The sequence below is a fragment of the Saccopteryx bilineata genome, chromosome 10 (assembly GCF_036850765.1).
Source record: "Saccopteryx bilineata isolate mSacBil1 chromosome 10, mSacBil1_pri_phased_curated, whole genome shotgun sequence".
Taxonomy (NCBI): Eukaryota; Metazoa; Chordata; class Mammalia; order Chiroptera; family Emballonuridae; genus Saccopteryx; species Saccopteryx bilineata.
In genome coordinates this window covers 6,012,006-6,131,203 of record NC_089499.1, presented here as the reverse complement: position 1 = coordinate 6,131,203, position 119,198 = coordinate 6,012,006, and the positions used below count along the sequence as shown (strand labels likewise).

At 54.1% G+C, this 119,198-nt stretch overlaps 9 protein-coding genes and 1 pseudogene across 19 annotated transcripts; 3 read left to right on the top strand and 7 right to left on the bottom strand.

Moving 5' to 3' along the window:
• The first annotated feature begins 579 nt into the window (after window positions 1-579).
• On the top strand, window positions 580-10,497 carry APEH (acylaminoacyl-peptide hydrolase). The gene is made up of 22 exons (XM_066244504.1): window positions 580-665; window positions 741-873; window positions 1,414-1,540; window positions 1,962-2,055; window positions 2,153-2,228; window positions 2,317-2,480; window positions 2,647-2,784; window positions 2,880-2,971; window positions 3,050-3,090; window positions 3,175-3,296; window positions 4,847-4,907; window positions 6,006-6,103; window positions 6,782-6,833; window positions 7,598-7,686; window positions 8,127-8,265; window positions 8,769-8,852; window positions 8,931-9,011; window positions 9,363-9,451; window positions 9,567-9,757; window positions 9,841-9,943; window positions 10,027-10,133; window positions 10,224-10,497. The coding sequence occupies exons 1-22, from the start codon at window positions 654-656 to the stop codon at window positions 10,327-10,329; spliced, it is 2,199 nt and encodes a 732-aa protein (XP_066100601.1). The 5' UTR covers window positions 580-653; the 3' UTR covers window positions 10,330-10,497.
• Window positions 10,498-10,910: 413 nt separating this feature from the next.
• On the bottom strand, window positions 10,911-15,506 carry MST1 (macrophage stimulating 1). Its single transcript, XM_066244505.1, is given in 19 exon segments — window positions 10,911-11,145; window positions 11,241-11,374; window positions 11,458-11,564; window positions 11,644-11,790; window positions 11,934-12,011; window positions 12,190-12,310; window positions 12,412-12,447; window positions 12,536-12,672; window positions 12,788-12,890; window positions 12,980-13,110; window positions 13,260-13,428; window positions 13,605-13,723; window positions 13,863-13,983; window positions 14,067-14,203; window positions 14,285-14,399; window positions 14,480-14,592; window positions 14,671-14,818; window positions 15,393-15,476; window positions 15,479-15,506. Coding segments are annotated over 19 exon segments (2,169 nt in total). The 5' UTR covers window positions 15,486-15,506; the 3' UTR covers window positions 10,911-10,983.
• Window positions 15,507-17,244: 1,738 nt separating this feature from the next.
• RNF123 (ring finger protein 123) lies at window positions 17,245-43,663 on the top strand. Of its 2 annotated transcripts, XM_066245734.1 has the most exons (39): window positions 17,246-17,310; window positions 18,856-18,973; window positions 19,249-19,333; window positions 21,915-21,994; window positions 22,141-22,235; window positions 22,557-22,611; window positions 22,724-22,809; window positions 23,046-23,132; window positions 23,368-23,435; window positions 23,613-23,738; window positions 24,109-24,223; window positions 24,305-24,409; window positions 24,825-24,950; window positions 25,072-25,164; window positions 25,235-25,308; window positions 26,053-26,170; window positions 26,482-26,581; window positions 26,787-26,848; window positions 27,008-27,079; window positions 27,279-27,399; window positions 28,036-28,137; window positions 29,362-29,468; window positions 29,708-29,906; window positions 30,251-30,396; window positions 30,678-30,761; window positions 31,481-31,588; window positions 35,509-35,686; window positions 36,483-36,557; window positions 36,708-36,795; window positions 36,886-36,973; window positions 37,056-37,140; window positions 38,370-38,509; window positions 38,616-38,804; window positions 38,891-38,966; window positions 39,165-39,249; window positions 42,665-42,807; window positions 42,939-43,033; window positions 43,166-43,251; window positions 43,330-43,663. In XM_066245734.1, exons 2-39 carry the CDS (start codon window positions 18,892-18,894, stop codon window positions 43,445-43,447), a joined length of 3,942 nt encoding a protein of 1,313 aa, XP_066101831.1. In that variant the 5' UTR covers window positions 17,246-17,310; window positions 18,856-18,891; the 3' UTR covers window positions 43,448-43,663. The 2 variants fall into 2 exon arrangements, with proteins under 2 accessions (XP_066101830.1, XP_066101831.1); XM_066245733.1 differs by having other exon boundaries at window positions 17,245-17,310; window positions 42,939-43,251.
• Window positions 39,588-42,665, bottom strand: AMIGO3 (adhesion molecule with Ig like domain 3). The gene has a single exon (XM_066245735.1). It carries the CDS (start codon window positions 42,041-42,043, stop codon window positions 40,520-40,522), a length of 1,524 nt encoding a protein of 507 aa, XP_066101832.1. The 5' UTR covers window positions 42,044-42,665; the 3' UTR covers window positions 39,588-40,519.
• GMPPB (GDP-mannose pyrophosphorylase B) lies at window positions 43,633-46,045 on the bottom strand. 2 transcript variants are annotated; one of them, XM_066245737.1, is made up of 9 exons: window positions 45,686-46,045; window positions 45,510-45,590; window positions 45,374-45,422; window positions 45,093-45,235; window positions 44,731-44,889; window positions 44,559-44,637; window positions 44,358-44,485; window positions 44,094-44,276; window positions 43,633-44,009 (listed from the first exon to the last, which is right to left on the bottom strand). In XM_066245737.1, the coding sequence occupies exons 1-9, from the start codon at window positions 45,812-45,814 to the stop codon at window positions 43,878-43,880; spliced, it is 1,083 nt and encodes a 360-aa protein (XP_066101834.1). In that variant the 5' UTR covers window positions 45,815-46,045; the 3' UTR covers window positions 43,633-43,877. The 2 variants fall into 2 exon arrangements, with proteins under 2 accessions (XP_066101834.1, XP_066101833.1); XM_066245736.1 differs by having other exon boundaries at window positions 43,633-44,276.
• A 331-nt stretch (window positions 46,046-46,376) lies between these two features.
• IP6K1 (inositol hexakisphosphate kinase 1) lies at window positions 46,377-89,713 on the bottom strand. Of its 2 annotated transcripts, none has more exons than XM_066245966.1 (6): window positions 89,516-89,713; window positions 63,388-63,738; window positions 57,633-57,843; window positions 53,748-53,929; window positions 50,133-50,308; window positions 46,377-49,707 (listed from the first exon to the last, which is right to left on the bottom strand). In XM_066245966.1, exons 2-6 carry the CDS (start codon window positions 63,608-63,610, stop codon window positions 49,174-49,176), a joined length of 1,326 nt encoding a protein of 441 aa, XP_066102063.1. In that variant the 5' UTR covers window positions 63,611-63,738; window positions 89,516-89,713; the 3' UTR covers window positions 46,377-49,173. The 2 variants fall into 2 exon arrangements, with proteins under 2 accessions (XP_066102063.1, XP_066102062.1); XM_066245965.1 differs by lacking the exon at window positions 89,516-89,713 and adding an exon at window positions 68,686-68,812.
• Window positions 59,258-63,198, bottom strand: LOC136314110 (aminoacyl tRNA synthase complex-interacting multifunctional protein 2 pseudogene; annotated as a pseudogene).
• A 1,897-nt stretch (window positions 89,714-91,610) lies between the features above and the next one.
• Window positions 91,611-98,839, bottom strand: CDHR4 (cadherin related family member 4). Of its 7 annotated transcripts, none has more exons than XM_066245695.1 (19): window positions 98,752-98,839; window positions 98,227-98,411; window positions 97,946-98,108; window positions 97,780-97,871; window positions 96,993-97,103; window positions 96,286-96,389; window positions 95,999-96,135; window positions 95,540-95,723; window positions 95,292-95,445; window positions 95,005-95,098; window positions 94,519-94,722; window positions 94,301-94,440; window positions 93,889-94,039; window positions 93,583-93,803; window positions 93,246-93,388; window positions 92,688-92,744; window positions 92,499-92,586; window positions 92,269-92,299; window positions 91,611-91,750 (listed from the first exon to the last, which is right to left on the bottom strand). In XM_066245695.1, the coding sequence occupies exons 1-19, from the start codon at window positions 98,795-98,797 to the stop codon at window positions 91,689-91,691; spliced, it is 2,367 nt and encodes a 788-aa protein (XP_066101792.1). In that variant the 5' UTR covers window positions 98,798-98,839; the 3' UTR covers window positions 91,611-91,688. The 7 variants fall into 7 exon arrangements, with proteins under 7 accessions (XP_066101792.1, XP_066101793.1, XP_066101794.1 ...); XM_066245696.1 differs by having other exon boundaries at window positions 92,269-92,296; XM_066245697.1 differs by having other exon boundaries at window positions 93,258-93,388.
• Window positions 98,840-99,842: 1,003 nt separating this feature from the next.
• On the bottom strand, window positions 99,843-112,379 carry UBA7 (ubiquitin like modifier activating enzyme 7). 2 transcript variants are annotated; one of them, XR_010727307.1, is made up of 25 exons: window positions 112,187-112,379; window positions 111,935-112,103; window positions 111,702-111,836; window positions 111,486-111,592; window positions 111,076-111,166; window positions 110,850-110,985; window positions 110,548-110,645; window positions 110,310-110,456; window positions 109,780-109,962; window positions 109,496-109,603; window positions 109,252-109,332; window positions 109,018-109,173; window positions 108,760-108,925; window positions 108,470-108,675; window positions 108,308-108,372; window positions 108,035-108,218; window positions 107,877-107,951; window positions 107,471-107,642; window positions 106,892-106,974; window positions 106,535-106,627; window positions 106,251-106,442; window positions 104,605-104,697; window positions 104,430-104,530; window positions 103,716-103,958; window positions 99,843-100,034 (listed from the first exon to the last, which is right to left on the bottom strand). XR_010727307.1 is itself a non-coding variant. In XM_066245104.1 (24 exons), exons 1-24 carry the CDS (start codon window positions 112,240-112,242, stop codon window positions 103,829-103,831), a joined length of 3,027 nt encoding a protein of 1,008 aa, XP_066101201.1. In that variant the 5' UTR covers window positions 112,243-112,379; the 3' UTR covers window positions 103,702-103,828. The 2 variants fall into 2 exon arrangements, 1 of the variants encoding a protein (XP_066101201.1); XM_066245104.1 differs by lacking the exon at window positions 99,843-100,034 and having other exon boundaries at window positions 103,702-103,958.
• INKA1 (inka box actin regulator 1) lies at window positions 101,354-103,577 on the top strand. The gene is made up of 2 exons (XM_066245105.1): window positions 101,354-101,985; window positions 102,737-103,577. The coding sequence occupies exons 1-2, from the start codon at window positions 101,764-101,766 to the stop codon at window positions 103,529-103,531; spliced, it is 1,017 nt and encodes a 338-aa protein (XP_066101202.1). The 5' UTR covers window positions 101,354-101,763; the 3' UTR covers window positions 103,532-103,577.
• Window positions 112,380-119,198: the final 6,819 nt, after the last annotated feature.

Below are 119,198 nucleotides of genomic sequence, written 5' to 3'. Positions count from 1 at the left end.
GTCTCCCTGCGAGCCCCACCTAGGTCAGAGCCTGGCACCGTCTGGCAAAGGCTGGCCCTGCATTGTACCAGGAGGGGCCCGAAAGTCAGCCCTAACGGCGGGAGATTCCTGCGGGGACAGGCCTCCTCCATCCCACTGACCTGGCTCCACCCCGTCCCTCTCATGGCGCGTAGGGCCCACCCCGCCCGGCTTCGCTCCTTTCGCCTTACAGCCTAGTCTGGACCCTGACCTCACCCCCTTCTTATGTGGGTCCTGTCGTCTCTCACGGCCTCGCCCCAGCCCGATGACCCGCTCCCGCATTGTGCCACCCCCTCTCCTCGGAAAGCCCATTCCCTCTCGTCCAGTAACAGGCGTGGCCCCAAGCCCACCTCTTAGCAGCCCAGTGCGCCCCTAAAAGGCCCGCTCCTCTCCTCGAGATCCCTGCCCTTCCCCTCCCGACGCCCCCGGGACCCGGAGCTCCCGCGTGCTCTCTGGGAACCCATCTCCTTACCACGCCCCTCCGCTAGCGGCCCCGCCCACTCGCCGGCGCGCTGTCCCTCCCATCCCGAGTCCCGGCCGTGTGGACTTTAGGGGCCCGCTGCAGGCCCCGCCCCCCGAATCCTCACTTCCGGGCGCCAGCGCGCCCCGCGTCGCCCCGGAGCCAGACCGCGACCATGGAGCGGCAGGTGAGGGCTCGGCTCGCGGTTCCCGTGGTCTTTGCAGCCCGAGCCGGGCCTGACCCTGGTGTGTCCCCTGCGCAGGTGCTGCTGAGCGAGCCCGAGGAGGCGGCGGCGCTGTACCGGGGCCTTAGCCGCCAGCCCGCGCTGAGCGCCGCCTGCCTGGGCCCGGAGGTCACCACGCAGTATGGGGGCCGCTACCGGACGGTGCACACTGGTGTGTGTATAGAGGGGCATCGGGCGGCAGGCCCACTCGGGTGGAGAGGAGGAGGCTGTACAGGGCACGCTGCTTGACAGGGCACACATGCATGTGGAGGAAAACCGGGCTTGGAGGGAGCGGGGGTGTAAGGGCGCACGCACCCCCCAGCGGGCCATGCACACGGGTGTATGTTGGAGGGCTGTTCAGACGTTATTATGGGATGGTGCCTGTTAGTACCTAAGTTGAGGGTGTGGGAATAGAATTCAGACCTGGGTGCAGGGTATGGGCCTTGTGGGGCTCATTCCCATCTCTCTGTGTCAGATGTGCCAGGATTCCCTCATGGTTCTGGGTGGATGCTGGAGGCCATAGTGGTTTCTCTCCAAGATGTCATCGTGATCTCAGGCGCTGGTGTCCTAGACTTGAGTTGTAGCACAGTGTTGTCTATCCTGCACCCAGGATATCTGGAGACAGATGGAGGGAGGTGGGCTGGGCCTTCCTGGGGTGGATGAAGGTTGGGGTGGCTGGTCAAGTTGAGCCCTCTCGTGTCTCTCCTCACAGAGTGGACCCAGAGGGACCTGGAACGTATGGAGAACATCCGATTCTGCCGCCAGTACCTGGTGTTCCACGATGGGGACTCGGTGGTGTTTGCAGGGCCTGCAGGCAACAGTGTCGAGACCCGGGGGGAGTAAGTTTGAGGAAACAAGCTTGAAGGCAAGACCACAGCCATCTGCAAGGCTTTTATGAGTACCTACCATGTTCCTGTGTGTGGGTAGGGCCCAGAAGGGAGGCCAGGAGCCAGATTCTGGCTCTTTGGAAACTCATTCAGTCTCTAGTGACATGGCCTGAGAAGCACTGGAGTTTTGCCCCAGACTTGGGCCTAGAGCAGAGCCCATGGACGCCTAGGGAGGCTGAGGAGAGTAGAGTCTGTGCCCTGGGGAGGAGAGGCAAGGCCAGCTACCATGGTGGGGGGTTAGAAGGGTTACAGGGGTTATTATGGGGCCAGAACCTCAAGAATCTTAACTAAGAGGCTGTGGCCAGTAAGGGGACAGGATGGGGCTATCGGTAGGTGGGAGACGATCCTGACCTACCACCTGTGTCTTTCTCAGACTGTTGAGCAGAGAGTCTCCTTCAGGTGCCATGAAGGCTGTGCTGCGCAAGGCTGGGAGCGCAGGCCCGGGGGAGGAGAAGCAGTTTCTGGAGGTGTGTCTACATGGGACCAGGTGGTGGGCAGCTGGGGCTCAGCCTACACGTAAGGCTATGTTGGGGGGCAGGCAGCCTGATGCCCAGATGTCTTCAGGTCTGGGAGAAGAACCGGAAGCTCAAGAGCTTCAATCTGTCGGCGCTGGAAAAACATGGGCCTGTGTACGAGGATGGTGAGGCAGCTGGCTGGTGAGCAGGCAGGGTGGACAGAAGGGGCAGCCATAGCCCAGGGCACCCCCTGATTGACCCTTCCTCACCCAGACTGCTTTGGCTGCCTGTCCTGGTCACACTCAGAAACACACTTGTTGTATGTGGCAGAGAAGAAGCGCCCTAAGGCTGAGTCCTTCTTTCAGACCAAAGCTTTGGATGTCAGTGGCAGTGATGATGAGATGGCTACGCCGAAGAAGCCAGACCAGGCCATCAAGGTGCTCAGGGCTGTGGCCAGTCCGTGAAGGCCCTGCTGGGCGGCCCTGGGGCTCAGTGTGTCCTCTTCCCAGACTGTACCTGTCAGAACTAGGGAGGCACTGGCTTCTAGGGGACAGGGCAGGCTCTTGCAAGATGGGCTGGGCATTGAATATCTTGTGTTCTCAGGGGGATCAGTTTGTATTTTATGAAGACTGGGGAGAAAGCATGGGTTCCAAAAGCACTCCGGTGCTCTGCGTGCTGGATGTCGAGAGTGGTAACATCTCTGTGCTTGAAGGAGTTCCTGAGAGTGTGTCCCCTGGACAGGTTAGCGCTGACTCCACCTCCATTCTCCTGGGGCCTGAGGGCCCTGCCTGAGCTACCGTCCTGTGTTCATACCTGCCCTGTGGTCTTGTTCACAGGCATTCTGGGCCCCTGGAGACACAGGCGTGGTGTTCGTAGGCTGGCAGCACGAGCCCTACCGGTTGGGCATCCGCTTCTGCACCAATCGCAGGTGAGGAAGTGGGACGAGGCTCAGGGGCCTTGAAGCTCAGGCTGGCCTCGAGGCTGAGTGTCTCTCTGGTGGTTCCAGGTCAGCCCTGTACTATGTGGATCTCATCGGGGGGAAGTGTGGTAAGTGCTGGCACCCACCTGTGCTTTGCTAACATGCGCTGGCCCTGCCAGCCTGCATGATGCTCACGTTTTCATGTGGTCCAGAGCTCCTGTCGGATGACTCTCTGGCTGTCTCTTCTCCCCGGCTGAGTCCAGACCAGTGTCGCATCGTCTACCTGCGGTACCCATCTCTGGTCCCCCATCATCAGTGTAGCCAGCTGTGCCTGGTGAGCTGGAGGTGGGTGGGGGGAGGTGTGCAAGAGGAAGGGATGCTGAGTGAGAACTGGAGTTCAGCCTTGGCTCCTCATGGGTCCCTCAGTGTACCTCCTCTCCCGGGTGCAGTGCTGGTGTGAGTTCTGCCTCTCCTCCCAAGGCAGTGCCTGGACACCGAGAGCGCAGCTGGCGTGGGTGGGGGCTTTGCACTGTTGAGGCTCCCCACCTTGGGAGCATTTTCTGTCTACAAGAATGATCCGCCCTGCCTGACCTGTGGTGGCACAGTGGATAAAGCGTCGACCTGGAAATGCTGAGGTTGCTGGTTCGAAACCCTGGGCTTGCCTGGTCAAGGCACATATGGGAGTTGATGCTTCCAGCTCCTCCTCCCTTCTCTCTCTCTCTCTGTCTCTCTCTCCTCTCTCTCCCTCTCTCCTCTCTAAAAATAAATAAATAATTATTAATTAAAAAAAAAAAAAAGAATGATCCGCCCTGCCTGACCAGGTGATGGCACAATGAGTAGAGCATTGGCCTGGGACACTGGGGACCCAGGATCAAAATCCCAAGGTCACCAGCTTGAGTGCAGGGTCGCTGCTTGAGTGTGGGATCATAGACATGATCCCATGGTTGCTGGCTTGAGCTCAAGGTCACTGGCTTGAGCAGTGGTCCCTGGCTCGGCTGGAGCCCCCCCCAGTCAAGGCACATATGAGAAAGCAATCAATGAAAACCTAAGGTGCTGCAACTATGAGTTGATGCTTCTCATCTCCTTCCTGTCTGTTATCTCTTTCTCTGTGTGTGTGTGTGTGTGTGTGTGTGTTATCCCTGTCTCTCTCTCTCTCCCTCTTGCGTGTATGCTAAAAAAAAAAAAAAAAGAAAAAAAAGGGCCCTGGCCAGTTGGCTCAGTGGTAGAGCGTCAGCCAGGTGTGCAGAAGTCCCGGGTTCGATTCCCAGCCAGGGCACACAGGAGAGGCGCCCATCTGCTTCTCCACCCCTCCCCCTCTCTGTCTCTCTCTTCCCCTCCCACAGCCAAGGCTCCATTGGAGCAAAAGATGGCCCGGGCACTGGGGATGGCTCCTTGGCCTCTGCCCCAGGCGCTAGAGTGGCTCTGGTCGCGACAGAGCGACGTCCCGGATGGGCAGAGCATCGCCCCCTGGTGGGCGTGCCGGGTGGATCCCGGTCGGGTGCATGCGGGAGTCTGTCTGACTGCCTCCCCGTTTCCAGCTTCAGAAAAATACAAAAAAAAAAAAAAAAAAAAGGGAATGATTCTCTCTTTGCTTCTCAGTTGCATGCGGCGGGCTCGGGAAGGGGCTAGGATATAGTGAGCAGTTATAGAGTCTTAGTTACAGGGTTCTTGCCCAAGAAGGGCTCTGTGCCCCTAGTGAAAGAAGTCCTTCCAGACATCTGGCCCAGATCACCAGAAAGAACATAAATTATGCTTATATTAAGTCCCCCCTCCCTTCCTTCCCTGAGGATAACCCTGGGTACCCTCAGAGGACTGGTACTGAACTCTGCGCCCTCGGGGCACTGCCAGTCCCCTGGCGGGCCTAACCATTGTGATCTCTTGCAGTATGACTGGTATACCAAGGTCACATCCGTGGTGGTGGACATTGTGCTTCGGCAGCTGGGAGGTAAGAGGCATGTGGCTGGACGGGTTAGTGCAGGCTACAGCTGTCTTCCTGCCATCTGTTCTCCCTGTGCCGGGCCAGTTACCTCAGCCCTTCCTTCGTGGGTTCCTTCTGACGTCTTCCTCCCTGCTGCGCCAGCCCCATGTCCAGCTTCCGTGCGGAGCAGGGCATCACCATAGAGAAGGGTTCCGATGGAGGAAGTCAGCCAGCCCAGAGCAGAGACCAGAGCGGCCCAAGCTGGCTGAGGGTTGGGTTTCATTCCCATGCTATAGTTCCTAGTTAGATTTCTCTGAGTGTTCCAGTGGCTGTCCAAAGCCACTGCTCCTTCAGGGGTCTGGGAACCTGCACTAGGCTGGAATGTCCTACTAGAGAGGCGCTGAGCCAAGGGTACTGCTTTGTCCCACCCCCAGTGCCCGCCCAGCATCAGTCCAGGCCCAGCCCTTGAGTTAGCAGAGTCTGGGAGGAAAGCTCTGGGCCGTAGGCTCCAGCCACAGTCTCAGTGCTCATAGCTCTGCTTAGGGTCCTGGACCGTCCCAGGGATGTGCGAGGTGAGCGTCTCTTCTCAGGCGGTCTGGTGAACTCCAGGAGTCCACTGGAAAGGGATTGCCTCTTTCTCTTTCCTTCGTGCTATAGGGATGTAGGATGCAGCAGTGGGCACCGGGTCTGAACCCCAGTTCTGCCCCTTATTTACCATGTCCTGACCTCTTGGAGCTTCCATTTTCCCATCTGTGGGGAGGGTGGTCATCCCTGCCTCCCTTGTAGGATTGTAGTGAGGGTTAAATGAGTGGTGGTAATCAAGACCAGGGTTCCTTCGGCCCACTGTGCTAAGCACTGTAATGGACAGACACGTGATCGCCGGTGCTGGTGAGCAGACATAGGAAAACCATTGCGTCTCCTCTAAGCACCTGCAGTTTCTCAGACGCTCCTGAGCTCTGCCTCTCCTGGGCCTTCAGGGGCCCCTGCCCCTCAGCCTCCTCTTCCGGCAGCTCCTCATTGCCTAGTGTGCCCCCACGTGCCAAGGGTGAATTCCCCAGCAGCTCGGCCTGTCTTGCCCCCCAATACCTCTCCTGGATGCAGCCCCCAGCCCTCCTGTCTTTGCAGAGAACTTCTCTGGGATCTACTGCAGCCTTCTGCCTCTGGGATGCTGGTCAGCTGACAGCCAGAGGGTGGTTTTTGATTCTCCTCAGCGCAGCCGACAGGTGAGGGACCCTGACTGTGTTGAGAAGCAGCCCCTGTGGTCCACCCTAATGGCTCCTGGGCCTAGAGGACAGCATACGCACACTGCTGGATGAAACACCAGCCACAAGCTAGAACATCAGTCCCTTAAGGCCCTGCCTGCCCCTGTCCTGGCCTCACTTCTCCTTGAGGGGTCTCTCTTCTGGTGGGCTCAGACGCCATCCTTGGTCATGGTGTCCCACAGTATCCACAACAGATTCCTTGCCGTTTTTTTCCTACGGTAGCTGCAACCCCTCCCCCAGGCATTTCCAGCTTGGGACAAGGGGGCTGGCACTGGGGTGGCCCCTAACCAGTGTACAGGGCGTGCTAGAGTTGAGGCAAAGGCCTTTCCCCAGGGATCGGGTGGGGACACCCACAGTGCTTTGGATTCCTTTTCAGTGTGGTGTCCTATTGTCCTCATTCCGGCTCGAAGGGGCTCAGAGGCATTTCTTACCTTGCCTAGGGTCACTCAGCAACTTGTGATGGGGCTACAATTTGAACCCAGGCCCTCAGGCTATTTGCTATTTACTGAGTAGATATCACCATAGTTGCTCACATCCCTGGCCTAACTCAGGGGTCCAGAAGAGGGCAGAGAGGAGGTAGGGGCGGGATACACAGGGCTCTTGGACATGATGCCACATGGGGCCTCCTTTCTGCTTCAGGACCTGTTTGCTGTGGACACCCAGGTGGGCAGTGTGACTTCCCTGACGGCTGGTGAGTGGGGCTGTGAATGGGCCAGCCAGGCCAGGGGTGGGACTGGGCAAGTGATGGCATTCTCGGCCACCACACCACGGACTGTCCTGCGGCCTTAACTGACAGTGTCAGAGGACCCTGCCTGTGCAGGCCCCTGACGCAGCCACAGCCTGCCTCTCCTGCTCCCCTCTTCTCCAGATGTCTTGACCCTGCCTCAGCGTGGCCTCAAATCTACAAACCTCCCTCTTGCCAGGGTTTGCCAGTCCTCTTTGTGCTCATACCTTAGGCACAAGCAACTCTGCCACCCAGGGCCCAGGCGTGGTGATTCTGTTCCTCAGATGTCTCAGTCCTTGTCCTGCCCTGACTGCACTCACTCCCCCTCAAAGCTGCCAAAGGTCATTCCCAAACTGTATCACACTGTCCAGACCCTGCTTAGGAATCATGGGCCTCCTGCCCAGAATCAATACCCTGCTCCCTACCCCTTGGACCTAGCAGCCACTGCTCCAGTGGTGATGGATGTGGCCTGGTGGCCTGCTGTGTCCCCAAAATTAGCAGTCCCTAGGCATAGCCAGTGTCTGCTGGATTAACAACAGACTAAGGGAGGCTCACCCCGGGCTGTATGTACTCAGATGTTTGTGATGGTCCCTTTGTGGACATCCCTTTGCTTCTCAGGCCAGAAGGGGCACCTTGCTACAGTGCCTCCAGCCTAGGACTCTGGCCTTGCAGGGAGTAGGTGGGAAAGGTGGTGGCCCTGCCAGGTGCTTAGTGGCATCTGCCTTCTCCAGGGGGGTCAGGTGGAAGCTGGAAGCTGCTCACAATTGACCGGGATCTCATGGTGGCACAGTTCTCCACACCCAGCCTACCCCCAAGCCTGGTGAGTGTCAGTGGTCCCCAACCCAGGAGGCAGGGGTTCTAGGCAGGCAGGGGTCCCCAGGTCAGAGAACTGGCCCCAGAGTCTGACTGAGGCCTTTCAGCTTGTGAGAGGCGAGGACGTGAACCCAACCCAGCATGGTGCCTGAGGGTCTGACACCACGGAAAGGAACTAACAGGCTAAGGTCTGCTCTATACAGAACAGCGCATCTGGGAAACTGCCCAGTCCTTTGGCTTAACAGAGCATAGGGAGATAGCAGAGCCTAGAGGAAGAGGGACGGGTGTGGGCAAGTACCTCTGTATATAGCGGCACACAGTGGGAGTCCGTGCCATACCCGCTGGAGGAGTAGAAGGCCCAGTGTTGTGAAAACTGCCCACCTCCCACCCTGGGCAGAGGTGAAAGGGCAGGGAGGCAGCCCTTGACATACTTTTTCCCTTTGGCAGAAAGTTGGGTTCCTGCCTCCTGCAGGGAAGGAACAGTCGGTGGTTTGGGTGTCCCTGGAGGAGGCCGAGCCCATCCCTGACATCTCCTGGGGCATCCGGGTGCTACACCCACCCCCAGAGCAAGAGAATATGCAGTATGGTGAGCGGGGCCAGGGGCAAGGGACGCCTTCTCCAAGGTCCCCAGCACAGAGCAGCTGTGGCCCCCTTTCCTGCCTCCTGCTTCCTGCCCCACGGCTCACACTGAAGGGTTTCTTGGGATTATCTCCAAGGGTTACTCTTCTTCCTCTTGTGGACAGACATGGGGAGTATAGTGTCCAGGCATCTGGTCTCCTGCTCTGAGTATCAGAGCTTGGAATCACCAGGCCAACTCATCTGTGGTGGGGAAACCAAGGCCCAAATAAGACAGGCCCGATACGAGGTCTGTGACCACCCCTCACCCAGAAAGCTGTCCTTGCAGAGAGGGATTCCCTGTCTAGGGCAGGAGCGTGAACTTCTTGGGGCCCATGTGTCCCTGTGTGGGCTGCCTTGGCCAGGTCTCTGTTCTAGAGGTCTGGGGCTGACCGGCAGCGAGAGCTGAGGCCTTTACGGGGCAGCCCCTGGGCAGTGGCACCGGCTCTGCTGACTGCTGCCTTCTCCCTGCAGCTGGCCTTGACTTTGAAGTAATCCTTCTGCAGCCCAGCAACCCTCCAGATAAGACCCAGGTGCCCATGGTGGTCATGCCCCACGGTAGGCATCTGGCCTAAGAGCCCCTGCCCTCACCGTCGCCCCAAGCTGGCTCTTTCACCCTCTGCTCCCTGTCTGCAGGGGGCCCCCATTCATCCTTTGTCACGGGCTGGATGCTCTTCCCAGCCTTGCTTTGCAAGATGGGCTTTGCAGTACTGCTAGGTGAGTGAGCAGGGCCCCACAGCTCTGGTAGGGCTGTGCAGGGTGACGGGGTGGGTCTGGTTTGTACAAGCACCATGGGTACCACCGTAGTCTCCAGGCCTCTCTGTAGCCAGACCTGGTAACCACTCCTGGGAACTGTCCTGCCCATGGCGTGGTGGTACGAGGGACTAACTTGGGACTCCCATGGAAAGCTGTGGTCACTGGGCAGCAGCCTCAAATCTCTTGGTCCCTTCCCCCTGACAGCCTGTGTCCAGCTGGCCCCAACGCCTACATCACAGATGGGTGTAAAGGTGTCCAGGGGGGTTGGGAATGTCACTTGACCACCATGTCTGGTCCCTTCCCGGCCTCCAGTGAACTATCGTGGCTCCACGGGCTTTGGCCAGGACAGCATCCTCTCCCTCCCAGGCAACGTGGGCCACCAAGATGTGAAGGATGTTCAGGTAGCAGGGGCTGGGGCTTCGGCCTCTGAACAGGCTGGAGGGTGGGGCTGGGGGTGTGGCTCCATCCAGCTGGGCAGCAGCTGGTTGCAGTGTGTACTCTGCCCCCACCCTGTAGTTTGCAGTAGAGCAGGTGCTTCATGAGGAACACTTTGATGAAGGCCGTGTGGCCCTTATGGGTGGTTCCCACGGTGGCTTCCTCTCCTGCCACCTGATTGGTCAGTATCCGGAGATGTATGGTGCCTGCGTGGCACGGAACCCTGTGACCAACATTGCCTCCATGATGGGCTCCACTGACATCCCTGACTGGTGGGTGTGCCCCATAGGTCCCTGCCCTTCTCCTGTCCACCCTACGCCCCTGTGAGATGCCACATCAGCTCAGTCTCTTGTAGGTGTGTGGTAGAGGCTGGCTTCCCCTTCAACAACGACTGCCTGCCAGACCTCAGTGTGTGGGCTGAGATGCTGCACAAGTCTCCCATCAAGTATACCCCGCAGGTACACAGTCCTCCCCCTGTCCAGTGTGCTGCCAATCTTTCCAGACCTGGGGCCCTGCTCACCATCACTCCTTACACACCCAGGTGAAAACACCACTGTTACTGATGATCGGCCAGGAGGACCGGCGTGTGCCTTTCAAGCAGGGCATAGAGTATTACCGTGCCCTCAAGGCCCGGAAGGTGCCTGTTCGGTGAGTGCATCCAGACAGCCCTGGCCGCTGGTGGGCAGGTGAGCAGGGGAGCACCCTCCAACCTCAAACATGACTGCCCAACCTCTACAGGCTCCTTCTGTATCCCAAAAGTACCCATGCACTATCCGAGGTGGAAGTGGAGTCAGACAGTTTCATGAATGCTGTGCTCTGGCTACGCATGCACTTGGGCAGCTGAAGCCCTGTCTCTGCACAAGCTAGCTGGTTGGCAGATGCCACACCCGACTCTTGGAGAGCCCCAGGGTCTGGCAAAGCAGTGAGAGGCTTCCTGGGCTTTGGACTCCATGGATGGGTGAGCCAAGAAATGTGGACTATATGGTTTTAATAAATGAAGACAGAGTTGGTTCCTGCTGGTACTTTGTGCCCAGCCATGCTGAATCCCAGCCCCGCCCCCGAGGTTCAGAGACTGTAGACCCTGGGTGTGGTAGCCATAAGGACCTCATCTACCTCCAGTGTGAGAGGGAAGGGGACAATGAGGGATTTAGCCACTGCTTGTCCTTGCCAAGTGGGATTCCACCAGGCTAGCTCCCTCTACTGCAACCCCTTCTATTAGAAACTGCCCCACACCACTCTTCTCCCAACGGTTTATTTAGGGGACTAATGAGGCCCTGCCCTTTCACAACACCCACAGGCTGAGGTAGTCCTAGAGGTCAGATCGCCCCAGCCCAGGGTGCGCAGGGCCTGAGCAACCCAGGCCCTAGCAAGGAGTTGCCAATTCATTCCCTAGAAACAGAGGCTAAGAAGCACCCTGCACAGGTGTAAAGAGGAAAGGTGTCTTTATGTCTGACAGGAAGCTTTGTCCTTCCCAAAGTACATGAGATCGAGGCTGGGCCTAGCCCAGCCGCATGACCTTGTGAATCCAGTCTACAAACACAGAGACACGCGTGAAGATTGCTGGCCATTGGGGCCGTGCACACACTCGGTTGGGAATTATAATTCCCTCCAGGACCCAACAGTCATGGGTAAAGCAGGCAAGTGGGCCCCCGTAGTCACCCTGGAAGGTGGGAGAACTGGTGAGTGGCCTGGGCCATGGCAGAGACTAGTCCCACCCCCACTCCACCCCGGCTGGGCAGAGGCCCTGCCACTGACCTCACAGGCACCCACAGGGGCCAACAGTCCCTTAGTGCACATCTCACTCTCACGTACACGTCCTCGGTACTTGATGTTACATTCCTGGTTAGAGATGACATTGAGCGAAGCCACGTTGAGGACCGTGTTGTTCCCTGTATAGTATACACAGTAAAGGGGATGAGAGGAAGCTCTGGCCCTCTTGCTCAGACAGTCCTTGCCCCCGCACTGCTCTTACCTTTGCTCTCGCCCCAGCCTGCAATCTCACACTTGGTACCTGAGGGCACCACGTACCGCTCAGGGGGCAAGCAGATCAGGGCCACACGCTGGTTCAGGGTCACAGGTCTTTAGCAGAAATTGAGCACTCAGGGCCTGAGGCCATGAGGCCCAGCCCCACTTCATGCCCTCTAGACTTGTCACACACCTCTCCAGCTTGAGTAGAATGAGCTGGGAGTCTGAGGGTCCACATATCATCTTAGCCACTGCGACCCGCTGCAAGCCTGGCTCCCTGGGCTGTGGGTTCTGGAACATGGTGCCCAACCATACTTCGTAGCCCAGAAGAGGCACGTGGCTGGGAGAGGAGCTCTGCTCAGTCATGATTTATAGTCCACTGCCCCAGGCTCACCTGTCAGCTTGCCTGGGGAAGGTGACTAAGGGGAAGATAAAGGTTTGGGGGTGGGAAGAGGTGGATCCCCAAACCCAAGGGAAGCTCACCAGGAGGAGAAGCACTGCCGGGCAGTCAGTACCCACTGCTCCTTCACTAGGGACCCCCCACAGAAGTGCTGACCCTGCCTGGAGGAGTAGGGGTTGGTCACTCCTCACCCTTCCAGTGAGTCCTGGCCCACAGACTGGACCTGCCATCTCTCGGCTAGGACCTCTGAGGCTAGGGGAAGTTCCGCACCCTCTGATGACATAAACAGAGGACCCAGCCGCAGCCCCTCGCCTGGGGAGATGGGCCATTGTGCCTCACCGGTTGCGCAAGCTGACTGTCCAGGGTGAGTTTCCAGGCTGGCCCCCCACCACACGCAGCTTGGTGCTGCGGTGGTCCAGGCGAGGCACCCTCTTACCACACTTCTCAAACAGCACCTGGTCTGGGGGGTAGGAGGGGCCGGATGAAACCCCCACTGTATGTAGATGGGATAGATAGGAAACAAAGCCCCCCCTCCCCGCCACGCCTGGCCGAAGTCGGTACCTGGGGGCTCCAGGATGGAAGGTGGTTGATCGTTATCTGAAAGAACCAAGTTCACTCAGTTTAGCAAGCCAGCCTTTGACTATAGAGTTGGGTGCGGAGCCCTGTGGGAGTGTCCCGCGCTCACCGCATCGCCGCAGTGCACAGTAGTCAAACGGAGTCCCTGGGTCCGTAGTGTAGCACCAGGGCCCGTGGCTGTCCCCGTCCGGGTTCCGGCAAAAGTTCGCCTCCAGATTCGCGTGGGGGGCGGAGGTGGGCGTGAACCTAGGTGGGAAGGGGAGCAAATCGTAGCAGGATCATCCCACATCCTCGCGGGGCTCCAATTTGAGAGGCCACGATGTGGTGTTAGGGTTCGGGCCGGAGGCGCCGACCAACTCACTGTGGCTTGTGCGGCGTCTCTGCGGACCAGTGCTGGCACTGGACGCCCTTGCGGGTCTTGCTGACCGTGCCGCGGTACTGCTCCCCCGAGCCATGGTAGCACTCTGCAGCGGGCGGGCGGGAGGGGGCGGCTGTCATACGGTTCTCCCCTGAGCTCTGTCACTAGGTGCCTCCAGCCCAGCTTGGGCCTTACCCTCGGGTCGCACGTTGTTGGTGCAGCGCCGGATCTGGTAGCAGAAGGCCATCCGCATGCCAGGCCGCGATGTGAAGCACCAGGGTGCCTCCGAGCCGTCAGGATTTCGGCAGAAGTTCTCCCGAAGGTCCCTGGGCAGGTGCTCGACTCAGGGCAGGTGGGTTCCAGCCCACCTCCAGCTGGAGCCCAGCCTCCGACTCCGCCCCAGGCCCCGCCCTCCTCAAGCCCCGCCCCGGGAGCTCTTGTAGAAGTATGCCCCGGCGACAGCCCGCCACCTCACTTGCACGCATATTTCTCGGGTGCAAAACGATGCTGATGTGGATTCTGCGCATCCCAACGCTGGCAGGGCACGCCCGCGGCGGTGGTGTTAGCCGTGCCCCGGTAGCCCTCGCCCTTCTCGTGGAAGCAATTGAGCGTCGTGACTTCTTGGCGCGGCTGTGCCTCGGGCCCTTGGAAGGACCGAGGCCGATCGGAGCCCAAGCCAGAGCTGAGACCCAGGTTGGGGCTGAGGCCGAAACCCATTCCAGCTGGTCCCCCGCTGGTCACGCCAAGCCCCTCCCCTTTACCACTAAGCCACGCCCCCGCACTTCCCAGGTGCCTCTCAGGCCCAGGCCTCAAGTCCTACCGCAGCGGGGGAGGTCGCAGAACTCTCGCTCCACCTGCGGGTCGGTAGTGTAGCACCAGGGCCGCTCCGAGCCGTCAGGATTCCGGCAATAGTTGTCGTCCAGGTCTTTGTCAAGGAACCTGGGGACGCGTAAACAAGAAGACCCTGGGACACAGGCCTTGTCTGACCCCTATTACTGCTTTATGTCGGACCCCGCTCCTGGGAACCGGGGTCCTCCCCTCCCTTAGTCCCCGAGGCGCTGCGCCAGCCCAGGCGTACTTGCTGGGCTCAAAGGGATGCGAGTGCGGGCGCTGCAGGTCCCAGCGCTGACACTCGCGTCCTGACTCGGTACGGTCCACTGAGCCGCGGTAGTCCTCTCCATTGCACCAAACGCAAGCGGCTGGAGACACAGGGCAGTGTGGGTTTGTGGACCGGTATGCCGGTATGCTCCTCCCACCCCAGGCTCGACCCAGAGTCTCTTACCTTCCCGGCAGGACTTGATGCCACAGCTCTGAAAGCGCTCAGCAGGGTCTGTCGTATAGCACCAGGGACCTCTGGGGTCCCTGTCGGGGTTGCGGCAGAAGTTCTCCTCTAAGCCATTCTGGAGTGTGGGCACATACCTGGGTGCAGAGAGCTGCAATACAGTGCATGCTGGGGGCAGGTGCTCACCGGCAGGGACAGAAAGGAGGTATCCATCTCACTTGTGGTCATTGGGAAGCCTGTGGCTCCAGGGCTGGCAAGTTAGGCCACCTGTGGTGATGGCTACGGTGCCCCGGTACTTGACCCCACTGTCCATGATGCAGGTCCGCACATAGTCTGGGAGCAATAGACCCACATCAACCAGGTCTGAGGCCCCAGCACCCCTATCGTGAACACCCTTCTCCACAGCTGCTCACCTTTCTTTTGGAAGAGATCGCAGCGCCCGGAATGCTGCAGCCGTGTGTGGGGTGAGTCCTGGGTCCATGGCAGCAGCTGGCAACCACGGCTGCTCACATTGTAATGGAAAGCCCTAGGAAGAGGAGACATAGTGTCACACAGTGCCCAGGTCCCTTTGTTCCTCTGCCCCCTATGCCCTATCACCACTCACCTGCAATCCAGTAGGGGCCCGCAACGCCCTGCACACTCCTCGGCATCTGCTACATCCTCTTGCCAAAGGCCAGGCCCCACTGAATGTAGCAGGTGTTGCAGCTCCCTACCCCGTAGAACCTGGAAGTCATTCAAAGGGGAGCGCTGCCCTGCGAGGTGGGCATGCATGTCAGTTAATGTATAACAAACAGCACATCCACATTTTGTTTATTTGAGAGATCAAAGCTCTGGGATGGACTCTGTGGCCATATTCATGGGTCAGACCACTGTACAGGGTGGGAGAAGCAGGCCCAGACCCGGTAGGTATCACCTGTACCACTGTTTTGTAGGCAAGGCACCAGGCTCAGATCTAAAACATACATTCTATGAGAGCAGTGGGAAGTGGTGATGCCCGATAGAATTGTTTCATCTCTCAGCTGAAAATGCCAGGCCGAAAGCTGTCATACTACCCAGGCAGAGGCCTAACCCAGGCATTCTGACTCTTACCAGCACAAGGGCATATGCTAGGTTAGAGGGTTAGACAAGGCTGGTAGGGGATAACTGCCTGTATGTGTGCCTCTGTTCGTTCCCAACATTGACTCAATGCCACAGCAGACATTCTAACGAAGGCCTAAGTAGGCAGTGTGTATCTGTATGCCTGGGACTGCCCGGCTTGAATAGCAGGGGCCTGGGGCTGACTGCTTCCTAAAGGCAGATGGGGATCGAGGTGGGGGACATACTCACCAGGGGTCCATGGGCACTGCATCAGAAGGAGCAGGAATGGGAGCCACCCCATCCTCCTAGCTAGCGGCTGCACTGTGACCCACACAGCCCCATCCGGGAAATTGTGAAACCTGTTTCTACTGGATTGGGTGGCCTTGGTTCCACACCCACACCGCCGGCCTGCTAGGGCCTGACCTGAGACCCAGTGATAGGAATGGGGGTGGGGCTAGGCCTCAGTTCCCCTGGATGAGGGGCAAGGACCCTTACTCTGGCATAGCTAGGCCCTGAGAGGCCTCCCTATGTAGTTGGAAAGGTTCGATAGGGACTCTTTCTTAAATTATTATTGAGTTTGAGAGAGAGATCAATTTGTCGTCCCACTTATTTATGCATTCTTTGGTTGATTCTTGTATGTGCCCTGACTAGGGATGGAACCTGCAACCTTGGTGTATCAGGACAATGCTCTAACCACTGAGTTACCTGTCCAGGGCCAGTCAGGACCCTTGAGGTGCCATGGGGTGAGGATGGAGTCCCCCTGCAGCCTAGGCTACTCTGAAGGGAAGGGCAGTATAGACTCAGTTGCTGCCAGATGCCTGGGTTATAGCCCCTAGGTGGTGTTATTAAACCTTTCTGAGCCTGTTTTCCCCTGGAAAATGAGGAGTGTTCCCAGCCCCAGCCCCCCACTCCCACCCCCAAAGCAGCTGCCCCTTTCTCTGTCTTATCAGCTCCACCTGTAGGCAGCTGGGCCAGTTACCAGAAAGGGGTCCTAGCCCTTTGGGTCTGCTTAGGGCCAGCCAATAGTGTGTGGGTACTTGACTTCATGCAGGAAAAATTTCACAGCTTAAGTCCAGGTGATTTTGAGTATGTTTACTAAAGCTGGGGACAGTGAAACAAGGAAGGGCCTAGAATAGAAAAAGCAACAATGGAAAGTCTAGGTGGGGCTGCTTTGGCTCTCTAGAAACAGAAACCTTATGGGAAAGGAGTGAGCCTACACTGGGAAGTCAGAGAAAGAGGACCTTGGAGACAGGTTCAGGGGGTTAGCCCAGGACAAGCTGCTGTTGCCCACTGCTCCCCTGGTTGCAAATCTTCTGGGGCCCCTTAGAGCTTAGAAGAGGCATACCTGTGGGAAAAGAAGAGGGGGAAGGGAAAGGAAAAGGCACAGGCTTGCTCAGAGTGGGAGAGCCTGTTCTGGGTCCTTTGTCTTGAGGGTTTTTGCAGGCTGGGAGTTCAGGGGAGGAGTTTAATAGAATATTCATCAGCTTCCCCAGGTGTGCCCTTTCGTGGGGGTTATTAGTCAAAAACCACCTGGTTTTGCTGCTTTTCTGGGCCTGAAGCTTAATTACAACTGAGGCCTAGCTGTTATTTCTAGAGCAGTGAACTTTTATATCTGACTGTAAATTGCTTAACCAGTTTGTTCACCTGTCTGCCTCAGTTTCCCCATTCCACTTGCCAAGGCATTTTCCTGGCTTCTTACTCTTCTGCCTCAGCCCCACATCCCCCACAGCAGAGCCCAGAGAGGACAGCCTTTCCCCCCCAGAGGTGCCATCCCAGGGAAGGTGAAAGGCCAGCCATCTGGCCTGAAAGGAAGTGAATGTAACAGGTAGCAGGGACCTGGGGGGAACAGTTTTTGAGACCGCCTTGGGGGACATACTGACCAGGTCTTCAAGTACAGGTGGGAGTTGGGGTAGGCGGCCTAGAGCTCCGAGTTAGGACATTGTGTTACCACATGACTTAGCTAGGAGCTTCTCCTGCGGGACCGGGGGTCCAGCGAAGCAGAGGCCGGGAACAACCCGGCTGGAGGCGGTGGAAGGGGCCCCCTGGCGGAGGCCAGTCCCGGGCCAATGCGCGTGCGCAGCTCGTTCTCCGTTTGACCCCGAACGGGCGCCGTAGCCGAGAGGCTGGGCGGATGTTGTGAGCCGGGACGCCGCGGCGGAGGCTGGGGGTGAGTGAGGGGCGGCCCGGCTCCGAGCTGGGCGGGTCCCGCGGCTCCCCTCGCGGCCCTGGCCGGTCCAGTGCAAGAGTGCTCGCCGCGCGGGGGTCTCAGCTGCGGGACCCGGGCTGGAGCTGGCCTGGAGGATACTCTATCTTGGGCCGGGCGGAGGCGACTTAGGGGAGACATGCACTGCCTTCCGCGCCCTTGGGCTCCGAGATGGGGTCGGTTCTGTTCCGAGCCTGGATCTCTCAGCGGGGCTGAGCAAGATGGACCTGGCAGGCAGCTCCCGAGCAGAGTCAGTCTGCCTCTCACCTGGGTCCTCAGTACCTAACACACCCAGAGCCAGAGTGGATGTCTGCCTGGAAGGTGTGCTGATCCAGTAGTGACCGCGTGTGGTCTGTCATGCACCTGTTGTGATGTGAGATGGGCAGCGGTCATGAACGCCCGTGGAAGGCCCGCGGTAGGCGGCAGGGCAGGAAAGTCACCTTCCGAGGCAGGCGTGGTGCGGCAGGGAATGGACAAGGGTGTGTGATGGGAGCACAGGACCTGTGTGGGGTGAGATAAGAGACCGGGGTGCAGAGAAGGGAGTGCTGGCTACGGCCCGTGCTAGAGGGCCCGGCTCTAGAGCAGCGCTGTCTAATGGAACTTTAGGGGATGGTGGAAGTGTTCTCTATTTTCAGTATGCACAACAGCAACCACTAGCCACATATGGCCACTGAAGCCTTGAGATGTGGCTAATATAACTGAGCAATTGAATTAAAAAAGCGTTTAACTTTAATTCAAAGTTGAATAGCCACATGTGGCTAGTGGCTCCAGTGTTGGACGGGACAGCTTTAGACAAGGACGCTAACACTAGCGACTTTGCAGCTTTTAAAGCAATGGTAGCAAAACCCCAGTGAGCGATGGGCAGCAGTGGGAAGAGCGACAGTCTGTGATAAGTGCTGTGCTGGTGCGGGGCCCTGACAGAGTGGGAGGCTGTGTGTGTGAGTGGGAACGAGGAAACTAGCAGGACTTTGGACAAAAGAAGGGGATCCTGGAGCTGAGGAAGGAGGTATTGGCATTGAGTGGCAGCAGGACCTGTAGCTGAAGATGGCACCAAGCCCTGGAAGGTGGACTACTCTTGGGGAAATGTGCTGTGTGATATTGTATCTTCTGGATATGAGCTGGCCCCAGTGTGGCTTATGACTAAGAGAGATACAGAGGCTCTGCTCATGGAACACCTCACTTGGACCTTTGGTCTGATTTCCCTAGGGTCGAGGCATTTAGTTTGGTTCAACAAACATATATCTGGCATCTGCTCTTTGGCGCCCTGTGCTGAGCACTGGGACATGGTGGGGCTCTGTCACATGGGCTTGTTTCATGGGGTCCTACGTACCCTCCCTCCCTATGTAGGAAGCTGGGAGCTCCTGCTTTCCTCTTTCTTGTGTTGGCACCTCTGTAAGTGTGCATGCACCTGGCCCCATCTGCTCCCAAGCCTTCCTGCCCCCCTAGGACCGAGATCAGTGTGGGAGCCCTTGGCTGTCTTCAGATAGACAGCCTGTGCCCCTGGCTCAGCCCCCAGGACCACTGGCTGCCCACAAGAGATGAAGGATGGCATCCAAGGGGTCCGGCATGTCTTTCTCCCGCAAGAGCTATAGGCAGACCTCAGACGCTGAGAAATCCAGGGTCACAGGTAAGGGCCAGCAGGGCTGGGAGGAGACTCCTTGTGTGGAGGGAAGGAGAAGAAAGAGACAAAGGCCAAGTCCCAGATCCACTGAGCCTCAGGCCTTGCTGTTCCCCTTATACTTGTCAGCCAGCCCCTCTCACCAGTTGCCATGGAGCAGTGCACCCAATGGGACTGCTCTTCTGAACCCTGTGGCTGGCCTAGGACCAGGAGCCTCTGTGGCCAGCAAGCTGAGAGCTGCACTGACCATATGACCCTTCTTTCCCTTCTGACCTGTGGCCCAGGCATTGTGCACGAAAAGCTACTGAATGACTACCTGCACCGTGTCTTTTCCTCTCCTGACCACGCACCCACCATAGCCGCCAGCAGGTATGGCCTGGTGGGTAGTCCCCCTCCTTCAGCAGGACCAGACCAGAGGCTGGAAGCCGCGTGTGGGGAATGGGGCCTGGGCTGTGGGTAGGCTAGCTTGGGTTCCGTTCTCGCTGCCGCTCCTGGCTGTGAGATGTTTGGCTAGAGTGTCTGCCTTTTGGACTCCGCTTCCTCCTCTCCTGGCAGCGCTGGTCCCTTCCTTGAGATGGAGTTGTGTGAGTTTGAGGGGTGGTGCACGGCCAGCGCTTAGTGTAGCACCTACTCCACAGTTAGCATCTGGTCTCTTGTGCACCTGCCTACACCTCTCCCCTCCCTGGCCCTCCGTAGCCTCGGCCTGAATCTACAAAGTACAGACCTCACCAGCCCCTTTTCCTTGTAAGTTTAATTGCATTTAATTTTAATTCACTTCAAAGTTACAGGTGTGTTTAACAGAAACTTAGGAGAGCGAAAAGCACCTGTCATCTCATACGACTATTGGAGCAGGGTTCCTCTATCTCACGGTCGATGTGGTCTGCTGTATAAACACTTTTTAAAAATAATTGAAAATAAAATTTCCACTCTCAGTCCTTTTTTTTTATTAAGGTTTTATTGAGGAATGATTGACATGCAGTAAACGGGCATGCACTTAGAGGGAGTTAATATGGATAACCTGTGACTACTGTCAAGCTAATGGGCATAGCCCTCACCTCCACAAGTATATAGAAGTTTACATCCTATTTTTTCATTAAAACGGTATTCCCTGAGTGTTTTTCTACACTACATTTTTATCCCGGTGGGCATCTTTTAGGGCCAGGGGTCGGGCCTTAGCCATAACCTGGTTTGGAAGGGGTTTCTATGTAGACAGTGCTATGAATTCCGAACCCAGGCTCGGACTCATGTGGCTAGAGTATTTGAACTGCAATCACTTTTAAGACTGTTGCTAAATTACTTCTTGCAAATTCTGCCTCCCTGCTGGGAGGCCCGGGTGTCCTGACTGCTCATCCTCTTGCCAGCGTGGGCTGTACTGTCTCTCACCACCTCTGCTCTCTGGGTGGGCACAAAGGGCAGCATTGTTGCCTGTTCCGTTTCGGTGGCCCTGGTGGCCAAGGAGTTCCTGCTTCCGGAGGGCTGCTGCCCACCTCCACCCCAGCCCCAGGCCTGGCCTGTCCCCAGGGCCATCTGATCCCTACTTCATGTGATACTAGAAATGGTCCTGCTGCCACTGGCGCTGCGGCTGCCAGGAGGGAGGGCAGGTGGCAGGGCCATCAGTCAGTGGCTGTGTGGATGGAGAACCCTTGGCTGAGACCTGGGAGGTCCAGAAAGGGCAGGCAAGTGCTAGGGTTGGCCAGATGGGTAGTGCTGCGGGCACTTAGGCTGGCGAAGTCTCAGGTTGCCCGCCCACAGCTGCTCTTGAGAGCAGGGACAAGACCAGAGAAGCCCTCCGTAGTGTGGGCCAGGGAGAACTATTGAAGCCTCCTGTACCCCTGGACCGTTGGGGTATTCAAAGATGAGGTTGGCTGCAGCCTCTACCACTCCTGCCTGAGCGCCCTTTTACGTGGCCACCACCCTATAGTCACATGGAGATGCAGCTTTGTGGGTCTCCGCTTTCTGCCACGCGGGGTCAGCCATAGCTCACAGCTGGGGAGGAGCAAGTGGCCCCTGAGCCTGAGTTGAAGTGACCTTGCCAAAGAATGGGAGCTTTGGCCCATCCACGTCCCCTTCCAGCCCCTACTCTTAGGCAGGTGAAGGTGGTCGGAGCTGGGATTAGAGGTGGAAAAGCAGGTGCCGGCAGTCTATGGCCGGGACCCAGATGGGCACCGGGCCTTGCCTGAGACATCTAGTTTCCACCACCCCATTCCCTGCTATTCTTAGCAGCTGAGTTCAGGGTGGGGCTGGCTGACGTGAGCCCGAGCCCTCTGGGCATGTGTGCTGGGAGGACGAGGGGACCACTCAGACAAATTTCCCAGCCCCTTTGGCGGGGCAGACAGGCCCTGTGCTCTCCTGGCCTGTGCAGGTCGGTACAGGACAGAGCCAGCCAGCGGCACAGGGCTGAGTCCTTCCTACTGCCGGGACATGTCTGATTCCACGCACAGACTCCCCTCGCTGGGTGGTGAGGAGACTGGAAACCTGCCCTGAAAGGAACCACAGGGCTGGACTCGCTGTCCTTGGTACCGACTGCCTTGGGGACCAGCATTTGTCCCAGCCTTCTTTTCCCAGGAGGAGTCAACATGGCCACCTCGAGAGTGGGCAGGTCATAGGCTATGCAGGGGGTCCACGTTATTCCCCAGACCGTTCACAGCTTCTCTGACAGACAGCTGTTCTTCCTTTCCACAGATGAGGGAATTAAGGCTTAGAGAGGGCTCTTCTTTTTTTAATAGTCCTGAGGCGCACCAAATTGTACTAGTCATAATCTTTAGTTTAGCAGATAAACTAGCCTTCTGACCCCCAGCACACTAGAATCTACAGCAAGGCACAACCCTTTTTCTAGAGTGTAGGCAGCCACCCACTGAAGCTCAGAGCGCTGGGGTTAGGGGAGGGGTTTAGTGTCATCTGGCTGGTTTCAGGGACGTTTGGGCCCCTTGCAGCCTCTTACTCTCCCCAGGAAATCCCTGAACTTCCAGAACCTGCCAGAGCATCTGGACCAGCTGTTACAGGTGGACAGTGAGGATGAGGAGAGCGAGGGTATGTGACATCTTCTGGACTGGGGTTGGGGGAGCCAGAGCCGGGGTCTGGCGGGCCCTGGAGCTGCCCTGCTGTGCTCAGTGCACTCTGCATTCTCTCAGACCCTGTGCCCTGCCCAACCCCACACCCACCTCTCCTCTTTTCAGGACAGGTGGAAGGGCGACTTGGCCCCTCTACTGTGGTCCTGGACCACACGGGTGGCTTTGAAGGGCTTCTTCTGGTGGATGATGACCTCCTGGGGGTGAGTGAGGGCAAGAAGCTCCTCCTGATGTAGCCCACTGAGTCCTCAGCCCCCACACCCTCCCTGCGTACCCTGAAACCCTCTTGGAGGTACTGCAGCCCCAAGCTCTTCCCAGTGTAGCCATGAGCCCCTCTCATCATGCTCCTGGCCCATAGTCCCTGCTGACACAGGCCTCGGCCCTCCCACCCTGCTCGGGCACAGTGCAGTGTTGGCCATGGCAGGCTTGTACCACCAAGGCAGGCTGAGCTGGGAATGGGGCATTCTCCCACACAAAGGTACTCTGGGCCTGGGAGGAGGCTCACCAACCTGCTTTTCACCCAGGTGATTGGACACAGCAACTTTGGTACAATCCGCTCTACCACATGCGTGTACAAAGGTGAGGTCATGCCCCACTGTGGTCCAGGGAGTTGGGAGGATGTTGGAGGGGCCAGGCTTGAGGAGGGAGGCAGTCTTTGTTTACCTGCTGGGCCTGACTTGGCTTTTAACAGGGAAGTGGATCTACGAGGTGCTCATCTCCTCCCAGGGGCTCATGCAGATCGGCTGGTGCACCATCAACTGCCACTTCAATCAGGAGGTACATGGGGGAGGGCCCTCCCAGGGGGACCTCCTACTGCAGCTCCCCCTGCTGCCCTCTGGAGGGGAACGGGTCCCACCCCACCCCAGGGCAACCCAGCCCGAAAAACAGCCTTCACTCCTTCCTCAGAGCCTCAGCTGCCTCTTCGAGAGCCATGGGGGTCCAGGGTTGGGGACAGGTGGGCTCTGGCCTTGCCCCTGCCAGTTCCCTTGGACCTCACAGGCCTTCCTCCCTAGGAGGGGGTTGGAGACACACATAACTCCTATGCCTATGATGGCAACCGGGTGCGCAAGTGGAACGTGACCACGACCAATTATGGCAAGGTGAGGGCTGGGTCCCCCGGAGCCTGTCCGCCCCATGTCCTTTTCCACAGCTTGTCAGGAGCCACTGAGCAGCTTTGAGGGACTGTAGGGCACCAGGGAGGGGACAGTCCCTGGTGGACTCAGGTCCTCTGTGCTTGTGGCCAGTCTCCCCTGGGTGGTAGAGGAGACGCAGCTCAAGAGGCATGGTGGGCAGGCTGCCGTGTTCCTGCACGCTGTAAGGCCTCCCCCTTGGCAGGCGTGGGCAGCAGGGGACATCGTGAGCTGCCTGATTGACCTGGACGATGGCACTCTGTCCTTCTGCCTGTGAGTCTCCTGCCTCTCCCCAGACCTGGCCTGGGGGGCCTCCCCAGACTGCCCCTGGTTTCCTCATCCCTGTAAGGGGGAGCTGACGGGTGGACAGCCCCTCCATGGGCCGTCTCACTCGCCCGTGTCGGCCACAGCCTGCTGAGCACTGGCTCACAGGCCCTCCGTCTGCTGCAGGAATGGCGTGTCCCTGGGCACCGCTTTTGAGAACATATCTATGGGCCCGGGCATGGCCTACTTCCCAGCCATCAGCCTCTCCTTCAAGGAGTCGGTGGCCTTCAACTTCGGCAGCCGTCCTCTGCGATATCCTTTTGGGAAGAAGGCTGTGGAGCTGCTTGGCAAGCCTTGGGGAAGCTGAGAGGGGGCCTCCCTGCCCCAGGAGTCCTTTGGGTGGGGGGTGGGCCCTGGCTGCTGCCAGGAGTGAGTAGAGTAGGGTCCAGCTGCGGCAGGCACCGAGGACAGCAGCTCTTGGGGTTGCCTTGTTAGTATGTCCCTGCATTGTCTCAGCTGAGCAGACGAAGAGCCCAGAATAGCCAAAGCAGTGTCACCCTGCAGAGTAAGGGGGCTGAGGGCAGGCTGGCTGGCTGACTCTCCACGGGGGGCAGGGGCTGGGGGGTGGAGGCGCAGGTGGTCAGAACCACAGACGCCATAGAAGCCGGCTTAACTCGGGCACCTACCCAGCGGCGGGCTACCGGCCCCTGCAGGACCCGCCACGTGCTGACCTGGCGCGGGCACAGAGGTTGCTGGGCTGCTTTCGGGCAGTGCTCGGTGTGGAGCTGGACCCCGTGGTGAGCCCGGGTCTGGACTGGGGGGGCCGGGGACCTTCTGATGCCCTCGGCCCCTCACAGTCCTCTCCTCCCCACACATAGGAGGGCCGGCTGCTGGAGAAGCAAAGCTCCGAGTGGCAGTTGCAAGGCCAGCCCACGATCCTGCTCACGCTGGCCCACATCTTCCAGCGCTTTGCACCGCTCCTGGTGAGGGGCCTTTGGGAGGGGAAGAGGCAGGCGTGGCCCAGGCGCCTCTGGTAGGGGCTGGGATGCCCAGGTGGGAGAGGTCTGCCCCTTCACCTGGCAGGAGTCCCACGAGACTATAACCCTCCGGACCCGCAAAGGAGGAGACACTTCCAGCTGAGGGTCTCGGGGTGTCCTAGAGAGAAGGTCAAGGGATAATGACGTCCCCGGCCAGGGGCACTGCATGGGCAAAGCCCAGAGGGACTGTGGGGCAGTGGCTCTTGCGTCTCAGTCAGACCCCAGAAGGTCCATCTGTGTCTCGGGATTGCTTACGGGGACCCAAGGGTCCATTTACGTCTGGCCTTGGTTACATGCCACGGCCTGGGTGTCCTGAGTGGGGGGAAGGCCACCACCTCACCAGTGCCCGCCCTTGGTGCAGCGCAAGGTGTACCTGGTAGAGGCCGTGCTCATGAGTTTCCTGCTGGGCGTGGTGGAAGTGAGCACCCCCGCACAGACGCAGGCCGTGGTGCACCAGGTCCTGGACCTCCTGTGGCTCTTCATGGAGGTGAGGCCCCCGAGCTCAGGCCTCGGGCCAGGATACCCGGCTCTGCTGGGCGGAAGGGTCTTGGAAACGGCTCTCCGGGAGCCCGCCCCGTGGGCATGCAGCTGGCATCTCTGTCCCTCAGGACTACGAGGTACACGACTGCCTCAAGCAGCTGATGATGTCCCTGCTGCGGCTGTACCGCTTCTCCCCCATCGTCCCAGACCTGAGCCTGCAGGTGGGCACTCGCACTGCTGCCCTGAGCCCCCGGGCCTCCCCCGCCCACTCTGAGCGCCCCCTCCCCGCAGATCCACTACCTGAGGCTCACCAGCGCCATCTTGAAGCATGAGAAGTCCCGCAAGTTTCTGCTTAGCAACGTCCTGTATCCTCCTAACTGCCCATTAGACCAGACACGTGTCCTCTGTGGCGAGCAGAGGTGCTGGAGGGCAGTGGGCCTCTGGCCAGGTGTTCCCAGGGAAGTTCAGGAGCGCCAGAGCCGCCCAGTGTGTGAGTCCTGGTTCCAGGATGCGCCTCCACCCCCAGCACCTTCTCTAGGCTGGGGGCCACAGGACAGAGAGCCCGAGCAGGGGCCTCCAGATGGCTGTAGACTCCTGGGCTGCACGGAGGTGCGGGGGTGCCGCTGAGGCGCGGAGATGCAGCCAGAACACTGCATGTGACCCGCATTCTGGGTGGGGGCTTCCCCGAGATCTAGGAGGCAGCTCTTCCTGCTTCCCCAGAATGTCGAGAAGGGTGGAGAGAATAGGAAGGAGAGCGAGCTTTGGTCTCCTGGGAAGTTCATGCCAGTAGCTGTCCTCCCTCTGGGGTCTCCAGCCTCCAAGGGGCAGAAACAAGGCTGGGTGATGGGCACTCTCCCCAGCCTATCTCATAGTCATCTGTCCCTGTGACACGCCTTTACTGCGCACTTGCTGGCGGCCAGGTTTGGGCTCAACAACCGCAGCCCTTTGGGGGCTCAGAGAGAGGCACAGAGCAGCTGTGGCACCTGAGGGGCGGGAGTTCTAGGGTGGGCACATCAGAGGTGGTGAGTTTGGGCAGGACTTTCTGGGAGGACTTGTGGGAATGTGTGGGCACCCTTGGGTGAGCAGAGCTCTGCCTTGACGAGCACCAGCTTCGACGTGCTCCGGTCCGCTGTCTTCTTTTACATCAAGAGCCCACTGCGTGTGGAGGAGGCCGGCCTGCAGGAGCTCATCCCCACCACCTGGTGGCCCCATCGCTCCAGCAAGGAGGTGGGTGAATGGGGAGGGTTGGCAGGTCTGAGGCCTGGCCCCGGGTATCTGAGCCCCCGGCACGGGTGGCAAGGCAGGTCTGAGGCCTGGCCCCGGGTATCTGAGCCCCCGGCACGGGTGGCAAGGCAGGTCTGAGGCCTGGCCCCGGGTATCTGAGCACCCAGCACGGGTGGCAGGGCAGGCCTGAGGCCTGGCCCCGGGTATCTAAGCCGGGGACACTCAGCAGTTTTGCCACTGCTGCAGCCCTGGCCCGGGGCTAGAGTGGTGGGGGAATCCTGACGTCTTCCCTCCCTGCCCCTCGCCCTGCCCAGGGCAAAGACAGTAAGGAGGTGAAGGAGGAGACAGCCGAGGAGCGGCTGCGGAGGCGTGCCTACGAACGGGGCTGCCAGAGGCTCAAGAAACGCATTGAAGGTCGGGCTGCCTGGGCCTGGGCGGGCTGGAGGATGTGGTGCACGTGTCCCTGGGGGTGCTTGGTAGTGACCATGCCCAGGCTGGGCTGAGGGTCCCTGCCGGTGGAGTTGTGTCCACACCTGCTCCCCCTTCTGGTTGCTGGGAGCCCACGGCAGGGCCGGGCTGAGGGCTCAGTGTCATCTTCCCCACCCCACCTCACCCTCAGTGGTGGAAGAGCTACAGGTCCAGATCCTGAAGTTGCTGTTGAACAACAAAGACGACAATGGGGTGAGTGACTCTGGGATGGTGACATGAGCTCCTGGCCGGGTGGGCGAGGCCAACTCCAGGTCCTGTGGCGGGGGCCAGGGTCTGGCACGGCATTGAGCTGGTCCAGCCTGCTGCCGGCCCCCTTAGCTCGTCGCAGCTTCAGCTTTCCTTCCCCTGTAGGGTGAAGCTTCCAGGTACATCTTCCTGACCAAGTTCCGAAAGTTTCTGCAGGAGAATGCCAATGGCCGGGGGGTAGGTGTCCACTAGGCCAGCCCACCACGGGCCGCTGGCTGTGTGGCAGGGTCTGCACCCCAGGTTTCTGCCACCTTTCCGCCTGCTCCTTCCTACCTAACTCAGTACTTTGCCCAGGACCCTGGGGAAGGCCTTGGATGGGGAAGCGGGCTCGGCTCTGGGCTGGAACCGCTGCGTGTCTTATGCCCCGTGCCCACAGAACATGGCCATGCTCTGCCCCCCTGAGTACATGGTCTGCTTCTTGCATCGGCTGATCTCTGCCCTGCGCTACTACTGGGATGAGTACAAGGCTGCCAACCCCCGTGCCTCCTTCAGCGAGGGTGAGTTTGGACAGGGCCTCGGGTCTTAGCAGCTGGGTAGAGCCTGGCACAGGGCGAGTCCTGGTGTTGGAATGCGGTGCTCAGCTGAGTGTGGGCTGGGGGCAGCTGTCCCAGGCCCCCTGCCCGGGTGCGTCCTACCCCAGCCATGGTGGCTTCTCCACTGCGACAGCAGCGGTTCTGCACCGCAGCACTGCCGAGCCCGTTTACAAGGACTGTCCCCACAGGCTCCTTGCGTCAGTACCAGGCTGCCCCGCCCTCTGTGCAGTCCTTTGTAGGGGGCGTCTTGGTTGGGCTCTGAGTCTGGAGCCCTGTGTTTATGTGGGACACAGTCCTCAGGGATTGGGGAAAGCCTTACATTCCCTGTATTGGGGGGTAGCCCACAGGGCTGGACCAGTTAGTTCTCCCCTGAGTGACCCACAACCAAGAATGCCCCCCTCAACCCAACTTGTGCAGTTGGTGACACTGACCTGAAATGAGGAGGATGGGAAGAGAGGGGAGGCCATGCTGTATGCCTGGGAGGGTAGGTGGCCAATGCCAGGGGCCCCCTCTGCGCTAGGCCAGAAGGCGGGGTGCAACCTCTGGGAGGGTCTTCCTGTGGGGTTCTGACCGCCGGCCCGGCCGCCTGCCTCCTCGCAGAGGCCTACGTCCCGCCCCAGGTCTTCTATAATGGTAAGGTGGACTACTTCGACCAGCAGCGCCTCGGAGGCCTCCTCTCACACCTTCGGAAGACCCTCAAAGGTGAGCGCGGGCCTGTGGACAGGATGCCCGGCTGGGTGGAGGGCCCTCTTGGAACCAACTCCGCCATGGGTGTCGAGCAGTCCTGTGTCCACTAGAGGGCGCCCGAGTATCAACTTCAGGTGGAGGGATGCTGATCTGCCCTCTGTGCCTTTGGTCTTGGATCCAGCTATCCCTTTCCCCCGGCACCCACCCCAGTGACTTGTGGGAGCCCTGTAATGAAGTGGGGGGGGCAGGTGTGCTAACAGAGGGGGGCCATAGAATCGTGACAAGGTCACCTGGTGGGAGGGGGCTGTGCAACTGCTGCCTGAGCTGCTTTTAGGGATGAGCACAGTGGCTGCCGAGCAGAGGGCTGAGAGCACCGCGCATGCAAAGGCGGGAATGCCAGAAACGGCTCAGCGTAGCCGGGACGGGAAGCAGCTGGTGTGCGAGCGAGGCAATGTGAGGCAGGCAGCACTGGGAAACGAGGCCAAGGAGTCTCAAGGGCAGTCTGAGGCCCTGTGGCCACAGGGCGGTGTCGGCTCGTGCTGGGAGGGGAGTGGAGCCTGGAGTACGATACCTTTCTGGCGGTTGTGGTGTTTAGAATGGGGTGCTGGGGCCGAGAAAGGAGACAGGGTGGCCAGTTGTCCAGGCAACAAAGGAGGTGCGGAGGTATGGGGAGGGCATGGGTATAGGTAAGGAGTCAAGGGTGACCCGGAAGCTGTGGGAGGGGGCATCTTCAGGCAGAGGGGCTGCAGGAGGAGGCTGAGGTGACAGCTTCGGCATGTCTGAGTGCCTAGGGGCCTGGCCAGGGCCAAGGACAGGTCTGGAGGCAGAGGTGGTGCAGTCAAAGCCTGTGGTGGGGCCTGGCCCCCTGGGGAATGTGCAGAGTGAGGTGACAAGCTTAGGTGGCCTTGGGTGTCTGTTTGTTTATGGGGCAGAGGAGGAAGGAAGTTATGGAACAGTCAGAGAAGGGGGGGGCTGGGAAGCGTGAGGTCCCAGGAGACAAAGACAGAGGGACTGACAGTGATGGAGATGCCTCCTGCTGCCCAGTCTGTACGAGGCAGAGGCCTCAGGGATGGAGAGCGACATTGTAGGGATTAGTGCAGGGAGGAGATGCAGGCACAGCTGGAGACGGGCCCTGCCAGGCCTCCTGCCCAGCCAGTGCTGCTCTCATGGGCCTGGGCAGCGGTGCCTTGATCCCTCACCCCTCCACTGGACTGAGAGACCCTCTGCCCTTCCTCCCAGATGACCTTGCCTCCAAGGCCAACATCCTGATCGACCCGCTGGAGCTCCAGGCAGCCACCATGGACGATCTGGACGAGGATGAGGAGCCGTCCCCGGCTGCGGCCCAGGTGCCGCGGTAGGGGCAGGCAGGGGGCTTCGCATCGGTCTGTCTGTCTCCCACACTCTCATAAGGGCAGGGGTGTCACACAGGGCCCCAGCTGTTCAGGCAGGGGCCTTCTGAGCTTGCTGTAGGCGGCGGCACGACCCTGCCCTTCCCCTCCCCAGCCCCATGAATCAAGGGAGCCCTGCGTGGGGGGCCTGGGTCCTGGGGAGCTGAATGGCTTCTGGCCTCCTCTCTCCACCACAGCGCCCCATGCAGGCCCTGGCCATTGGGGGTGCACTGCCCTTGCCCCGGCCCAGCTGGCTCAGCTCTCCAACCCTGGGCCGGGCCAACCGCTTCCTCAGCACAGCGGCTGTGAGCCTGATGACCCCACGGCGGCCTCTGAGCACCTCGGAGAAAGTGAAGGTCCGCACGCTGAGCGCAGAGCAGAGGACCCGTGAGGACAGTAGGTGTCAGGCAGGGCCTAGCATGGTGTCGGGACAGCCTTGTGTCCCCTACACTCCCCTCCCTGGGCACAGCCGGGACGGCTCCCACGCCCCCCGGTTCTGCGGCCCGGCTGTCTCTCAAGGGCATGGGAAGTACATTTGGAGGCAGGAGATCGATGCCACAGAAATAGATCCCTGACCTGCGGGCCCTTGCCCTTGTCCCCTCCCCTGTGTCCTCCCTGCGGCCCCTCCTTGGGCCCAGACAGGGCAGAGGGCTCCCTTCTGCTGTGAGGCCCGTCCTGGCTCAGCGGTTCAGGAGACAAGCGGAGTGGCCTGAGCCTGACCCTCCCCTCCCCCTCCCCAGTTGAGGGCAGCCACTGGAACGAGGGCCTGCTGCTGGGGCGGCCCCCGGAGGAGCCTGAGCAGCCCCTCACGGAGAACTCCCTGCTGGAAGTCCTGGACGGGGCCGTCATGATGTACAACCTCAGCGTTCACCAGCAGCTGGGCAAGGTCTCGCACCGCAGGGCCAAGGGCATGGCGTGCGGTTCTGTGTTTGGATGCGTGTGCGTGCGTGTGCATGTGCGCCCACATGTGCCCTGGGTCTGCAGGGATGCCGGGGCCTGTCTGCACGTGGGCCTGTGCCACAGCAGGCTGGTTCCTGCCAGCGCCGTTCAGGCCCATCCTGGGCCTAAGGTTGGGAGCTTGCCGGGGCTGGGGTCCAGGCTGGGTCCGGAGACGCCTGGGTGAGGGTCAGAAGGGTCACTGCAGGTGTGTGGTGTTCTGTGCTCTAGATGGTAGGCGTGTCCGATGATGTCAATGAGTATGCGATGGCCCTGAGGGACACAGAGGACAAGCTCCGCCGGTGCCCGAAGTGGGTAAGCCTGGACAGGCAGCTGGGTGTCTGGGAGGGAGGGGTGTAGTAGAGGGGCAGCTTGCCCACTTAGGGTCCCCAGGGCTGTCCACAGAGGAACTCGAGCCTGGCCTGCCCCTGAGGATGACCTCAGCAGTTTTTCTTGTCCCTCCCACCCCCACCCTGACCACAGCAGCTCAGTGACAGGGAGGCTGGCACCATGGCCAGGCACAGCCTCAGCCCCATCAACCAGCCGTGGCCTGTGCCAAGATGCCCCCACCCCTGGCCAGCTAAGTGCCGAGCACACCCACTGTCCTCATCAATTATGGATTCGACCTTGAGTGCTTCCTTGGCCACTTGCAGAGTCAGCAGGAAGCAGGCCCTGGCTCTCCCCCACTCCCCAGAGCCCCCTCCTGTAGCTCACCCAGCCAGGGGGCGGGGCCAGGGCGCCTGGGCGGGCCACCTGCCTCAGTGGTCTGCAGTTCCTGGTGGAGTCTCTGGGGTGCTCCAGCGGGGGACCCCAGACCCCAGCTGCACTTCCCCTCCGCATTCCGAGGGGAGCACCCTCGGAGCACCCTGTTCGGAGGCTCGCTCAGGCTTAGCACCAGTCACAGGCAGAGGTGGCTTTAAAGAGGGAGCTGGGTCTACCCACCACTACCTGCCCTGGGCGCCCGTGGGCCCCTGTGAGGCTACCTGGATATGGAGCCATGTCCTGATGGTCCTTTTTCCTTGGGGGGGGGGCAGAGGAAGGACATCCTTGCAGAGTTGACCAAGAGCCAAAAAGTCTTCTCAGAAAAGCTGGACCACCTGAGTCGCCGCCTTGCCTGGGTCCAGGCCACCGTCTACTCCCAGGTGAGCGGGTGTGGCCTTGGCCGGCAGCGGTGCCTTCCACAGACTCACCGACTAGTCACGGGTTGGGCAGGGTGGTGTCAGCTCCCTGGTGCCTCCTGCTGCCCGGGCCTTTGGCACACACCCTCTGTACCCTCATCTTCCCTCCTCCTACCTCATGTCACCCCCTGAACCTCTCAGGACCCATGAACTGGAATAGATCCCATTTCTAGACCCTCCAGGCCCCCTCTTGCTTATAAACCCTGCAGTCGAACCAAGTCCGTCTCTACCGGCCTCCCCTTCTCCCTGCCCTCCTCTCAGCTTCCTGAGTCGCCCTCCCTCCCAGTGCACGGGGGTGGAGGGGGTGAGGGGCTCTGTGGCCTCCCCACGCCACGCCCTCCCTCTTTGCATCTCCTCTCAGACTCTCTCCCCACCCTCGAGGCCAGTGGTTTGTTCTCTCGTCCTTCACTCCCTCCCTCACTCCCTCACTTATTCAATAACATGTGCCCAGAGCCCGGAGAGGGCCAGGGGCCACCCTGACATTAGGGACACTCGGCAGTGAAGGCAGTGAACCGGGGAGACTAGGCCGTGCCGTCCCTGGGCAGTCAGCCTCGAGGGGTGGAGGGACAGAGGGTAGGCTCCCTCTGACCAGGCTCGCCCCCAGGCCCCGGACCTTGCAGGCTTGTGACCTCTCCCCGACTAGGAGGGCCCGGGTCACGCCCCAGGTGCCATACAGCGTCTCAGCCCCTGTGCGCCTTCTCGGGGAGTCCCACTCCCGTACCCGCTGTCCAAGGCCCTTGGTGTCTCCATCTCCACTTGCTTTGTCCCCTCGTGGCTCCTCCCTAACCCACACCTCCCCTTTCACCCCTTCCTTCTCTCCTGCCGCAGACCACAGTGCCGGCAAGACCACAGAGATGGTCCCTGTCTGGGCTTCCTCTCCCTACCGCCCGCCCAGTTTGCGTGCCTGGCCACCTCCCAGGCAATCTGCAAGAATCTGCTCCTTCCCATATATTTATACCTTTTTCTTTTTTTAAAATTGTGAGAAAACATACATAACATAAAATGAACCATCTTAACCATTTTTTACAATTGTGGTAAAGTAGAGTAATATGTAAATTACCTCCTTAATCATTTTAACCGTACAGCTCACTAGTGTTAGGTATGTTCACATCGTTGTACAACAGATCTCCAGAACTTTCTCATCTCCCCACACTGAAATCTACACGCATTAACCCCTCACTCCCGCTCACCTCAGGCCCTGGCAACCGCCATTCCGCTTTCTGTCCGTGAACTCGACTGCCCTGGGTACCTCATTTACATGTAGTCAGACACAGGGTAGTCTTTTTGTCCGTGGCTTACTTGACTCAGCAAACTGCCTTCTCGTTTTAATTTTAATGCCGTACAGCTTGTCTGTTTTCTCTTCTCTTGCCTATGCCCTTGTCATATGCAAGAAATCATTGTGAAATACAACGTCATGACTTTTCCCCTGTTTTCTTCTAAAAATTAAGAGATATTTCAAAATGAATATGAAGTGATAAAAAAAAGAAGCATTTGACTTTTTTTTATTAAACAAGAACATCAGAAAAGCAAATGAATGACAAGTCAAAGAAAGTTGTTTGATTATGCAAATGAGATGCAAACCCAGCTTTTATTTCATTGGTGAAAATGCACCATACAAAAGGCTGAAAGTACTGGAGTATCTGCACAGTCCCCGTTCCCCTAATTTTTGTGAGCAGTGTATTTTTTGCTCTTAAGTTTAACTTTCTGATCCATTTTAGTTCATTGTTGTATATGGTGTGAGGTGAGGGTCCAACTTCACTCTTTTGCATGTAAAATTATTTTCCCAGCACCATTTATCGAAGAGACTGCCCTTTTCCCATTAAGTGGTCTTGGCACACTTGTCATCACAATCGTTTGTGTGTGTATATATATATATATGGATATGGATTTTTTTCTGGGCTTTTCTGTTCTATTCTGTTGATCTATATGTCAGGATCACACTGTTTTTATTATTGTAGTTTTGTAATAAATGGAAATCAGGAAGTGTGAGTTCTCCAGCTTTGTTCTGCTTCAAGGTTGTTTTGCCTGTTTGGTGTCCCTTGGGATTCCATATGACTTACAATAGATTTTCCTCAGTTTCTGCAAAAAATATCATTAGGATATTGATAGGAACTGCATTAAATTTGTAGTTTTGGGGTAGTGTTGGCGACTTAACAATATTAAATGTTCTAGTCCACGAGCGTGGGATATCTCCCCATTTGTGCCTTAAAAATTTTTTTCAGCAACATTCTGTAGTTTTCAGTGTACAGGTCTTTTGCCTCCTTGGTCAAATCTGTACCTATTTCATTTTTTTAATGCTAATATAAGTGGAATTATTTCCTTGGTTTCCATTTTGGATTGCTCATTGCTAGGATATAAGAACACAACTGATTTTTGTCAGTTTTGTATCTTGCAAATTTCCTGAACTTATTTATTCTGACAGGGTGTGTGTGTGTGTGTGTGTGTGTCTCTATGGAATCTTTAGGGTTTTCTACATATAAGATTATGTCATTGCAAACAGATAATTTTATTTCTTCCTTTCTATGGGGATGCCTTTCACTTCCTATTCTTAGTTGCTCTGGCTAGAACTTCCAGTGCTCTGTTGAGTGGAGTGTGAAAGCAGGCCTCCTTGCCTGTTCCTGCTCTTAGAAGAAAGGTTTCAGTCTTTCACCATTGAGTATGACGTTCGCTGTGGGCTTGTCACAATATAGTCCTTATTGTGCTGTAGTGCCTTCTTCCTCCTGCAGCTCCAGAGCTCCCCTCCTGCCTCGGTTTCCCTCACTTTCTCCTGTCAGCAGAGGGGAAGTCCCAGGATACCCTTTCTCGACTCTGCGCCCACTTACAGCTCCCGCTCTCTCCTTGCTGCGGGGTCTCGTTGCCCCTCGCTCTTGGCCCGGCACAGGCTCCACCATTTCTCTGAAATAGTCTTGCCAGGCCTCTCGGGCTCCCACCACTTTGCAGACACACCTCCCCACTGCAGCGGCCCTGTGGCCCCATGGGAGCCATTGCTGTCCCCTCCTCAGACGCGGCCATGTGTGTGCCCGGCCCAGGCGCAGCCGTCTGACTTTGCTTCCATCTCCTTGGGCTCTCAGGTTTGAAGGCGCATCGGAGCTGCTGTGAGCCCATGTGCTCCGGCTCCTCCTAGGAGGTGCGGGTGTTCTGGGTGTAGGCTGGGACCTGGGGCCTCGTTCTGGTCCCCTTCGTGGGGGGCTGTCTGGGTACCATGACCCTGTGGGGAGCCAGGCCCCGGCAGGTTGTCCGCGCTCTGTGGCCTCCGTCCCCCCAGCAGCCGCGCTGCCTCCTGGCTTCCCCGCTCCCCCCCTTTGAGCTCCAGGCCTGTTTCTGCCTCCTCAGTGCCTCTTTGGGGCATCGTCAGGCACCTGGCGTTTCACGTGGGCTGACCCATATCCCCTAGCCTTGTGCCAGGCTGACTTCTCCTCCCCTTCTTGTCACCTCCATGGGGGCTCTGTCACCCCCAGAGATGTTTGCCCCATTCTTGGTGCGACTGTCCTCTCCACCCCCAGCCCACTGGTGCATCCCCACGCCCGGCCAGCCAGATGCTCTGCTGTCAGGGGCCTCGGAGAGCCTGTAGCTTCCTCACGGGCTCTGTTCCCCTTTGTCTCTTCGGGCCCTTTTGCACTGGGCAGTGCTCCCGACACACTTCTGGTCACAAAAGCCCTCTGTGCCTTTAAAAAAGTAAACCCGAGTTCTCCAGGCCAGGGCAGCCTTCTTGCCAGTCAAGTGCTTGATCTTTCGTTCCTGCCTGAGCCACTGCTCCTCCTTCCGTGATCAGTTCTCAGTTATCAGGTCATATTCTGGTGAGGCCTTTCCTGGTTCCCAGATGGGGCCACGTCCACTGCGGCCCTTACCGTGAACGGCCCGGCAGCCCCATGTGCCTCCCACAGGAGAAGATGCTGGACATCTACTGGCTGCTGCGCGTCTGTCTGCGGACCATCGAGCATGGAGACCGCACAGGACCCCTCTTTGCCTTCATGCCCGAGTTCTACTTAAGCGTGGCCATCAACAGCTACAGCGCTCTCAAGAATTACTTTGGCCCCGTCCACAGCATGGAGGAGCTCCCAGGTGAGGGGGCCGGTCCAGCTGGGAGAGGGCAGGAAAGGGCCTTTGGAGGGAGCCCTGGGAGCCCTGCTCTGAGCCGTCTGGGCCCTGCAGCGCGCATGCGCGGGGAGGAGGGTGGCTCCTACTTCGCCCCACGTGCATCAGACACACATCTGCTAACGCCCACGTGGCGGGAGCCGTGCCTGGTGCCAGACCCACAGGACCAGCGGCTCCTCCCTGGCGTTGGGAGGGAAGCTGACAAAATGGGTCCCTGCTTTCACTTCCTCTTTGGCCTGGCCTCTCACCTTGCTGCCCTGGCCCTGGCACAGGGTGTGGCAGCTGGGCAGGGCAGTGGTTTGTCTCTGTAGATCACAGCCAAGGGGCCACACAGGAGCCGTCCCTTCTGGCAGACCCGGGGTTCCAGGCTGGACTGGGGGGTTTATGTGTGGACCAGGCGGCAGGCTGCCAGGCTCTTGCTCGCCCCTGCCCGCCTCGGACCTCTGTGTAGACTATATCCTCAGGCGGAGCTGTGGGTGCCCAGGGGGCTCTGACTGTTGAGCCCCCGAGTGTGTGTGTCACATGGGCTGTGCGCGGTTATAGCTTGTGCCAGGTTCCCTTCCCTCCCAGCTAGTCTGTGCCTCAGCCTCTCACCAGCTGCCAGTGAGTACTGTGTCTGAAGTCCCCAGAGGCTGGCTTGGACCCAGACTGACCCTTGGAGCCAGCTCTGGAGCCCACTGTCCAAGCCCGCCCACCTGCCAGGGGACATGCCTGTCCCTGTCGCCCCCACCCCCAGCCAGCAGCTTCTACTCCCGTCCTGCAGGCTATGAGGAGACCCTGACCCGCCTGGCTGCCATCCTTGCCAAACACTTTGCTGACACACGCATCGTGGGCACTGGTAAGGTGCCCTACACAGGGCTCTGGGGGCTGGGACAGGATGGCACCTCTGGCTGGCTGTTTCCTATGCAATGTGTTGGCCAGATGGGCGTGAGGCATGGGAGACAGGGCTCGTGCTAGGCACCTGCTGAGGCCCGCCCTGTCTCGGCAGACATCCGTGACTCGCTGATGCAGGCCCTGGCTAGCTATGTCTGCTACCCACACTCCCTGCGGGCCGTGGAGCGGATCCCTGAGGAGCAGTGAGTGGGGGCCCGGGGCGGGAGGCGTGCGCCCTGCCCTGCCCAGCACCGTGCCCAGCCTTGCCCTGTGCCTGCCCCCTTGCCCCGCAGGCGCATCGCCATGGTGAGAAGCCTCCTGGCTCCCTATGAGCAGCGGCCCTGGGCCCAGACCAACTGGATCCTGGTGCGGCTCTGGAGGGTGAGCCTGGCTGGAGGGAGGCGTGTGTCTGTCTAGGAGGGAGGGTCGCCTGCCCCACTGACCTCTGCCGCCCCATCCCCAGGGCTGCGGGTTCGGTTACCGCTATACACGGCTGCCACACCTGCTGAAGACCAAGCCCGAGGACGCCAACTTGCCCAGCCTCCAGAGTGAGTGTCCAGGGCAAGTGGGCGGCAGCCCTTGCTCTCTGCGCGCAGGGTCTCTGGTTTTCCCACTTCTTCCCGCCCCTTTCCTGGGCTTGTGTTGGGCCCCAGCTCCTGTCTGTCCCCTGGAGTCTCCATTCCCCTTTGTCGTCCCAGCCCAAGAACACTGGGACTACTGCCCCTTGCTCCCTGGTCCCACGTGTGCCCTCTGGGCCTGAAGCTCTCATGGGTCACCGTGAAAGGAGCAGCGTCTTCCCAGGCTCCCGGCAACTTAGGGTGCGGACCCTGTTCCTTGTCCCAGCACAGCGTCTTCCTGCCCCCTCTCTGTTCTGTGCTTGGAGACTGAGTCCAGGAGGGCACAGACTCGGGGTTGGCAGGGCCCCACAGGGTGTCCAGGGGAGTTCCTGGAGGTGGGGCGTTGGGTTGGAAGCAGAGGCTGTGCTCCCCCTCCTGGGACCCTGGTCTAGTGAAGGCCTGTGAGCCTGAGGACCTTCCCCAGCCCCGGGTCTTGTGTGGTCCAGCTTGTCATCTGCCTGCTGCACACTGTGCTCCCCTACCTGGTGGCTCTCCTCGGCCCGCATGCTGTGTTTCTGCCTGTGCGGGCAGTGTTTTGGCCTGAAGGGTGTCCAGACGCCAAGGGCCTTGTGCAGTCGCACAGCGAGTCCTTGCGGTGGCCGTGGTCCTGCCGCCAAGGTGGAACTGAGCTGCGCGGCCAAGCACGTCCTGCTGCTGCAGGAACTATTGATTAGCATTGGGAGGGGATGGGGGACAGCTATTCAACCTAGCTGGTGTGCAGGGCTCTAGTTACTGCTGCCTATCCGCCTAGACTTGGCACCCATCACCTTGGCCATATGCCAAGGCCAGGCAGGCCAAGGGCAGCAGAAGGACAGCAGAGGACAGCCCGGCTCAGAGGAGGCTCCAGGGGAAGCCAGCCTTGATACGACTGAGGAGGGGTCTCGGTCGCCCTGCCTAGGTCTTGCCCTCCCTGAAGGGCCTATGGCTGAGAACCCGCTGGGGCTCAGGACCCGACTGCTCCGGCCTGAGGGTGATGTAGGCTGGAGGCACCTGCCGCCTGCGGCTTCCTCAGCAGTGGGAGGGGACAGGTTTAGCCCCACCCCTCCACCTTCAAGGCCTGAGCGTCCCCACAGCCACCTTTCTGTCCTTGTACCAATGGTCCAACGAGCGAGGACAGAGGCCGGGCAGGGCCCTGACTGGAGTCCCTGGTGCCCCTGCAGAGCCCTGTCCCTCCGCTCTGCTGCAGCAGCACATGGCAGCCCTGCTGCGTGGGGACCCTGAGGCGGCGCCCAGCTTCCTCAACAGCGTCCTCAACCAGCTCAACTGGGCCTTCTCCGAGTTCATCGGCATGATCCAGGAGGTGGGTTGCGGTGGGCCGCGCGGGCCGGGGCGTCGCAGGAGATGAGGCATGATCTGCGGCGTGGCCAGGCCGCTGACCAGTGCCCTCCCACCTGTTGGTGGCTCAGATCCAACAGGCTGCTGAGCGCCTGGAGAGGAACTTTGTGGACAGCCGGCAGCTCAAGGTATGTGCCACCTGTTTTGACCTCTCAGTCAGCCTGCTGCGTGTCCTGGAGATGACCATCACTCTGGTGCCCGAGATCTTCCTCGACTGGACCCAGCCTACCTCCGAGATGCTGCTGCGGCGCCTCGCGCAGGTATGTCCCTCAGGGCGGCGTGGGGGGCCCCCGGGGACGCCCCGGCAGTGAGCCCGCCAGCCACCAACAGCCTGCTGCCCTCACAGCTGCTGAACCAGGTGCTGAACCGGGTGACGGCTGAGCGGAACCTGTTTGACCGCGTGGTCACCCTACGGCTGCCCGGTGAGGACCTGGGTGCCTTGCACTCAACACGCTAGGCCTCGGTTCCACTGCCAGGAACAGTGGCAGCCGGGCTTGGCACCCCAGCCTTAGTGCGCCCCTCGGGGAGAAGGCAGTGGGAAAGGAGGGGGCATCGCCTGGCCAGCCGGGAGCCCCCACAGCGGGAGGAGCTCATCCCCTCCCCACCCCCTCCCCCCTCAGGCCTGGAGAGCGTGGACCACTACCCTATTCTGGTGGCGGTGACAGGCATCCTGGTGCGGCTCCTGGTGCACGGCCCAGCCTTAGGGTGAGTGTCAGGGACCGTGGGCCCCGGTGGGGGCCGGGCATGTGGGAAGGGGCCAGGGCAGGACTTCTCTGTAGCTCTGGTCCCTCGTCTCTAAGATGGACCTCAGGATCAGGTTCTGAGTCAGAGGCAAGAGGGAGAGGTGATACATGCCAGAGTATGTGGCAGTACCAGCAGCTGAGTGGGAGAGTCAGGCTTCAGCAGAACAGGGTGCTGGGCCCACAGCACGAGCCTTGGGCAGGGGAACCAGCTCTGTGGCGGGGGATGGGAGGTGGCATCTTGTGCTGTCCAGAACAGACTGCTGAGATCAAGAGCTGAGCACACACACTACCACCTGCATCTGCGAAGGCTCCAGCAACGAGCAAGTCCTACCTTTATTAAGAAACTCCATGACTGCCAGATTTAGGACATTCAAGGGGGCCCCCGGCTTAGCCCCCACACAGGAGGGGTCCCCCTTCCCCCGCCCCCTGACCTCCCTGCAGTGGGAGGGCTGAGCTCCCTATGGAGCCAGGATACTACCTCTGCCAGTAGGCCATGACCAGTGCCAGCCCTTAAGAGGCCTCTACCCTCTAGGGATCGTGAGTTCTGGCTCTGTGCCCCCCGTCTGGGCCATTTCTCAGCAGGGTTTTTACTCCTGAAGAGCGGGGCCTAGGACCACGGTGCACTTACTGCTGCCCTGTGAGCCCATAAGGAGGCTCTGCCCCCAGAGTGGCCATGGAGGGAGCGGGCCACTCTGGTGGGGCCTAGACCAGGCCCCCGGGGGGCTCCTGCATGCCTCCCCCAGACTGCACGGGTTTGGGAAGCTGGAAGGCTGGATGTGGGAGCACGGACAGTCCTGTTTCACCAGGGGCGGTTTGTTTGCTCCTTGCTCCCCAGCAGTGGGGACCAGGTCTTCCTTTGGAGCCCGCCCGTCCCCTGCACCCACTCCCTTGCCACCCCTTGGGGAGGGAAAGAGGCTCTGCCTCAGCCCTTCACCACCACTCCTGGAGCTCCTCAGCCCCAGAGCCACCTGGGGCTCTAACGCAAGGGCTCTTCCAGGTGGGCCTCAGTTTGAATCTGCGTGTCTAGAGGAAGGGGGGCGTAGGCAGGCCCCATGCTGCGGAGAGGCAGGAGAGCAGTCCGGGACCCCAGCCCTGCTACTGGTGAGGGGGCCTGCGGTGTCGGTGGAGGCTCCAGCCCAGGGCCTCCCCCCAGCAGCTGGCAGTACTGTGTGCAGCAGCAAAGAGTAGGGCAAGCGGCAGACGGGCGCTGGCCCGGGTGGGGGCCGTGGGCACTAGGTCATCACCAGCCCCTCAGAGCCCGTGGAGCTCGTGGACTCAGAGCCAGCCTTGAGTTGCAGGCCCATGGGGCTGTAGAGGTCAAAGTCCTCAGCTACTGCCAGCTGGACACGACCATTGAGGCCCCTCCTGCCTGGCTCCAAAAAGACCACGTGCTTGTGGACACTGGCCTTGCGGCTGGGCGCGTCCGGGGGCGTGGTGCTGAGCACAGAGGACTGCGCGCTCAGCTCCTGCAGCGGGCTGGGCGCCCGAGGCCGGCAGCCACAGGCGCGGTGGCAGCAGCGGCGGCGGCAGCCGGGGCAGGGTGGCGTGAACAGATAAAGCACCACCAGCACCAGGCCCACGGCACAGCCCAGCAGAGTCGTGTAGCTCGTGCTGAAAGCCTCGGGCTCGGGCTCCGGAATGTGCACGCTCACATTGTACTCGTGCGTCTGGTTGTGATGCAGGCGGGGCCCGGTGGCCAGGCACACAAAGACACCAGCGTGCCGGAGCTGCACGTTGGGGATGGCCAAGCTGCCGTTAGCCAGCACCTCAATGCTGCCGTCGTGGGATCCGGGCGCGACCAGCAGCTCGCGCTCTGGGGAGACCCAGGCGGTGTGCAGGGCCGGGACACCGGTGTTGCAGTGGAGCGTCAGGGGCTGCCCCGCCTGCACGAGCAGATGCCCTTCGGGCCGCTCTAGGTCCGGTGCGGGGGCCACCGAACAGTTCTCAAAGACGCGGCTGTGTTCAAAGAAGCGGACGCGGGACGTGGGCACCTTGAAGACTTGGCACATGTACTCACGCGCGAAGTCGCTCACGGCGCTCAGTCCCCGTTGGTGCCAGCGCTGCAGCAGGTGGTAGAGGTGGCAGTCGCAGGGCAGGGGATTGTTGTGCAAGTAAAGGCCGTTCTTGAGAAAGGCCGGCAGCGCAGCCAGCTCAGGTACGGGGACTTGTTTCAGGTGGTTGGAGGACAGGTCCAGAATGCGGAGGTGGGTCGCACTCAGACCATGCAGTTGATCAAAAGAGAAGGATGCGAGCTCATTGCAGCCCAAATAGAGCCAGCGGAGCGCGTCCAGGCCGCGGAAGGCAAGCCGGTCCAAGTGTGCCAGGCGGTTATTGAACAGAAACAGTTCCTCCAGCGCCCCCAGCCCGTCGAGGTCGTGGGGGCCAAGCGCCCGCAGCACGTTCGATGACAAATCGAGCAGCTGCAAGCCGCTGGCGTTAGTGAAGACTCCACGACCCAGCGCCTCCAGCTCGTTGTGACCCAGGCGCAGAGCGCGCAGCCGGCAGAGGGGCGTTAGCCAGCCGGGGCGCAGGCGCCGGAGCGCGTTGTGGCTGAGGTCTAGGTCCGCAGCCGCTGCAGGTAACGCGGCCGGCACGTCCTGCAGCTCCAGGCCCGCGCAGCTCAGCAGGTCGGCAGAGCAGACGCATCCCTGGGGGCAGTTAGAGGGCGCCGAGGGCAAGAAGCCCTCCGAGTCCGGGGTGGCAGACCCGTGGCACAGCGTGCACAGCAGGGAGCCCAGCAGCGCCAGCCAGCTCATGATCGCGACTACCCGGGATGGACCTGCTGGCTCCGTACGGGGCGGGCGGAGCCCCAGGACTCACCCCGTCTCGGGCTCTGTTCGCAGCTCCGCTCTCTGGGTCCAGGTTCCGCACCCCAGTGAGCACTCCCTTTTGGGCTTCCCCAGCTCTCCGAGTGTTCTCCGGTACACTCAGCTTCTAAATACTCTCGGGGAGGATGAGTACTCAGGGGCGGCGCCTCGGGCTCCCATTGGCTCTGCCGGAGAGGGCGGGCAGGGTTAACCTCAGGCCAGCAGGGGCCCGCGTGGCCGCCAGAGGGAGCGCAAGTGCAACCCCACGGCCACAGCCGGTGCTTGGTGAGCATGTTCTCACGACTCCCATTACACGGGGAAGTCTGGGAATCACCTTTAAACTGTTTTCTTCGAAGGGTTCATGTATGTTAAGGGGCTGGTGGCCCTAAACTATCTTCTGATGGCAACCCCGAGCCTCCTTAAACTGGTAGCTGGGCTCTGTGGTCCTTACTGGCACGTGGACCCCTGGGGGAGGGACATTGGGGGGAGCTGGATTGTCACCCCATCCTTCAGTAGACACTGCTCTCAGGCCGCAGCCTCCTGACCACTCTTGCTCCCTCTCCTACCTAGGACTGAGAGAGCCACGTCAGTGCTCCTGGCTGACCCCTGCTTCCAGCTCCGCTCTATCAGCTATCTCCTGGGGCAGCCTGAGCCCCCTGTCCCTGGCTCTGCTCTACCAGCCCCTGACCGGAAGCGCTTTTCCCTACAGAGCTGTAAGTTGGCTGGGGTGGGTCAGGGAAGGAGGCCAGGTCAGGAGTCTCTAAAAGGGCAAATCACCAGGCTGGGGGTCCTCAATAGGCACCAGGTACTAGTGCCACATTTGGCCTGACACCTATCACCCCAGATACAGACTATATCAGCACCGAGGAGCTGGCTCAGGTGGAACAGATGCTGGCACACCTGACCTCTGCGTCCGCCCAGGCTGCAGCCGCTTCCCTGGTGAGTGGGGCCACCACACACAGGTCCACGCCCATCGCCCAGATGCATGACTGGGCACACTATGTAGGCATGGTGTATGTCCACTTGTCTGGGCAGCCAACCCCAGCCCACCTTGCACATTGCTCCCTGCAGCCCACCAGTGAGGAGGACCTCTGCCCCATCTGCTACGCTCATCCCATCTCGGCTGTGTTCCAGCCCTGCGGCCACAAGTCCTGCAAGTAAGTAGGCCCTACGGGTGCGGGTGGCAGGGGGTGGCAGCAGGGACACAGGCCACCCTCATCCCCTCCTGTTGGCAGAGCCTGCATCAACCAGCACCTCATGAACAACAAGGACTGCTTCTTCTGCAAAGCCACCATCGTGTCTGTGGAGGACTGGGAGAAGGCAGCCAACGCAAGCAGTTCCTCGGCTGCCTAGGCCTGCCTGGTCCCCATGGCAGGAGCCTCCACACCTGCCCAGACCTAGGCTGGGCCCTATTTATGAGCTCCCCCTGCCAGCCCCCACAAGCCCCGCCGCAACCAGCCTCCTTGCCTGTGTGCCACCTTGTTGGTGGGAGCCCAGCCATGCCTCAGTTGTGCCCAAACTTGACTTGCAGTCGGGGCCACAGTGAGCATTAAATTATTATTCCATACAGCCCCAGCCCGGCCCTTCTTGAGGGAGTGGGCCTTGTGGGGTGTGCCCAGGCAGAATCCTGCCACATGATGTCCACAGAAGGCGGCGGGTGTCCAATGGCTTCAGCCTCATCCAAGCCTCCCCAAACAAACGGCAGAGTCCAGGGCCTTCCGACAGGTCAAGCTGGTGCTCCCCTTGCCAATAACGAGGGCTCAGCCAGCCCCACGGCAGCCCCTCACATGATGATTCGAGGTTCCGGCACAGACTCTCCAATGGACTTGTGGGGCAGCACGCTGGCCCCATTGAGGTAGAGCTCGTCATTAACGATGACGTCCTCACCCAGAACTGTCACATTCTCCATTCGAACCTGGAGGGAAGGCAGAGGCAGACCTTGTCGGGGAGGCAGACACATCCCCCGCCCCCTCCCACCTGGCCCAGCCCAGGGGCTTACCCACTGGCCCACACGGCAGCGCCAGCCCACAATGCAGGACTCGAGCCAAGAGTGGGAGCGGATGCGGGCGTCTCGCAGCACTGTGCACCGCCGGATGCACACGCCATCCTCTACCACCACGCCAGGGCCCAGGCTCACGTTGGGGCCAATGCTGCAGTTCTGGCCAATGCGGGCACTTGGATCCTGAAAACAGGGGAAAACACAAGTGGGCCATTTGTCCCTCAAGACGGGGAGGGTTAATGATGGGCTGGGCAAGGGCCTCACCACCAGCACGTTGCCCACAATGCCAGGACCCGAGCACAGCTGCTCAGGCTGCTTCTGCCGCAGAGACTGTAAGAAGAGGCACATGCCAGTGAGGAAGTCCTTGGGCTGCCCAATGTCCATCCAGAAGCCTGCAGGGATGGAACGCATCAGGGGGCTCAGCCCGTCCACAGACCACCCCCACCCCGTGCCTCCCTGCCTCACCCTGCAGCTCCATGGCATATAGCTGCCCCTCTCTGGCCATGACAGGGAAGACCTCCTTCTCAATGGACGTAGGCTGCAGCTGTGGGAGTGGGCAGCTTGTGAGCAGGGTCGGGGAGGGGGGGGGACGGCGGCCTGCCCTACCCCAGCCCGTCCCAGAGCTGCTTCCACACACCTGGATGCGCTGCAGCACGTTAGGGCTCAGGATATACATGCCTGCGTTGATCTTGTTGGACACAAACACCTGCGGCTTCTCCACGAACCGGTGAATGCGGCCTGTGTCGGCCTCACACACCACCACACCGTACTTAGAGGGCTCCTCCACTTTGGTCACCTGAATGCAGGGGGACCTCAGGCCTTGTCCAGTGTTCCTGAACCTTGACAGGCATGCTATTCTAAACCTCAGGGGCTTTGCCCGAGACACCTGAAGTCTTCACAGCTCTGCACCCTCAACATAAGAGGGCAGATCAAGGCTAGAGGGGGAGTAGGCTAGACATGGGAGGTGGAAGTGTCAGAAAAGCAAGACCTGGTCCTTACCAAAATGGAGCCCTCCTGGCCATGGTGCCGGTGGAACTGCACCATGGCTTGGAAAGGGAAATCGCAGATCACATCACTGTTGAGGACGAAGAAAGGGTCTGCAGTCTCAGAGAGCAGGTCTCGGGCCAGTGCCAAGGGCCCAGCTAGGGAATGGGGACAGGTCACCATTTTTCTGGGAGGGTCTGAGCCCTGGATCCAGGCTCAGCAGGCCCCATCCAGGCTGGGTCTCACCCTTTCCTAGCCCTAAACTCTCCCCAAGGGACATTCCTATATATACTGACCTGTCCCCAAAGGCTCCTCTTCGTGGGACATGGAAATTCTGATTCCTAGCTGGAAGGGAAAAGTTCCAGTCAGGTCCCTCCCACCAAGGTGGGAGGTTGAGCGGGGGACCGAGGGAAAAGCCAAGAGCCGACTCACCCTCTGTTCCTGCGCCTTCATTTCCTTCTCCAACACCTGAGACATGTAGCTCACAGCCAGAATCACGTGGTCCACACCTGCCTGTCGGACAGAACAGCGCCGGCCGACAGACGGTCTTAGCCAAAGGCACGAGCGACCCCTGACCTCCCCTGTCCTACTACGTCCGCGGGCCTTACCGCGGTCAGCGCCTCCACCTGGTGCAGTAGGATGGGCTTATTGCAGAAGTCCACCAGCGGCTTCGGAATGCTGAGCGTCAGCGGCCGCAAGCGCGTCCCATAGCCGCCCACCAAGATCAGTGCCTTCATCGCGCCTGCGGGCGGGCGGAGACCGAGTCCCGGGCTCCGAGGCGTCCGCGGCCCGCCTGGCCTACTCCTGTCGCTCACTCCCGACGCCGGGTCGGCCCCGAGACCTTCACCTTCCCGACTGCCCAATTCTGGATCTGTCTTGTCCACCCAGGACGCCCTGACGCCGAAATCCAGGTCCCCACAAACCAGGACGCGACGCCGGACGTAGGGCCGCTGGCCCCAAACACAGGCCCGCCCGGGCAGTGGTGACGTAGAACCAAGCGGGCCAATCGGATGCCATATACGTGGCACGGCCACCGGCGCCAGAGCGCCGGGGCGCGGCTCCGGCAGACGTAGCCAATGAGAGCCCGAGCGCGCCCGGCTGCCATGGGGACCGCAACCCGACCCGCGGGTCAGCTGGCCATTGGTGGGTCCAAAGGCGGAACTGGCGCCAAGGGTGAGACTGTCTTCTCTCCTGATGCCTGTCGAGTCTGCCGCCGCCCCGCTGCTCGGCCGCGGAGGAGCAAACTAGAGCCAGGGCCGCCTCATCTTTCCGGAAGCCGCAAAAAGACGCGGACACACCTGAGTTTCTAGAGGCTTTATTTTGACATACACGACCTCAGACACAAGCGGGGTGGGCAGCGCTAGGTGTACAGAAGAGAGAGGTGTTCCTCCGAGCACCCCGTCCCCTCCTTTGCGTCCCAAGAACGCGCAGCTGCGCCAGGATGGCCGGAGCCACGTGTCGTATCCCGGCGCAAGCCTCGGGTGGCGTGGACAGGAAGGTGGAGCAAGAAAGCGATTCCCAGAGGCGAAGCTTACAGTTTGGGGGGTGGGGGTGAAGCAAAGGGTTCTCCCAATTTGTTTCCTCATTAAATTATATTTTAAACCGGCACAAAGAAAACCAAATTGGACAGCTTTAACGTTCAAAGCAATCTGCATCTGAGGGGAGTGCACCTGGCCAGGTGTGAGCGAATGAGCAGCGGCTACTCAACTAGCCTAGGCCTTTGGCCCCTTAGGGGAGTCCCCACGCCCACTGCACAGGTCCCAGTGTGAGGGAGGGGTTGGGTCCCCGGCAAATTGCTATACTGGTCCCCTTCCTCTTTAAGCACCGCCCGATCCCACTCCCCATGGGGGCTGGTGTCACTTGGCCCAAGGAAGCACTATAGAGAGGGGTCACTTGAGTGACCCAACCGTGATCCCACGTTGCACTTTGGTCCCAAGTTGGGGCTGGGAAGGCAGGGCCTGGCAGGGACAAGGCTCTGGCAGAGCAGTGAGAAAACGTGGTGGAGAGCACGGGCACACTTACACACATGCCCACCAACCACCAGATAATGGGGCTGGGTCTCCAAGTGTCAAAAGTGCTGAAAAGAGGGGACCCACCCTGGGGGAAAGCAGCAAATCCCAGGCTCTCTGCTCCTTTCAGTGTCAGGAAAACACTAATTATAAGTAGGTACAGCCTCTTGCAATGAAGAGCAAGAGGGGTGGCATCTGCTCCCAGAGGACCTCAGGAGACACAGCACACCTCCAGGCTACAGATGTCCCATCAGAGGTATCCCAAGTGGCCCTGTCTCAGCCTCTGCCCTGCCTGGAAATGACTGTCTACACTAATGAAGAGCTATTGCTCCTCTGGCTGAAGCCACAAAATAGTATAGGAGAGAAGATGGTTGTTACAGACCAAAACAGGCAAGCTGTCCCTCCCAGCCCCAAGGAATGGGAACCTGCCCACCACTGGCACCAGGGTCAGAGGGCTGAGAGATGGGACCCATCAAGGAGCCCATTTAACATATGTGAGGCCGCATCTAAGGACCAGGACACTAATCCCTCAGTTACCAAGGCCCCTCACAGAAACAGGCTAGCAAGCTTAACCTTTAATGCCCAAAGACATACCCAAAGTGACAATGACAGTGACCCTAGGTGCAGAGGCGAGGGCACTAACCTTGGCAACGGTTAGGAGAGTGCAGTGTCACCTCCTAAGCCACATGTGTTAGAGGTGGCAGGTCCCTGTGCCATTAAAGGCTGGCAGCAAAGTCTAAAACCATGGGGCAGGAAGGACCAGGTAGCTCCTTGACCTTCATGGTACCACTGTCAGTGCTGGGTATTGAGGGGCCACACGCCAGGCCTGCAGAGAGGGCGCTGGCCAGCAGGGAGCGCCCACTACAATGATTCTGCTACCAGTTCTTTGTAACAAGGCAGCACTTGCTGGAGAAGGGCAACAGCGGCAAACGCTCACCTCAGAAATGGGAGAAAATATTTTGCTGAGGAAAGCATGAAGGAAATGAATATTTACTAATAAACAAGGCTATACTCCAGGGAAGGATCCCAAGAGACAGGGGCTGGCAGATGGACAAGTGGACAGACGGATGGACCCCAAGGACTGGTGAGACAGAACTCTCATTAGCAGAACTTGGGCACCTACACCCACAGACACCGTTCCCATGTGCAGACAAGCTTAAAGCTCTGCCCCCTAAGCCTGGAGCGCCTCCCAGTGGGATGCCGCCTTGAGCTCGGCCTGAGGAGAGGGAAGACCCTGAGCGGACCGCAGCCCAAGCCCTGGGAGGGGCAGCCCATCCGGAGGCAGCACAGCTGCCCGAGCTAGAGGCAGAGGACTCCCACCCACAGCACAAGAACTGCAACACTGTCTTGGCCAGAGCCACCACTGGCCCTCCACAGCACTAGAGCAGGGCCCCTGCAGCGGGGCAGGAAGGGCTGGGCTCCTTGAGCGAGGGAGCTCAGTAAGAAAGGCTGGCTGGGGCAGACAGGCAGGAGTAGGTGCAAGTCCCAAAGGAGCCCGAGAACCCCAGGGCCTGCCTTCTGCCATGAGCTGACGTGCGCCCAGCTCCATGAATCTAGCCTCATGCCAAGAACAGAACCAAGAAGGATGGGTCTTATACTGCCCCGGAGGCATCAAAAAGCACTGACACCCACGACACTAGAATACACCCCCCTAGAGATGGAAACCCAAACTCTATTTTGGAGGAAGAGGGGATGAGTGGGCATGGAGTGGCCCTATGCAGGCTCCAGGCTTCACCCCACAACCTGCAGGGCCCTGCAGCCACAGACCCTAAAAACCTAGGCAAGAGGAACCAATGTCCAAGGGCACTCTGTCCCTGCTGCCAGGCCCGCCAGGGGCACCTCTTCTAGGTCAGTCTGGACACAGCAGTCAGAGCTGTAGCGCTAAGAAGCCTGGCTAAGAGGATGTGTGTTCTGCTCTCCTCTTTATATATATGGATTCCAGGCTACAGCTAAAAACATTTCTTTTAGTTTACACCCAAGAGAAATATAACCCTTTCAAAGCAAGTCTGTGTGTCCTCACGGCAAGTTCAGGTCAGTGGTCCCTGCCTGCGGGTGCAGAGGAAGTCGGTGCTGGCCCACAGCTGGGCCTACTGGTTCTCGTCCCGCATCTGTTCCATGATGCCGATGAGGCTCTCCAGGCCAAACACATAGCCTCGGTCGGGCCCGTCATGCACAGTAGGGTCATCCCGGAAGCCCTGGAACGTGCTGTGTGCAAAGTCGATCATGCGGACATCCACCTTGGGTGGGGAGGAGGAGCCCGCCTCGGGGCCGATGCTGCTGGGGCTGGTGCTAGGGCCGCAGGGCGCTGCCAGCTCAGGCAGCCCCGAGTCCAGCTGCTTGAGACGCAGCTCGGAGCGGCGGTCTAGGCAGGACTCGGGCCAGCACTCCTTGCCATCGTAGATAATGAGCAGGGAACTGGAGTAGAAGCGGTACGAGGCCTGCCGCTCCAGCACCGCCTTCAGGCCCTGCAGTTTGCTCAGGATGGGCTCGAAAAGGTCACGTCGCAGGTCCAAGCCGTTGTGCAGGTACTGATAGAGGGCATTGCGGAAGCCTTCAATGGACAGCCCGCGGCCATAGTACTTGTTCCTGCAGAGGTAATGCCCGGTGTCCAGCTGGTACACCTGAAAGCCAGGACACAAGGTGAGTGCCAGGTTGTCTGATAACCTCCCCGTGGACTGAGCAAGCACGGTCTGGGAGGTACTTCTGCTCAGCCCACAGCGGAGGCGGGCAAATCAGGCTCAGCCTCGGTTCTCCTGCAGTCAAGCCAGGGGAGAAGGGGCCAGGCCTGCCGGGCTGGGGCCTCAGCCATCCCTTCAAAATCCTTTCCCACATGGCCCTGTAGATAGCCGGACTCAATCTAGAGACAAGTCACTCGCCCCCACTATCAAGGCCACCGGCTGTCGTGGCAGCTGTCCTGGAGCTCAGCCAGTCCCCAGGCAGAGGGCTCAGGGCACGCTCAGCACCCTGTGGGGGACCGCCCGCGAGGACATAGGAGCACTGGGCCCGGGTATGGGCACCCAGCGCATGCAGCGGCGCCCCAGCTCACCTGCATGCCGCAGACCCTGACCCCCAGAGTGGCCGACGTGCTCTGCTCACACTTCCTCATTTGCCGCGCCGCCTTCTCCGCTGACGCGTCATCGCCGTGCTGCCGGGTGCCCATCTTGAGGTCCAGCACACAGGGGTACTTGAAGTGGTGCACCACGTTCTCGAGCAGGAGAAACTCTGGGCCATGGTCAAGGAGAAGGACAGCACACCCTCCCTCAGCTCAGCCTGGAGAGCATAGCCGGTCTCCCTATGAAAGGGGCGTTCTCAGCTGCTGCAAACTGAATTCACACCACTGGCTTATTTCTCTAAATGTTATTGTGGTAAAATATACATAAAATTTGCCACTGTGTGTGTGAGGCAGACAGGAGGGAGAGACATGAAAAGTATTTACTGTACTCATAGTTGAGGCACTCTAGCTGTTCACTGATCACTTCTCATATGTGCCTTGACAGGGGGACTCCAGCCGAGCCAGCGACCTTGGGCTCAAGCCAGTGACCATGGGGTCATGTCGATGATCCCATGCTCAAGTTGGCAGCCTTGGGCTCAAGCTGGTGACCATGGGGTCATGTTGATGATCCCACGCTCAAGTTGGAGACCTTGGGCTCAAGCCGGTGACCGTGGGGTCATGTTGATGATCCCACGCTCAAGCTGGCGACCATGGGCTTTCGAACGTGGGACCTTAGCATCACAGGTCAACGCTCGGGAGACTGTGCCACCACAGGTAAGGCCATTTTTAATATTCTTAGTGTGCAGTTCAGCAGCATTAAGTAGATACACATTGTTGTGCAACCATCACCACCATCCATCTCCAGAACTTCATCTTCCCAAACTGAAACCAGAAGGAGCTGTGCCCATTAAAAGCTCACGGCCCTGGACGGTTGGCTTAGTGGTAGAGCGCTGGCCTGGCGTGCAGGAGTCCCGGGTTCGATTCCCGGCCAGGGCACACAGGAGAAGTGCCCATCTGCTTCTCCACCCCTCCCCCTCTCCTTCCTCTCTCTCTCTCTCTCTCTCTTCCCCTCCCACAGCCAAGGCTGCATTGGAGCAGGGTTGGCTCGGGCACTGAGGATGGCTCCTTGGCCTCTGCCTCAGGCACTAGAATGGCTCTGGTTGCCAAAGAGCAAGGCCCCAGATAGGCGGAGCATTGCCCCCTGGTGGGCGTGCCGGGTGGATCCCAGTTGGGCGCATGCGGGAGTCTGTCTGACTGCCTCCCCGTTTCCAGCTTCAGAAAAATAAAAAATAAAAAAATATATAAATAAATAAATAAATAAAAGCTCATTCACATCCCCTTCCCCCTCCAGCCCCGGGAACCACTCTTCTTTCTGTCCGTGTGAACCTGCCTACTCTAAGTACCTCATGTAAGCGGACCTATATAATTGTATCAGTTCCTCTCTGTCTGGCTATTTCAGTTAGCAGAATGTCTTCAAATTTCCTCCCTATTATAGTGTGACAAAATTTGATTCATTTTTATGCTGAATAATACCCCACATCTGTTTCTTCTTCTTTAGCTCTCTCTTTCAGGCATATGCAAACTAAAGAGTCGGGAAGACTCATGCAGCCCTGCACCATCAGTAAACCGAGGTCCCCCTCCAGCCAGTGTCTCACCCAGGCCTAAAAAATAAGGACGGATCTGGACTACTACTATAAAAATGAGAACTCAGTGTAACGTTCACAAATAGGAATCTTTAGAAAAAACTGGCTTGAATTTCTACCTTGCCATTTTCTGACTTGACTTTAAACCAGGACTATATATTTAAAACTTCTCCCTTAGTATGTCTAGGACCTTAGCTCAAAACGGCTGTATGGTCCTGGCATCACTCATTTGTATCCATTTCTTCATCAAAATCTACCATCTGTGCCTGACCTGTGGTGGCGCAGTAGATAAAGCGTCGACCTGGAAATGCTGAGGTCGCCAGTTCGAAACCCTGGGCTTGCCTGGTCAAGGCACATATGGGAGTTGATGCTTCCAACTCCTCCCCCCTTCTCTCTCTCTCTCTCTCCCCTCTCTAAAAATGAATAAAATAAAAAAATTAATTAATTAAAAAAAAAAGAAGTGTTGTCTTTCTTAAAAAAAAAAAAAAATCTACCATCTGCAACAATCTTGGATAAAGGTTAAATGTCTGCCAAGTCACTGGGGCTCACAGCCTGGACCGCAATTCTATATTTGGGGATCAGGACACAATCACAGTCTCAGAGGGTAAGATACTCACATCACTCTGATGATGAACATTTTAATGTCTCCTAATTCTTTAAATAATTTACAGAAAACCATTCAGTTGTGCCTTTAATTAATCTGTATCTTACCTGCTGTAAGCTGTAATGACACCAGACCCGAGAAGGCTGTGAACCTCTCTGACGGGGCCTGAGAGCACAGGCTCTCGCTCCGGCTGCACCTGGCTCTGCGCACCACGCTCACCTGGGCTTTCGCTCCCTCACACAGACTCCCAGTCCTCCCGAGACCGGGAGGGAAGCTGAGTCACCATGTGCGTGCACATCTCCCCTGGTTTCTCAGCAGGCATCACTTCCTCTCTACTGCTGCCAAACACTGGACAGCAGCTGTAAGGATTCCCACTTCACCATTTACCTTTTAAAAAAAAATGTTTATTTTATTGATTTTAGAGAGAGAGGAAGGGGGGGGAGAGGGAGAGAGAGGGAGGGAGAGGGAGGAAGGAAGAAAGGAACATCAATCTCTTCCTGTCTGTGCTCTGACCAAGGATCCAACTGGCAACCTCTGCGCTTTGGGATGATGTTTTAACCACTTAGCCAGCGCCTTTCTTTTTAAGTGAGAGAGAGAGAGGCAGGCAGACAGAAAGGGAGAGAGATGAGAAGCATCAACTCATAGTTGTGGTACTTTAATTGTTCATTGATTGCTTTCTCATACATGCCTTGACCGGGGGGCTCCAGCTGAGTCAGTGATCCCTTACTAAGCCAGCGACCATGGGGTCATGTCTATGATCCCACGCTCAAGCTGGCGACCCCGCACTCAAAGCCCCATGACCTTGGAATTTCAAACCTGAGTCCTCAGTGTCCCAGGTCAACAATCTATCCACTGTACCACCATTTGGTCAGGGTTTTTTTTTGTTACCTTTAACATCTTAAAACTATTTACATTGTACAGGTATGGTGTTTTAGACAAAAACAAAACAAAAAAACACCAAAACCAAACATATTTCCTTTTAATGATCTCTTGTGGGGGGAGAAGTACACGTGTGCTGCTGCGCATACACACAGACCTGACTCTGGCCACGTGCTGATCAATGTAGCCACTAGCCACTTTTGGTGATTTAAATTTTCATCAATTAAAATAAATTTAAAATCCAGTAACATAAATAACAGCAGCCAGATTTTGTATACTCAGTGTCCACCATACTAATAAAAAGCACATACTCCCATTGTCACAGAAAGTTCTATTGGACAGTACTCTTCCAGACGCCAAATTTAAGATTCAGTCTCAACAGCCCCAAAAGCAGAAAAACCCAGTGTGTTGAAGAAAGCAAGGAGGAAGAGGAAGAAGAGCGCATGGAAAAGGGACAGGAGAGCCACGGCAGGAGCCTGAGCAGAGGCCTGCTGCCCCAGAGCCCGTGGTCCCAGGAGCACACCGCTGCAGGGACAAGGATACTGTAGAGCTTCCGGTCCTTGGACTCAGAGCGCATGCGGCTCAGCTGCTGCTTGTGGCAGCGCAGGCTCCAGGGGTTGTGGCTGATCTTCTCCGAACTCAGACCACTATTGCCATCGAGCATCTGGAACGGAACGTCCGAGTGGCTGTGTAGTTCCACCTTCGGACTCTTTGCCTCCTGAGAGCTAAGGAGAAAGAACACGAGTCACCCTGTGGGGTCTCACTGCACAGGGTAGATCAGGCCTCACCTGCCAACCACAGCGCCTGCTGGTAGGTGGCATGGAGGTCCCAGATGGATGAGCACACGGAAGTACGTAAATGGTTACTAGTGATCTTCTAGGATCTCTGAAAAATAATTCTTTGCTTAAACTATGTGATGAAAATACCACTCCCCACCCATTAGGAAGGATATTATAAAAATAAACTGAAAACTGTTGAGGAGGTGAAGAAATTGGAGCCCTCACACACTGCTGGAGGGAATGGAAAATGGCACAGCCAGTGTGATCAAGCTGGACAGTTCCTCAAAAAAAGTAAACAGAATTATCATATAATCCAACAACGCCATCCTAGGTACACACCTGGAAGAACCTTGATCCTTGAGTGTACCCTGACTGGGGATCAAACCCGCAACCTGGGTGTATCGGGACAGCGCTCTAACCAACTGGGCTACCCGGCCAGGGCTGGAGTTAACTGTTTAATATGCAGTTTCTTTTGAGGGTGAAGCAGTAGTTCTGGAAATGGATGGGGGGGGACGGTTGCACAACAATGTGAATGTACTTAATGACACTCAACTGTATGCTGGATAAAGATGAAAATGGTAAATTTTATGTGTATTTTACTACAATTTTTTTTTTTTTTTTTTTACAGAGGAGAAGGAGAGACAGAGAGAGGAGAGACAGGGAGAGGGAAGGGGGGAGGAGCTGGAAGCATCAACTCCCATATGTGCCTTGACCAGGCAAGCCCAGGGTTTCGAACTGGCAACCTCAGCATTTCCAGGTCGATGCTTTATCCACTGCGCCACCACAGGTCAGGCCTACTACAATTTTTAAAAATACAAAAATTGATGGACAGAGAGGAGCACAGGATGCCACTGTAAAGGAAATGAATAACTATCCCTTCAGATGGAGTTGAGTCCATGACAACTACAACACCCTCCTTTAAGGAGACGGAAAGGAAGCAAATGCTGACATTCTGGTTACGGGTGTCTGTCTGTGTGGAAAGGAGAGCACGCAGCCAGGTCAGTAAGGAAAGTTGATTTCTAACATAAGTCAAGCCACATGACTTTCGGTGAGATGATTCCAGTTTAAAGTATCAAGCCTACCCCCCCTCCCAGGAGCACAGCTCCACCTTTCCCTCCCTCCTCTTCTCCCCCCATGCTGTCTCTCCTAAGTCCCCATGAGACCTGCAGCCAGGGGGGCAGCGGCAGCTCTCCTGGGCTGACCCCTGAAGCCTCCCCAAGGTCCCCTTTCCCCCGACTTCCCAGGTAGTCTGAGCAGCCCTGCCTCACCCATTTCTCCCCTGTAACATTTCCAGTGAGCCAAGGCAACTCCACCCAGGGCCTCCTGTGCTTCTACCCTAAACTTGTTTCACTGCCTCCAGCTTTAATAAACATATTCTCAAAACAACAACAACAAAACCAGAACTTGACCACAATTTCATCTGTCCCCGACATTAGAGCTTCCATGAAGTAACTGTCAAGGCTGCTGGTCACACTGCCGAGTGGGCAAAGCGAAGCGCAGATAGAGCCCTTGTGTCCAGGGAGGGCAGAGCAAGGCTGCGGCCCAGACTGCGGCAGCGATGTCAATGTCGCTGTCCTCTCCAGGACTGGCGACGCTCCCAACAGGGTGGCACTGGCAGAGATTCCGGGTCCCTTTTAAGGAGCCTGCCAGTACCTCTCAGCGTGACAAAAGTCTCATTTTCTTCTGGTGAGGGCACTGCTAAGGCCATTAATAGGTGCCTTTTTGTGATCCCCTTTAAGAAACAGCAAAGTTGATTTACTTGCCAAGTAAACCCAAATCAGTTCTCTGTGCCTAGACGGGACCCCTGTGGCACTTGGTGGCACCCCTGGTTCCTGCCCTGGCCCTGGGAAGAAACAGGCTTCACTCCTGGCAGTGTCTTAGAGAAATTGCAAACCAACCAAGCAGAAGTCTGCTCACCACAGACACAGCTCTGACCTTCAGAGCAGTGCCCTGAGCCTGGACACCGGCAGACCTCGACGTGAGTCTATCTTCACTGGCTCTCCACCAGGTGGTGTATGAAGTAACTTCTGTACCTTTGGAGAAAAGGAAGCCCACTCCCCAGAGCTGCTGAGAGAGGCCCGTCAGCTTACAGAGACCATTTCATGTGGGCTGATATTTAGGATGCATGCCCCCTCCAGGCAGGAATTTTCACCATGTTTTCAAGGTTCATCCTTACTACAGCATGCATTAGGACCTCATTCCTTTTTATCACTGAGTTATTAATATTCTATCGGTCAGATATACCTCATTTTATTTCACCATTCATCAGTGGGTGGACACTTGGCTATCTCCACTTTCTGGCTATTAGAAATAATGCTGCTATGTACATTGTGTACAAGTTTCGTGTGTCTTATATTTCTTCAGTTCTCTTGATTAGAGGCCTAGGAGTGGAATTGTTACTGGGTTTAACTTTTTTTTTTTTAAGAGAGAGAGAGAGAAGACAGGAGAGAGCCAGAAACATCAATCTGTTCCTGTATGTGTCCTGACCGGGGATCGAACCAGCAACCTATGTGCATCAGAACGATGCTCTAACCAATGGAGCTCTCCAGCCAGGGCACTGGGTTTAATTTTTTTTTTTTTCCTGAAGTTGGAATCGGGGAGGCAGTCAGACAGACTCCAGCATGCGCCTGACCAGGATTCACCTGGCATGCCCACCAGGGGCGCTGCCCATCTGGGGCGCTGCTCTGTTGCAACCAGAGCCATTCTAGCGCCTGAGGCAGAGGCCATAGAGCCATCCTCAGTGCCCGGGCAAACTTTGCTCCAGGGGAGCCTCGGCTGTGGGAGGGTAAGAGACAGAGAGGAAGGAGAGGGGGAAGGGTGGAGAAGCAGATGGGCGCTTCTCCTGTGTGCCCTGGCCGGGAATTGAACCTGGGACTCCTGCACGCCAGGCCGACGCTCTGCCACTGAGCCAACCGGCCAGGGCGGGTTTAACTTTTTGAAGAACTAATTGTTTTCCAGAATGGCTGAATATTTTACATTCCCACCAGCAATGTAGGAAGGTTCTAATTGCTCTACATTCTCATCCACGCTTTCATCGTCTGTCCTTTTGATTACTGCCACCATGGTGGGAGTTCACATTTTTTGCATGAAATAATAAGAAACATAATTCTTTGTAGACAACTTTTCTAATCTACAAGGAAAGTCAATTTCTGATGCAATAAACTAAATGTTAGGTTTAGGAAAGGGTTAACAGCTAATATCAGTGTCCGGGAGAGATCTGACACCTAAAGCCTCTAAAGGACACTAGTTTGAGCGGCCTGGCACAGCCCTTGGGCTCTGACACTCTGCAGGGCAGAAAGAAGCACAGCCTCTGCAGACCAATGGCCTCTGCGGACCAATGTGTGTGGACCTTCTGTCTTGGGAGCGAGAGACATAACAAAGCTGGCAGGCACAGGGCATCTGGCTTCCCAAGGGCAGAGAGAGCTTCATTCTCTGTCAACCGGCTACAGCCACACTCAGAAGGCGTCACTGGGGTGTTGTGACACACAGGGAACGGGTTGTACTTGTGTGGGTGGCCCAAGAACACCAGCTACCTTCCCCCAACTTGGGCCCTACTTTCTCATGCATGTGTCAGGACTCGGGCGGCGTCTTGGGCTTTGGTGCCGACAGGGCCCGACACGCACCTCTGGACCTGCTCCCCAGCCCTTACCTCTCTGAGGACTCGAAGGCCAGGCTGGCCTTCTCCTCCTTGTGGTCACTGCCACTGCTTGAGCGGTGCAGGCTCCGGCGGGAGTGTTTGCGCCGAGGCTGCTCCCGCTCGGGGGCGTCGTCCTGCTCCACCGTCTCACTCTCCACATATGGGTAGGCCACCAGGTTGATGTAGCCATCACTGTCCCCCTCAAAACAGACAGACACCACACCTGTTGAAAAAAAGGCAGCCAGTCAACAAATGTCTACACAGGCTGGGTCCACACAGCACAGACAGCTGGCCCCAGATGTGCCCCTGCACACAAACATCAACTGTCCTGAACCAACTGTGTATCACTGTAGAGACAATGACCAGCAGACATCTTTCCAGAAAGCAGCTGACCACTCATTCCCACTCCAAGTCTGCTACTTACTTTTGATCTTGGATAAATCTATATTTATCCCCCACTCTCTCAGCTGGGGCTCTCAACTGCAATTCATGTCTTCTGTACCACTCAAGAGAATGGTGTCCCCTCAGTGACATCCACAGACCTGAGGTAATCAACCCTTCTATGTACTTACTTAACCTCTCTCTGATGCTGCCATTTCCTGTGGCCTTCTCTACATTGAGTCTTACTGCCTGACAGTGTCACCTAGCGAGACATCCAGACTCCTCCCTACAAGACAATCCCAAAAGTATGTCTTCTGCCCACACTGAACATCAGGCTAAACTAACCTCCCAACAGGGAGCTTCCGCTTACCTAGTCAGCATTCCTGAGCTGCAACAGCTTTATTTTCCATGCTGCATGCATTCAACACAGATTTGTTACACCCGTTTTTATCCAACAGGTTATCTGTAGTTTCTTCAGGACCATTTCAGATAGTTAAAACACTATCTGAAACCTAACTCAAGGAAGGTGGGGTTTTCTTTGTTATTTTTGTCTTGTTTTGTTTTGTTTTTCTAAGTGAAAGGAAGGGAAATAGTAAGACGAGTGACTCCCACATGTGCCCCAACCAGGATCCACCCGGCAATCCCCGTCTGAGGCCAATGCTCTGCCCATCTGGGACCACGCTCACAACCAAGCTATTTTTAGTGCCTTAGACAAAGGCTCCAAGGAGCCATTCTCAGTGCCTGGGCCAATGCTCTTGAATCAATTGAGCCATGGCTGCGGGAGAAGAGAAAGAGAGAGAGAGAGAGAGAGAAGAGGGAGGGGCAGAAAGCATCAACACCCATATGTGCCTTGACCAGACAGGTGCAGTGTTTTAAACCAGCAACCTCATAGTTCCAGTTCAACGGTTTATCCACGGAGCCACCAGAGGTCAGTCCATTCTTAAGATCTAAACCAGGGGTCAGGAACCTATGGCTCGCGAGCCAGATGTGGCTCTTTTGATGGCTGCATCTGGCTCGTAGACAAATCTTTAATAAAAAAAATAATGTTAAAAATATAAAACATTCTCATGTATTACAATCCACTCATTTCCTACAGCTCATGTTTATGGATGCAGGTGGCTAGAGCCAATCACAGCTGTCCTCCGGGACGCCAATTTTTATTGGGTAATGCATAACATCCACGGGTTGTTGTATGGCTCTCACGGAATTACATTTTAAAATATGTGGTGTTCATGGCTCTCTCAGCCAAAAAGGTTCCGACCCCTTATCTAAACCCTTTAAGATAAGCTACTTAAATTCACTGAAGGTGCTCTAAGGCAATGTTAAAAGGAGACAGGTTCTTACAGGCCCTCATCCACCTGGGCACGCTGGCTCGCACCGTCACACTGAAGCCTCCCTTCTGCTGGAGCGAAGACCTGTCACATCTGCCACAGTGAGCTCATTCACAACAAGCTAGGGGCTCTTCCCAAAAGTAGAGTTCATGGAGCACAGCGGCCTTTTCGTTACTGCTTCCCTCTTTAGCTAAAAAATAGCTATACCTACCCAGTTATTTATGAGCATTACATTTGCAGCATTATGCTTCTAGAAAATCAGGGAGAACAAAAAACATGCAATGTTTCCTTCCTCTTCGATGGGACACATTGTTTGAACTTCATCTGAATCTTAGGCATGTTCTTCCCAATTTAAGTAAAACCTAGCTGATATTCATGAGGGGCTGTTTCTCGGTCTGCTTGCCTAAGCATCTGAGGTGTTCTGGCACACTCTTCACTGAAGGCATGTGAACAGTGGACGGAGCCCTGGTCACAGAGCAGCTGGCGCGGGGAAGGGGCGGAGGCAGGGTCTGCATTGGTCACCTTGTCATGCCCTCTAACCCTTTCCAAGCACTAAATCTAAGTCCAGTGCACTGGGCAGTAAGGCCAAGGCTCATCCGCTTGCTGGAATGATGCTGGTTCCACCCCAGTCTGCACCTGCCATCGGCACACCCTCTGGGGAAGGCCATCAGCCAGTTTTCAGTCCATACAGATGTTTTAAAGTACCATCTCAGCAGAACTGCAGAGATGGGTCAGAGTCCTCCTGCCGGGCACACTGGGGAGCCAGTACACACAGAGGGGAGGCTCCCCACAGACAGAGGTGTTGCCCAGCAATAGGGCTTTACCTGGTACTCTGGCTTTGTGGGAGCAGTAAAGGAAGCTGGTACATAAGAACTCTCTTATTTTTGCAACTTTTCTGTAATTTTAAATTTATTTCAAAATAAAAGGTAAAAACCCTATGCTGTTGGCTTCTGAAACATATGAATTGAACCAATAATATCTTCAAATTTTCTTTGAATAAATTGGGCTTCATTTGACTTAAAAAGGAGGATCAATTTTAGTTTAACTGAACTGTACTTCTGAGAAAGTCTGTTTATTCATATCTAGGGAAATGAAGCAGGAGGGAAGAAAATTAAGTAGATATTAAGGATTTGCTATGCCTTTGAGAGACTTCTGTTCCCTAGTCGGGGGGGGGGGGGGGCTGAACCAGTGCTATGGCTGAGGCACCTTGAGATTGCAACTTGTCCTGATTCTGGGCGTTGTGACTTCGAGAACACTTCTCATGATCTGGGCTCAACTCCCTTTTCAGGGATATTTTCTTTAGCAGTAGCAGGACTCCACGTGACAACAGGGCCTATCATTCTTGCTCTGGTTTTGGCATATTTATAGCAAAAGGCCTGGCCATGGATGTGTTGAGTGTGGACAAGGAAGTGGCTGAAGCTGCATTTACCAAGCCTTTGCAACTGTTGTTTCTTAGCTGTTTAAGAGATGGCAGGGCATTGGATTCTGGCTTCCCACTTATTTTGCAGCCTTAGAATATTTATTCCTCCAAATTCAATATTTTTCTGATTCCATTTTGAAAACAGTAGCAAACAAAAACCATCCAATTCAAAACTGCATAGGCCCTGGCCGGTTGGCTCAGCGGTAGAGCGTCGGCCTAGCGTGCGGAGGACCCGGGTTCGATTCCCGGCCAGGGCACACAGGAGAAGCGTCCATTTGCTTCTCCACCCCTCCGCCGCGCTTTCCTCTCTGTCTCTCTCTTCCCCTCCCGCAGCCAAGGCTCCATTGGAGCAAAGATGGCCCGGGCGCTGGGGATGGCTCTGTGGCCTCTGCCTCAGGCGCTAGAGTGGCTCTGGTCGCAAGATGGCGACGCCCAGGATGGGCAGAGCATCGCCCCTGGTGGGCGTGCCGGGTAGATCCCGGTCGGGCGCATGCGGGAGTCTGTCTGACTGTCTCTCCCTGTTTCCAGCTTCAGAAAAATGGAAAAGAAAAAAAAACAAAACAAAAACAAAACTGCATAAACAACTTGAATAGACATTTCTCCAGAGAATATATACAAATGGCCAAAAAGCACATCAACATCATTAGTCATTAAGAAAATGCAAATCAGCCTGATCAGGTGGTGGCACAGTATCTAGAGCATCAGCCTGGGGTGCTGAGGACCCAGGTTTGAAACCTCGAAGTCGTCAGCTTGAGCACGGGCTCATCTGGCTTGAGCACAGGCTCACCAGCTTGAGTGCAGGGTTGCTGGCTTGAGCATGGGATCATAGATATGACTTCAAGGTCGCTGGCTTGAACCCAAGGTCACTGACTTGGCTGGAGCCCCCCAGTCAAGGGATATATGAGAACCAATGAATAACTAAAGTGCTACAAGTATGAGTTGATGCTTCTCATATCTCTCCTTTCCTGTCTGTCTCTGTCTAAAAAAAAAAAAAAGAAAAAGAAAACGCAAAACCACAATGAGCATGGCGCATGGTGGCACAGTGGCTTAGAGCATCAACTTGGAATGCTGAGGTCACTGGTTCAACATCCTAAGCTTGCCGGGTCAAGGCACATATAGCAACCAAACAATGAACAATTCTCCTTCCATGCCTCCGCTCTGTAAAGTCAATGAATAAACACTTCAAAAAAACCCCCCAAAACCCCTAATTAGATACCCATCCACTAGGATGACTATAATAATTTTAAAAACTGGAAAATAAGTGTTGGCAAGGATGTGGAGAAATAGATACATTGCTGATAAGAATGTCAAATGGTACTGCTGCTATAAAAAAACAGCTCCTCAGAAAGTTAAACATATAATTGCCCTATGATCCACTTCCACTTCCAGGTATATACCCCAAAGAATGAAAAACAGTGAAACAGATACCTGTACGCTAATATTCACAGAAGCATTACCCACAATAGCCAAGTGTCCATCAAGAAATAAGTGGATAAACAAAATGTGTTACATATTTACACTGGAATAGTATTCAGTCATAAGAAGAGATGACGCTCTGATACAAGCTGCACGACAGCTGGAGCTTGAAATCATTATGCTAAGTGAAATAAGCCAGACACAAAAGGACAAAAATGACATGGTTCCACTTAAATTAAGTAACAGGAGGCAAATTTGTAGAGATAGAAAGTAGATTAGAGGTTACGAGAGGGGTTTAAAGGAGGAAATGGAGAGTTATTATTTAATGGGAACAGAGTTTTTGTCTGAGGTGATGAAAGTTCTGGAAATACTTAAGATAATGATAATGGTTATATAACATTGTGCATGTACTCAATGCCACTAAATTATATACTCAAAAATGGCAAATGTTATGTATATTTACCACAGTAAAAGAAGTAAAAAAGCAAAAGTCAATACTGGTCTAGATTGATTTTTCTAAATTGAGGCTTCCCTAAGTATGACTTAATTCATACAGCTTTAAAAATGTTAAAAAGCAAAACACAAAAAAATGTAACTTACACATGATGGACAATCATAAAATTGTATAAACATAGTGAAAAAAATCAATTTGAAAATAAAGTGACTTAATTCTGGTATATCTTCATGGAGATATATTCCATAAATTTAAATTTTATTACATTCTTTTTTAAAAACTTACTGTTAATTTACATTTTTTTTAAATTTACATTTTAAAACATTATTTTTCCTTCAAAAGTGAGGGCCTTCAGACCCCGGTCCTTCTGTACCTTTCTTGCCACTGCCTCATCCCCACAGAACACAGACCCAGGCTCTGAGAGCTCCTGCCAGCGTCTCACCCCCTCAGCCTGGCACCAGCCAGTGCTTCCTCTTCTGGAACCAGAGAAGGGCTGTCCTTTCTCTCCCGACCATCCCAGCCAACGGAAACCCCTGACACCAGCGGGTCTGCACCAGTGGCACTAATGCCATGCATCCTTTCCAGGTACACCTAGCAATAAACCCACTGCCAAGCTCTACAGACCTCACTGGTGCTTTCAGATAAATTCTGTGTAACAGAGTGACAGTGCACCCTGAGACAACACAGACCAACAATCACCTCACAGGGCCAACGAAACAAGGACAACCGGGCTGAGGGCCGGCAGGCCCACGGTCAGTGACTGACCTTTGTACTCCGGGGTGAACTCCTTCATTTCAGGAGGGAGGGACTCGTAGAAGCGCTGCTCCCGGGAGATGAGGGGCTTGCACACGGTGTGGTCGTCATAGCGCATCATGCTGCTGTGCCCGCCCACCTGGTGGATGAAGGGCTCCAGGAGGACTCCCCGGTCTCCGGCCCGACTGGCGTTCTTGCCATACTGCCCCACTTCCATGGTTTGACAAACACACATTGCGTTGGGGGCCAGCTGCACACTGAGGGCAGAGGGTGCAGCACATGGGCCACAAAAGGAGAGCTAGGTAGAAGGTCCTGGCGAGCTGAAAGCCAACAGTCAGAGTCGGTTTGGCTTCTTCTTCTTTCCTACCAGAAAGAGAGAAGAAATGAGAGAATCACAATACCGGACAAGCTGTAATTCCCTGGAGGATCTGCCCCAAGAGTAGAACGGGTGTCTGGGTCCCTGCTACGTGTCGTGGACCCTGGCATGGAGCAGGAAAGGCAGCTGGGGAAATTTTACCCAATGACACAACTTTGGTCTCCTCCATCCATCTTTTTATGCACAAAAGCCCACATTCTCTTCCTTTCTTAGTTCTCAGATCCCTTCTAAGTTCTCTAAATGAACTGAGTTTAGAACGACAGTATGTTACAGTCATCAGAAAGCAACTATCCCTGTTCATTTCACATTCAAAGGTTAAGAGTAAAAAAAAAAAAAAAAAAACCGGAAGCCAACATGAATTCATTCTGTTCATTTCTCACAATACCCAGTACTGGTAAGGGTCTCTCACTGACTCAAAGGAAGGGTTTCTGCCCGAGAAATCAGGTCATGCTCGATTCCCAACTTTCCTGCTGAAGGTGCCAAGGACCAGCAGGGGAAAGCCATTCCTTGCTGAGTTGTAGAATCATCAAAAGGTCTTGCTTTTCCCACTTGAATTCAGGCTTCAGATTTTTTCTATGTTAAATCTGTGGCTATCAGGTTCAGACCATGTCTAGTATCACAGCCTCCCTTTGCGTCTGACTAGACCGACAAGTGGGATAAGAAAAAGCTCTGGGTCTTCAAATGCCCTCCTTGGAATGTCAATTTCTCTCAAAAACTTAAAGCAGTAGGCACCTTACTTAGTATTGAATATATTTTTAAAACTAGGAATGGATTGGCAAGACTATATCTGGGCCCTGGCCGGTTGGCTCAGCGGTAGAGCGTCAGCCTGGCATGTGGGGGACCCGGGTTTGATTCCCGGCCAGGGAACATAGGAGAGGCGCCCATTTGCTTCTCCACCCCCCCTCCATCCTCTCTGTCTCTCTCTTCCCCTCCCGCAGCCAAGGCTCCATTGGAGCAAAGATGGCCCGGACGCTGGGGATGGCTCCTTGGCCTCTGCCCCAGGCGCTGGAGTGGCTCTGGTCGCGGCAAAGCAACGCCCTGGAGGGGAAGAGCATCGCCCCCTGGTGGGCATGCCGGGTGGATCCCGGTCGGGCGCATGTGGGAGTCTGACTGTCTCTCCCCGTTTCCAGCTTCAGAAAAGTACAAAAAAAAAAAGACTATATCTGAAATTCAAGACTAAAACAATAAAATACTTGCAAAGCGGGAATATGGTTTTACCTGCAAGAGACAAACGATTACTATTTTCCTGAACCTCATAATTATGGGCAAAATGGGTTATATAGGAACACTGTGGCAAAACTGTCTTAATCCAAAGCTGCCCAGGAAACTATGTTCTATTTCACTATCAATAAAAATAAATCACACTCCACTCCCACTGCCCCAAACAGAGCAGCAAGGCCTTGCCGCACACACGTGTTTGCTTAGCCATCTACTTTCTAGTCCTCCTGCAGGATAGGACTCCGTGCCCAGGGAGCACTGCCAGACCCCACTGCCTCCCACCAGTTCACACCCCATGGTTCCTAAGGTGGCCTGTGCTAACTCTATCGCCATGTCCGTGCTGCCATCTACCTACTTGTCTGTCACTACCACCAAATCATTCTCTCTTATCTCCATCCAGGATCCAAGGCAATTCCTGGCACACAGTAAGTACTCCAAAAAAAAGTTTGTTGGAATGAATTCAATAATTCCAGAAGAAGACTACAGTGAGCAAAAGCACAACATGAAAGTAAAGGGATCTAACAGTGGCAGCATCTACAGCAGAAAGTGGGCAAGCAATCGGGGTTCCTGGAGGTGTCCACAGTGGCAATGGGCTCTAGGTGGCACTGTCTGTCAATCAGCTCCTGCCCTGGCTCCACTGCATCCCGAGATTGCTGCTGACTGCAAAGGGGACACCAGCAAGGTGCTCAACTTTCTGAAAGGCCTGGGTCAGAGGGGTCTGGGAAAGAAGGGGTCAATAGTGCAAGTGCCCAGAAGAGCTTAGTAGAAATAGGGCCAGGACCACTCCCTGGATTCTGGGAGAAGCCCAGCAGCCTCCACAGGACTGAGGCAGAGGTCCAGTCTCCACTCAGATCTCGACTTCTGAAAGTGTTTCCACATGGTGTTTATATAAAATCATGGTACTGTTTTTGTGTCTGAAATATCTTCTTAAAAATCAACACAAAATACACCACATTTTTATAACTTTGTTTTGGCATTTCTTTTTAAGTATATCTGGAAATCCAAAAAGGTTGAAGTGCCCACAACTTTCTCAGCTTTGGTGAAGCTTACGAGATGTGGAGTCTTGGTCACTTAACTTGCAGTTTACTCACCTATAAAATGAAGACATGCCCGTTGCTACCCCTGCAGCATATGCCCCTGCACGTGAAGGCTCGGGCTGGTCTCGCCTACTGCCCAGCCTTGGAAGTACTGGAAAGAGCGACAGCCTGACTCATTTTTATCAAAAACCAGAGGTTGCTCCTGAAGCCTGGTGTTCCCCAAAGCCCATGGACGGAGAGGGCTGTAGCTGAGGACTGTTCTGCCCTCTATTTCCTTGCTGACAGAGCTGTAACCTTGTTCAGGTAGCCAGATCTCAGGGATTGTGAAATTTCATTCTAGCTCAGGGAGAACTGTCAACAGGACCCAGTTCTGAGTGGTGGATTGAGGAAAGGGCACGTGAGGGAAGTTGGCCAGGGGTTCTCTAGGAAAGCTACCTTGTTCTTAAAGAACATGAGAGAGGCATCCCTCCTCTTTCTTAGGACATTCTCCTATTCAGATGTGATACCTGAGACTACTGCAACCAATTGGGGCCCTTAAAAGACACTAACTTAAAGGCAAGGCCAACATGCTGAGAGTGCAGAATAGAAAGAAACCAGACTACCACTAAAGTACTAGATTTCTTGTTATATAACAAACAATAAATTTCCCTTTGTGCTTTGAAAGTCTCACATGTTACTTATAGTAAAAACCATCCTAAATGAAAGGATAGAAACAGTTACATCAAAATCTCCAGATTAATTGTTTTTTGATAACAAGGAAATTTCCAGCAACTGAAGAACAAACAAGCCCTTCACTGGTGACAAAGGGCACACTGCTCCCCAAGGCCAAAAGTAAAAAATGTTGCTCTATAATCTTTAATGTGTCCCTTAAGGCAGAGAATCTGACTTATATCTGGTCCTCAAGGCTCGAACCAAGATATTAAAAAAGAACCTGACAAACAAAATTCACTTTCTAATAAGGGCAATGAATCTGTCCAAATATCCAAATAATTATCTAAGAACTACCATATTTTTCGCCCCATAAGACGCACCTGATCATAAGACACACCTAGGGTTTTAAGGAGGAAAATAAGAAAAAAATATTTGGAACCAAATGGTGTGTTAAAATATTTAATAAAATATATTTTTCGCTCCATAAGACACACAGGCATTTCCCCCTCCACTTTTTTTGGGGGAGTGTGTCTTACGGAGTGAAAAATACGGTAAGTCTCCTGTGATTCAACAAGAGGCAGAATATAAAAGACACTTACACTCTTGCCACCTCAGGACCTCACTGATCATAATTTTTCACAAACACATCAAAACACAACGGAGTCAAATAAATCCTATTTTCCAGAAGTGTAACTAATCCTCAAACAAAGATTCTGCAGACTGTTCTCTGCCCTGATTTCTAGTAGTTTATGCCACGTAAAATACTAACAACTTCTGAAGTCTTTCTCTAGACTTAAACTGAGGAACTACTAGCATACAGAAAAACTTGCACCTGACCAGGCGGTTGCACAGTGGATAGAGCGTAGGACTGGGATGCGGAAGACCCAGGTTCGAGACCCCGAGGTCTCCAGCTTGAACGCGGGCTCATCTGGTTTGAGCAAAGTTCACCAGCTTGAGCCCAAGGTCGCTGGTTCGAGCAAGGAGTTACTCGGTCTGCTGAAGGCGCACGGTCAAGGCATATATGAGAGAGCAATCAACGAACAACTAAGGTGTCGCAATGCGCAACGAGAAACTAATGATTGATGTTTCTCATCTCTCCGTTCCTGTCTGTCTGTCCCCGTCTATCCCTCTCTGACACACTCTCTGTCTCTGTAAAAAAAAAAAAAAAAAAAAAAAAAAACCCTTGCAAATTCTTTCAAAGCTACAAAGAAATAATGTCAGATAACTGAAATCATGAAAGACTCTGGTTTCATTGTCATGATTTAAACTAACAACAAAAAACACCCCACTAGTATATTTTTTGCTTCTGTAAAGGGCTCCAAAAGTTTCCCTGGTAGAAACTTTATAAATGGTCCTCTTTTCCCCTTGTGGCAGAAAAAACAAACAACAAAAAAAATAAAACAAGGTTCTCTATTAGGTTTGCAACCCAGTGCATCCACTATCTGAAATTCATATGGCTCAAGTATGTCATGTAAAAACTCTTTGGATAGCCTGACCAGGAGGTGGCACAGTGGTTAGAGCGTCAGACTGGGATGCAGAAAACCCAGGTTTGAGATCCCGAGGTCGCCAGCTTGAGTGTGGGCTCATCTGGTTTGAGCAAAAATTCACCAGCTTGGACCCAAGGTCGCTGGCTCAAGCAAGGGGTTACTCGGTCTGCTGAAGGCCCGTGGTCAAGGCACATATGAGAAAGCAATCAATGAACAACTAAGGTGTCGCAACACGCAACGAAAAACTAATGATTGATGCTTCTCATCTCTCCGTTCTTGTCTGTCTGTCCCCGTCTATCCCTCACTCTCTCTCTCTGTCTCTGTAAAAAAATAAAATAAATAAAAATAATTTAAAAAAAAAACTCTTTGGCTATATAACAATAGTAACAGAATGGTTTTTAGGTTGAGACTAATAAAAAATATTTCTATTAAAAAAAATAACTAAACATTGTTCCCTGCAAATATCAGAAAACCTTTATTCATAAGAAGGAAAAGGCTTAGATAAATAATCTGCATATTATAAAGACCTTACAAGCCTGACCTGTGGTGGCGCAGTGGATAAAGTGTCGACCTGGAACCCTGAAGTCTCCGGTTTGAAATCCCACACTTGTCTGGTCAAGGCACATGTGGGAGTTGATGCTTCCTGCTCCTCCTCCTACCCCATTCTCTCTCTCTCTCACTCTCTCTCGTCTCTAAAATGAATGAATTAAAAAAAAAAAAACCTTACAATTCCATCCACTCAACTATATTAGGACTTGCAATCTTTTCTTTTTTTCTGTAAAAATAACTTTGTTTTGTAATTCACACCACTTAGAGTAAGAAATTCTCCCTTGGTCCCCAGAAATGTTCCTTGATCCCTTAAGCACAACTCCAATTCCTCATTGTGCAGTTTCTTCAGAAGATTTGCTGTCCAGCCTGACCAGTTGTGGCAGCAGTGGATAGAGTGCCAACCTGGGACATGGGGGTTCCCGGCTTGAGTGCCGGCTCATCCAGCTTAAGCACAGGCTCACCAGCTTGAGTGCAGAGTTGCCCGCTTAAGCGTGGAATCACAGACACAATCCTATGGTTGCCAGTGTGAGCCCAAAGGTCTCTCTGGCTTGAGCAAGGGGATCACTGACTCAGCTTGAGCCCCCAGTCAAGGCACGTTTGAGAAGCGATCAATGAACAACTGAAAAGTGACTCAACTATGAGTTGATGCTTCTCATCTCTCCCTTCCTGTCTGTCTCTTCCTGCCTCTGTCTCTTCTCTTTCTCACTTGCTAAAAAAAGAAAAAAAGGAAAAAAATATAAAAGACTCACTGTCCACTCCTTTCATGAGACAATGGGGTTCATTACGTGGTTATGCTTGTTTCAGACAAGAGCTACAGGAGCAGACAGACTCTTCTTTTCCTGTGGAAATTCTAAGGCATGTAAATACTACAAGGACAACAGGAACAGAAAAGAATCTAACAGTCTAAAACCAAGCTTAGAGGGGTTTTTAAAAAGATTTTATTTATTGATTTTAGAGAGGAAGGGAAAGGGAAAGAGATACCATAGTTGCTTTACTTTAGTTGTTTATTAATTGTTTGTTGTATGTGCCTTGCCTGGGCAAGCCCAGGGTATTGAACTGACAACCTCAGCATTCCAGGTCGATGCTTTATCCACTGTGCCACCACAGGTCAGGGTTGGAGTCTTTGTTAAGATGAACACAAAGCCTGACTAGGCAGTGACGCAGTGGATAGAACGTCAAACTGGGATGCCAAGGACCCAGGTTCGAGACCCCGAGCTCACCAGCTTGAGCACAGGCCCATCTGGCTTGAGCAAAAAGCTCACCAGCTTGGACCCAAGATCACTGGCTCGAGCAAGGGGTTACTCGGTCTGCTGAAGGCCCACGGTCAAGGCACATATGAGAAAGCAATCAATGAACAACTAAGGTGTCACAACGAAAAACTGATGATTGATGCTTCTCATCTCTCTGTCCCTGTTAAAAAAAAAACACCAAAAACCCGAAACAAAAAACAACTAAGGTGCCACAACAAAGAATTGATGCTTCTCATCTCTCTCTCCCTTCCTGTCTGTCTTGCTAAAAACAAAAAAAGATGAACACTGCCTGACCAGGTGGTGGCGCAGTGAATAGAGCATCGGACTGGGATGCAGAGGACCCAGGTTCGAGACCCCGAGGTCGCCAGCTTGAGCGTGGGCTCATCTGATTTGAGGAAAAGCCCACCAGCTTGAACCCAAGGTCCCTGGCTCCAGCAAGGGGCTACTCGGTCTGCTGAAGGCCTGCGGTCAAGGCACATATGAGAGAGCAATCAATGAACAACTAAAGTGTTGCAACAAAAAACTGATGATTGATGCTTCTCATCTCTCCGTTCCTATTTGTCTGTCCCTGTCTATCCCTCTCTCTGACTCACTTTCTGTCTCTGTAAAAAATAGAAAAAGAAAAAGAAAAAAAGATGAACACAAAGGAGCCCTGGCCGGTTGGCTCAGCGGTAGAGCGTCGGCCTAGCATGCGGAGGACCCGGGTTCGATTCCCGGCCAGGGCACACAGGAGAAGTGCTCATTTGCTTCTCCACCCCTCCGCCGCGCTTTCCTCTCTGTCTCTCTCTTCCCCTCCCGCAGCCAAGGCTCCATTGGAGCAAAGATGGCCCGGGCGCTGGGGATGGCTCTGTGGCCTCTACCTCAGGCGCTAGAGTGGCTCTGGTCGCAACATGGCGACGCCCAGGATGGGCAGAGCATCGCCCCCTGGTGGGCAGAGCATCGCCCCTGGTGGGCGTGCCGGGTGGATCCCGGTCGGGCGCATGCGGGAGTCTGTCTGACTGTCTCTCCCCGTTTCCAGCTTCAGAAAAATGAAAAAAAAAAAAAAAAAGATGAACACAAAGGAATACACAGCAAAAGACCAATTAAGAACCAAGTTGTTCCAAGTTCCCCAAATTCCTATGCAAGAGGCACTTCACAAAGGCAATATTTTTAAACTCTTTGGAAAAAATTAGCATCCCAAATGAGCTACCTCTGAGTCCCTGGACAGCAGTCCAGTCACCAGCAGCTTCTGGTAAGCACTGACATACCTGACACTCCAATCACAAGGCAACTTGCTCTTCCCCAGCGTGGCATCGGTCAACTGGGAAGCGCCAGAGGAAAGTGATGCCCCAGTTTATCTCGCAGGCCACTGCAAGTTAACTGCAGTCAGGAAGCCTCTACAAGGGTCCCCAAACCCTTTACACAGGGGCCAGTCACTGTCCCTCAGACCGTTGGAGGGCTACCACATACAGTGCTCCTCTCACTGACCACCAATGAAAGAGGTGCCCCTTCTGGAAGTGCGGCTGGGGGGGGGGGGTGAGGATAAATGGCCTCAGGGGGCTGCATGCGGCCAGTGGGCCATAGTTTGGGGACGCCTGCCTAGAAGATCCCACAGTCTTGATCCCTCTGTAGGCCATGACTTGACTGCATCTCTCAGCCAAGCAATACCGTGGATGCTCCTACTCCTGGCAATCACTGTAAAAGGTTGCTGCACTTTCCCCACAATAGCATTGCCTTCAGCATCTTCAACCTCATAAGCCCTCCAAGCTATTCAGTTGCCAGTGCCACCAAGACAGTCATGGTCACCACAGTATTCTGACCATACACTGCAACATGGTCACCAACATTAATATTCTGGGCATGACAACAGCAATCCTGGGGAGGGAGCTTCCTATACAAGACCAAGGAACTCAGTATGATGCAAACCAGTAAGACAGTTAAATACCTTCTCCCTGTCATGACTAAGGACCTTAGCAATAAGTATTATCAAAACACACTGAATAAACCCCACATAATCCCCCTACTCTATCCCACCGAGACTATCAATATGGCAACATTTTAATAGGTCCCTTTCAGTACATCTAGCAGAGCTACTCAAACTTGTACAGTATAAACCATCAACACGTGTAAAGTCTACAGGGCAGAGAGACACTATTCCATCCTTCCTTTCTCTCCCAGCAGTATTAGAAACTTCTGCCCCGCCTAGGTAGTCTCATCCCAACACACCAAGGTTGCAGGCTTGATCCCAGGTCAGGACACGTATAAGAATCAACTAGTAAATGCATAAATAAGTGGAACAAGTAGATGTTTCTCTCTAAAATTTTTTTTTAATAAAGTTCTTCTAAAAAAACAAAGAAATTTCTGATACATCTGAAGTCCCAGAGAAAGGCAAAGTACATAATCACCAAGTGTCTCCCGGTGAGTTCCTACTCATGACTGTGTAGGAACAGGAAAACATGCTTATATACATACTATAGCGAGAAGGGCTGTGAGCTCTGGGCAGAGGGAAACCTAAATGGAGACCAATGTTTTATAGTGTTTCTTCCTGGAATCTGTCATCTGAGAGCTGTGTCACTACAAAAATCCTGACCAGCCTGACCTGTGGTGGCGCAGTGGATAAAGTGTAGACCTGGAAATGCTGAGGTCGCCGGTTCAAAACCCTGGGCTTGCCTGGTCAAGGCACATATGGGAGTTGATGCTTCCTGCTCCTCTCACCTTCTCTCTCTCTCTCTCCCTCTCTCTCTCCTTTCTAAAATGAATAAATAAAATTAAAAAAAAATCAATGGAAAAATTAAAAAAAAAAAATCCTGACCAAGTTTAATTTCTCTGTAGACTTAGTCTCACATAAATGTGTTCCCAAGTTACCTGTCTTGTGTGCTTTCTAAGTAACATTAAGATTTTCTCTGGAAAGGTGAAATCCCTGTAGGCACAGACCTCTGAGCTAGCAAAGGGTGGTTTCCTGCGAGCCAAGGAAAGAAATGAAGGGTGGTGCTTGAGCAGTACCATAATAGCCACTTTAATTCCACTGCCCAGATGTGTCCAAGACAAACCCAACCACCACCAGTATGGAAGAACTTGTGAGCTGCCACCTGTTTCTAAGAAAGGCTGGAAGTACACATTTATTAAAAGCATCTCCAGGAATCAAGACACTCCCACTTTCTCCGGTCATCCTGATGGTCCTTTGCTATGACTGACATTGAAAAGGAAAAAGCAACTACAATTAGTATTTAATTCCTATACAGCCTAACTCTGACATGCAAGTCTAAAGTGGCATTTATCCAGACAGAGCGGAATGGAAATTTACTCTTTTCTTTCCTCTCTACTGCTTTCTCTCTTGCCACAAGTAGGGCACATTTTTCCTTTGGGGCATAAGAATATTAAAGGAAGTAACTACAAGGCAGCTTTTGAGAAGGATCCTTGGGAGATTGTCTTAGTCCATTTGAGATTTTTTATTTTATTTTTTTTCTCTAGCGAGAGAGACTGAGACAGAGAGATAGACAGGAAGGGAGATGAGAAGCATCATTTCTTCATTGTAGCAGCTTAGTTGTTCACTGATTGCTTTCTCATATGTGCCTTGACGAGGGTGGGAGTGGCCTCCAGCAGAGTGAGTGACCCCGTGCTCAAGCCAGCCTGCACTTGAGCCGGATGAACCGTGCTCAAGCCGGCGACCTTGGGGTTTCAAACTTGGGTCCTCTGCTTCCCAGTCTGATGCTCTATTCATTGCGCCACCGCCTGGTCAGGCAGGCCGTTTGAGCTACTATAACAGAATACCAAAGTCTAGATGGCTTACAAGCAACAGAAATTTCTTCCTTATAGTTTTTGAGCTTAGGAAGTTCAATATCAAGCCACCAGATCTGGTGTCTGATGAGTGGCTGTCTCCCCACATGGCTAGTAGGATGAGGGAGCTCTCTGGGGCCCCTTTTACAAGGGCACCACCCTAATGACCTCATCACCTCTCAAAGGCCCCACCTCCCAATACCTCACACTGGGGATTAGATTTTAATATATGAATTAGGGGAGTGGAGACACAGACATTTAGCCTATAGCAGAAATCATGATCAGTGTTTAAAGCCCTGTTCTAGTGGAGCACTGGTGGTGCAGCGGTGAGCAGAGTACTTGTTCTATTGCTGCTGAGACTTCACCATTTCTGTGATGACTTGGTAGGAAATTAGGTGAGAAAAGTCTTGTTTTTGTGAGAAGGATCTTGTACTTTTCTATGGAATAGTTTGTAGCATTGTGTGTACTAGATTAAAAATTAATTTACTTTTAAATGTTTAAAAATGCCTGACCTGTGGTGGCACAGTGGATAAAGCATCAACCTGGAGCACTGAGGTTGACCCTTGGCTTGCCCTGTCAAGCCACACACAAGAAGCAACTATGCTTACTACTTCTCCCCACTGCCTTTCCCTCTCTCTCTCCTTTCCCTAAAATCATTAAATAAAGTCTCTATAAAAAATGTTTAGGCCTGACCTGTGGTGACGCAGTGGATAAAGCGTCAACCTGGACTGCTGAGGTCACCGGTTCGAAACCCTGGGCTTGCCCGGTCAAGGCACATATGGGAGTTGATGCTTTCTGCTCCTCTCCCACTTTCTCTCTCTCTCTCTCTCTCTCTCTCTCTCTCTCTCTCTCTCTCTCCTCTAAAATGAATACATAAATAAATAAATAATTTTTTAAAAAGTTTTTTTTTTTTTTTTTTTGCATTTTTCTGAAGCTGGAAACAGGGAGAGACAGTCAGACAGACTCCCGCATGCGCCCGACCGGGATCCACCCGGCACGCCCACCAGGGGGCGACGCTCTGCCCACCAGGGGGCGATGCTCTGCCCATCCTGGGCGTCGCCATGTTGCGACCAGAGCCACTCTAGCGCCTGAGGCAGAAGCCACAGAGCCATCGCCAGCGCCTGGGCCATCTTTGCTCCAATGGAGCCTTGGCTGCGGGAGGGGAAGAGAGAGACAGAGAGGAAGGTGCGGCGGAGGGGTGGAGAGGCAAATGGGCGCTTCTCCTATGTGCCCTGGCCGGGAATCGAACCCGGGTCCTCCGCAGGCTAGGCCGATGCTCTACCGCTGAGCCAACCGGCCAGGGCTTTAAAAAGTTTGAAAGTCGTCTGACCAGGCGGTGGCGCAGTGGATAGAGCATCCAGCTGGTATGCAGAGGACCAAGGTTCGAGACCCCGAGGTCGCCAGCTTGAGCGTGGGCTCATCTGGTTTGAGCAAAAGCTCACCAGCTTGGACCCAAGGTCCCTGGCTCGAGCAAGGGGTTATTTGGTCTGCTGAAGGCCCGCAGTCAAGGCACATATGAGAAAGCAATCAATGAACAACTAAGGTGTTGCAACGCACAATGAAAAACTGATTGATGCTTCTCATCTCTCTCCGTTCCTGTCTGTCTGTCCCTGTCTATCCCTCTCTCTGACTCACTCTCTGTCTTTGTAAAAGATAAAAAAATAAATAAAAAATTTTAAAAATGTTTAAAAGTAAGAAAATTCCCACCCTGGTCACACTGGCTAGATACATAGACATCTTCTGCTCCTCTATAGTTTCACACCAGCCATTCCCTCCACCTGGACCATTCTTCCCCCAGATGTCTACATGCTTCCCTCACTCCTTCAAAAGTCTGGGCTCAAATGTCTTCTTCTCAAAAAGACCTACTTAACTCCCCTAAGTTTAAACTGCAACACCCCCTGTACTCTCCATCCCCCTTAATTGGCTCTACTTTTTTTTTATGGTACTTATCCCCTTCTGAAATATTATTTTATTTATCAATAATGTCTGTTATTTTTACTGTGATATCAGCCCCATGAAGGAAAGGCTCTTCACCTGTTTAGTTCACTATATATTATCCTAAATGCATGGAGCAGTGTCTGGCACTCGGTAGCCACACAATAAAAACAGCAGAATGAATGAATGTATGTTAATAACAGATGTGTACAGTAGGATAAGTACATAACATGAAAAAATGCTGATGGAGGACAAGTTGTTTTGTTTTTACTATTAGGGTTGTAAATCAAAAAACGTTTACAGACTAATCTAGGGCTACCAAAACCAGAACAAAGAAGTGGCTTTACAGAGAACAAAGCATGTTGGCCACAGGACAGAATTCCAAATTAACAAATAAAGAAAATGCAAAATTCTGCGTTTTGACTCTAAAAAGACAATATATGAAAGAAAAACAGTTTTAAATGAACTTGGATAAGAATAGCAACAGGCCCTGGCTGGTTTGCTCAGTCAATAGACGGTCAGCCTAGCGTATGGACATCCTAGGTTCATTCAGTTCCTGGTAACGGCACCCATGAAAAGTGACCATCTGCTTCTCTCTCCTCTCTTTCCCCGTTCTCTCCCTCTTTCCCTCCCACAGCCAGTGGCTGGATTGGTTCCAGCACTGGTCCTCAGGTTCTGATGATGGCTCGGTTTGTCCGAGCACATCAGCTTCAAGCGCTGAAAACAGCTCGGTTGATTTCAGCATTGGCCCCGGATGGGGGTCACCAGGTGGATACTGGTCAGGGCTCATGTGGGAGTCTATCTCCCCTCCTCTCACTTAAAAAAAAAAACCCCAGTAACAACAGAAACTAAACAAAATATGGAAAGAAAAAGAAAAGAGACTACTAGGAGGAAGACGATAAGATCAGTTTTATTAATGATGCAAAGGAGAAACAAGGGGGGTAATTAGGCAAACACACAGATAATCTCAATAAAGGATGAACCATATCAAAGAACTCTAATCAAATTTAGAAAATACAACATTAAGTTTGTTTGCTTGAATTTAACAGTAGAGTGAGCCTAGAAAGTGGCAATGAATAAAAGCCCTGGCAAGGAAAGAGAAATTGCAATCAGATATGTTAGTGAACAAGGTCAGAACTATTTTAAGAACTAGGCAGGCACTGTCTCCACAGCAAGAGCAAGACAATACCTGGTCACCAAGTTCCTTAGTAGGGCAGGCTCAGACACACACTCAAAAGACAGATCAGCAGTTATGCACTCTAAGAAGCCTGGTGAGAATTCCAAACTCTGGCCAACATATTTTTATAGCCTCACATTAACCACTTGAGTTTGATAAGCAATCTTTTTATAAAGAGAAGCATCCTTGGTACCTTCACATTTCATAGGTATATTTGCAAATTTTCATTAAAAATATTTTTGTTCTTTTAATTTTTATTTACTGATTTTAGAGAAAGAGGAAAGAGAAGAGAAAGGCAGGAACACTGATCTGTTCCTGCATGTGCCCTGACTAGGAATCAAACCAGCAACCTCTGTGCTTCAAGGTGGCACCCCAACCAACCAAGCCATCCGGCCAGGGCTGTTTTGTTTGTTTTTTAAAAGATTTTATTTAGCCTGACCTGGTGGCACAGTGGATAAAGGACTGACTTGGAAGGCTGACGTCACCTGTTCAAAACGCCAGACTTGCTCAGTCAAGGCACATGCAAGAAGCCAACTACTACAGGTTGATGCTTCCATTCTTCCCAACCTCCCTCCCTTTTCTCTCTCTCTCTTAAAAAAAAAAAAATACACACACACACACACACACACATTGACTTTACAGAGAGGTGAGCAAGAGGGAGGTGCAGCAAGATGTATCAACTCATGGTTGCTTCACTTTAGTTGTTCACTGATTGCTTGCTGTATGTGCCTTGACCGGACAGGCCCAGCATTTCAAACCAGCGACCTCAGCATTCCAGTTCAATGCTCTATCCACTACGCTACCACAGGTCAGGCATAAAAAGTGGTTTATAAGTCCAATATTTCTACATCCTCTACAAAAATTAAACATACCCACCTAAGCACTAACAGCATAATGATGAAGTATCATGCCCTTTAAAAATCCTATGAAATTTATTTAGTTTTTAAAAAATTAAATTTAAACTTGGTAAGTCAGGAATGCTAAGTAAAATTCTGACAATAATGTATCTTTAGTTTGTTTGTTTGTTGTTGTTTTAGAGACAGAGAGAGAGTCAGAGAAAGGGATAGACAGGGACAGACAGACAGGAACGGAGAGAGATGAGAAGCATCAATTATTAGTTTTTCGTTGCGCATTGCAACACCTTAGTTGTTCATTGATTGCTTTCTCATATGTGCCTTGACCGTGGGCCCTCAGCAGACCGAGTAACCCCTCGCTTGAGCCAGGGACCTTGGGTCCAAGCTGGTGAGCTTTTTGCTCAAACCAGATGAGTCCGCGCTCAAGCTGGCGACCTCGGGGTCTCAAACCTGGGTCCTCAGCATCCCAATCCGACGCTCTATCCACTGCGCCACTGCCTGGTCAGGCTCTTTAGTTTATTTTTTACTCTCTGATATAATACAAGATCAAAATAGCAAAATCATTCAATTAAAAAGAACACAATGGATTGGTAAATCATTCTAACGGAAAAGAACACACAATGCTTGGGTTGTATAGCTGTAGACTTTATGAAAACTAATTTCTAACTAATTTCAGAAATTATATGCTGATACAGATTCTGACAGGAGAAAGATGCCGGAATACCCTCAAAGTCACAGACAAGAAAACTAACATGAAAGCTTGTTTGTTCTCTAAAACACATAACCAGCCTGCGGTGGCGCAGTGGATAGAGCGTCAGACTGGGATGCAGAGGACCCGGGTTCGTGACCCCGAGGTCACCAGCTTGAGCTCGGGCTCATCTGGTTTGAGCAAAAACTCACCAGCTTGAACCTAAGGCCGCTGGCTCCAGCAAGGGGTTACTTGGTCTGCTGAAGGCCCGCAGTCAAGGCACATATGAGAAAGCAATCAATGAACAACTAAGGTGTTGCAACACGCAATGAAAAACTAATGATTGATGCTTCTCATCTCTCTCCGTTCCTGTCTGTCTGTCCCTATCTATCCCTCTTTCTGACTCTCTGTCGCTGTAAAAAAATAAATAAATAAATTTAAAACACATAACCAGGGAACCAAACACCTTCTTGAAATCAAGTCCCTTCTTGCTTTTACATTTGAGACTGCAGGCACTGATGGAGATTAGGTATGCTCAGGAGGGTGCGAGAGAGCAATTCTTCCCCACACCCACGGACTGGATTATTCCAAGCAAATGCTTACAAACCTCTCCTCTGAGGAGAGAAATAGAAGAAATGTTTTTGAGGTAAGTAGGGCTGCCAACCTAAGTCTGCTCTTCCAATCTACCAGGGACTGGCACATCCCTCACCTAGAAACCAGGAGTGTGTGCAGAGGCCTAGCAATCTGGGAGGTATGAAATAAGGAGAGGGGGGAGAAGACAAAGGTATCTCTTTTGTTGTTTGTCCTCAGAGAAGAGATGAAGAATTGTTTAGACTCCTGGGTCCTATCCCAGGATCAAGAAACACAGTGGCAACCTCCTGAGAACACCAGTCTGAAATCAAACAAGGAGCAAGGAGAAACGGAAACTTGGCAGGAGGCCTGAGATGTGCCAGCCCATCAAGAAACAGCCAGAAGAGAATTAATTTAGGACAAAGAGAAAAGCTAGAATCCAGTGAAGCCCTTTCCTGTTTCTACTAGATTTCAAAAAATTAGAAAACCTGTACTTACACACAAACACACAAGCAAAGATCCTTCTGAAAATATCTATTTCAACTGAAATGAATGGAAAAAATGGGGGTTGGCCCTGGCCAGGTGGGTCAATGGACAGAGCATCATTCCAGTGCACCAAAGTCATGGGTTTGATTGCTGGTCAGGGCACATATGAGAAGCAACCAATGAGTGCACAACTAAATAGAACTAAGGAAAACAACAAGTTGATGCTTCTCTCCCTCTCCCTTCCTTGCTCCTCCCTTTCTCTCTCAAATAAATGGGAAAAAAATTTTCGGCCCTGGCCAGTTGACTCAGTGGTAGAGCGTCAGTCTGGCGTGTGGATGTCCCAAGTTCAATTCCCGGCCAGGGCACGCAGGAGAAGTGCCCATCTGCTTCTCCATCTCTCCCACTCTCACTAATCTCTCTCTTCTTCTCCTCCCTTCCTGCAGCCATGGCTCTATTAGAGCGAGTTGGCCCCAGGTGCTGGGGATGGCTCCATGGCCTCTGCCTCAGGTGCAAAAAAATGGCTCCAGTTGCAATGGAGCAAGGGCCTCACATGGGCAGAGCATTGCTCCCTAGTGGACTTGCTAGGTGAATCCCGGTTGGGTCATGTGGGAGTCTGTCTCTGCCTCCCCTCCTCTCACGAAATAAAATAAAAATAAATTTCTTTAAGAAAAATGGGGGGGGTTGAAGACAGAATTTAAAACACAGGTCCCAGGTGATACAGGGGAAATCAAAATGAGAAGACCAAAAGACAGGAAAAACAAAAGTGCCCCTTCCTTCTTCCCTGAGACACTGTCTGCTCACAGTTTGAATGGGATTGTTAACAAGCCACAGAAATACCTGTGCTGTGACTTAACAGTCCCTGTGAGTCGTACCTGAATGGTAGGTATGACTCTCTGCCTAGCACACTTACAACTGAAACTAAACATGGTCAAACCCAGAAAGCACACATGTGGAAAGACAGGAGAAACAATTCTAAAACAAATACAAAACCCTTAGAATACTTCAAATGAGGTGGTCTAAAATGCTAAACTATGAAATAGGAAACTTCTTGGGCTTCCTGTCTCATTCTGTTCATCCCAATGAAGACCCAAAACTGAAGGGAGAAGCTTCTGCACAACTGACAGATGCACAGGGAGAGTAACAGTCCTGTTCTCAAAATTCAAGGTTCTGACATGCCTAACAGTCTAGTTCCTTTCTCACTTCCGTGCTAATGTAGCCAACCTAATGCAGCAAGAGGAGCAGAGCTTCCTGGGGAAAGCTGACAGGACTGGGCCCAGGTGAGCACACCCAAAGGGACTGGGGAACTGATGGAGACACCTCCCTAGACAGAATTTGCCCTCACCGTAACATTTTTTTTTAAATAAAGAACTGCTCTATTTCAGAGCAGAAACAAAAGAACAAAAATTCTTGTCATTCACCTGAATTTCAACTAGCTGTAACTCAGGTTTATAACAGGTGGTCATTCCAGTATGAATCTGCTCATCAGGACAAGTGATAGTCACGTTTGTCTTGCTAGTAAAGAGGTAAAATGTGGACATAAAATCTCCTGCACCTGGGAGAGGTGAGAGCTAAAACTCTGGTCAACAGCATTGAGCTTTTTAGATTACTTGGAAGCCTCCTTTAGAACCACACCTCATATTAAAGATGATTATTAGCTTAAAACAAGAAAACTCTCCAAACTAAGTAATTATTCAACTATGATAGAGCTCCTGCCTTTTCTGTGATGTCTCCAGGACATTACAAAACTATTAGAACTCCAAAGGGGTTTTAAATCACTGAATTCAGCCTGACCTATGGTGGCAGGCACAGTGGACAGAGCATTGATCTGGAATGCTGAGGCAGGTTCAAAGCCCTGGGCTTGCCCAGTCAAGGCACACATGAGAAGCAATCAATGAACTAAAGGGCTGCAAACAAAATGTTGTTTCTCATCTCTCCTCCCTTCCTTAAAAAAATTCATTTTAGCAGCTTCATAAGAGCCTATTTAATTATTTAAAAGATTTGGAAAGGCAATCCCAGAGGGAAGCGGGGAGGGAGTTGGGGCAGAGGGGCAAAAGAGGTGTAATGAAGGACACGGGGGTGGGAGGTGAGGGTGTTATATTGAGTGGGACATGAGTCCATGTTAACACAATAAATAAAAATAAATAAAAGATTTGGAAAGCTTTAAAAGAGAATTCTGATAATCAAGTTCCTGACACCTGACCAGGCGGTGGCGCAGTGTATAGAGCGTCGGACTGGGATGTGGAGGACCCAGGTTCAAAACCACAAGGTCACCAGCTTGAGCGCGGGCTCATCTGGTTTGAGCAAAGCTCATCAGCTTGGACCCAAGGTCGCTGGCTTGAGCAAGGGATTAATCGGTCTGCTGAAGGCCCACGGTTAAGGCACATATGAGGAAGCAATCAATGAACAACTAAGGTGTCGCAATGAAAAACTGATGATTGATGCTTCTCATCTCTCTCCGTTCCTGTCTGTCTGTCCCTATCTATCCCTCTCTCTGACTCTCGCTCTGTCTCTGAAAAAAATAAAATAAAAATAAAAACTCCTCATCTTAAAGATTTTTTTTTTAAGTTCCTGACTACAAAGAACCCAGCAGCCACTGAACACTGGTCCAAGAAGTCAATGGTGAAACAATGCAATGTGCCAAACAGAGCTATGAATAGGCACAGTGTGTAAATGATGTTTAATAGGAGGGATTTAAGAGGTGAAATCATCACCAAAAGCACTGCTTGCTGCTCCCAGAAATTAGAATCTAGAACACCAGCAAGGACCCTCTGGTTGTGCTCATTTGTAAATATCATACATGGTAGATCATCAGACAAGGAAGCTCCAAGCTTTCAAAAGTTACATGTGGCCTGACCTGTGTTGGCGCAGTGGGATAAAGCAACGACCTGGAACACTAAGGTTGCCGGTTCGAAACCTTGGGCTTGCCTGGTCAAGGCACATATGGGAGTTGATGCTTCCTGCTCCCCGCCCCTCCCCTCTCTCTAAAACTCAATAAATAAAATTTAAAAAAAGTTACATGTGAATTAAAATTAAAATTTTAAGTCCCAAAATATGTTCCACATGACCAACAGTCTAAAGAGGCAGTACCAACCACGGTAACTGGGCCCAGACACTACAAAGGCACAAATCACCAAGGCCAGGCTCTACAGAGAGATGAAGAATAAACTCTGTCGTCCCTGTGGATGGCCAAGAAGTCTCCGGGCCTGCATCAATTTAGGGAACAGAATTCTAGAAACATGACAAGTACAGAAGTAAATTCTAAAACAGACCCCTCAATCCAGAAGTCTGTGTCTACTTGCAACAGTTCCTGGCTATTTTAGCTTCCAACCCTAAAGGAGTATTCATTAGTTCTTCACTCAGTATGAGTAGATCTGGAAACCTGACAAAATGGAAAAGGAAGCTTGCAGCTGAGGACTCTGGGGAGAAATGTCAACAAAACTGGCCTGGAGTCTATAGGACTGCTCTGTAACTTTCCTGAAACAGTGTCCTCTCTAATCCAGTCAGGGAGTCAGAGCAATTCTCCTTAGATATTGGTTCAAAGAGAAATAAAAACATATGTACACAAAGAGATTTGTACAAGAACATTTATTGCATCTTTATTCATAATAGCCAAACACTAGAAACAACCCACATGCCCATCAGCAAGTGGCAGAACCATAAACAGAATACTCCTCAGCAGTAAAAAAGAGCAAACACAATAAAGGGATGACCCTTGAAAAAGCCAGATACAAAAGACTATATAATCCATTCTTGTTATTGACTGTAGTTATTTATGTTCTATAAAGTCACCTCAAACATGAAGTTGGCAAATACTGAGCCACTGCTCCTAGGAGAAATACAGCATTAAGTTTCTGTGAGCCTCTGGTCACATTTTTGTCACCCAATCAATACATAACCTCCCAGAACTACATACCTACAATACATAACCTCTTGTATTTCTTTTTAAATACACTTTATATTGTCGGCTCATTAACATAAACTCAGTCAACAGCCCTATAACTCACGTCTGAACAAACTTTGCTAACATGTATTTTCTTTAGAAGATGCGACAGCACTTCCAGAAAGCACAAAACTATGAGAAACCATGGCACGTACTGCACCACTGAAAGGACACTTGTTTATAGCATTGGCTTAAACAAGACAGCAGCCCACCACAGCTGAGAACATGCACATCAAGCAATTCAAAATTTTTACCATTTCCAGTTGGCAAGTGGTTTTCTTTGACCAGTGAAATGGCTCAAATTTTAATCCACTGCCAATTTTTTAAAGGCTTTATTTATTCATTTTAAAGAGAGGAGAGAGAGAAGGGAGGGAGAAGGAAGCATCAACTCCCATATGTGCCTTGACCAGGCAAGCCCGGGATTTCAAGCCGGCGACCTCAGCATTCCAGGTCGACGCTTTATCCACTGCGCCACCACAGGACAAGCCACTGCCAAATTTTAAAATCAAGTAATTTCACATAAATACCCATATTTCTGGTTCTTAAAAGAAAAAGGCACAAGATATGATAAGAACTGGCTGGAAATGAGTAACAGTGACCTTTCAGATGGGGCCTGTGCTAGTTAGTGCACCCAAGTCCCCACTACTCCCCACTGCCTTTATACTTGGCTTCCCTAATGTCCTGTCAGCTGGCCCCTGATAGAAATGCATCATTACTAACCCAGATGTTTAAAACATATCATTGACTGTAAGAAGGTGCACAAATCAGGATGTATAACATCATCTCATTTTTGAAAAAGTTATAACACGGGAAAAAAGTCTGTTATACATTAAAACACTAACAGTAAACTTATGGGTGATCCTTTATTTTTATGTCTTGTTACTCATATATCTTTTTTATTACTAACTGATTTTAGAGAAAGAGAAAGAAGGGGGAGAGAGAGAGAAGCATTGACTGTTTGTTCCACTTGTCTACATTGGTTGACTCTTGTATGTGCCCTGACTGGGAATCGAACCCACAACTTTGGCATATCAGGAGAACGCTCTGACCAGCTGAGCTACCCACCCAGGGGTATATTACCTTTTTTTAAACTAGTGAATGTATATTACTTATAAAAGTTTTTTTCACAAGTGCTTTGAGATATAATTCATACATAACATTTGTTCACCTAAAATGTACAATTTAATGGTTTTTAGTATATTTGCAAATATGTGCAACCATCTCTACAATCTTAGAACATACTATCATCTCAAAAAGAAATCCCATAACCTTTAACTACCCTAAATTCTCATCCACCCTGAACCTCTAAGCAACCACTAATCTACTTTCTATCTCTATAAATATGCCTATTCTGGACATTTCATATAAACGGGATCACACAATATGTGATCTTGTGTAGTTGGTGTCTTTCACTTAAGCATAATTTTTTTCCAGGTTCATTCATGCTGTAGCATGTGTCAGTACTATAACCTTTTTTATTGCTAAATAATAGTCCAATGTATGTATATACCACATTACATTTATCCACTATCAGTTAAAGCAGTGGTCCCCAACCCCCGGGCTGTGGACTGGTACCAGTCTGTAGAGAAAGAATAGATAACTTACATTAATTCAGTTTTATTTATATTTAAGTCTGAATGATGTTTTATTTTTTAAAAATGACCAGATTCCCTCTGTTACATTCGTCTAAGACTCACTCTTGATGCCCTTGATGCTTGTCTCGGTGATGTGATACATTTATCCGACCCACCCTAAAGGCCGGTCTGTGAAAATATTTTCTGACATTAAACCGGTCCATGGCCCAAAAAAGGTTGGGGACCACTGAGTTAAAGGACATTTAGGTCGTTGCTCCCTTTGATTATCATGAATAACGGTGCTATGAACATTCATAGAGGTTTTTGTGGGGGCACATTCCATTTCTCTTGAGGATATAATTAGGAGTAGGTCTGTCTGCTGGGTCATATAGAAACTGTTTAACCATTTAAAGAAATGTCAGACAGTTTTCTAAAGGGGCTGCATCATTTCACATTCTCACCAGCTGTGTAGGAGGGCTCTACTCTGACCTCCACACCCTCATCAATACTTGTCATTATCTGACTTTCTGATTATAGGATAGATCATAAGTATTCAAGCATAACATGCCCAGATTTGTATGGACTTCAAGGACTTCACTGACATCCAACTTTAGACTGGAAGAGAGTGCAATACTAGACCTGCTCCCCAACCTACTTATCTTTAGTAAAATGAGGGGACAAGAATAAGCAAGCTATACTCCCACTCACAAATAAAATTTTTACAGAAGCGATCAGAAGCAGATTTTCTAACCACTCAACAAAACAAAGTCCCTCATAGGGATCTAGTACTGAAGTGAATACATATTCCCCTCAAAATGCATTTGTAATGCCTCCTACATAAATGTGACTTGAAACTATAGCATCAAACACGACAGTCTTGATCACCTTTCATAAAAGAACCAAGGTGTCTTAGGTTTTCTCTTTCAGAATTCGTTGCTCAAATCCTGCTGTAGCAGGAGAAATCAAATCTGATCTAAAATTGGGGCAAAAGTGCAGATCCACTGATACAAACATACAAAATACCCAGTTGCTCCCTCGCTCCAAGCCAGAGATAAGAGTGCACTGTGCAGCCTTTCCCCAGATGCGCCCATCACTGTTCCTTATAGACTCAGGGCAGCAGTGGGAGAAGAGCACACAGCAAATACTACTGACACATGTACCGCAGCCCAAGGTGGTAGTGAGACCAAGCCCCAACCAAGAGGGTCTAAGAATCTCAGTACCCAGTGCCATGCTCACCCAACACATTTTCCAAGAGTCAAAACTGGCATCTTAGGAAGGGGGTGAGCCACACAGCCTTCTGAGATATAGAATTATTATTTTCAGGCCTCACTTCTGCACTTTAATCAAGTTTTGCCTCTGTTCTGTAGCACTGAGGATGGGCCTCCATAGAGTCAACTTGTGCTACGATTTCAGGCAGGGTAGAAGATGGAGCTCCATAGCCACCAATCTCCATTTCTATCTGCCCATTCCCTCCATTTCCCTTCACTATGTTTAATTACCGCTAGTGATTCCAACTCAGACAAATGTAGCACATTTTTGTAACATTTAGTCTTCATATATTCAGGTACATGAAGACACAAAAATACAGTCTCCATAGAAAAGGTGGTGAAGTCTTATCAGAGCAACAAAAAATTATTTTTAAAAGATCAAATACTATTTTGTTTTTGCATAAGGGCAATGATGCTACTGCAGTTCAGAGGGAATGGAGCACCTCCAGGGACTGGAATGTTGGGAGACTGTTTCATAAAGGTATAAAGGACCTGAACTGGGCTCCGGAGAAAAGAGAAGCCAAACTGAAGGAAAGGGTTTTCCAAAGAGGGCATAACCACTGGATTAATCCAGTCAGTGATTTGTGAAGGGAAACAACTAACGTGTGTAGAATGTTTAGTAAACCCATTTGATTAGTAGGGATTAGAATAAGCCCTGGAGAGGTGGGCTGAAGTCAGCTGGCCGGAAAGACCTTGAATGTCACATTGGGACATCATATCTCGTCCCACACACCTGTAGCGGTTTCTGACTTCCGTGCACTATTGCCACAGTCTATGAAGTGTTTCTTCTGCTCATATAAGTTAAAAGTGCTGACATTTACAGGTGAATTACATAGACAAGCTTAAGTGAAAAGAGAACCTGTTATTTTAACAAAATTCTTACTTATTTGCACTTAAAAATGCCCAGAACAGAAGTACTACTATTAGCTACCTTTGGATAATACCTAACAAGCATCATCTACTATTCATAAATATTCACAAGGCTGTAAGAGCATTAAACAAAGGCAATAAAAGTTCTTGGATAGTCTATAATTTTCTTGAGGCAGCTGTTCTTACATAGGGTTACTACACCATGGATAGACTTTAATAGGCCCTTGAAACCCAAAATTGTACGCAAAAGTTAGTGTTGAGAATTTCCTAAGGAATATGTCACTTTCTACATCTCAAAGAGGTCCTAAATAGACTAGGAACCTAACTTGGGGTTATTTTAACAGAAACCAGCTACCATTTAACCATGTGGCTGCCTTAAATTTCTAAAGGAAGCCTGGCTGGTTTGCTCAGTGGTAAGAGCATCAGCTGGGTGTGTAAACGTCCCAGGTTTGATTCCAGTAAGGGCACACAGGAAAGGTGTCCATCTGCTTCTGCCGCCGTGCCCCTTCTTTTTCTCTTCCCCTCCTGCAGCCATGGCTCAATTGATTTGAGCGTGTAGGCCACAGGCACTGGGGATGGCTTGGTGGAGCCTCCAAGTCAGGTGCTAAAATTAGCTCAGTTACAAGCACTGGCCCCAGAGAGGGGTTGCAAGGTGGATCCCAGTCGGGGTACATGGAGGAGTCTGTCTCTCTGTCTCCCCTCCTCTCACTTAAGGAAAATAAAATTCTAAAGGAAGCATTAATCAAAGGTTGGGGGGAGTTGGGTTAGCTTGGGACAATTCCGAGAAGCTTCTAATATTTCAGTACCTCCCTCCTTTCTTATCAAGAAGTGCCCGCCTGACCAGGCAGTGGCACAGTGAATAGAGCATCGGACTGGGATGCGGAGCACCCAGGTTGAAGAACCCCAAGGTCGCCAGCTTGAGAGCGGGCTCATCTGGTTTGAGCAAGGCTCACCAGCTTGAGCCCAAGGTCGCTGGCTCCAGCAAGGGGTTACTCAGTCTGCTGTAGCCCCCTGGTCAAGACACATATGAAAAAGCAGTCAACGAACAAGTGCCGCAACAAAGAATTGATGCTACTCATCTCTCTCCCTTCCTGTTGGTCCCTTTCTCTGTCTCTTGTCACAAAATAAATAAATAAAATTACAATTTTTTTTTTTTTTTAAAGAACTGCCCAAGGAACTGGTCTCACCGAGATCAAAACTAATTCAAGATTCAAAAAATGGCCGGAGGAAAGGCAATGAAATAAATAACTAAAGACTACTCAACTTTTCTTTCTTCTCACAAGTAAGCAACCAGCAACAGGCCACCAGCCTTCTTTGGTTTCAGCATCTGTTCTCCACAAGGATCTCCTAACCAAAGAGCTGATTTCTTTCAAAATTAAACATTCTGAAGGTCGGTAGATCTTGAAAGTGCACCAAGGACTGCTGCGTTACTTCTTAGTGGTCGCATGCAGGCTTTTCACAGGACCACATACAAGGAGCCTGTGCTGAGAAGCCAAGGCAGCACGGGGAAAGAGAAAGGTGTTTGGGGGCACTCAGAACTCTTGTGCACACCTGGCCTGGGATCCCTAACCCTCTCACCCTCACAGAAAGAGAGCCTGACCATCTGTCTTCATTGGGCAAGATGCATTCAGTCTGTTAAAAATTAATCTGGCAATTCATACAATCCACAACGACAAAACACATTCCTACATTGCCTCTGTCTCATTACACTGGCAGAATATCTCTTTAGAAGAAAAACTCGACCAAGTCATCACCATAATACTTTCTCCTAAAACCAAAAAAAAAGACCTTACTATGACTCCAAAAAGTGGTGGTCAAAAGCCAAGAAATTACGCCCCAAAGTATAGCACGGGGATCATGGACATTTAACCAGGCCCTTCGGGAAGAAGTAAACGGTGAGCTCCGAGGAGCACGGGAGGGAGGCGCCGGGAGAGGGCCTTAGCCCTTCCCGAACCCCAGGGCCTGCCACCCACCTGCCACCCGCCTGCCTGGTTCGCGGGGCTCTCGCCTGTTTCGTCATCTAGTTCTTAGTCTCAAGCCGTGTGACAATCACTCGCAGGAGCGACATCCGAGAAAGAGGTACGGGTAATTCTCACCCGGGAGCAACACGACGCCCCGGCGAGCGTCGGCTGGCACGGGACACAGATCGGTGTTGCGGACACAGGTCGGCGTTACGGGTCGGCCGAGCCCAGGGTTTCGGTCAGAGAAGCTCGCTCCCCGCTACCCCGCAGGCCGGGCTTCCAGCGCGGGGCTCTCAGACCGCCCCCCCAATGCCGTCCCCCCGGTCTCAGCACCAGTATCCGGAAGGCTTCACGAGCCGCAGGTCAGGATGCTCAAGCGACATTCATGTGATGCTCAGCCGATACCCGGTCCGGCGCGCACCCGCTCCAACCCCGCGCCTGCCGTCCGCCCCGCGGCCGCAGGCCGCCTACCGGCCTGGGTCCTGTCACTCACCGGCCCGGCCCGGGCAGCGGGCGCCCACGGCCCCCCACGGGAGCTGGGCCCCCCGGGCCTCCAGGTTTCGGCCCGCCCCCTGGTAGGCAACGCAGGTGGCTGAGCCCCGCAGCCGCGGCCCCACACCGGCCGCTCGGTCCAGCTCTCGCCGCTGCCCACTGGGTAGGGATCAACAACAAGATGGCGGCCAGCCGAGGGGGCGGGGGCCGGGCGTCACAGTAACCAGGGCGGCAAAGAGCCCGCCTCCGGCCGAGATTATCCCCAATTAACAACCTCTTTGCCCGACCGCCAGGGAGTGCTCCCCGATGACAGGTTGACATGCCTGTCAATCATATCCAGCCTCTCAAGACCCGTGCCGAACGCTTTGGCACGTGACTGTGACGGCATGGGTTGGCGCGTGCGTGCAGTCCTCGGAGTTGGCGGCAGAGCTTTTGCGGGTGACTCGGGGGTTGGGTCGCCCTTGGCCTCCCGGCGTCTGCGTCTGCGTTGCTGAGCTGACAGCGTCTTCTTACATACGCACACACACTTAGAGAATGTCTGTTGCGTGGTACTTGCTTTTTTTTTTTTTGTCATCCGGGAAGGGAGGGGTTGCGGTCCCCAGTTCACTGGTGGTGGAACTGAGGCGCAGAGAAGAAGCGAGACCAAGGTCAATCCACCTCTGGAAGTGGAGGCACCGGGTCTCGTACCTCCTTCCTCGTGGTTCCAGGGTTTAATGCCGTCTTCCCAGCAGGGTTCCTAGCTTTTACCCTCGTCAGTACCGAGGCGCAGCCATCTGTGCTGTCCTGAGCAGACCCTGGCCCGTTGCCCACGTTTGTCCTTAGGTCTGTAGTTTACTTCCCAACACAACCTCTGGCACATAGCGGACACTTTCTTTTCCTGCCCTGAGTATCTTTCCTTGAGTTCCTGTGAGAACATATTTTGCCCTGGACTGTCATGATGTGTCTCCAAGGCTAACGATGAGCCCTGGAAAGACGGTTATCCCTGATCCCCCACGCAGAGCACCTAACCCTGGGTTTGGCTTCAGAGTTAGGGGCCCAGAAGCAGTCACACCCACATCAAGTGTCAGGACTAGCTAGCTCTGACTTTTGAGCCTTGGTTGCCCCAACTGTAAAATGAGGATAATATTCTGGCTCTTTGGAGATAAAGATTTAATGAGCCTGACGCGCAAGGGAAGTGCTCGGGAAAAGTCTGCCTGTAACCCTGTACAGCAGCAGCCTGCCTAACCCTTCTGCCCCAGGCCAGCTCTAACACCCTCCCTCTGCTGGGAGCACCATGAAGTGTGTTTTGCCCACAGAAGATACTCAGCTTCTTCCTCCACCTGGGACATCATAAGTGGCGCAGGAGGGGAGTTCTTCCAGTCCACGGAGAGGTTTCAGGTCCACAGACTTAGCAGAGAGGAGAAGACTGAGAGCACCTGGGGATACCACAGTAAAGGCAGCCTCCGTCAGACAGCAGGTCCTTTTGGAGAGGTGGCAGTATCCTGGGCCCTGATGCCAGGCTGGGGATGGGAAGTGGGCTAGCACTGCACTCAGCAGAACCTGCCCTCCAGGTTACTGTAGGCCACCTGGCTCTGTGCAGCAGCTTGGGTCAGCACAGGGAAAGCTGAGGGCCAAGGAACTGGAAGAAACATCAGGAAGAAATGGGAACAGCCCTTCAGAAGAGGGCTACCTTCAGTCCCTCCATGGCCATCCATGCCACAGAGTTCTCAAGTTTGCGCCAACCCACACCTTAGCGCAAAAGCTCCAGACCCTTCCCAAGAAAACTGTCACACACACTGGGCAAACTGCCCCAACAATGTCCTGCTCTTATTGGAAAAAGGAAGCTTCTGGGCCATCTGCACTTGCCCAGAACAGGTGGTCTCTGAGGGTACAAGTCCCCAGAGTCACTGACAGGGCTAACAAACAGACTCTTACCTCTGCAGAGCTTTAAGCACCGTCAATTAGAGCACTGTAACAGTGCCTTCTTAAAGATAACCTTACTACTCCCTAGAGTTCCCTCAAAGTAGGGAGTTCTCCAAGTGAGAACAAGAAAATACAGATCTCAGAGTTTCTCCCACGTGTAGGTTACAAAGCTGAGACTTTTTCTGTTTGTAATTTTGTTTATTATTGAATCAACTTGACAACACAGTCCACGATCATCTGAAGAAGAAATTCCTACAGAGTCAAATAGTTTCTCAGCCTTGGAGCCAGCGCCGAGCTCCCGTGCGCGTGTTGAACAGGTAATCTCTGCCTGTACCTGAGCTCAGACGGTTGGGAGAGAGAGGGGGCACCGCTGGTCTCAGCAGAACTGCCTCCCTCCCCTAAGGGTAAGTGATGTCTCAGGACCCTTAGTCTGACACCCCCTTCTGCTTGATCCAACCTTTCCCCTCCCTCCTTTCTCAGAAAATCCTTTGAGGTGTGGCACAAATATACAGAAAGATCCTGATTCCTAACACTAGACACCAGCTGCCCTAAGCCCAGTGTGAGATTATTCTGCCATAATTCACTGGTGACAACAGAGTATATGGGACCTCTCCCCTCACCACCTTCCCCCACCACACATACACCCTGGGCAGGAACCAGACCAGCTCTGAGTCACTTCCTGGTCTCACAGGTGTTTGACAAACATTGGCCGAAATGTGAGTGGGGATGAGAACAGAGCCCGTTGAGAGAAAGAGGAGATGGTGAATGCCTAGTGGTAGGAGGAAATGCTGAGATGGGGAAAGGAGAGGAGTGGGTCTGGGTGGAGAATGATTTGGGAAGAGGGGGACTCACGGGAGTCCTGTGCTCTGCCATCGAAATGCTGCTGAGGGAAAAAAATGAGAGGGCGCAATGGGTTGAACCCTGTCGGTGGGGTCCGGAGCCCACCTACCTCCTGCATCCTGATGGTGCTGGGGTGGGTGCTCCCACAGGGGTAGCCATCCATAGGGAAGGGGGCAGGTTTGGCAGGGGAGGACTCTAGAGTAGCCTTAGTGCCCCCATTACACCGGGTAGAGTCGACATACCAGGCTCATGGTGCTGCTGAGTGCCTGGGGTGTCTCCATCCTTGGCACGTCCGTGAACCCCTCAATGGACCCCTCAGTTCCCTGCTTACTGGGGCAAAGTAGGAGCAGGAGTACAGGATGAGACCCTGGGCCCCAGCCTGCGTTCAAGTGATGGACTTCCAGGCAGAGATGTTTGCAAAGGAGGCTGACCTGTTTAGCAGCAGAGCCTGGGCTGGTTTGCTTGGTGCCTGTAGCACTTGGGCCAACCTAAAATGCCAGGAAGAGAGACCAGGCATGAGGGCGGCAGACCTGCTGGCTCCAGGACCCAGCATCATTCACCTGCCCCTTTGTATTGGGGATAGGCAGTGCCTGTATACAATGTCCACATTGTTACCCCCACCATCTCCTGCGTTCAGTTCTGTGCCCACAAGAAACTCAAAGTCAGGTAGGTCAGGTTTCAAGTAGAGGGCAGGGGTAAGGAATAGGGTAAATGCCCAATGCACAACACACTCAGAGTCTCCAGGCCTGGGCCTCATCCACACCCATCCCATGCCAAGACTGGGCTCTGCCTACGAGGGAGACAGCTTCCTTCTGGCGTCTCTCTGCCTCTACCCTGACAGCTTCTGGAGAAAGGACAGCATTCCTTAATATCAGTGAGTTTGCTCATCACCGTGGGCATTGTTATCAAGTCTCGGCTGGAACCACCTCTCCCTGGTGGGGTCCAGTAGTGGGCTGGGGAGGCAGGGAGCATAGGGACAGGCACCCTACCCCTGGAGGAACCTGATGAGGAGCCAGCCCAGAGCCGAGAGGAGGAGGGCACTGGTCACTGTCAGCACCACCACAAACCAGGGCTCCGGCTGCCAGAACGCCTCTATGTCTGTCACAAGCAGGGGTGTCATCACTGAAGGCACCTGAAATAGCAGCCACAGTATCACCACTGTCCTACCAACCATCCTTCAAACCCCTCCAAGGCCTTGGCCGCCCCACACCCCAGATTTGCTCTCCTGTATTGTTCCTTGCACTCATCGTCCACCTGGAAAACTGGGTCTTCTCCCCTCTAAGATCCTCTCTCCCCACCATTCAAGGGCCTGAGGACCCCCCTCACTGTGGTTCTGTGGGTGCTGGTGGCCACTGTGCTGGCCCTCCATGGAACTAGATGCACAATGACGGTCGCTGTAGTACTGAGGTGGGGGATGGAGGGGCCTGCATCGGCCACACGGATCAATAGCTCATAAGTGCGGGGCTGCTCCGGCCAGGGAGGCCCCCACACGAGGTCGTTGAGCAGCAGGATGGCTCCTTGCAGGCTGAATCGACTCTGACTATTTCCTAAAAGCAGAGGGACAGAAGAAGGGGACCAGTGCTGACTTTGCCTGTTCCTCTCCCACAGCCCGTCAGCCCCCATGGGCCTCACCTCCCACAATGCTGTAGGAGAAGGCCCGGCGCTGTGGCTCCTGAGGGACCCGACATGACAACGTGGTTACCACCATGTTACGGCCCGGGAACGTGTGGATGGTGAGTTCCTGGAATGGTGGCTCACAGGCGGGAGCATGGTCATTCACATCCTGCAGGAAGGTAACCAGGTCACCCACTCTCCACATCTCAGGTCACCCACTCCCACATTGCCAGGCCAGCCCCTTAGCCTCCTCCCACCACAGCTAGAGCCTCGGTGTCAGGCACCAGGCTACAAAGCTTTCTTTCCACATGAGGCCCTGCCTCATTTAGCCAACCAACAGGAAAAAAACTGAGGCCCAGAGTGAAAAAACAGACTGCCAGAGGGAGAGCTGAACCCTGCCATTCTTTCTAAGGCCTCGGGGCTCAGTTACCTCCACCTCAATGGTAATGGTGCAGAAGCCTGAGCGGTGGATAGTAGGGTTCTGGTCTTGGCTAAGGTCAGTCACCAGGACAGTGAGCCTGTATGAGGTCTGCTGCTCATAGTCCAAAGGTCCCAGGAGGTGAACCTCTCCTAGAAGGGGTAACCATGACTTCAGCTTGCAGTCAACTCCAGCTCCACCCTTCCGTCCCAGGCCTGGAGAGTAAGTACCGCGCAGACGGTCCACAGCAAAGGTGGCAGACCCGCCCCAGTTGTGGTACTCAATGCTGTTGTGTGGGTAATCCATGTCCGTGCCCACCACAGAGCCCAGCAGGGTGCTGGGCCGTGCATCTTCGCGAACCCGGAACGTGTGTGAGACGCAGGTTGGGGAGAACTCGTTGACAGGTGTCACCATCACTAGTATTGGCACCTCAGCTGGAGGCCGTTAGGCAGTCAGGAGTTGGCCTGGGGTTCCTAGCCCTGCCCTAAGGGTCTGAGGAGGAGACATATCCCTGCCCTGGGGATCTAGGGAGGGAGAGGGTCTGGTGGGAAGGAAGGTCTGGGAGAGGAGAGATGTGCTCCTCCCCCTAGGGGTCTGACATGGAGACAAACCGCCCTTCCGGTTTCTGAGGGAGGAGAGATGACCCTGTCCTGAGAAGGGGACAGGGAACAGAACAGCTTTGTCCTGAATGTCCAGGCTTGGGCATGATCACTCACTGGTCATCAGTGGCTGACCACCATCGAACACCAGGATGGAGGCTGTCTGCTGAAAGCAGGCCCCAGGAGTGTCACAGTCCAGTGTGGCATTCACCTGCCCAGAGTGGCCAGAGTGAGGCCCAGCCACCGCCTGGAGAGCCTTGAGCCACACTGGGCTGCTCAGGCCAAGACCTCCACAACTAGCCTGCCCTGACCCTTTGTGTTTCAGGAGGTAGGCGCCACCATCTGCTTCACCCCCATAGTGGCTCTCACCGACCCTTGCCCCTCTACCCCCAAGCACAGGGCACCTCCAGAACTCTGTCGCTGAGGCAGAGGCTGGCTGAGCCAGGAGGGCTGTGGAACCATAGCTGGTAGTCGAGGGTGGAGCCAGGAGAATCTGGGTCAGTGCACGTGAAGGTGCTCAGCACGGTCCCCACAGGAGTTGTCTCGGGGATTTGAGTCCTGGGAGCAGAGGGTGGGCGGCAGGGCGGCGGTCTGTCTGGGCAAGAGCCCTGGTGGCTTCCCAGTGGCTTAGGTGAGGCTCAGGTGTACTCACACCAGCAGTGCAGGGAGGCAGCGAGGGGGCCAGCGGTTGATGGTAGTCACATTCACGGTGAGATCGAGCTCGCCGCTGACCCATGGCCGGAGCCGCTCGAAGGCCTTCACCTTCAGCACGGTGGCCGCTGCGCCTGTGGCCCGCACCAGGTCCAGGGGCGCGGTGGTCCGAACCACGCCATCCACTGACGCGGGGTGGGAGCGTGGGGGACGCAGAGTTCGGCCCCGCCCCCAGCTTAGTCGGGTTCCCAACCTCCCACCCGACACCCTGGTGAGGGAGGGCGCTGAGTCTGGCCACCCAAATCGCCTCTTCCAAGGCTCGCTTCTAACTCCTATCCCCGCCCCCCAATGCGACCTCGCCCTAGTTTGGGCCTCGGCTCCAGCCTCGTTTCCAGGAAGGGGAAGGCATAGTGCCAATAACCTCTGGACCACCTGCGGTGCCCCACTCCACACCCCTCACCATGTCCGACGGAGAAAAGTGGGCAGGGCACTGGAGAGATGATTTCGTAGAGCACATCGAAGCCCTGGGCCTGAACCTGAACCACCTTACTCCCAGGGACCAGGTCCTCCGGGATGGTGATATTCTGGTTCTGCTCCCTAAACCAAACAGAGCACTGGCTCCTGCGGATCCTGCCAACCTCCCTCATCCTAGGCAGGCGACACTCCCACAGCCCCACCTTAACCTACTCCTTCATCCTTGGGGTTAGGCCCTGCCTCCCCCACTGTCCCAAGGTAGGGGAGCCTTACAGGAAGGAGACCTGGCTGGAGGGATCAGGCAAAACTTTCACTGTCAGCATCCCACGGCAGCTTTGGCTGGACCCAAAGGTCACCAGGACCTGAAGCTGGAAGATCTGCGTGCACACCGAACAGGAAGGGAACCACGGTGTGCCTCCCCCTGCATGTCTGTGCCCAGCCTTCTCTTCAAATAGGCACACCCCCTTCAGGACCTCCACAAGGAGTCGTAACATTACATATATATATATATATATTCCTTTGAGTCCCATTCTTGAGCGATTAATCCTTCTATTAAAATGCGAACATCCCAAAAAAGAGTGATACTTGAGTCATTGAGGATGTGACTTAACCATCTTAGAGTTGCTAAGAGCCAGTCACTAAGATGTAGATGTTTTAAAGAAGGAACTCTAACCTCCTTCAGACTGCACTAGCCACTCTACCCAGAATGTTCTCTTCCTGTGTGACTGCTCTGAACACTATCCTTTCTATTAAAGGTGCCATGAGCTCCCAGAGCCGGAATCCCTCTTCTTTATGGAATCCAGAGCCCCGCACTGACCAGGGCAAGGTGAGAGAGCATCCGGCATGGGGCAGCAGGTACAGTGTGGGCTGTGTCTGGGAGAAGCACAGGAGGCCACGAACAGGCAAATTTCCAGGAGGTGGTGGCTCTGTCCGTCATATTACCAATCCATAGATATCCCCAGGTCCCAAGTTATGCTCACCTTTTGAGCCTGGCCTTTGAGGCCCTGGGGTGGTGCCTGCAGCCAGCCATGCCCACTGATGGAGAATGGGCCAGGGAAGTATGGAGGGTCCTGGGCACTGGTGATGTTGATCTGACAGCACAGAGATGCTGGAGGCCTGATTCCCAGGCCCAGTGCCCCAAGCATCCCTGTCAAAATCTCCAACAGCCCAGCAGGTACCTGCCCACACTCAACTCTCCCACACCCCAATACTGACACCAACCCTAGCCTGGGCCCCCTTGGCCCTGATTCTTAATCCTTTCTGTTTTAAAACAATTTACTTATTTTTAAAGTTTATTCATTTTAGAGAGGAGAGAGAGAAAGAGAGAGAGAAGGGGGGAGGAGCTGGAAGCATCAACTCCCATGTGCCTTGACCAGGCAAGCCTGGGGTTTCAAACTGGCGACTTCAGTGTTCCAGGTTGATACTTTATCCACTGCACCACCGCAGGTCAGGGAACAATTTTCTTTTTTTTTTTTTTTAACTACTTTTCTGTTTTGCATTACACAAGTGATACAGAATTTTCATAGAGCATTTAGAGTACACAGGAGAACTTGAAAGAACTCAGCCGCTGAGAGGCTCCTATCGGAACAGCCATGGTCACAGAGGGTAGGAACCCTCAGTGGCTCTCTCCAAGAACATGTGTCATGCAGAGGCTCAGCTGTACACGAAAGGGTCCCCCTGCAGTCTGTACCTCGGCCAGGTAGGGCCTAGGCTTGGTCTCCCCACGCCTCCTCCATCTGCCCCCCACTTCCCTTGTGCTGAACTCACCTGGGCTCCCTGGAGTTCCAGGCCTGGGATCAGCAGAGTGTACAGCCGGGCCCCAGGTGTCACTGTTTCTGGCACCTGGATGACCTCCCCAGCTGGCCAAAGGGGAGGTCAGTAGGCTTTGTTCAGGCCATGCGTGTCCACCCCTGCCAGCTGCCCCGGGCCTTACCTGGGCTGACAAATCGGCCAGCACATTGAACACGGCCAGTGTCCCGCTGCACATCCACAGTGAGTGGTCCCTCTATCACCTGGCTGCCACACGTGAACTGCAGCTGTAGCTCATAGTGGTTCACTGCCAGGGCATCCAGCCGGGCTGAGCTGCTCAAGGTCAACTGCGACGGGCAGGCAGTGCTCTGTGGGCCTCTCCTTCCCCCTGCACCATCTCTGGCTTCGTGAATTTAGGGTCTGCCCTTGTTTCTCCCTGGTCCCCAGCTGTGCCCATGGCCCTACCTTTCCCACATAGATCCCCTGCCACCTGGTCAGGCTGGGTGGGTTGAAGAAGGTGCTGTGCGGCTGCACAGAAAGCAACTTCAGGGTGGGTATGTAAGAAGAGCAGTTAAAGTAGAAGGAGTGAAGGCTGGTGCCAGGCCCCTCGCTCTCGGAGACATTTATGAACCAGGGTAGGCAGGAGAGGTCTGTGAGGAAGGGACAGTCAGGCTGGAGGGCCCCATGCATGTGGCACCGCACAAGCATAGTTCTGCCCTTTTGCCACAGCCTTGTCTTGGGGCCAGGCAACCAAAACCTTTCCTTTTCCCCACATCCAACCATAGGTCAGTGCATTTCACAGATTGGGAGTGAGGACTTGGGTGAGGAAGAAGCCAAGTTAGGAATGAGGGTCAGGGCTTCAGATCTTTGCCCCTTCCTGGTCCCCCCTCCCAGCCCCTGCTCTCCATGATCACTTCTCTGAGGAGAATCAGGACTCCACTGTGGAGTGGGGAGTGAGAACGGGGGTTCCCCCACCCACCAGCTCCTCACCAGAGATAGCCAGAGCAAGTAGTGCCAGTGACCTAAACAGCACCATGGTGTCCTAAAGATTCGGACAGCAGAAGACACTGGAAACCAGAGGTGTTTGTTAGGCTCACCTGTTGCCAGGTGAGTTGCTCAAACACACTGGGTGGGCAGGACTTCTGGGCCTCCCAGACTGCAGCTCCACCCATCCCAATGACTGAGCTCTAGACTCCAGAGGCATCCCTAGGCCTGTAAAATCCTGCTGATCCCAGTGAAGTCCTCCATTTGTTACTACAACCCAAAGGGGATATGAGGGGAGAAAGATCAAGCTTCAGGTGGGGAACCTGAGATTCATGGAAGTCTTGATCCAGCAGTCCTTGTAGACAGGAGACAGAGAGCAAGACAGTACCCAGACAAATTAGGCCTGTGAGTTGCTACCTCATAGAGCCCAAACTCCAGCTGCCCACCCCCTTGTTAGAACATGATTTGCCTACAAACTTTGAGCCCAAATATCAATAAAATCTCTCAAAAGTTGTTTACCTCTATCAAGCAAAAGGAATTCTTGATGATAGAAATGAAATAATGGTTATCTTAGGGGATATCAACTGGAGGGGGCACAAAGTGACCTCCTGAGAGATATCCTATATCTTTTTCAACATTTTTTTTTATTTTTTTATTTTTCTGAAGCTGGAAACGGGGACGCAGTCAGACAGACTCCCGCATGCACCCTACCAGGATCCACCCGGCATGCCCACCAAGGGGCGATGCTCTGCCCATCTGGGCATTGCTCTGTTGCAATCAGAGTGATTCTAGTGCCTGAGGCAGAGGCCACAGAGCCATCCTTAGGGCCCGGGCCAACTTTGCTCCAATGGAGCCTTGGCTGGGGGAGGGGAAGAGAGAGACAGAGAGGAAGGAGAGGGGGAGGGGTGGAGAAGCAGATGGGTGCTTCTCCTGTGTGCCCTGGCCAGGAATCAAACCCGGACTCCCGCACGCCAGCTCCCACACGCCAGGCCAACGCTCTACCACTGAGCCAACCGGCCAGGGCCTCTTTTTCAACATTTTTATTTATTGTTTTTATTTTTTGTTTTAATTCAGTGAGAGGAGGGGAGGTAGAGAGACTCCTGCGTGGGCTGGGACCAGGATCCACCCAGCAAGCCCACTAGGGTGCGATGCTCTGCCCATCTAGGGCGTTGCTCCATTGCTCAACAACCACTCTTCCTAGCACCTGAAGTGGAGGCCATGGAAACACCTTCAGTACCTGGAGCCAACTCACTCCAATTGAACCATGACTGCTCCAATTGAGGACACAGCTGCAGGAGGGAAGGGAGAGAGAAGTGGGAGGGGGCGGGGTGGAGAAGAAGATGGGAGCGTGTCCTGTGTGCCCAGACTGGGAATTGAATCTGAGACATCCACAAGCCAGGCCGACGCTCTACCACTGAGCCAACCGACTAGGGCCAACTTTTTTTTTTTTTTTAGCAATAGAGAGAGAGAGAGAGAGAGAGAGAGAGAGGGAGGGAGGGAGATGAGAAGCATCAACTCATAGTTTTTGTCCCTTAGTTGCTCATTGATTGCTTTCTCATATGTGCCTTGACAGGAGGGGAGGAGGCTACAGTGCTAGTGACCCCTTGCTCAAGCCATTGACCTTAGGATTAAAGCCAGCAATCATGGGGTCATGTCTATGATCCCATGCTCAAGCCCGGGACCTCGAGGTTTAGAACCTGGGTCCTCTGCGTTCCAGTCCAGATGCTCTATCCATTGCACCACCACCTGGTCAGGCACCAAACCCTCATATTTCTAAGGCTGCGCCTGACCTGTGGTGGCGCAGTGGATAAAGCGTCGACCTGGAAATGCTAAGGTCGCCGGTTCGAAACCCTGGGCTTGCCTGGTCAAGGCACATACGGGAGTTGATGCTTCCAGCTCCTCCCCCCGTCTCTGTCTCTCTCTCCCTCTCTCTATCCTCTCTAAAATGAATAAATAAAATAAATAAAAATTAAAAAAAAAAAAAAAAAGGCTAAGGCTGCTAGGAGCCTGGTTTTGCTGACCTCTTCTTCACTCCTACGACTGCCATCACAGACAACTGGGCCTTCCTTGTGGTAAGCCCTGTCCACCTCCTGTCCTTTCAAGGCCTGTAACTGGCTGATGCCTCTGCCTAAAATGCCCCTCTCCTTGATTTTCCCATGATGGCTCATCCAGATCCCATACAGAATGCCACTTCCTGTGAGAGTCCTCTCTCCCAAGCTAGCCCATCGCCCTTATTATTTTCTTTTACTGACTGGTCTGTCTCTAATTAGCCAGTATCGTTGAACCTCCCCTGCAGTTTTGGAGAGCCCCAGAGAATGAGCTCTAACCATTCCCTCCAGAGAGCGTCCCCCCTCCCCCCCCAACACACACACTCCCTCTCAGTTTGCAAGTGACGCCTGGCCCTGGCCCGGCGGAGGGGGATGCCGATGTGGCCCTAGGAGTCGCGGCTAACCGCGCGCTCCCCACTAGAGGGCGGCCGGGCCTAGCTTGGCCCTGACGTGGGATGGGGAGGGCGCTGGCTGGGCCTTAGTTGAGGTCCCGCCCCTGTGCTGCTGCGACGTCTCGCGCTCCCGGAGTCCTCCGAGGGGCCGGAGCCTCCCATCACTTCCAGGGATTGTCCAAGCCCGGCTCCAGGAGCGGGTCCAGTGGCTGGGCGAGTGGGGCGCTCTGCCTGCACAAGGGCGCTGCCGAGGAACTCGCGCGCTCCAGGGACCTCTGAAGGAGGGTCCGCAGTTCTGTCCTGATAAAACTGGGGAAACTGAGGCTACCGTGGGGAAGCGACTTGTTCTGAGTCACGCAGCAAACCGGAGTCAGCTCAACCGCCCGGGGCGTCGGAAAGTCGCGGGCCGAACCCGCTCAGCTTCTAGCCGCAATCCCACCCCTGTCCACCCAGCTGGAGCAAAGTGGGGGAGTGGGCTTGGGGTTCACCCACCCTACCGGGCCCGAGCGGGGCGGGGCCATTTCAGCCCCGCCCCTGCCCCATTGGCTGCGGCGCCAGGGGCGGGGCGCGGCTGCCAGATGTTGGGGCGGCGGCGGCAGCAGCAGCAGCGGCAACAGGAGCTACGGAGAGCGAGGAGCCGCTGGGCAGGGGGCGAGGGCGCCGCTGGCCGGCACGGCCGGCCCTCTTCGCGCCTCTCTCGCTGGAGTTCGAGAGGAACTGGCAGGCCTGGAGGGGGCTCCGGCACCGGCATGCACAGCACTCGGCTGGACAGCTTCCTGGGCCAGCTCCGCTGGGAACTGGTGAGTCTTGGGAGCGGTGTGACTCTTAAAGGACGTGTGTGGGGTGCTCGGCTGCCATCGGCCGGAACGACACACGGGTGGGGGTCCTTCCTTAGTACTTATCCAAGGCGGGATGAGGGCGGAGCGGCCCAGATGGCCCGCGTCGGGTTTCGGACGGTTGGGAGCTGCTCTGGGCATCAAGTAACAGCAGCCCAGCTGGCCATGCTACTGGGGCTGCGGAGGGAGCTTGGGGGGAGGAGGGGGGAGAAACTTCTTTTGGGGTGGAACAGCGGGTTTTGAAGGACTAAAGAGGTGCTGGCGCTGCCGTGGGTACCCTTCTATTCCAGGCTGGCCTGAACCTCCTTCCTCTACCCCGCCCCTGGCAAGTGCTCTATCCTCTGAAAGACGCTGTGCGCTTAGGGGAGCTGAATCCCTCAAAAGGCACTGGATGCTTGCTCCACCCCAACCCCCAGCCCTGAGCAGGACCTACTTCCCGATTCAGGCCCGCAACCCTGCCTCCTGCCCTGGTGGCGGGTGCCGACTTGCCCAACTCTGCGTGCTGCAGCCTGTCGGACTGCCACCAGGTCGGCTTATGGGAGCCACACGAACTTCGTGTGCCAGTGTCCCCATGCCCTTTGCTCACTAGTGGCCTTGCTGCCCAGGCCTGCACGCCTGTCTAGCCCTCCTGAGCTTGTGTTCTGAGATTGGCCCGGCCAGTCAGGCAGGGGTGACAAGCACAACCCCTCTGACTTCTGCCCTTTCTTCCTCACAGCCGTGTGGCCGGGACACAGGCTCACCCCCGATGCCTGGCCCCATTCCGCCACCCCCCAAACCTGGCCCAAGTGTTCGCCACCGGCTCAGGGCCTCAGATGCCTTGGAAGAGGACTCCATCTGCTGTGTGGAGGAAGAGGAGGAAGAAGGTGCGGTGACAGGAGACAGGGGCATAGCCTTGGAAGGCCCCAGGGAGCATACCTTGGACTGGGACTCTGGCTTCTCTGAGGTGTCAGGCAGTACGTGGAGAGAGGAAGAGCTGCCTGCACTCCAGCACCCAGCACCCCCACCATGGCGCCCTCATAGACAGCGCCCCTCGGCCAGCGGCCTCTCCCTGTCCAGCGGGGCCCCTGTGGCCAGGGCACCATCGGCCCACCGACCACGGCCCAAGTCCACCCCAGATGCCTGCCTGGAGCACTGGCGGGGCCTAGAAGCTGAGGACTGGACAGCAGCCCTGCTGAGCAGAGGTCGAAGTCGCCAGCCCCTGGTGCTGGGGGACAACTGCTTCGCTGACCTGGTGCACAACTGGATGGAGCTGCCCGAGGCAGCAGGTGAGGGGGACAGTGGGGGTGGGCCCCGTGCCCGTGCTCGGCCCCCCCAGTTCCTGCTAGGTCTCTCTGAGCAGCTGCGGCGCCAGCTGGCCAGAGCCCGCCGGGCAGCCATGGTGGGAAAGCGACTGTCGTGCCCACCTCGAGCAGAACCCGAACTGCCTGCGGACGTCTCACGCTTTGCAGCCCTCATGAGCTGCCGCAGTCGCCAGCCCATCATCTGTAATGATGTTGTCAGCTACCTCTGACCCTGCCCTCCAGCCTGGAACAATAAAGGCCTTTCTCTGGACTGTCCTTGGTTCCATTTGCCTGAGTCTCTCGGAGGCAGCCCCAGCCCTGTGAGGCACAACCCAGGCAGGGGAATCTAAACAGCCTTTTCCCTCCCTCCAGGGGCACCTGATGCCCTTGTTACAGCCCACGTGCACCACTGACCAGTGTTCCATCATCTGGCCTCTCCATTTACGCCTTCCTTCAACGAGCATTTATTGAACGCCTACTGTGGGCTCAGGACGCAGAGCCTGAGAGGTGATTGGCCTGCTGCCTTGTCAGAGCTCGTAGTGCAGGGGTGGGAAGGCGGTGTCGTCGTCCTCACCCTCACAGCTGAGCTCCAGTACCAGCACCTGCTGTCCAGGCTCAGGAGTCCAGCCTGTCACCCGCTGCACCAGTTCTGTCACCCTGGTGGTGGACAGGGGTTGGAGGATGGGTAGTTGAGCAGTGGCAGAGAGTGACCATGGTGACCATGGGCTCAGGGGTGCTGATGTGCCATAGGAGCCCGAGCCAGGAGCAGGAGCAGCCAGGAGTAGGAGCAGCTCAAGACAGGAAACATCTGAAACTATTTTCGGAGTGGCTGGCAGGGCCAGCGGGAGGCAGGAAGCTGCTAGTCCCCTGGGAGCGGGCTGTGAGGGGGGCCGAGCAGGGTGTGGAGGAGCTGGTGGGGCTGACGGAGCAGGCAGCTCCTGGAGGCCCCTCCTCAGACCCCGGGACCTCACCCTACCCCCAGCCCATTTGCTGGCTTCATTTGGCAAAAGAAAGTTTCAGGAAGGTGTGAAGGGCCCGCATGGGGCTGGGAAGAGGAAAGCCTTCTTGCCTCCACCTCCCACCTCCAGGGACAGAACAAGGCCTGGCTGGAGCCAGGGCTGGGCTCACCTGAGCGGCAGGAGCTGGGCGTGCTTTCCGGGGGGCCATCCTGCCGAGTAGAGCAGGGCCGGGCCGTGCAGCAGCATGGCCACTCTCAGCCCATGTTGTTCCTAGAGAGGGACGGGTCAGGTGCCGGCCAGGCCAGGCTCTCCCAGGCCCGGGGGTAGGGAGGAACGCGGCGCACCTGGAGATGGGCCAGGAGTGACCCTAGGGTCCTCTCGGGCTGCATCGCAGGCACCTTCAGGCGGTCCCAACAGGTCCAGGTCAAGTGACGGAACTGGGGGCGAGGGAGGGGGAGGACTGAGAGGCTCCCCCCACACCTTCCCCCTGCCCGGCTACCAGCGGCTGCTGGCCCCCCGTCCTAGTGGAGGAGCTGGCAAGAGGCAGGAAGCAGGAGCCAGGGGGTGGGGATGGAAGGTGGGATCAGGACCCAGAGTTTTAGCCCCCTCCCCACCCGTGCTGGGGCTAGCACAGGAAATGGGGCTATGGGGCCCCCACGCAGGGAAACAAGCAATCCATCACACAGGCTGGTTGTGTGTGTGTGGGGGGGCGGTGCTTCCTGAGGAAGTGTGGGAGCAGGGCCCCTGAGCTGAAGTCTCCAATAAAGTAGCTTATTCCTCCAATGCAAGGCTGGGAGCTGGGAAAGCTGCAACAGGGGTGAGGGGGGGACATCCTGTCCCTCATCCTGTGCTGCCGGCATCTTGGACTACTCATGGACACAAAGGGGCAAGGGACACAGTGACCACTGGGAGATCCCAGCAGGGACGCAATCCACAGAGGCCTCCTCTTGTGATCCCTTCTTTCTTTCCCTATTTCAAGAGTCTTGGGGTTCTGGTCCCCAGAGCTGAGGGCAGAAGGGTGGCAGGCAGCCAGGGACCAGGACATGAGGCCCTGCCAGCCTCCCCCAGAAAATATAGTGGGGTCAAGCCAAGACAAGACCAGAGGTGAGATGGGGGATCCTCCCACCCCCTCCACCATGGACAAAGGCAGTCTGTCTGCTAAGTACAGGCAGCCCCCCTCACAAAGGGACTCTGTATGCTGTGCCCTGAGGGACCCCAGGGCTACTCAGCAAAAGCCCAGTGCTAGCCTGTGACCTCTCCCTTCCCTGGTGAGGACATTCTTTCCACCCCCTCTTCTGTGCCCCGAGGAAATGCTAACTGCTGCAGAGCCTGGGCACACAGCCAAAGCCGTTCACAACCCTGCACTCAAGGAACACGTGCACACAAGCCCAGGAACACCCACACATGTACTCACACGCACTCCCATGAGAGCCCACACTGAAAAAGAGCCCTGCACTCCCATCTGGTACACAGATGTGCAAGCATGTTCCCTCCATGCCCACACAACACAGCACCAGGGATGCCCAGGCCCCGGTGCACTCACACCTCAGACACGAATACGCACGTCCTCACAGGGCTACAAACCTCCACACATGTGGCAACAGGGAGCTCAGGGCCCTTGAATTCAGTCTAGATGGGGGCAGGCAGGGATCCCCATGCCAAGCAGGCTGACACTAGGCTCTGGCGCTAGTCCCCCCCCCCCCCCAGGGGCACTCCTGGTAAGGAGGGGGCTGTGTCAGATGTCTGGCTCACTAATGAGTTAAAGCTGCAGCTTCCCCAGACCCAGGGCAGCAGAGGGTTGTGCTGTAGGGGTGGCTGATGGCTGCTTCCTGTGTCTGACAGGTCCCAGCCTGGTTTCACAGCAGCAGGAAGGGGGCTGGAGGGTCTTGGTTTAAGAATCTGGGTCTTAGTGCAAGCCAGACGCCAGAGGAGGGCCTATTTGGGGAGGCGCGGGGAAAACCCAGGCAGGGTGTGGGTGTCAGGGGCTTACCGTCTGGATGGCGGGAGCACAGGGCACATAGCGGCTGCAGTAGTTTTCAGCCAGGTGCAGATAGCTGTGGCGAAAGGCAGTGCGGGGCCGTGGCCTGCCCACCACCTTAAATAGCTCCAGGACCACAAGGCCGGCCACAGCCGCTGTAGTGGTGGCAATGGCTGGAATAATCTGGCCCAAGATTCGCTTGCTCTGCCGAGAACAGGAGGTTGGGTTTGGAGCCAGGGTGTAGGGCTCTGGTTTGACCCCCATCTCTATGCAGGAGTCCCAAGGGACCAGGTTACCTGTGTGCGGTTGGCCGGTGGGATGCCATAGTTCTGAGCTCGCAGGCTTGCTGCCGCTGTCACAAAGTCTACATGGAAGTTGCTGTCATCACCCTGCGAGGTTCAGGTCATAGCAGCATTAACACTGCCCCATGCCCCTTCGCCATAGCTGACCACGTGCCCCTGCCCTGACCTGCCCGCAGTTCTGTCTGGAGGATGCTCACATTTCCCAGTTATCAGATAAGGGAAGGTGAGCTGCTTCCGGAATCCTGCTGAGAGGAGAACTCAGGCCAAAGGGCTCCAAAGCTCCCTTCTTAGCTCTTGACCTTCCCCAACCATCTCCCCAACTCAGCCCTTTGCTCCCACTCGGGCCCCCACCTTCTCAAACTCCAGGGGCTCCAGTGGGGAGCCCACACTCCAGTCTTGCAGGGCCGCACGCAGTCTCTGCACCTGCTCAGGGTCTGCCAGGCAAGTGCGTATTGGGACGGTCCTTAGCCCTCATCGCCTGCATTCTTCCTGGAGCCTGCCTGGGGCCTCTTCTTGGTCTCTGCCAAGCCCCTGGACTCTACCACTTTCAGGAGGACCTCTGATGTTACACTCTCCTCCCCAGTATCCCTAAGCCCCCCATTGTAACGTGTGTGTCTGTGTGCATGTGTATGGGCTATATGATTCTGTCTCATCTGGGGGCCATAGGTGCTCCTCAGGGCCCAATGGTTTGTGGCGTTGTTGTTTTTTGCTAAAAACTTGCCAAGGGAGTGAGGGTGGGGGTGGGGCAGCAGGGAGAGAGCCTGAGGTGGCGGGGAGGGGGCAGAGGATGAGAGATAAGCAAGGCCAGAGGGCCTCAGAGGGGTGGGTTGGTCACATGGCTCCCAGGTCCCCTCTTTCTTCAGCACAGGCTGAGGGCAGGGTTGAGTCTTTGCGTGGCAGCATGGGGGTGGGCAGAGCCAGGGACCTCACCAAGCTCAGTGGAAGCCAGGTCACTAGAAAAGATGGGGTCCCGGTGCGGGAGCTCAGGCAGCGGCAGCGTCTCCAGCATTTCCCGAAGCGCACGCTGGTCCTGTGAGCCAGGCAGCCCGTGCATCCGGGCGTACAGGTTAGCTGCCGCCAGCACGTAGAGGAGGTGCGTGTCCTGCAGTCAGACCGAGAGCCGGGGCTGACCGCAGGTGCGAGTACGCATCCATGGGAGCGCGGGGTGCAGGGCCGCCGCCCTTGCCCTTTGTGGATGGGTTTGAGTGCCCGCCTCGGCCTCACGGGTGCCCAGACACGGCTCTGCCTCTCAGCATCTGTGCAGCACGCAGAGGTGCCCGCCTGTGCTCTCAGGGGTCACATTGCCATCTCAGCACTCCCCAGGGGCCCCACTCACTTGACCGGGGTCAAAGTCCAAGGGCTGAGGACACTGTTTGGGACTCGACCAGAAACGTGTTCCGTCCTTAAGCACCTAAGGAAATAGAGGCTGCGGGGCTCAGTCTGGTCTCTCTGAGCCCTCGGCCTCCAGCCCCTTGGTCACCCCCGGCCACCCACTTTATCAGGTGGGTGCTGCCTGAGCAGCTGCATGATGCCAGAGCAGAAGCATCGCTGCCAGTGGCCAAGGGCCCAAAGCACACAGTCTTGCCAGGTCTGCGGACGCTGTCTCAGGACGCCCAGCACCACATGCAGCAGGGGCCGCAGCTGTGGCCCACCCCTGTCCGCCAGAGAAGTAAGCGCCCTGTGGAGAGGGGAGGAAGTCTGAGGCCAAGCCCTGTAGAACCGTGCTAGGGGTCCCGGACTCACACCCACTCCTGTTGGTGGCCTTACTGTTGGTGGCAGTTGATGGTCTCAGCAGACAGACGGAAGAGGCCCTCAAACTCATCCCGGGCCCACTGTTGGGGAGGAAGGAATCATAAGGTGTCAGATGGGGAATGGTCTGCAGCTGAGAACTGAGCCCGGTGGGAGAGGGGTGTCTGGGGTGCTTCCCACCTGCAAGGTGTGCTCGACTGTGCTGGGGAAGTGCCGCACGGTGCAGACAGCATACGGGCCATCCTCCGACTCCGTCGTCCCGGCGGGGGCTCGGTAGTTCTCAGTCACATGCGGCATGAACACTGAAGCGCTGCCCCGGGTGCCCTGCGTGCCCGCTTCCAGCAGTGGCTTCAGATAGTGGGTGCAGCGAGTAGCTACGTAGTGCCCTGGCAAGAGGGCAGAGGGTCAGGAGTGGGGCCGGCACAGCCGTGGACAAGGGGCTGAGATTCAAGATAGGGTTGCGTGCTCACGGGCCTGGAAACTGTCCAGGGCGGCAGCCACACCGTCCACACGGGAGAAGAACTTGTCCCCGTATATATGCTCGGTAGTGGGGTCCAGGGGGGAGGTGAGCGGGATCACCCGCAGGTCTGAGTTCAGGCGGCGAGCGGCCTCTGCGGCCACCTCTGCCTTGGGCCTCTGAGGAGGAAGCAGGAAGGTGCTGAATGGGGGGCAGACGGCATCGTGGGAGGACAGTCCGGGACATGGCGTGTTGGAGGGCAGGCACTCACACCAATGTCCTGGGGCCTGAAGAGGAACTGACGGCTGAGGTTGGAGCGCTCAATGTGGTCCATGTCGGCGACAGTCACGCCCCCGCTGCCCCTGGTCCCCAGGCCCACGAGGGCAAAGCCTTTGAGCAGCTCGCAGCCTATAGCACCAGCACCCACCTGCCAGCAAGAGCAGCCTGAGCCAGGGGACCCTGCTCCCCTGCCCGCAAACACACCCCACCTCACCACACAGCTCACCAGAAGGTAGTGCTGGTGGCTCAGCCTCTCCTGGAAACCAGCCCCAAACACTGCGATTTGCCCATCATAGCGGCAGCCTCTCTAGGGGACACACAGGCACAGGTCAGTGATGGCTACTGGCCTGTGCTGCCTGTCCCTCTTACACCGGGCTTTCCAGTCCAGGGCCTGGGGACCTTTCCTCCTGTTCCCCCACCCTGAGTCCTGAGTTTGGATATGGCGTCCACCCCACCCGCCAAGGTCTCACCGGTGCACAGTCCTCAGGACTGGGGAGGAGCTTTCCATCTTCTGGGAGGCAATCGAGGGCATCAAAATACAGCCACTGGTCCAGGGGCATGAACTTCCTGGAGACTGCCTAGAGGCCAGGACTTTAGGGACTCCTGCCACCTCCTGACCCCTCTGATCTGGGCTAGGGACTGCACCCAGGTGGATGAAGCCTCCTGGGCCACGGTCTGGGGTCGGGCACCCATTGGGACCCACAACGACCTCTGCATCCCCCGCCAGCCCCCTCCTACCTGTACCTGCACCCACCTTCAGCACTTCCTGGGCAGCCACTGCACCCAGCATGGTGGCCATGGGGCTCAAGCCACCAGCACTACTCAGGGCGACTGTCCGGATGAGAGCTTCATCCAGCGGCCCTGGCAGTGGCTCTCCCTCTGCCCCCCTCAGGGGTTCCAGGGCCCGGGCCAGGCCCACCACCATCTCTGCATCTTCCTGCGGGGTGGAACGTCATAGACACGGCAGCCCCAGCCTAAGCGCCACTCCCCACTCAAATCTTTCAGGCGGCCACCCACCCCGTGCCACGGAAAAGGAAGCAGAAGCCTGGTGGGGAGACGGACAGGGACCTGGTCGTCAGGCTGTGCAGCCCCACTAGAGGACACCCAGCTTCCAGCCCATCTGAGGGGTTGGGAGGTAGCCAGGGCCCCCCAGCTTTCAGAGCCCCAGAGTCTCCTTTATGTGCTGGGACCCGAACTTGGATCTATGAGATGGTCATGTTGCCTCCCAGCAGTTGAGACTCCAATAATACAGAGGCTGGGGGGAGGGGCAGTGGGGCCACTCACAGGATCCCAGGGCTGAGGTGGGCGGCCCCGGAGGTGCTGGAACTTGTGCAGTGCTCGGAAGGCTTGATGCAGGCAGTGGGCACGGTGAACTTCCCGGGGACTCTGGGCCACCACACGGGGCTGATACAGGGCTGCATCCAGGGGCTCCTACAGGGGACACCAGGCTCAGGGACAAGTCCAGAATGCTGCCGGCCCTTCAAACTCCCAAGTTCCCCGCCTCAGACGCACTTGCACTCACATGGCTCACAGCTTTGGGTCTCCTGACCTCAGTGACAGTTCCGCCACGTAAGTAACAGGAGAAAGTTGTTGTGTCCCCAATCTCCAAGGTCCCATCCTCTGGGGGAGATGGAGATCCAACCTCGTTAGTGTGACCGCTGAACCTAAGTAGGTCCCCCCATCTTGTCCTGTCTTGCATCTGTGTCCTTGCCATTGCCCCGCCCTGAGGAAGGCAGGGGGTGACCTGTCTCCGAGGACCAGTCTGTGTCAGCCTGCAACGGGCGCTTGGGTGCTGAGCCTGGAACTGGTGTGGAGCTGGCTTACCCCGCACACGGATGGGCTGGGCAGCAGAGCCATTGAGCTCGACCATGCCCTCGATGCCTGAGAAAGTCACCAAATCCCCGTCATGGAAGTGGCGGGCGTCAGCCTCCTTTCTCAGAGTGAGAATGCCCGGGGAGCCCTGGGTAAGAGACAGCTTGGCTCAGGGTCGCCTGTGCCCGCCTTCCACGGGCTCTGGCAGCCCCTCCTCCAGCCACACCTTAGTGCCCACCTGGGAGATGTGCAGGATGGCAGCTGTCAGGGGTTCTCCTTCTGTAGGGTCCTGAACAATGAAGTGCGCACCAAAGTCGCAGAACAGCTGCCTATGGCGGGATGCTAGGGGTCACTGGGAAGGCTCAGTGGTTAACCACCGCGGGTGTGGTGAGGGGTGGGAGACACAAGGGGGTCAGAAGTGGGAAAGAGTGCTCGGAGAGGCTCAGGGGCTGGAGCTCGAAGGAGTTTCCGGAGTGTGTCCGGAGCTGGGGTGGAGGAGAAAGGGGGCAGGACCGGAGACTGGAGTCAGAGGAGACGGAGATAGGCCCGGGGCTAGGTGCCCGGGGAACTTGAGCAAGCCCGAGCTAGCGACAGCACTGGGACCAGTGGCTGGCTGTGATTGGCAGGCTAGGCAGGCATCTCACTCACCCCACAAGGCCCCGGGTATCAGCCACCAGAAAGCAGACTCCGTGCTTGTGGCAGAAGTTGCCCACCTTCAGTTGCTCCTCTAGGTTCGAAGCAGTCAGCACCACCACCTGGGTGGACCTCATGATCAGCAGGGCCAGAACCACTGCCCAGCCCACTGTGCAGCTAAGGGCGGGAGTGGGGGACTGGGCTGGCCCGGGGCTGGGGCTGGGAGGGAACCTGGAACTTCAGCAGCAGGTGCTCGGTGACGGGGCCTGTGTGGACGCAGACCTGGACATCACTGTTGAGCTTGGCCACACGTTTCTGAGATGCCTCAGCCCTGCTCCTGGCCAAGTCCTCCTCCGAGAGGAAACACTAGAGAGAGACCCAGTCCAGCTTGAGCGAAGCATTACTATCCCTCGGGCCCTACCCGCAGCCTGGCCTGTGAACCCATAGCCTCTCAGGACCCTCACCTGGGCAGCCAGGTCAGACCAGCAGGTAGGGTGGGGATCGTGCAGAGTAAGGCTGCCCACACCCATCAGGACCAGGTTTTTGGCCACCTCAACCCCCAGGCCCTGAAGGCCTGACAGCAGGACCTTGGCCTCCCGAAGCCTTTCCATGGCTGGCAAGCCCAGCACATACCTGTGGGTGGGAAGTGAGAAAGCACGGATCGGGGATCAGAGGTCAGAAAGCCACCCCATGCCCCTCCCCACCTCTGGCCTCACAGTTGCCGAGAGTACAGCTCCTCATCCAGCGACTTGGAGGTGTCCAGGACATCCATCCTGAGGCCTGGGGCCGGACACCCCGCTGCAGCGCGTATAGAGAAGGTCTCCGAGGGAGGCGGTGCCAGCCGCTGCCAGTGCGAAGGCACAGATGCTGGGGGCGGGGACGCAGGCAGTGGGGGAGACACTCGCTGCGGGTCACCGCTTTCACAGCTTCTCTGTCACTTCAGGGAAAGCAAAAATGAAAGTGAAACTAGACTCTGATCTGGTTCCTGGTCCTGCCTCCTGCTAGACAGCCTAGCCTGGCAAAGGTGAGGCTGGCATCCCTAGGGCACGGGCAAGGTGGGACCAAACGCCTGGGTCTGCTCAGCCTCTGGGAGAGCAGGCAGGGGGCAAGCCGAGGGAGGGACCCATGGGGGCTGGATGCAGTGCTCTCCTGTGGCTCCTTAGATGTCCCAAACCTCAGGCCCCTGTCCCCCTCGGGTGCCCCTGCCTGAATGGGCTTCCTGCCCCCAGGATGCTGATGGGAATTCCTTGTCCTGAGGACTGGGCAGGCTTGCTGTGCCCCACACAGCGACCTAGAGACCCTCGAGGTCGGAGCCAGGCTTGGCCCAGAGGCTGTGGGAACTTGTGAGGTTATACTGTCCCGCCCTCGGGGCCCAAACCACAGTCCTGGCTGGAGGCTGGCATCTTTGGGAGTGCCTGCTGGGCCCCAAGCCATCTCCTCAGAGGATAAGGCTGACTCCCTGCCCAGAGCAGCCAGTCCAGAGCAGAGAGCAGGATGGCAGTCCTAGGGGGCCAGTCAGGGGTGAGTCCCAGGTCTCAAAGAGGGTGGTCAGTCTCTGAGTGCCTGAGAGAAGGAGGCATGGGGCAGCCATGATCACCTGGGTCTTTATTGTTTTCTTTTAAACTTGGATTTTGAAATAAACTCGAAGTTGCAAAAATAGTACAGCGAGGTCCTGTGTAATCTTCAACCATGAGATGCTTTCTTAGAAACTTGGAACCAGTACTCTAGAGGATGAATCACAGCTCCCCACAAAACTCCACAATAGCTAAACCATGCGCTGTCATGAATTCTTTTTTCCACTTGAGGTAGTGCTCACCCTCCCTGGGAGCTGGCGCTTTCCCCCACTCCTAGGCACGTTACTTCTACCCTTCCCTCTCCCTCGTCCCAGGGGCCCTTTCTTTTACCTCTGTAACTTGTTTTCCTAAAGCCCATTTCTTCTACCTCTGTGACTTTCCAAATAAAATGGAAAACAAAAACAAAACTCGAGCTAAAATTCATATAACATAAAAATAACCAAAGTGTACAATTCAGTGACATTTAGTGTATTCACGGGGTTGTGCAAGCACCGCCCCTCTCAAAACTTTTTGTAACACACCGAAGAGCAGGCGCACCACATTAAATCATCCTTGCCCACCCCTCTACAACCCCCTGGCCGATACTTACATTCTTTCTGTTTCTAGAGATTTGCCTATTCTGGATATTTAACATAAAAGGAATTATACCTAACGTGATGTTTGGTATCTGGTTTTTTCACTTAGCGCAGTGTTTTTGAAGTTCATTGAAATTGTAGCGTCCATCAGTACTCCACTCCCTCTTAAGGTTGAATAATATTCCATCATCTGCGTATATCACAATCTGCTCATCCAGTCACCTGCTGACGAACTTTTGAGTAGTTTCCACCTTTTGGATATTACGAGTAGTGAGTGCTGTTATGATCATGCCTGAACATGTATTTGAGTTGCCGTTTTCAACTCTTTGAAGTCTATACGTAGAATTGTTGAGTCACATGATAATTTCATGTTTAATTTTTTGAGGGACTAACAAAACGTTTCCCACCAGCATTGCACAAAACAAAATTCCTATTTCTCAACATTGTGGTCAACACTGGTTTATTTCTTTAATTTTTATTTATTAATTTGAGAGAGAGAAGAAGAAAGAGAAATGCTGATTTGTTGTTTCATTTATTTACGGATTCATTGGTTGATTCATTTTTTTTTTTTTTTTTTTTTTTTTTTTACAGAGGCAGAGATAGACAGGGACAGACAGGAACGGAGAGAGATGAGAAGCATCAATCATCAGTTTCTCGTTGCGCGTTGCGACTTCTTAGTTGTTCATTGATTGCTTTCTCACATGTGCCTTGACCGTGGGCCTTCAGCAGACCGAGTAACCCCCTGCTGGAGCCAGCGACCTTGGGTCCAAGCTGGTGAGCTCTTTGCTCAAGCCAGATGAGCCCGCGCTCAAGCTGGCGACCTCGGGGTCTCGAACCTGGGTCCTTCCGCATCCCAGTCCGACGCTCTATCCACTGCGCCACCACCTGGTCAGGCTCATTGGTTGATTCTTGTATGTTCCTTGATTGGGAATCAAACCCACGATCTTGGCATACTGGGACGATGGTCTAACCAACTAAGCTATCTGGCCAACTTTCTTTTTTTTTTTTTTTTTGGGTGGGAGTGTAAAGTGGTAGGTGATTTTCTGTGTGTGTGTTTTCATTTAAACGTTTATTGGATGTGTCAAATGTACTAGATACAGAAACCAGAGCCAGATTGTCTTTTTGTGACTGGCTATATTTCACTTGGCAAATGAAATGCCCTCAAAGTTCATCTACGTTGTAGAATATTACAGAATTTCCTTTCTTTTTAAGGCCAAGTAATATTCTACTGCATCCATATATCACCTTTTGTTTATCCATTCATCTGTCAGTGGATTCTGGCTGCCTTCATGTTTTGGCTAGAATGAATAATGCTGCTATGAATATGGCTATGCAAATATCTCTTCGAGATCTTGCTTCTAATTCTTTTAGATTGTAATCAGAAATGGAATGGCTAGATATAGTAATTCTATTTTTAATTTTCTGAAGAACTGCCATACTGTTTTCCACAGAAATTGTACTATTTTACATTCCCACCAACAGTGCACAGGTGTTCCAATTTGTCCAAATCCTTTCTAACACTTGTTTTTGTTTGTTTTAATAGTAGCCATCTTAATGGCTATGAGGTGATATCTCATGGTAGTGTTTGTTTGTTTTAGTTATTTTAAGCTCTTTCCATTTCCTTATAAATTTTTTAACAGTTGATTTTAGAGAAGAAGGGGGTGAAACATTGAATTGTTGTTCCACCCATTTATGCATTCATTGGTTGATGCTTGTTATGTGCCCTGGCTAGGGATTGAACTCACAACCTTGGTGCATTGAGATGACACTCAAACCAACTGAACCAATGGCCAGGGTCTCTTGGTAACTTTAATTTGCATTTCCCTAATGATTACTGATAATGAGCGTCTTTGTATGTGCTTACTGGCCATTTAAAAATGTTCTTTGGAGAAATATCTATTCATGTTCAAGTTGCCCATTTTTATGTTGTTGTTGAATTTTAGAAGTTCTCTATATATTCTGGACATCATTTATCAGATACATGATTTGCAAATACTTTCTCCCGTCCTGTGGGTTGCCTTTCTGCTTTGTGGATGTCTTCTTGGTGTTAGTTCTTTTTTGAATGTTTGGTAGAATCACCAGTAAAATGGGTCCTGGATTTTTCTTTATGGGGAATTTTTAAAAAATATTTATTTAATTTCCTTGCTAGTTATCATTCTATTCAAATTTTGTATTTCATTATGAGGCAGTTTGCCAGTTTCTGTGTTTCTAGAAATTTATCCATTTCAGTGAGGTTATTCAATGTGTTGGTGTACAATTGGTCATAATAATCCCTTATAACCCTTTTTATTTCTGTAAATTTGGAAGAAATGTCCCCCAGGATTCTGACACCAGCTCTACTGTGTGTATTTATTCCACACCACCAGACAATTCAACACAAGCTGAGTGTCCTACGATTCGACTGAGTTCTGACACTATCTACTTGGAGATAGCATCAGATTCCATAAGTTAAGGACTCAGTCCTACAAAACTGCCCTCCTCCCCCAACTTCAGATGTCAATCACAAGTCCATGTTGTCACCTGTGCTACTGACCGGCTGGCTTCAGGTTCAGTTCGTCAGCTCACAGGACTCAGGGAAATGTTTCACTTACCAGATTCCCGGTTTGTTATAAAAGGACACAACTCAGGAACGGCCATTCAGAAGAGAGGCAAAGGATGAGGCCTGGAAAGAGGCAATGCGGTCCCACGTTCTCTCTGGGTGGGCTGCTCTCTCCGCGCCCCTGTGTTCACCGAGCGGGACACTCTCCAAACCCCATCCTTTGGGTTATCATGGAGGCTTCATTACGTGGGCACAGTTGATTAAGTCATTAGGTCACCAGTTCGGAACCCAGGGCTTGCCTGGTCAAGGCACATATGAGAGTTGATGCTTCCTGCTCCTTCCCCCCCTTCACTCTTTCTCTCTCTAAAAATGAATAAATAAAAATCTAAAAAAAAGAGTCATTGGCCACTGATGACTGAACTCGGTCTCCAGCCCCTTTCCCCTCCCAGGAGGTGTGTGTGGCGGGGTGGGACTGAAAGTGCCAACCCTCTAATCACCAGGTTGGCCCCACTGGCAACCAGCCCATCCTAGGTGCTTTCCAAAAGTCACCTCATTAACACAACAGAAGACCTTTATCAGTTATGTTTCATCACAGGAAATTCCAAGGGTTTTAGGAGCTCTGTGCCAGGATAAAGACCAAATATGTATTTATTATAAATATTTTATATCTAACTTATTCTAATTTATACCTAATCTTTATTATTTCCTCCCTTCTGCTCATTTTGGGTGTAGTTTGCTTTTTTTATTCTACTTCCTTAAAGTGTATAAGTGGGATTATTGATTTTAGATCTTTTTTTTTAATGTGTTTATGGTTATAAATTTCCCTCAGTTCAATTTTTGCTGCATCCTATAAATTTTAATACATTGTTTTCATTTTCAATTATCTTGAGGTATTTTCTAATGTCCCTGGGGTTTCTTCTCTGACCCACTGATGGTGTAAGGGCATCGTTTTAAGTCACATCAGGGAAGATGGCCAAGTAGAAAACTCCAAAAATTCGCTTCTGCACGGAAACAACTGAGCTGGCCTCAACTGTCTGAAGCAACTATTTTGGAAATTTGGGGTCTGGTGGATCATTTTCGCAATCCAGAGGAGAAATGAATGGAGATTGGTCAATTTCAGTGAATTTCTACTTTTCTCATAAGGGCTACTTCCCACAGTCTCCTGTCAAGTAGCCACCTGGACAGTTTCCATATACCCACTCACACCCCACTTACAGTTTTCCATATTTAAAGGACATCTTGGTTGCTCCCACTTTTTTTTAGCAATTATGAATAAAACTGCTATAAAAGAAGTTTGTGTGCAGAGTTTTGCGTTGCCATAAGTTTTTAAGCTTTTTTTTTTTTTTAACAATTATGAATAAAACTATAAAAGAAGTTTGTGTGCAGAGTTTTACATGGCCATAAGCTTTTAACTCAGTTGGGTTAATACCCAGGACCATGATTGCTGGGTTGTTTAGCTTTGTGAAAAACTGCCAAAGTGTACCAGTTAGCATTCCCATCAGCAATGAATGAAGTTCTTGTTGCTCCACATCCTCACCAGCATTTGGTGGTGTTCGTGTTCTGGATTTCTCATTATTGCTTTAATTTAAACTTCTTGGATTACATGTTATATGCTTATTTGCCATCTGTATATCTCCCCTTTGGTGAGGTTTATATTTAGACTTTAGCCCCTCTTCCCGTTTTTGTTTTTGAGAGAGAGAGAGATGAGAAGCATCAATTCATACTGTGTCACTTTATTCATTGATTGCTTCTCATATGTGCCTTGACCCAGGGGTTCAAGCTGAGCCAGTGACCCCTTGCTCAAGCCAGAGACCTTTGGTTCAGGCCAGCGACCATGGGGTCATGTCTATGATCCTACACTCAAGCCAGTGATCTCGCCCTCAAACTGGTGAGCCTGCGCTCAACCGAGACTTAGGATTCGAAATGGTGACCTCAGCGTTTTGGGTTGACCGTCTATCCACTATGCGGCCACCAGCTGGACTATGCTTTGTAATTTTTTGTTGAGAACTGGATTTTCTGAATAGTATGTTATAGTAACTCTGAAAATTAAATTCTCCCACACCTTAGGGATTGCTAACTTTTGCTTCTTAAGGGCAGAAGCTGTCCACTTGTGACTTTTAAACTGTTTTTGCGCCTGACCAGGCAGTGGCGCAGTGGATAGAGCGTCGGAGTGGGATGCAGAGGACCCAGGTTCGAGACCCCGAGGTCACCAGCTTGAGCGCCGGCTCATCTGGTTTGAGCAAAAGCCTACCAGCTTGAACCCAAGGTTGCTGGGTCCAACAAGGGGTTACTCGGTCTGCTGAAGGTCTGTGGTCAAGGCACATATGAGAAAGCAATCAATGAACAACTAAGGTGTTGCAACTCACAATGAAAATCTAATGACTGATGCTTCTCATCTCTCTCCATTCCTGTCTGCCTGTCCCTGTCTATCCCTCTCTCTGACTCACTCTCTGTCTCTGTAAAAAACAAACAAACAAAACTGTTTTTGCAAAATATGTGTTCCTTGTGTATGGTCACTCAAGTTTCTGTCCCACTATCTGTGCTGTCAGCATGACCTAACAAAAACTTTTCTGGCAAAGAAGAAAGGGGTGGGGGCACTGGGCACTGTACTGGCTCTTAAATCCTCTGATAGATGCGGCCCCTGCCCATGGTCTTTGGGCTGTGCCCATGTTAAGAGTCTGCGACATTAAGAGTCTGCGTGCAAAGTGTCAGTAATTTCTTTTTTTTTTTTTTTTTTTGCATTTTTCTGAAGCTGGAAACAGGGAGAGACAGTCAGACAGACTTCCGCATGCGCCCGACCGGGATCCACCCGGCACGCCCACCAGGGGGCGACGCTCTGCCCACCAGGGGGCGATGCTCTGCCCATCCTGGGCGTCGCCATGTTGCGACCCTCCTGGGTGTCGCCATGTTGCGACCAGAGCCACTCTAGCGCCTGGGGCAGAGGCAACAGAGCCATCCCCAGCGCCCGGGCCATCTTTGCTCCAATGGAGCCTTGGCTGCGGGAGGGGAAGAGAGAGACAGAGAGGAAGGCGCGGCGGAG

Excerpts from the sequence above, each read along its gene's own strand:
- APEH (XM_066244504.1), top strand. Across the intron at positions 2,481-2,646 it reads AGCCAGACCAGGCCATCAAG|GGGGATCAGTTTGTATTTTA; the intron begins GTGCTCAGGGCT and ends TTGTGTTCTCAG. Across the intron at positions 10,134-10,223 it reads GCCCGGAAGGTGCCTGTTCG|GCTCCTTCTGTATCCCAAAA; the intron begins GTGAGTGCATCC and ends CAACCTCTACAG.
- RNF123 (XM_066245733.1), top strand. The coding sequence starts at position 18,892 with ATGGCATCCAAGGGGTCCGGCATGTCTTTCTCCCGCAAGAGCTATAGG. Across the intron at positions 24,951-25,071 it reads TCCTGTGGCTCTTCATGGAG|GACTACGAGGTACACGACTG; the intron begins GTGAGGCCCCCG and ends TCTGTCCCTCAG. Across the intron at positions 36,796-36,885 it reads GAGCGGATCCCTGAGGAGCA|GCGCATCGCCATGGTGAGAA; the intron begins GTGAGTGGGGGC and ends CTTGCCCCGCAG.
- AMIGO3 (XM_066245735.1), bottom strand. The coding sequence starts at position 42,043 with ATGAGCTGGCTGGCGCTGCTGGGCTCCCTGCTGTGCACGCTGTGCCAC.
- GMPPB (XM_066245736.1), bottom strand. The coding sequence starts at position 45,814 with ATGAAGGCACTGATCTTGGTGGGCGGCTATGGGACGCGCTTGCGGCCG. Across the intron at positions 45,591-45,685 it reads AGGTGGAGGCGCTGACCGCG|GCAGGTGTGGACCACGTGAT; the intron begins GTAAGGCCCGCG and ends TCTGTCCGACAG. Across the intron at positions 45,236-45,373 it reads AGAGGAGCCTTTGGGGACAG|CTGGGCCCTTGGCACTGGCC; the intron begins GTCAGTATATAT and ends CCCATTCCCTAG.
- IP6K1 (XM_066245966.1), bottom strand. The coding sequence starts at position 63,610 with ATGTGTGTTTGTCAAACCATGGAAGTGGGGCAGTATGGCAAGAACGCC. Across the intron at positions 57,844-63,387 it reads GTTCACCCCGGAGTACAAAG|GTGTGGTGTCTGTCTGTTTT; the intron begins GTCAGTCACTGA and ends TTTTTTCAACAG. Across the intron at positions 49,708-50,132 it reads TCAGGGTCTGCGGCATGCAG|GTGTACCAGCTGGACACCGG; the intron begins GTGAGCTGGGGC and ends CCTGGCTTTCAG.
- CDHR4 (XM_066245695.1), bottom strand. The coding sequence starts at position 98,797 with ATGGTGCTGTTTAGGTCACTGGCACTACTTGCTCTGGCTATCTCTG. Across the intron at positions 94,723-95,004 it reads TGGTCAGCCACTGATGACCA|CTGAGGTGCCAATACTAGTG; the intron begins GTGAGTGATCAT and ends AACGGCCTCCAG. Across the intron at positions 93,389-93,582 it reads CCAGCACCCACAGAACCACA|GTGCCTTCAGTGATGACACC; the intron begins GTGAGGGGGGTC and ends CTGCTATTTCAG.
- INKA1 (XM_066245105.1), top strand. The coding sequence starts at position 101,764 with ATGTTGGGGCGGCGGCGGCAGCAGCAGCAGCGGCAACAGGAGCTACGG. Across the intron at positions 101,986-102,736 it reads GCCAGCTCCGCTGGGAACTG|CCGTGTGGCCGGGACACAGG; the intron begins GTGAGTCTTGGG and ends TCTTCCTCACAG.
- UBA7 (XM_066245104.1), bottom strand. The coding sequence starts at position 112,242 with ATGGATGTCCTGGACACCTCCAAGTCGCTGGATGAGGAGCTGTACTCT. Across the intron at positions 109,174-109,251 it reads GCCACCAGCACTACCTTCTG|GTGGGTGCTGGTGCTATAGG; the intron begins GTGAGCTGTGTG and ends TCTTGCTGGCAG. Across the intron at positions 104,531-104,604 it reads CACTCCTGGCCCATCTCCAG|GAACAACATGGGCTGAGAGT; the intron begins GTGCGCCGCGTT and ends GTCCCTCTCTAG.